At 41.8% G+C, this 144179-nt stretch overlaps 5 protein-coding genes and 1 long non-coding RNA gene across 6 annotated transcripts in view; 2 read left to right on the forward strand and 4 right to left on the reverse strand.

The window, feature by feature from the left end:
- LOC131443385 (NACHT, LRR and PYD domains-containing protein 12-like) overlaps positions 1-5707 on the forward strand; it is a 10952-nt gene extending 5245 nt beyond the window's left edge. The window contains exons 8-13 of the mRNA XM_058612982.1: positions 30-203; positions 302-475; positions 574-747; positions 855-1028; positions 2112-2158; positions 2239-5707. Of these exons, the coding sequence (XP_058468965.1) occupies positions 30-203; positions 302-475; positions 574-747; positions 855-1028; positions 2112-2158; positions 2239-2765 (1270 nt within the window). The 3' untranslated portion in view covers positions 2766-5707. The remainder of the gene's footprint in view (positions 1-29; positions 204-301; positions 476-573; positions 748-854; positions 1029-2111; positions 2159-2238) is intronic.
- A 3983-nt stretch (positions 5708-9690) lies between these two features.
- On the forward strand, positions 9691-11090 carry LOC131443323 (zinc finger and SCAN domain-containing protein 32-like). The gene is made up of 2 exons (XM_058612846.1): positions 9691-10752; positions 11085-11090. The coding sequence occupies exons 1-2, from the start codon at positions 9691-9693 to the stop codon at positions 11088-11090; spliced, it is 1068 nt and encodes a 355-aa protein (XP_058468829.1).
- Positions 11091-23426: 12336 nt separating this feature from the next.
- LOC131443324 (NLR family CARD domain-containing protein 3-like) lies at positions 23427-27514 on the reverse strand. Its single transcript, XM_058612847.1, has 5 exons — positions 27507-27514; positions 24844-26631; positions 24574-24747; positions 24310-24483; positions 23427-24212 (listed from the first exon to the last, which is right to left on the reverse strand). Exons 1-5 carry the CDS (start codon positions 27512-27514, stop codon positions 23963-23965), a joined length of 2394 nt encoding a protein of 797 aa, XP_058468830.1. The 3' UTR covers positions 23427-23962.
- A 22336-nt stretch (positions 27515-49850) lies between these two features.
- On the reverse strand, positions 49851-58291 carry LOC131443507 (NLR family CARD domain-containing protein 3-like). Its single transcript, XM_058613193.1, has 9 exons — positions 58208-58291; positions 57992-58126; positions 57496-57574; positions 55560-55749; positions 53675-55475; positions 53405-53578; positions 53134-53307; positions 50555-50601; positions 49851-50474 (listed from the first exon to the last, which is right to left on the reverse strand). The coding sequence occupies exons 1-9, from the start codon at positions 58282-58284 to the stop codon at positions 49948-49950; spliced, it is 3204 nt and encodes a 1067-aa protein (XP_058469176.1). The 5' UTR covers positions 58285-58291; the 3' UTR covers positions 49851-49947.
- Positions 58292-71120: 12829 nt separating this feature from the next.
- LOC131443522 (uncharacterized) lies at positions 71121-72749 on the reverse strand. Its single transcript, XR_009233632.1, has 3 exons — positions 72353-72749; positions 71767-71837; positions 71121-71431 (listed from the first exon to the last, which is right to left on the reverse strand). It is a non-coding gene; the product is annotated as an uncharacterized LOC131443522 (long non-coding RNA).
- A 5839-nt stretch (positions 72750-78588) lies between these two features.
- On the reverse strand, positions 78589-97866 carry LOC131443325 (NLR family CARD domain-containing protein 3-like). The gene is made up of 8 exons (XM_058612848.1): positions 97856-97866; positions 97664-97771; positions 90544-90548; positions 87794-89573; positions 87524-87697; positions 80480-80653; positions 79217-79263; positions 78589-79136 (listed from the first exon to the last, which is right to left on the reverse strand). The coding sequence occupies exons 1-8, from the start codon at positions 97864-97866 to the stop codon at positions 78610-78612; spliced, it is 2826 nt and encodes a 941-aa protein (XP_058468831.1). The 3' UTR covers positions 78589-78609.
- Between the last annotated feature and the right edge of the window lie 46313 nt (positions 97867-144179).

A 144179-nucleotide genomic window follows, 5' to 3' on the forward strand; every position in this document is an offset into this window, starting at 1 on the left:
CTGAGTTCATCATATATTCTTACCTCCAGTCTTTCAGGTTGTCTGGTCTCAATGGAAGGATGTTCTTCTCTGACCTCAGCTCTTAACTCAAACCCCTCCCATCTGAGAGAACTGGACCTGAGTAACAATGACCTGCAGGATCCAGGAGTGAAGCTGCTGTGTGATGGACTGAAGAGTCCTCACTGTTCTCTGGAGACTCTCAGGTCAGAACTCTGACTCAGACTCTTTGCTTCTTTAGGTTCTTGTTGATGAAGATGTTTTTTTCTGAATCACTGAGTTCATCATATCTTCTTAACTCCAGTCTGTCAGGTTGTCTGGTCTCAAAGGAAGGATGTTCTTCTCTGACCTCAGCTCTTAACTCAAACCCCTCCCATCTGAGAGAACTGGACCTGAGTAACAATGACCTGCAGGATCCAGGAGTGAAGCTGCTGTGTGATGGACTGAAGAGTCCTCACTGTTCTCTGGAGACTCTCAGGTCAGAACTCTGACTCAGACTCTTTGCTTCTTTAGGTTCTCGTTGATGAAGATGTTTTTTTCTGAATCACTGAGTTCATCATGTCTTCTTAACTCCAGTCTGTCAGGTTGTCTGGTCTCAAAGGAAGGATGTTCTTCTCTGACCTCAGCTCTTAACTCAAACCCCTCCCATCTGAGAGAACTGGACCTGAGTAACAATGACCTGCAGGATCCAGGAGTGAAGCTGCTGTGTGATGGACTGAAGAGTCCTCACTGTTCTCTGGAGACTCTCAGGTCAAAACTCTGTTGATCTTTTAAATCCTGATTTTGCTTCTTTAGGTTCTTGTTGATGAAGATGTTTTTCCTGAATCACTGAGTTCATCATATCTTCTTAACTCCAGTCTGTCAGGTTGTCTGGTCTCAGAGGAAGGATGTTCTTCTCTGACCTCAGCTCTGAACTCCAACCCCTCCCATCTGAGAGAACTGGACCTGAGCTACAATCATCCAGGAGACTCAGGAGAGAAGCTGCTGTCTGCTGGACTGAAGAGTCCTCACTGGAGACTGGACACTCTCAGGTATTCTCCTCTTCCTTCTCCTCCTCCTCCTCTTCCTCTTCTAGTTCAGCAGCAGTATTAAAACTTGTCAGCAGGTTCAGGTTGAAGATGTCCTGTTATTATGTTTTCCTCCGTCAGTGAGTATAACCAAACATTAGTGACACTTTTTAAACACATGCTTTTTTTTGTTGTTCTTCTCCTTCTTCTGGCTCCTCCCTTTAGGGGGCGCCACAGCAGATCATCTGCCTGATAGATATTGTTCTTGTTTGACAATAAACTAGAAAACTAGAAACAAACACTAGACTCTGGTGAGAATGAGTGAATGTCACGTAGTTCAGCCTGAGAAATGACCAGAACCATGAACTGGACAGATCATCTGCACAGAGTAGCAGCATCATGTGAGAAGTCCTGGTACTGGGTACAGAACAGTCCTGGTCCACTTTAAGCAGTCTAAGGTCAAACTAAAGTAAAGATGTCTTTATTCTGTGGTGTTTGTAGTGAGTTGTGTATGAGATGTTCGTCATCTAACAGCTACTATCAAGTTGTTCTTCATTCTTCATTCAACATTGAAAACACACAAGTTTTGGAAGCAGCAGTAACAGCGACGAGCCTCCGCAGCAGCAGCTGCATAAGTAGCCATGTGTTTCCTCTGTGATGCGCAGCTGAAAAAACCACAAAAGCACTGGAAACTAGGTATCGATTCAAGCAAGCGATCAAACAACCGTAATTCAAATACAAAGTTTATGGTTTTTAGACCCACAATACTGCGATTTGAAACACTGTAAAAAAATACAAATGAAATCCCTCATTTTTATCTATTTTCTTTGTTTACTTGGTTTGTGCTGGGCCAACTTGTTGCTGGTTTACTCGTGGTGGGTTTCAAATGTATAAACAGAAGTTGTCTTCTGTGTTGTCCACATGGTGGCGCTGTTGAGTAAATGCGTAGCCTCCTGAAACTGTGGTCTCTAGTTCTGCAGACACCGTCTTCTCTTTGAAACACACCTGTCCTTGTAGTTCATAATTGTGTCGACCAGAGTGCGTCATTTAGTCAAAAGTTTGGACTCATGTTGGACAGAAACTCATTCAGACTGTTTCTTCCTCCAGGATGGACCATGCTGGAGAGCAGTGGTTAAAACCTGGTGTCAGGAAGTGTAAGTATGGATTTACAGGAAATAACAACATATCAGCTGATCATCAATAAACTGCAGCTGTGTCTCGTTGTCTTCATCAGATTCATGTGAACTGAAACTGGACACAAACACAATGCACAGAAAACTCAAACTGTCTGACGACAACAGGAAAGTGACCGGTGTGACAGAAGATCAGTCGTATCCTGATCATCCAGACAGATTTAAGTTCTGTCCTCAGCTGCTGTGTAGACCTGGTCTGACTGGTCGCTGTTACTGGGAGGTCGAGTGGAGAGGAAGAGTTTATATATCACTGAGTTACAGAGGAATCAAGAGGAAAGGCAATAGTTCTGACTGTTGGTTTGGATATAATGATCAGTCCTGGAGTCTGATCTGCTCTGATGTTCATGGTTACTCTGTCTTTCACTGTGGGACACAAACACCCATCATGTCCTCTGTCTCTCACAGAGTATCAGTGTATGTGGACTGTCCTGCTGGGACTCTGTCCTTCTTCAGCGTCTCCCCTGACTCACTGATCCACCTCCACACCTTCAGGACCACATTCACTGAACCGGTTTATCCTGGGTTCCTGGTCTGGCCTGGTTCCTCAGTGTCTCTGTGTCCTCTGTAGGACATGAAGAGACAGCAGCTTCAGCGGTGGACGAGGTCAAAGCTCGTCTCAGTCATTCTTTGTTGAAACCATCAATAAATAAAGACTTAAAAAATCAACATGTCTGTCATTAAGAGTTTGACTCTTTGTCTGAAGAACATCATCTTCTCACTGACGAGCCTTTCTGTCCCAGCATGCATTGCTTCTCCTCCTCCTCCTCTTCATGCTGCCTGACAACAGCGCCCCCTGCTGCGTCTGAGCAGAACAGAAGAGCTTTAGAACTTCAGGTGAACCTCCTCTGCCACGGTCCAGAGAGAGACGCTTCTCTGTCCTTCTGAAGACAGGAGAGGAAGCTGGCGTTTGTCTGTTGGCCGCTTCTCCAAACCGCCTCTCCAAATTGTTTAAACAAAAATGTTTTTTTTTTAAATCATTTGTTTTAATTACGGTGCCTTGGGATTCCAACTTCGTCGGATCTCAGGATCTCATCGTTTGACCACTGCCGACCGATGCTGTACCTGCCTGCTATCGGCTACCTGGTGCTGACCACCTCGTCCTGGGTGAGCTCCGCGCCCGGGAACCACTTAACGCACCATCACAGGCGGATAGCCTCTTCCCCTGCCCATCTGCTCTCCATCTCTGGGACCCCTGTCCGAGTCCACCTGCAAATCGACTCTAGCAGGTAGGTGGCTAGTGCTGGCGTTGCTGTGACTAGCGGCTAGTGAGGCTAGAGAACATCTTCCTTTGGACAGCATGACACTCACTTATTCCACCGCCTGACTCCTCCAAATCAAATCCACAATCCCCCCTGGATATGAAATCCCCCTCGTCATCAAAGAACTCGGACTTCTGAGTCGGCCCCGCTATATCCACAGAAGCTGTCGGAAAAAGTTTGTTTACCACCGGCGGCATGATCGGTGCATTCCTTCCCTGACGTCTGACGCACATCTACAACGTCATCAGAGCGCTGCCGTCTCCGGCTGTAGTCCGTGCCGTAGTCTCGCTGGAAACACCGCGAGACTGTCACAAACCAAGCAGGACAAAAAACGGGGAGCTGATTCCAGCCTACTCCACCCTCTTCAGCGTCACACCACTTCAACAAATGTCAAAATTTAACTTTTAAACACTCAATCCCTGAATAATAAATCCTCCTTCATTCAGGACCACATTGCTGACAAACAGATTGACTTCATGTGCCTTACAGAGACATGGCAACAACCTGAGGTCTATTCTGCCTTGAATGAAGCCTGTCCTCCTGGCTATAGCTACCTGGAAAAAGCCCGCTGCACTGGCCGTGGTGGTGGCTTAGCTGTGGTATACCGAAGCAATTTTAATTTGTCTCCCCTACCTCTGCCTGCATCTTCATCATTTGAATGCCTTGCATTTAAATGCAAACCCCCTTACTCATTTACAGTACTCTTGGTCTACAGGCCCCCCAAATCTAACTCAGCCTTCATGCCACGCCCCCCTGGTACACCAGCGAGCTGCGGGAAATAAAGAAAGCAGGACGTGTCCTCGAAAGGCGTTTCAAGGTTTCAAGGCACAAACTTGCCTATCGGGAATATCAAGAGACCTACTCAAAATCCCTCAGTGGTGCGCGGTCTTGTTTCTTCTCTGGTCTCATCAACAATAGCCCTGGAAACTCAAAAATACTTTTTTCTACTGTCAATAACCTTCTCAAACCTCAAACCCCCCTGAAATTGGACACCACACAGGAGCAGTGCAACAACTTCATCTCTTTCTTCAGGACAAAGGTAGATAACATCCGTGCCATCCTCTCCTACACTCCATCATCGGACTCTCTGACTCAACTCTTAACTGGTTCACCTCCTACCTCACCAACAGAACGGAATACGTCTCCCTGGGAGAAGCCAAGTCTGACAAGCTACCTGTCTCCTGTGGTGTCCCCCAAGGGTCAGTCCTTGGCCCCACCCTTTTCACTGTGTACATGCTTCCCCTTGGCCGTGTCATCAGCCGGCATGGAATATCTTTCCATTGCTATGCTGATGACACTCAACTCTACCTCAAAATCAACCCAGCATCCTCTGAATTCCTGCCACCCTCCACACTCACAACCTGCCTGGGGGAGATAAAGGCGTGGATGAGGGAACATTTTCTGCAGCTCAACTGTTCAAAAACAGAAGCCATTCTCGTTGGCACCCCACATCAGACCCGGTCACCCACCATTACCAATATCACCTTCGCCGGCCACGACATCCACCTCTCTTCATCAGTCACCAACCTTGGTGTAGTAATGGACCCTCACTTGACCTTTGGACTTCACAATAAACAGCTTTGCAAAAACTATTTTTACCACCTAAAAAATATTGCAAAACTCCGCCCCTCTCTCTCTCTCACTTCCAGATGCAGAGAAACTTATCCACACCTTTATCTCCACCAGGCTGGACTACTGTAATGGTCTTCTTGTCAGGATCACAAACAAAAACATTCAGAAGCTTCAACACATACAAAACTGTGCTGCCCGGATCCTCACAAAGACTCGAAAATATGACCATATCACACCAATTCTCAAATCCCTTCATTGGCTCCCAGTCTCACACAGGATTGAATACAAAATCTCACTACTAACCCACCAGTGCCTCTATGGTAATGCTCCAACCGACTTGAAGGAGCTAATCACCCCTCAACCCACTCCTTGACACCTCCGCTCTGGCCAGGCAGAAGGGGAAGGGAAAATGAAACACACATGAGCAGATTATGCCATGAATGAGGAAGTGTGGTTTCTGCTGTGATGCAGGTGAAACTGAGTGTGCGTGACCTCAGGATGACCTCTGTCCTCCTGCTGCTCTGTGAACGACAGCGAAGAACGTGTCCACAGTGACAGGAAACTCATGACACTCAGAGGGTTTTTGCACTTTCCAAACATCATCAGTGTCTGTGGTTTCTGTTTCTGTGGCTTAATGAAGAATGACATTTTCAACATCAATAAAAACCACATCATATCACTTTAATCTACTTTGTTGTGTTGATGACGAGGTACTGACACCTAATACAATCTATGTCAGATTAAGTCTACGCTCTTTTAGGTCATAGATTAACAGCTCCATCCACTCACTCTCCCACACCAAAGCCCATAGAGAAAACCAGTGATTTTAGCTGCGGGGACACAGGAGCTGCTGGTCCTCTGCTGCCTCGTGTGGTCACTTTGTGTCACTGACGTCAATCTGAACAAAGGATTTCAAACACTGAAGTGGCAAAATAAGACATTTGAACTTAGTGATGGAGGCAGCAGTGTGTGTGTGTGTGTGCGTGTGTGTGTGTGTGTGTGTGTGTGTGAGTGTGGGAGAGTGTGTGTGTGTGCACTTGTATTGGTGACAAATCAGGACATTTTAATGATAAAACACCAACAATATCAGTACATTGAGAAATATGAGGACATTATAGAGGTCCTCATTTCTCTGACCATTATATGGTGTTCTGGACCCTCCAAACATGCTCCTAGACTAAAAATCTCCAAAGTCCTAAAATGTCACAATTTTCAAGAATCGAGTGTGTGTGTGTGTGTTAAAATCTTTGATGACGCCAACTAGTGGCCAGTGTTGGTACTTAAACACACTTTTAACACACTTGTCCTCATATGTCACTTGTAGACACACTCACACACTCTCCAACATTTGAACAAGCTTTATACATTCATTCATCTTCTACCACTTTATCTTGCACATTTTCTATAAAATCAGAGTCAAATAAATATACTCTCAATTGTTATAGTTGATCTAATTGTCTTATGTTTTATAAGAATGCAATATTTATTTCCTTTGCCTTGTGGCACAAAATCAAGATATGTGCATCTTTTTTCCAGGTCACCTGAGGTATCAGAACATGTATGCTACAGTAATTATTACATGAATGTATTTTTATCTGTCCATAAAAACAAAAAAGAAATTGGAATATATATATATGTGTGTGTATGTATATACTGTATATATATATATATATATATATATGCACATATATATATATATAAGTGAGCAAATGTGGTCAGTCTACTTATCATTGTGTTGGATTTATGAAGCAGTAAATGTTCAAGTGAAAAAAAACCATGGGAACACTTTCTGCCTTTCTTGCTTTTAATGAAAAGGCAAACAAGGCCCAGAATGGGCTATGAGCAACACAGATCTGTGCTGCAGGTCATGCAGTACACAAGACATGTTTGTTATGTTACAAACAAACAAACAAACAAACAAACAACATTTACATGACAAATTACACTGTACACCCATAACAGGGATTCCTTTACAATGATTTGAAAAAACAAGACTTTGTGGCCCAACTAGCACTTCCTTCAAGTGCTATCTCTCTAAAAACAAGGTAAAAACCAATCATCTTATTTATTTACTAAACTAAATTATGGCCAGCCATAAATAAATAAGATGACTGTACATAAAACTCAGAAGAGTGGGGAACAAAAACAAATTAAAAACCCCACAACAGGTGCTCATAAATCTGAACATTTGGCTGCAGTGAACACCTTCACACAGTCTTGTACAAAATAAAAAGAAAAAAGTTTAACTGCATCTATCACAGTGCATTCTATCTATTCATCTTCCTTCTTAATGCTGTGATTCGGTTATGAATGTAGTATTTGATGGCAGACCAGTCTCTGTCTTTCAGGCATCACAGTCCCTTTTACCTGGAGCTCTTTACGGAAACTTGGGCTGTACCAAGTATTGTGTCTTACTGGTGATCTGGAAAAAAATTATTAAAATGTTTGTTATGATAAAAAGCACATTTATATACTGTCTTCTGAGAAGAATACCATTTTCAATCCAAGTATATTATATTTTACCATTGATTGGTTGAACATTGCTGATGGTTTTGAGCTGCTGGTGCAGTTGAGTCAAAGGTGTCCTCCATGTTGTCCAGTATGGCTGTGTCAGAAGTGTCCCCCAAGTGGTTCACTGTGGTAGAGTCAGGTGCATGCGTTGGGTCCCTAGCGGTCTCAGTTCTCGAGCCTTTAAAAAGTCACAGTACAATATTCCTACAGTAGGTGCTTTGTAGCAGCAACTAAAAGCAAGTCAAGTTAGATTACCATGACCTGGAAGACTGAAAAATGTCAACAACAACAATGAAATAGATAGATAGATAAGCTTTATTTTCAGACTCAAGCTCCATACAAAAAGTAAAAAAAACAAGACACACAGTACAAAAGGAATAAAAAAAAACATAATAATCTAATGACTCATTTTAAAAATCCACTTATACCAATGCTCACAAAACTGAGACGTGCAGCGCGTGTCACTATACATAATGTTCACCATTGCCACAACATTTAGATTCTCAGAATCATTTAACCGGCAGATAAACCTGTGCATTCCATTTCTCAGAACCGTTTGCAGTGTGTTCACTCCAGTGCTCACAAACAGCTCACTTGCACTGGTCCATCTGGGCCTTTTAAAAAGTATCCTCAAAGCGTCATTGTTTGCCACTTGCAGTTTCTGAAGGCTGGCTATTTTATATTTCAACCACAGATGTGCAGTGTACATAGGTGAACAGTACGCTTTGAACAGAGTCAGCTTCACACCAACAGTGCACCAACCGAATTTACGTACCATTACATTTGCTCGCACATACAACATACGACACTGACGAAAAATGTCCTCGTCATCTTTCAATTGGTCTGTGATCACATGACCAAGATATTTCACTTCACTGCAGATATTTAGAACCTTGCCTGAGAGTTTAAAGTCAGGAAAAGTCATATGTCTATCTTCCACGGTTCTGCAAATCATTATCACACTTTTTGACTCGTACTTTATATCATGTTGTTCCCCATACACAGAGCACACATTAAGGAGCTGCTGTATACCAGCTGAGCTAGGACTAAAGATCACACAATCATCAGCATAAATAAGATTGTTCATCACTGTACTGCTGACCATACAGCCTGTTTTACATGAGCTGAGATGATTTGATAAATCATTCATGTAGAAATTAAACAGAATAGGAGATAAGATGCTCCCTTGTCTTACTCCGTTACTGATATGAAAGGGAGCAGATAAGCAGTTGTCCCATTTAACTTGCATGGTCTGTTGGGCATACCAATAGGACAGGATTCTGACTATATACTTAGGGACACCTACTGCACCCAATTTTTTAAATAATTTCTCATGATTCACCCTATCAAATGCCTTTGAGGCATCTAAGAAACAAATAAAAACAGATTAGTTTTTTCTCTTATAGTTGCTCAGCAGTTCCTTTAGCACATATACACACATATCTGTACCATGTCTAGGTTTAAACCCAAATTGATTATCTGTAGAGATAATTAGTTCTTTAATCCTCTCCAGGAGAATTTGTTCAACAACTTTGGACAATATATTAGCTAGATCAATGGGCCTATAGTTTTCTGAGGAACCCACTTTTCCTGCTTTATCCTTAACCACAGGAACCAGCTGCACTGTCATCATAGAGTCTGGAAGGAAGCCATGGACTATGAGGGCATTGAAGCATAAGGCAAGAAGTGTACATAACCTTGAGCTAGCAAATTTAAGATGTTCAGTGGAGATATAATCCATACCTGTCGTTTTGTTGACTGATAAGTGTGGCAGTGGGGCTTGGTTAGAGCGACGGCTGCTGGAGGAAAGGAAGGAGTGGCTCAGCCGGTGATCAGACAGCTGGACAGAATCAGGTAATTAGTCAGCTATATAAGCATGTTTGTAACCTGGTTCTGGTCTCTTGCAGTAGGCTGGGTCCTCACGCGGACACACAGAGAGAGAGAGAGACGGAGAGACACAGAGACACAGAGAGTCAGAGCAGCGCAGCAGAGCGCTGACATCGCAGCCACAGCTGACTGCTTTTGTTTTGTTTGGTTAATTGTTTTCAGTTGACAATAAACCGGTATATTTGCTCCCTCAACGCCGCCTCCTCGTCCTTCCCGAACCCCAGTGAGTGGGAAAAGCTCACAGTGGCGCCTGAACAGGGATACATGGAAGGACAATCTCCGCTGTCGCTGGCCCTTCAGCACCTCGCTGCGATGCAGGAGAGCACCTCCAAGCTGCAGCAGCAGCAGTCCCAGCTCCTCGCGGACATTGCGGCGTCACAGCGGGACGATCGTGCTCTCCTGCGGGAGCTGCTGCAACGCCCGGCTGCCCACGGCGCCGACCCGGAGCCCGGTCGAGGACGGTCTCCGGCCGTCGCCCTGCAGCGGATGACCGCGGAAGATGACCCGGAGGCATACCTGGACATCTTCGAGGGCACGGCGGAGGCGTGTGGGTGGCCGGAGGAGGAGAGAGCGCTTCGGCTTCTTCCCCTGCTCACCGGCGTGGCGCAGCTGGCCGCGCACAGCCTGCCGGCGGCCGCGCGCCACGACTACACACAGCTGAGGAGAGTCATCCTGGACCGGCTGGGCAGTACGTCGGAGGGACACCGGCGGCGGTTCAGGGGGCTCTCCTTTGAAGAAGCCGGGCGCCCCTTTGCATACGCGCAGCAGCTCCTGGACGCAGCGAGGCGCTGGCTCCAGCCGGGGACCCACTCCGCTGAGGACGTCGTTGGACAGGTGGCGCTGGAGCAGTTCATCGCTGGGTTACCATCGTCCACAGCCAATTGGGTCCAGTGCCACCGCCCGGCCAACATCGGGGCAGCGATCGTCCTCGCGGAGGACCATCTCTCTCTTCCCCGGCGGAGCATGAGGGAGGAGACCAGGCCAGCGACGATCCCTGCCAGCCGTCCCACTCCAGCCCCGAGGAGGAGGTTCCCAGCGGCATCAGCTCCTGCACCACACCCACACACACACACACACACACAGCCGGAGCATGCATCGCTCCGGTCGTCTAATTACCCTCTGCCGTCTTTCCCTCAGGGCCCAGCCTACGCGTCTGATCACCTGGCACCCCGGGGGGCTCCTCAGACGCCAGGGCAGGTGTGCTGGCGGTGTGGGCAGCCCGGCCACATCAGAGCGGAGTGCCCGCTCATGGAAGTGGGGCAAGTGGTTCGGGTTGCCGGGCCGCCGGCCCCCTCCCCCGGTTCGAAAGGGACGTACCGTATACCGGTATGTATACAAGGGGGTACACATCAAGCTCTGCTGGATTCTGGTTGTGAACAGACCATGATCCATCAGCGCTTGGTTCGACCGGGGGCATTGTTAGAGGCATCGTGGGTGAGGGTGAGGTGTGTGCATGGGGATATTCACGATTATCCGGTGGTGGCTCTGGAAATTTATTTTAAAGGGAAAAAACATAGAGTAAAGGCTGGAGTTAGTACTCGCCTCACGCACCCTCTAATTTTGGGAACAAATTGGCCGGGGTTTACGAGCTTAGCAGGGGAAACCATGAGGGTGCGGTCAAGTAAGTCAGGGAAATGTGAGTTATGTGCTGTCCTTAGTGGTGAGGCGGAGGTGCCGCATCCCGACGCTGCTGGGGGGGGGGCACAGATGGCGCCCATGGAAGATTTTCCCCTAGCACAGTCTCGGGATGAGACCCTCCGCCACGCCTTTGACCAAGTGATGGAAATTGATGGTTGTCCGGTTCACCCTAACGCAGCACTCTCTCACCCCTACTTTGTTGTCGTTAAAGACCGTTTATACAGAGTGAGTCGTGACGCTCGAACAGGGGAAGAGCTCTCCCAGTTGTTAGTCCCAAAAAGCCGCCGAGAAATGATTTTCCAGGCGGCTCACCACAACCCCATGGCGGGTCACCTCGGATATGATAAGACACTGAACCGGATCATGGCCCGATTTTACTGGCCGGGCATTCGGGCGGATGTAAGTCGGTGGTGTGCATCCTGCCGCGAATGTCAATTAGTCAACCCCGCGGCCACCCCAAAAGCGCCCTTGCGCCCATTACCATTAATGGAGGTCCCTTTTGATAGGCTTGCCATGGACCTCATCGGGCCATTAGACCGGAGCGCACGGGAATATCGCTTTGTATTAGTTCTAGTGGACTATGCAACGCGATATCCCGAGGCAGTACCCTTGCGCAACATCTCGGCGAAGAGTGTTGCACAGGCACTGTTTCAGGTCATCTCCCGAGTTGGGATCCCGAAAGAGATCCTGACTGACCAGGGCACATCGTTTATGTCACGTACACTACGCGAGCTATACAAATTACTGGGCGTCCGCTCAATCCGGACTAGTGTGTACCATCCCCAGACTGATGGCCTGGTGGAGCGGTTTAACAAAACGCTAAAGAACATGATTCGTAAGTTCGTACACGAGGATAGTCGTAATTGGGATAAATGGTTGGACCCTCTGTTGTTTGCAGTGCGGGAGGTGCCCCAGGCCTCCACGGGTTTTTCGCCCTTTGAACTCCTGTTCGGCAGGAAACCTCGGGGTGTCTTGGACCTGGTTAAGGAAAACTGGGAGGCGGGTCCAAGCACCAGTAAAAATGAGGTACAGCACGTACTGGACCTGCGAGCAAAACTCCATTCACTGGGTCAGTTATCACGGCAGAATTTGCTCCAGGCCCAGGAACGTCAACAGCGGCTGTACAACAGAGGGGCTAAACTTAGACAGTTTTCACCGGGAGATAAAGTGCTTCTATTGCTACCGTCGTCTAGCTCCAAATTACTCGCCAAGTGGCAAGGGCCCTTTGTGGTCACACGGCGAGTGGGGGATGTTGACTATGAGGTTGTGCGTTCTGACAGGGGTGGAGCAACACAGATTTACCACCTTAACCTCCTCAAAGCCTGGAGGGAGGTGGCGTCTGTTTCTCTGGCCACCACGGTGATTGAGAGAGATGAGCTGGGACCGGAGGTGACTAAATTAAACAGGTCGGCGCCGGTCCCCGTTGACGATCATCTCTCGCCGGGCCAGAGAGCAGACGTGGCCTCGTTGCAGCGGCAGTTTGCCGACGTGTTCTCTCCCCTGCCGGGACGCACAAACCTCATACACCACCACATAGAAACTTCCCCGGGTGTGACAGTGCGTTCACGACCCTATCGCCTTCCGGAACATAAGAGGAAAACTGTTCAGGCAGAACTTCAGGCTATGTTAGAGATGGGAGTAATAGAAGAGTCCAACAGTGACTGGTGTTGCCCCATTGTTCTTGTTCGCAAGTCTGATGGGTCAATACGGTTCTGTGTGGACTACCGTAGAGTCAACGAGGTGTCCAAATTCGATGCCTATCCAATGCCCCGGGTCGACGAACTCCTGGATCGGCTGGGCACGGCTCGCTTTTTTACGACACTGGATTTGACCAAGGGCTACTGGCAGATTCCCTTGTCGCTAGAGTCCAGGGGAAAAACGGCCTTCTCCACTCCGTATGGTTTGTACCAATTTGTCACGCTTCCATTTGGGTTGTTCGGGGCCCCAGCCACATTCCAGCGCCTCATGGACCGGGTGCTGCGGCCTCACTCTGCATATGCTGCGGCCTACTTGGATGATGTCATCATTCATAGTGAGACCTGGGAGCAGCATATGCAGCAGGTGGGAGCAGTGCTGGAGTCCCTGAGGAGGGCGGGGCTCACGGCCAATCCAGGGAAGTGTGCAGTTGGACGGAGGGAGGTACGGTATTTGGGGTACCACTTGGGGGGAGGGCAGGTGCGGCCACAGATACAAAAGACCGCAGCGGTTGCAGCCTGCCCAAGACCCAAGACCAAAAAAGAGGTTAGGAGGTTTCTGGGGCTGGCCGGTTACTATAGGAGGTTCATCCCGGCCTTCTCGGAGCTGACCAGCCCCCTAACCGACCTGACCCGAAAAGGTGCCTCAGATCCGGTCCAGTGGACGGAGCCGTGTCAGCTGGCGTTTGAGAGGGTTAAGCAAGCCCTCTGTGGGGAGCCACTTTTATACACACCTAACTTTTCTCTCCCTTTCATCCTGCAGACCGACGCCTCGAACAGCGGGCTGGGGGCCGTTTTGTCCCAGGAGGTGGAGGGGGTCGACCGCCCCGTACTGTACATTAGCCGGAAGCTAGCTCAGCGGGAGGTGAGCTACAGTACGGTGGAGAAAGAGTGCCTCGCCATACGGTGGGCAGTCGGTGCCCTCCGCTACTATCTCCTGGGGCGCCCATTCACCCTCTGGTCGGACCATGCCCCGCTCCAATGGCTCCACCGCATGAAAGATGCCAACGCGCGGATCACTCGCTGGTATCTGGCTTTACAGCCTTTCCGGTTCAAGGTGATCCATAGGCCGGGGAACCGCATGGCCGTGGCCGACTTTCTCTCCCGCTCTGAGGAGGGGGGGGGGAGTGGGCTTGCGGCCGGCGGGGTCCCGGCCTAAGTCGGGCGGTGGGGGTATGTGGCATGTTTGTAACCTGGTTCTGGTCTCTTGCAGTAGGCTGGGTCCTCACGCGGACACACAGAGAGAGAGAGACACAGAGACACAGAGAGTCAGAGCAGCGCAGCAGAGCGCTGACATCGCAGCCACAGCTGACTGCTTTTGTTTTGTTTGGTTAATTGTTTTCAGTTGACAATAAACCGGTATATTTGCTCCCTCAACGCCGCCTCCTCGTCCTTCCCGAACCCCAGTGAGTGGGAAAAGCTCACAATAAGTTTTTAATTGCTTGAGAAACCTCACGAGTTGTGATCATATCCATATTTTCAACCTTTGCTACTTGATGGCCATTAGTCTGAACCAGGGGTCGCGTTAACCAAATATTTTCCGTCATTGACCGTTTTTTTAAAATGTTGACGGAAAAATCTGAGCGCCATCCGTCATTTTGACAGATTGCAATTCACACCCCTAAAAACTATGTTGATAAAAGAGGTGAAAAAAGAGGGATAGATGCAGATGAAGGACAAACTCAGCCCTTGGCCTCAGCGGAGCGAGGAAGCGGCAGTAAGGAGGTTAGGCGAGTTCAGTGGGAGCGGGAGTTCTCCTGGCTGAGGAGGGCGGATAGAAAAATGTTGTGCGACAAATCAAAGATTCCCATCGGAGAATCTGAGCATAATTTCTGACCTGGACACCGTACTCAATGCATCTCGCTATCCTTGTAGTGCAGACAGCGTGTTAAAGAGCTATGGACAGGAGGCTTTGGAGTGCGTCTGTGCATTTAGGCCACAGGTTAACTGTTCATATTCCACTGCAATATGAACAATGCAATTGAATATGTCATTATTATCATTTAAAGTGACCGGTAAAAATTGATTATGACGGGATCTTTATGACCCTGTCAGTCAAAATGACAGACAACGAAAAAGTCTAGCGCCACCTCTGGTCTGAACACAGTTAAACAATTTACTATAATGCCTTCGCCAGAGCTCAGCAATAGCACTAGCACCAGAGACTCCATCTACTGTATATGGTAAGGAGGGTTTGCAGTTATTAATGCATTTCACCTCCTTCCAGAAATCTTTATTAGTATTATCTAAAAGTTTCTTGGCCATAGAGTCAGCCCTCAAAGATTGCTCGTTTTTACTAATGAAACGTATTGCATATCTATATTTTGTGTTTGTACTCTTTTTATATTAAAAAATGGGCCCCTGTCTTGGTTTACCAGCCATTGCCCAGGATTTAGTGGCTTCACGAGCCTCAGCATAAAATTTAGCCACATAGGTATTCCAACCAGGCCGAACTTTTCCTCTCTTTATGTGCTTAAGACGAGGCTTACTAGCTTCAAGTAAAGCTGAGACAATATCAGTATACATTGCAGAAATATCTGTCTTATGTTTGGTATTTGTACAATTACTGTTTTTACATATGAGTGCCTCTCTAGAGAGACATATATTGCTCAATAACTGATCAGTATATTTACAGTAGGAAGCAATGTCTTCACATGAAAGAGAAGACCAGTCCAATTAACCAAGATTAGAATTATTTGCACATTTTACAGTTGCAGGTATGTACTCAGATCTGATGACCATCTTTACAGGAATGTGATAGGTGGATACATTGTATAAGATTTCCATGTGTGCCAAAGAAGCGTGAGCATCAGCTGTAGAGAGACAATGGTCTAACCAGGAAATATTCATGTCACAATACCTATGTGCTGATCTAGGTGACTGATGGTTTCTTCACTGGAGTCATCATCATTATAATCACTTATAGCTACTTCATCTGATTGAGTAAAACACAGTCAAGAAAAGTATTTTAAGTAAAGGATAAACACACATAAATGATACACTAATGAAAGTGTATGATACGCCATAAAAATGATGTATGAAAATAAATTAACCTTCAGGATTGATCTCAATGTCATCCAACCCTTTCCCCTGCAGGTCAGACAGTTTTCCTTTTTCCATTGCAATCAATAGTTTGCTGATTTTTGCAAGCTGCAGTGTACTCTCTGTAGAATTCTCGGTGCACACGGATGTCATGGCCAAGAAAGGTGGCAAGTTGATCCATTTCATTTCCTTTTAGGTTGAGCACTGTGGACAAAGTTGCGACTTGTTTCCGCAGTCTTGTTGACGTGAGTGCCTCTGGGTTTTTTGCACCACATTGGTTGGCGTAGGTGCGAAGGCAATCAGACCCTCTGTAATGGGAAAGAACACCTGGGCGTGCAAATAAGTACACATTCTCTGCGTGGACTTGACACTCAATTCTGTTTTTTATAAGCAGATCCATTGCAGCGACCATATCAGGTGTAAGAAGCACAGGCACCATTCTTGACCTTTTACCACGAATCTCAACTCTGTCAAAGTGCTTTGCAAGATTCTTTTCCAGCTCAGTAAGGCCCATCATAGTGTCAGGATTCAACCGTGTACGGTTTTGGGATGTGAAAGTCTGCAGCTCCATTTTTGAAACTTCCCCCTGCCTTTTTCTGTTAAAAAGTACTACCTGCGTCAAAGTCACTTTAGCAAGATTACCAAAGCTTGTGCTGTCAGGTTTTTCCTCTAGGTCCTTCATGCATTTTGCACACTCAGTAGCAAGAAACCTGTGCATCAACGTCACATCCTGAGTAAATAGTCAAACCAGTGGTTTATTCCATTTGGCTTGTTGAAGTGTACCCAATGCAGCAACTGAAATGGACTCTGTCCACTTTTTCTCATAGAGAGTGGCAAATTGCTTGGCCAACTCTGCAACTTCATGGCGATTTTCAATGATTGCATTGCACTGCACAATGCCAGCAACTTTGGCCAAACTGTGCCCCAGTTTTAAAGCCAAGGATGGGATTTTGTATGAGTTGCTATCCAACTCATAACCAGCAACAGCTCTGACTGCTTGTATCACATGACGAAAATTACTGGGCATGACAAGGTCTTCTGTGCACTTCAAAGGTGTTGTAGCTCTAGCTGTTATCAATAACCTTGCCATCTCTCTCATTTTTTGGCGTATGTAGTCATTCCTTCTCTCATGTGGTTTCCTTGCATTGTACAATGACTCGCCAAGGCGAATAATTTCTCCTTTACTCCTTACTACCAAGCAAATCTCATCCTGGTTCATTTCACAGGCAATCTTCCAAACAGCTTCATGAATTTCATGAGGTTTTGGTAAGTCGGGTCGGATCCTCTTCTGCCCAGTGGGAAAGTCTTCAACTGACCTCTGAGGGCACCTTCTTACGTGTCTCCAAAGGCAATCTCCATGACAATATTTGCAATGACTGAAATGATCAAATTGTTTCGCTGATGAAGGTCTTCGACAAGGAACCCATTCTCCAGCACCATCACTTGCCACAGTAGCATTATGGTCAAAGTTTCCTCTCTTCTTAAGACACCTAAACAACTCTCTTCTTTTGTGAGATTTCTTATCAAAAACTGAGAGCCTTTGCAACATCAGGCTGATTACTGTGAACAGATTCAAGGTGTCTTGCCAATTTAGAAATGGGCTTTTTACAATAGAAACAATATTGCTTCTTGTTGTACTTGCTTTTTTGTCCGGATGTTTTAAATGGTGAGACTTTTATAGCGCTGTCATTGTTCGGAAACTTCTCCGATGAATCGGCACTGCACCTTCTTACTGAAGAACTATGACTGTTGCTTATCGGTGATGAACTAAAACATCTAGGCTTTTCTGAACCTGTAATCTCTCCACTGTGTGTGTATTAATAGCAAGGGTATCATTCTGAAACCATTACAGTGTGCATAACATGGCTTTTGATGAACCATTAAAAACAAACAATTACAATAAATATTTTCAATCTAATTTTGTTTTAATGGGTAACTAATGTGTCAGATTACCTAGTCACCTACAGCTTGAGGAGTCTCCAACATGAAGTCTGTCATCATGGACTGAGGGATGTTCAACCTTGAAAACCATTATTAACAATATACAGTTATCAAAATTCATTGAATAGGACAGTAATCACTACTTGCACAACAGTTTTCAGTTTGCAATGTATGATATGAAAGAGACCAAGAAATAGTGTAACACAATAGCTACTTTTGAATGAGCTACTTTTGTAAATAAAATATTTTCAGCTAAATTATTTACCCACAGAATAATTCATTCTGCTTGCCAGACACAAAGTCCTAAGCCTCTCTCTCTCAAAGATTTTTATTTTGGCTTCATCATAACGTTTCTCACAATGAGAATGGTGTCGCTTCAGATTTTGCAGACAGAGGCTTCCTCTCAGATGTCCCAATTAAGAATCAGATGTAAAGTAATGAGATTATTAATGTTGTGGACATTTTTACATCAACTGATACAGTAATTAACGTTTTAATACAGTACTTAATGGTGCAATGGACCAAACTGAGATATCTATTATATTCCAAATAGAAAAAAATACATGTGTAATCACCTGTTCATAGGATGCAGTGGATCTATCGCTGACTTCAGGGTCTGCTGAATTAGTCACAATCTCAACACTTGATGTCTGCAACAAAACACAACAGTACACAGTCAGATATGTTGTGTACTATAACATACAGAGCAGAACTTATTATAAAACATAACCACACATGTTTCATGAGGATCTGGACTTATTCTTCCAGACTCTATAGAAACTGTTATCATTGTAAATGATATACTTACCAACAATATGGGGACACTGTAACACACACACACTCTACAGTCAGTGGGTCAAACCATATGAGGACGTCAAACCAAACACACTCAAGTCTTTCACAGCTAAACAATATGAGGACGTCAAACCAAACACACACTCAAGTCTTTCGCAGCTAAACAATATGAGGACGTCAAACCAAACACACACTCAAGTCTTTCGCAGCTAAACAATATGAGGACGTCAAACCAAACACACACTCAAGTCTTTCGCAGCTAAACAATATGAGGACGTCAAACCAAACACACACTCAAGTCTTTCGCAGCTAAACAATATGAAGACGTCAAACCAAACACACACTCAAGTCTTTCACATCTAAACAATATGAGGACGTCAAACCAAACACACACTCAAGTCTTTCACAGCTAAACAATATGAGGACGTCAAACCAAACACACAGTCAAGTCTTTCACAGCTAAACAATATGAGGACGTCAAACCAAACACACAGTCAAGTCTTTCACAGCTAAACAATATGAGGACGTCAAACCAAACACACAGTCATGTCTTTCACAGCTAAACAATATGAGGACGTCAAACCAAACACACAGTCAAGTCTTTCACAGCTAAACAATATGAGGACGTCAAACCAAACACACAGTCAAGTCTTTCACAGCTAAACAATATGAGGACGTCAAACCAAACACACAGTCATGTCTTTCACAGCTAAACAATATGAGGACCTGACGACTGAACATATGTATGACTTATGTCAATAACTACCAGCATCTTCTATTGTAGGGTAACAACAAACTGTTGACAACATCTTAGACAACTGTATCTGTAGATAAAAATGAAGAAAAACGTTTGTTTGGTTAGTTTTACAGCGTGTCCATCACCTTAATTGTTAGCCAATTAGCTCAAATGGGGATTGTTAAAACTTACATCTTGTATATGCCAAGATGGATATCTCCACAGTACTGAAGTTCCTGGATGGGACGATCGTCAAGAGTGCCAGTGCGGTCTACGTTTCAGAAGCTTTAAAATCAAGCCATGAACCGTTATTTACCATGGCAGACTTTATAAAATACATTCACAATGATAGATCCTACACTGTAGATTATTAGCAACTTTAGCAACTCAATCAGAGGCTGTGTTATTGACTGCTGAGTAACCAAACATGCAGTGTGTGGCAGCATTCATCTCAAATGTCTTTAATACATGAGTGAATTAAGTGGATTAAATATATATGTGTATATATATATATATTTCTATATATATATGTATATATATACATATACATATACATATACATATACATATACATACTCTTTGGTCTTCCTCTAGACCTCCTGCCTGGCAGTTCCAACCCCAGCATCCTTCTACCAATATACTCACTATCCGTCCTCTGTACATGACCAAACATATCATTCTGGCCTCTCTGACCTTATCTCAAAAACATCTAACATGTGCTGTTCCTCTGATTGACTCATTCTTGATCCTATCCATCTTTGTCACTCCCATAGAGAACCTCAACATCTTCATCTCTGCTACCTCCAGCTCTGCTTCCTGTCTTCTCCTCAGTGCCACTGTCTCTAGACCATACATCATCGCTGGTCTCACCACTGTCTTGTATATCTTTCCTTTCATTCTGGCTGATACTCTTTTATCACACATTACCCCTGACACTTTTCTCCACCCATTCCAACCAGCTTGAACACGTTTCTTCACCTCTTTTCCACAATCTCCACTGCTCTGGATTGTTGACCCTAAATACTTCAAATCCTCCACCTTCTTTATCTCCACTCCCTGTAGCCTCATGGTTCCACTTGGGTTCCTCTCATTCACACACATATACACACATATAATCTGTCTTGCTGCGACTAACCCTTCATTCCTCTCCTTTCTAGAGCATATCTCCACCTCTCAAGCTTTTCCTCCACCTGGTCTCTGCTCTCACCACAGATCACAATGTCATCTGCAAACATCATAGTCCATGGAGATTCCTGTCTAACCTCATCTGTCAGTCTATCCATCACCACCACAAACAAGAAGGGACTCAGAGCGGAACTCTGATGTAGTCCCACCTCCACCTTGAACTTCTCTGTCACACCTACAGCACACCTCACCGCTGTCTCACAGTTAGCATACATGTCCTGCACCAGTCTAACATACTTCTCTGCCACTCCAGACGTCCTCATACAGTACCATAGTTCCTCTCTTGGCACCCTGTCATAGGCTTTTTCCAGATCTACAAAGGCACAATGCAGCTCCCTCTGACCTTCTCTGTATTTCTCTACCAGCATTCTTAAAGCAATGAGCTCTTCAAAGTACTCTTTCCATCTTCCCACTACTTCTGTGGCACCTGTCAACACATGTCCCTCTGTATCCTTAATCAGCCGAACCTGCTGGACGTCTTTCCCATCTCTATCTCTCTGTTTTGCCAACCTGTATAAATCATTCTCTCCCTCCTTACTTTCCAACCTAGCATACAAGTCATCATACGCCCTTTGTTTTGCCTTTGCCACCTCTACCATCACCTTGTGCTGCATCTCCCTGTACTCCTGTCTGCTCTCTTCAGTCTCCTCACTGTCCCACTTTTTCTTTGCTACCCTCTTTCTCTTTATATACTCCTGCACTTCCCTATTCCACCACCAAGTCTCCTTATCTACTTTCCTTCCAGACGACACACCAAGTAATCTCCTACCTGTCTCCCTGATTACATTAGCTGTAGTTGTCCAGTCATCTGCAAGCTCTCCCTGACCACCCAGATTCTTTCTCAACTCCTCCCTGAAAACCATAGAACAGTCCTCTCTTTTCAGCTTCCACCACTTTGTCCTTTGTTCTGCCTTTGTCCTCTTCGTCTTCCTTGTCACCAGATTCATCCTGCAAACCACCGTCCTATGCTGACTTGTTACACTCTCACCCACCTCTACTTTGCATATATATATATCTTAAAGATATATATATATATATATATAAATATATATCTTTATAAACATTATATATATAAATATATGTATGCATATATGTATGTATATATATATATATATATATATATATATATATATATACAAAAATTGTGACATTTTAGGACTTTGGAGATTTTTAGTCTGGGAGCATGTTTGGAGAGTCCAGAATACCATATAATGGTCAGAGAAATGAGGACCTCTAAAATGTCCTCATATTTCTTCTTCTTAACGTAGATCTCAGGTCATCAATTTTGTTGTCATTTACCCTACATTTGTAAATAAATAATTCCTTTTTTTTTGATATAACGCTAAAAAGACACGAAGTGACCACACGAGGCAGCAGAGGACCAGCAGCTCCTGTGTCCCCGCAGCTAAAATCACTGGTTTTCTCTATAGGCTTTGGTGTGGGAGAGTGAGTGGATGGAGCTGTTAATCTATGACCTAAAAGAGCGTAGATTTAATCTGACATAGATTGTATTAGGTGTCAGTACCTCGTCATCAACACAACAAAGTAGATTAAAGTGATATTATGTGGTTTTTATTGATGTTGAAAATGTCATTCTTCATTAAGCCACAGAAACCACAGACACTGATGATGTTTGGAAAGTGCAAAAACCCTCTGAGTGTCATGAGTTTCCTGTCACTGTGGACACGTTCTTCGCTGTCGTTCACAGAGCAGCAGGAGGACAGAGGTCATCCTGAGGTCACGCACACTCAGTTTCACCTGCATCACAGCAGAAACCACACTTCCTCATTCATGGCATAATCTGCTCATGTGTGTTTCAATTTACCTTCCCCTAACTTTGATTGTTGTTCTGCTCACACGCAGCAGGGGGCGCTGTTGTCAGGCAGTATGAAGAGGAGGAGGAGGAGAAGCAGTGCATGCTGGGACAGAAAGGCTCATCAGTGAGAAGATGATGTTCTTCAGACAAAGAGTCAAACTCTTAACATCTTTATTTACTTTGTTTTCTATTTGATTGAAAACCTTGAATTTTATTTTATATTATTTTGACTTCTTTCTTTTTATTTTATATAAAGCATTTATTCATTTTTAATTGATTTTACTTTCTGTATCTTTTAATTTCACTTTCAAACATTCACTTTTTGTTATTTTTATCTCAGTGTGTGTGAACCTGTGTGTTTCAGGCTGGTTCTCAGCAGCAGGGGGCGCTCACAGCGCAGGACGGCGGCTCAGTTAATGACAGACATGTTGATTTTTTAAGTCTTTATTTATTGATGGTTTCAACAAAGAATGACTGAGACGAGCTTTGACCTCGTCCACCACTGAAGCTGCTGTCTCTTCATGTCCTACAGAGGACACAGAGACACTGAGGAACCACGACAGACCAGGAACCCAGGATAAACCGGTTCAGTGAACGTGGTCCTGAAGGTGTGGAGGTGGATCAGTGAGTCAGAGGAGACGCTGTAGAAGGACAGATTCCCAGCAGGACAGTCCACATACACTGATACTCTGTGAGAGACAGAGGACATGATGGGTGTTTGTGTCCCACAGTGACGGACAGAGTAACCAAGACCATCAGAGCAGATCAGACTCCAGGACTGATCATTATCTCCAAACAAACAGTCAGAACTGTTGCCTTTCCTCTTGATTCCTCTGTAACTCAGTGATATATAAACATCTCCTCTCCACTCGACCTCCCAGTAACAGCGACCAGTCAGACCAGGTCTACACAGCAGCTGAAACCAGAACTCAAATCTGTCTGGATGATCAGGATACGACTGATCTTCTCTCACAAGGTTTACTTTCCTGTTGTCGTCAGACAGTTTGAGTTTTCTGTTCATTGTGTTTGTGTCCAGTTCCAGTTCACATGAATCTGATGAAGACAACGAGACACAGCTGCAGTTTATTGATGATCAGCTGATATGTTGTTTTTTCCTGTAAATCCATACTTACACTTCCTGAGACCAGGTTTTAACCTCTGCTCTCCAGCATGGTCCATCCTGGAGGAAGAAACAGTCTGAATGAGTTTCTGTCCAACATGAGTCCAAACTGTTGTCTTAATGACGCACTCTGGTGGACACAATGATGAACTACAAGGACTGGTGTGTTTCAAAGAGAAGACGGTGTCTGCAGAACCAGAGACCACAGTTTCAGGAGGCTGTTTGAAGTGGACCAGGACTGTTCTGTACCCAGTACCAGGACTTCTCACATGATACTGCTACTCTGTGCAGATGATCGGTCCAGTTCATGGTTCTGGTCGTTTCTCAGGCTGAACTACGTGACATTCACTCGTTCTCACCAGAGTCTAGTGTTTGTTTCTAGTTTTCTAGTTTATTGTCAAACAAGAACAATATCTATCAGGCAGATGATCTGCTGTGGCGCCCCCTAAAGGGAGGAGCCAGAAGAAGAAGAACAACAGGTGTTTAAAAAGTGTCACTAATGTTTGGTTATACTCACTGACAGAGGAAAACATAACAGGACATCTTCAACCTAAACCTGCTGACAAGTTTTAATACTGCTGCTGATCATGAAGAGGAAGATGAGGAGAAGGAAGAGGAAGAGGAGGAGGAGGAGGAGTACAATACCTGAGAGTGTCCAGTCTCCAGTGAGGACTCTTCAGTCCAGCAGACAGCAGCTTCTCTCCTGAGTCTCCTGGATGATTGTAGCTCAGGTCCAGTTCTCTCAGATGGGAGGGGTTGGAGTTCAGAGCTGAGGTCAGAGAAGAACATCCTTCCTCTGAGACCAGACAACCTGACAGACTGGAGGTAAGAAGATATGATGAACTCAGTGATTCAGAAAAAAAATCTTCATCAACAAGAACCTAAAGAAGCAAAGAGTCTGAGTCAGAGTTCTGACCTGAGAGTCTCCAGAGAACAGTGAGGACTCTTCAGTCCATCACACAGCAGCTTCACTCCTGGATCCTGCAGGTTGTTGTTACTCAGGTCCACGTGTCTCAGACGAGAGGACACAGAGCTGAGGACTGAGGACAGAGCTTCACAGCTTCGCTCTGAGAGTTTACAGCCACTTAGTCTGAGGAGGAGTTCAAGAAAATCTATTCACATATGCAATTAAAAAAACACTCAGAGTAGAATTGTCCATATAAATCAGCTGAGCACCAACCTGAGAGTCTCCAGAGAACAGTGAGGACTCTTCAGTCCATCACACAGCAGCTTCACTCCTGAATCCTGCAGGTCGTTGTTACTCAGGTCCACGTGTCTCAGACGAGAGGACACAGAGCTGAGGACTGAGGACAGAGCTTCACAGCTTCTCTCTGTGAGTTTACAGCCACTCAGTCTGAGGTAGAAAACAGTGATGAACAAAAGGTTAAACGTGTTTGTCTTGTGCTCTTTAGAATATGTCTTATTAATATTTATATACGGATCCACGTACAGAGCTTTGTTGGAGGCTTTGACCACTGGCAGCAGCTTCAGAAGAGCCTCCTCTGAAGCAGAGTATTTCTTCAGGTCAAACTCTTCCAGATCTTTTCCTGATGACAGTAAGATGAAGACCAGAGCTGACCACTGAGCAGGAGACAGTGTCTTTGTGGACAGGCTTCCTGATCTCAGGAACCATTGGATCTCCTCCACAAGAGAACGATGGTTCAGTTCATTCAGACAGTGGAACAGATTGATGCTTCTCTCTGCTGACAGATTCTCACTGATCTTCTTCTTGATGTACTCAACTGTTTCCTGATTGGTCTGTGAATCACTTCCTGTTTGTGTCAGTAGACTTCTTAAGAGCTTCTGATTGTTCTCCAGTGAAAGACCCAGGAGGAAGCGGAGGGACAAGTCCAGGTGTCCATTTGGACTAAGTAAGGCCTCGTCCACAGCACTCTGGTGCAGATGATTTAGTTCAGGTTTGTTTGTTTGTATGGACCACTGGCTCGTTGTTGGTTCGTCTGACAACAGATTTGTTCCAGAGGTGATGAAGGTCAGATGAACATGAAGAGCAGCCAGAAACTCCTGAACACTCAGATGGACAAAGCAGAAGACCTTGTCCTGGTACAGGCCTCTCTCCTCTTTAAAGATCTGAGTGAAGACACCTGAGTAAACTGAAGCTGCTGTGATATCGATGCCACACTCTGTCAGGTCTGATTCATAGAAGATCAGGTTTCCCTTCTGCAGCTGCTCAAAAGCCAGTTTCCCCAGAGACTCAATCATCTTCCTGTTCTCTGGAGTCCAGTGTGGATCTGTCTCAGCTCCTCCATCATATTTGACCTTCTTCACTTTGGACTGAACCACCAGGAAGTGGATGTACATCTCAGTCAGGGTCTTGGGCAGTTTTCCTCCATCTCTGGTTTTCAGCATGTTCTCCAGAACCTTTGCAGTGATCCAGCAGAAGACTGGGATGTGGCACATGATGTGGAGGCTTTGTGATGTCTGGATGTGGAAGATGATCCTCCTGGCCTGCTCCCCATCTCTGAACCTCTTCCTGAAGTAGTCCTCCTTCTGTGGGTCCGTGAACCCTCTGACCTCTGTCACCATGTCCACACAGTCAGGAGGGATCTGATTGGCTGCTGCAGGTCGTGTGGTTATCCAGAGGCGAGCAGAGGGAAGCAGTTTCCCCCTGATGAGGTTTGTCAGCAGCACGTCCACTGAGGTGGACGCTGTGACGTCAGTCAGGATCTCAGTGTTGTGGAAGTCCAGAGGAAGTCGACACTCGTCCAGACCATCAAAGATGAAGACCACCTTAAAGTCTTCAAACCTGCAGATTCCTACTTCTTTGGTTTCAGTGAAGAAGTGATGGATGAGTTCCACCAAACTGAACTTCTTCTCTTTCAGCACATTCAGCTCTCTGAAGGTGAAGGGAAACATGAACTGTATGTCCTGGTTGCTTTTGTCTTCAGCCCAGTCCAGAGTGAACTTCTGTGTTAACACTGTTTTCCCAATGCCAGCCACGCCCTTTGTCATCACTCTTCTGATTGGTCCGTCTCTTCCAGCTGAGGCTTTAAATATGTCTTCTTGTCTGATGGATGTTTCTGGTCTGTCTGGTTTCCAGGAAGCTCTTTCAATCTGTCTGACCTCATGTTCTTCATTGACCTCTCCATTCCCTCCCTCTGTGATGTAGAGCTCTGTGAAGATCTCATTCAGAAGGGTGGGGTTTCCTGCTTTAGCCACACCCTCAAACAAACACTGGAACTTCTTCTTCAGGTTTGATTTGAGTTCACGTCGACAAGCTTGATTTCTGACAGAACACAAGAAAATAAATCAGTGAGTGGATCATTGAGAAAATAAGATGTTCTTCCTTTCACATTAAAAGTCCTCTTACTGTCAGCTAGCTTCTCCTGCTTCATCCTCCTTAAGAAGTCCTCTGTGATCTTCAGAAAGGCCTCTCTGCTGCTCTTCTCCTCCTCATCCTCCCTCTGACTCTCTAAGACTTCTATATGATCTGTATCCAGAACCTTGTGGATCTTCTTCAGCTCGTTCTTAACAAAGCAGATGATGTTCTCCTCCAGCAGCTGGAACAGAACATGTGAAGTTTAACTTCAGCTCATCAGTGACAGAGTGAAGTCCTGCAGGTCCACAGAGCAACATCCAGACTGTCAGGACCAGGACTCTGCTTCAGTATTAACAGTAGTGTCATGTTTGTACATTTACACACCTTAAAAATGGAGTCCAGGTCTGCTCCATGCTGCTGGACAGACTGACCACTGAGAACCTCTGTCCTCTGCTGATCAACTCTGAGGAGAAAAGATTCAGTGTCATTTACTAAACAAGCATTTGTTTCTACGAGGTTTTCAATGTGCTGCACCTACGATTCTTCTTCAGCCAAGTTCACATGACATGAGTTTGACAGGTTGAAGACAAAAGTCCCTGAAGGACAGTCTCTAGTGTTTGTTATGTGTGAAGTCTCAAAGACACAATCAGGGAGGCTTGTTGATGAGTCCCTGACCAATCACGGACTCTGACTAGATTTACTGCTGGAAACGTATTCAGAGCTGAGGACAGGCTAAAGCAGTTAGTGGAGACAGTAAAACAACATTGGTCCACCAAAGAGAAGAAGAGTGTTTTTCTGATGGTGTCAAATACTACACTTATTAACACATTTAAGACTTCCACATCTTCAGTCAGAACACTTCACCAAAACCCAAGCATGTGAGCCAGGACTGTTCCACATTTATTCAACATTTCTTATTTTTTCATGGGTCCAGATCTGAGATTAAATGGGGACAGGTCTGTTTGGGACTTGGGTCCAGAATGTCTTGGGTCTGCATGGGTCTGGGTCTGAATTCTCAAATGTTAGGTGTCTCTGGTGCTACATGGTGGATCATTTGAGTTGTTGACCTGTGAAGACCTCCACCCTCCATCATCTGACCTCTGTTCTTGTTCGAAATTCAAAGGTTCATCCATGGACCAGTCACTCTTCATGGACACACAGCTGGGTCCAGGTCCAAGTCCAGGTCCAGCAGAGTCTGGTCCCTGTTGATGGATCCTCCTACTAACGCAGGACATGACATGTAAATACAACATCTGCTGTGATTGATCTCATTAATGATCTACAGTATCAGGAGACACAAGAAAAACAGGTTTGTGTCAGAAATGGTTGAGTGTGACCCAGATGGTGTCCAACATTACACTGATTAACACATTTAAGACTTCCACATCTTCAGTCAGATCACTTTACCCAAACCCAAGCATGTGAGCCAGGACTGTTCCACATTTATTCAACATTTCTTATTTTTTCATGCGTCCAGATCTGAGATTAAATGGGGACGGGTCTGTTTGGGACTTGGGTACAGAATGTCTTAGGTCTGCATGGGTCTGGTTCTGAATTCTCAAATATTAGGTGTCCCTGGTGCTACATGGTGGATCATTTGAGTTGTTGACCTGTGAAGACCTCCACCCTCCATCATCTGACCTCTGTTCTTGTTTGAACTTCAAAGGTTCATCCATGGACCAGTCACTCTTCATGGACACACAGCTGGGTCCAGGTCCAAGTCCAGCTCCAGCAGAGTCTGGTCCCTGTTGATGGATCCTCCTACTAACACAGGACATGACATGTAAATACAACATCTGCTGTGATTGATCTCATTAATGATCTACAGTATCAGGAGACACAAGGAAAACAGGTTTGTGTCAGAAATGGTTGAGTGTGACCCAGATGGTGTCAAACACTACACTGATTAACACATTTAAGACTTCCACAACTTCAGTCAGATCACTTTACCCAAACCCAAGCATGTGAGCCAGGAATGTTCCACATTTATTCAACATTTCTTATTTTTTCATGGCTCCAGATCTGAGATTAAATGGCGACGGGTCCGTTTGGGACTTGGGTCCAGAATGTCTTGGGTCTGCATGGGTCTGGGTCTGAATTCTCAAATATTAGGTGTCTCTGGTGCTACATGGTGGATCATTTGAGTTGTTGTGAAGACCTCCACCCTCCATCATCTGACCTCTGTTCTTGTTCGAACTTCAATGGTTCATCCATGGACCAGTCACTCGACATGGAGACACAGCTGGGTCCAGGTCTGGCAGAGACTGATCTCTGTTGATGGATCCTCCTACAAACACATGATGTGTAAATAAAACACTGAGCTGTGACATGGAGACGAGTCACATGATCCATGAGATCCTCATCTCACCTCTGACCCTCATGTTCCTCACACAGAGTGGTTTTAGAGGGCGGAGCTTCCTCTTTACTGGCCTTGATCTGATTCATAGCCGAGTGCCACCTGCTGGGAGAATAAAACTCGCTCATTACAAGTTCTGCTAACATGGGTGGACCATATTGACCTAATGTTATACTGTGTCAGCAGAGCTGCTTCAAAAGGGTTGGGCCTTCTTTACATTCAGAGGAACCAGGACATGTTCACATCCCATAATAAGACAAGTTTGCAGTATTACACCAGACATTTAGGCCTCTCTAAGTCACTACAGGGTCAATTCATTCTGTGTAAAAACCTCAGTCACTGAGCAAGAGTCAGTGACGTGACATTCATGAGCTTCACAGTAAAAACATCACGTCCACTCAGTTACAGTGTTGTTTTCGTCAATGATGACGATGACGAAATTATTTTGTTGACGCCCCTTTTTTTTAGTAGAGTCGGTCGCGGCGCACCGCTGGCAAGGAAATTTTATGTCAAACTTATGTGTGACACTGTTGTATGATGAAGTCGGCATCAATTCATGAAAAAAACTGTTGAAAAGTTGAATTATGGAGATTAAAGGTTTCTGCCCAACAGTAATCTCCAATACTTATTGACCTAAATGGATTTGTTAAAAGACTATACTTTTTTTTTTTTTTTTTTTTTTTAAAACTAAAACTGACTAAAACTTTTTTGATTTTGACAAAAATTGGACTAAAACTATCACATATAGAAATGACTAAAACTAATCAGCGTTTTAGTCCAAAAGACTAAAACTAAGACTAAATCTAGAATGGCTGCCAAGAACAACACTGCTCAGTTACAAAGTTCTTTTTCACATGTGTGATGAGATGAGTTTAGTTCTGTTACCTTGTGAAGGCAGGAAATGATCGTCATGAAGCTGCTGAACGTCTGTGAAGTGATTCTGCTGCTGAACAGCGAACAAAACACAGACCAAAGTTTTCTCAAGTGTTATCTGAAGGAAATGTGATGAATGTGATCAAATAACTGCTCTGATCTGAACTTTACACTCAACTCCATCAACTGCAGTCAAATATTAACAGAATCAGATCTTATCACTGAACAATGATCTCGCTCAGACACATAAACTTATACAGTTCTAACTCTAATCGACTCGACTCAGTTTAGTATCAGCAATGTTGTTTTCCATGACTTCATAGCGCCTCCTCAAAGTGGGCGGAGTCATCACAGCAAGCCTGCGTGATACTATGGTGACGTGGTTTTCTATGGGAGACTAGTAAAGGATTGTCTCCTTAATGAACCTGTTTTGCCAGTTTCCAGCAACATTTGTAGACGTCAAGGGTGCACACTTGCTGCTCCTACATAATCATCCTGTTAACATTTCTCACTCGTTTCCATTACTTCCTTTAAATGAAATTCTTGATCCCCTAATTTCCTTAGATTATTATTCATCACCTCTGTATTTGCATCATATGCCCTACACCTCAAAAGTTCATGTTCCACAGATTCCTCCTCTTCCTGACACCTCCTACACAGTCCTGTCTGATGTTTCCCTGCCAATTTAAGTGATTTATTCAGTGCACAGTGCCCTAGCCTCAACCTCATTATCACAACCTCCTCTCTCCTGTGTCCCATACCTACCCTATTGACCCTAACACTGTTCTGTATTTGATATAAATGCCTCCCTCTACCCTCTCTATCCAACACGTTCTCATTCCCAACGCGTCAAAATCGGCAGCTCGGTCACTGGCCGTACGCTTCAAGAAGTGACGCTGTCGGTACCCCTCTCGCTTCACATTTGGACGCTCAGGGATGTTTTATTGATATGGGCCCGTGGCACTGCCAAGTTAGCGACAACACATTTACCCACGTCCGGGTGGACGGAATTAGGAAAATAAATATGCAACGTACGGTTACACTTTCAAAATAAACCCAGAAGAGAAATGTTTCATATTGTGCGAGTAAGAGTAATGCTGCTACTAAAGACACTTTTTTCCCCCTATTTCATAAATACCAATCATGTAGCAGCATTATTAGGCCAAACATATGAAGTTAGTTAGATGCTTAAATATCACGTTTTATTTTGCCGCTGCGTGACGGCGTCATCTTCTAGACGAGACAACAACGTTGGACACGGACCCACTTTAATTTGGACAACACGGTAATCGACACATACGATGCATTTGGTTTAAAATGCAACCACAGGGTAAATACAAGGCTGCTTAGTTTTTACATATGCTTATGATTTTTCTGTAAAAAAAACAAAAGCATGGCATGTTAGTTTAGTTAACGTAGACGTTTTTACTAATCAGCTAAAGTTAGCTCCTAGTAACTACCTATTACCTTGCGTTAGGAGAGGGACGCGGATGGAAACACGCTTTCCATGAGGCCAAGTGTCACACTGAAGCAACCCAGACATGGTTCGTATTTTATATTCTGGACATTTAAAAATGTTTCAGTCCTGAATGTCAGTGTAGGCCATTGCCAGGGATAGCATGCCACACTGTCAATGTACTACAGTATCATCAGTAGACTTTTTAGTTATTTATCAAAATTTTAAGCTAAATAACACCAGGTCAGATCAATGTGTCATCTCTGATGGAGCTCAAATCCTGAGAAATAAAGAAATGCTTTTTACTGCAAGCATGATTTGGCTGACATGAGTTACTTGACAATTTTCTTGTAGCCTCTTTTTCAAAAGAACACCCACGCCCCACCTAAAAAATGAAATAGGAATCCTATACTATATAGTATAAATGTAGATTGCATACAGTTATTTTAAAAACAAATGACAGTGTTTGACAAATATATGTTGCTTTAACAGGTGTTTATGTTTTTTTCCTCCATTACAGCTAAACGCCGTTGTAAGACTGGTCTCCCCTCACACCCTAAAGTAGAGGTGGCCTTTCTCCAGAGACCGCTTCACACACAGTCTCTGCTGGTATGTATTCCATTAAATACGGTCTGTATAGGGCCACACGGTTGGCGTAGTGGTTAGTACTCTTGCCTTTGCAGCAAGAAGACCCAGGTTCGAGCCCCGGTTGAAACAAGGGCCTTTCTGCATGGAGTTTGCATGTTCTCCCCGTGTGTGTGTGGGTTCTCTCCGGGTCCTCCCACAGTCCAAAGACATGCAATATTGGGATTAATATAAATATAAAAATTGGACATCCTAAATTGACCATAGATAGATAGGATAGGTGAGAGTGAATGGTTGTTTGTCTCTATGTGTGTGTGGCCCTGCGATGGACTGTCGAACTGTCCAGGGTGTACCCGCCTATTGCCCGATGTAGCTGAGATGGTGGAGGATAAAGCGGTAGATGATGGATGGTCTGTATATAATGTCTTTTTCCTAGAATCTGCGAAATTACCTATTGGACAAAACAAAGACTCCAAAACAAGCTTTATGACAATGTTTCTCCCTGTTAATATGCAATTGCCAAGCATATATATGTTATATCTGTCACATAACATTATTCTCTTCTTATCTGTCTAACAATGAAGTCCATGTTTTTGCTAGTTGTATGTATATGATACAAAATCAAGCTTGAACCCCTTCTAACTACTCCATGTATTTCCTTTACAATTGTAATAGAATGTCTTCTGCAAGATCTGCAACACGCCCTGAGCTGCTCTGATGAAGAGCTTAGTGAAGCTTCAGCTGACCAAAGAGCTCCTCTGGCTTCTCTGGATTGGAGCATTCGCAATGCTCTATTTTCTGAGAGATGGAGGGAAAAGAGACCATATCTTCTTGATAGCATGCTTGCCAAGGAGAGTGTGGCAACAAATGGCTGCAGCCAATGTGGGAACAACTGTGCGGCTATAAGATGCAGAGATTGCCTTCCACGTCCCTTTCTCTGTGCTGAATGTGACATCAGCAGACACAGCAAAGCCTCAGTCCTCCATAACAGGGATGCCATGTGTGCTGGATTCTTCCAGCCATTGTCTCCAACCACCTGTGTTTTTGAAAAGGCACTTACTAACTGTGGTAAGTTACACACATCTTTTTTCTGAGCTAGTTTGTGTCTGTCAGTAATTATGAATTAGTGTAACCTACTGTATGTTTAATGTCTTTCAGTGCGATTTTTGTCAGCATCTGTGGTCGTTCCCCAGAAGCACTCAGGGTGATCCAAGGGAAGGCAGTTGCTTTGGTCACAATAAATGGTCATTTTGCAATTTTTCAACAACTCCCACAAGAAAAAAATTAGCTCATTTTGGTTGTCATGGTAACCTTTTTGGGGGGAATGTCACTTATTTATTCATGCCATTTACAAATTACTAAATGTTTGATAGTGCCTATCAAGTCAGCAGGCTTTACTGGACCCCTTGGATTTACAGTATATAACATACCAACCTTGTTTGTAAATGTAAATATTATGTTGTAGGACGGTATGATCTCAACATGCCTGAGCTAACCTGCGAGGGATGCCAGGCAACTTGGACTGCAGGACTTGATGACTTGATAAAAAGTGGATACTGGCCTGCCACCCTTCATTTTGTAACAATTTATGAGACAGACCTGTTTTATACATTTGAAGACATGAAGATGGCATCACCCGGGATGTCTTTTCAGGCATATCTAAGAATGCTTGAGAAGCGGACTGCTCGCTTTGGCCTAGTAAGTATTTCTGTCTTCATTCTGCAAGGTCATAAATATGTTTGTGTTTACAAATGGAAAGGTTTTTGTTTAAAAAATTGTTTTGTGCTTTTTTTGCACATAGACTGGGAAGATCTCATCAGACAGCTTCTAAAAAAGCTTTTTTGAATGGGCTGCTGTACAATATGAGGTTGATTCCACCTGCAAAGAGGAGAAATTTACCTGCCCTGCCTGTACCCCAGCAATGCTTGCTGTCTCAGTGGATGGAAACCGCAAGCATTACCGCTTCAAAAGTACTGTAAGGTATACAATAATGTACACCCACACTGTTGGCAAAATTAATAATTGTGTTTTATATTGCAAATAACCTTTGATGTATGACATGTTAAAAATATAGTTCAGGTGTTTTGAAGTGGGGTTGTATGAGGTAGTTATCCATGGTCAGTTACCTACAGCAGACAATGGTCACCACCACCCACCCCCTGCCGGTATTGTGCAGAAGCAGAAAAATGTGGTTTTGCTACATGAAAGGCCCACCTAAAAAAGGAAAAAAAAACAATATCCAGTATTGTAGTTTGGGTTAGGTGTAGAAATATGCAAGTTCTACAGTTGAGACAATGTAGTGCCAAGATAGTGTCTGTCTGAACACTGTGTACTGAAGGGTAACACACTTTCTACAGATAAGTACCTTATACCACTTCACTTCAGAATACTCGACTATCCTTTTAAACCTTTAAGGTATGCATCAAGAAAAAAGAAATCATATTCACTTATAATAACATTGACAATCAATATATTTTTTTTTAAATTAGACTGTACAATATTTCCGATACAGTCCTCTACCAAATGGTAGAGACATCTGTTCATAATAAAAGTACAACATTCAGGACAAGTCACATTAACTGCAATTTCTTGACCAATATTACTCACTCACAAATATTTTTGGTGGCCGTACGAAAACCAGGTTTTCTAAAAAGACGTACTGCTCACAGCTACAGTAGAGATGTGACTTAGAGTATTGTTCCACCAACTGGTTGAGAGTACCTTTTAAAGGGTTGAAGTCTTTTTATTTCTTGTTGTTTTTTTAGATCTCAGGAGCGGGCCATCTTTGACGGTGTCTTCATTGCAAAAGATGAAGATGTGACCAGATTTGTGGATCACATCCACAGCAAAACTAAACATGTAACAGCAGACTTTCATTTCTATGTCAATATAATATTATAATACATAGTCTGTCAGTACTCTCATGTATTGTGATATCTACCTGTATTCCTAATTGTTGTTAATCTGCTAACACTAATCTGTTCTTTGTCCCCTGAAAGAAATGTGTAATTGTTCGTTCCCTATAATGACTGTTGATGAGATTATTTGTCAATTATGATTTTCTACAATGTAGGTTACTGGAAGGAGTAATTGTGGTGGGGAGTGGTCAGCTGCCACAGAGACCTCCCAAAGATCAAGCAGTGAGGTGGATAAGGAGGGACTGGAGCTGGCAGTGTGCATGCATGGTGTCTTGCTGGCTGCCCTTAATATGTTTAGGGGTGAAATATATGCATACCCCATGTTTTTGCAGCAGCTGGCAGCTGCTGGCATCCAAACATGACATCACCTTTTTTTGTATTGATGTTGTGTGCAAATATTGGCCATAACTGCAAAAGATAAGCACCAACTGTTCTGAGCTCCAGCACCTTCAGAATATGAGGCCCTTCCTGTCTGTTGTACATGCTAAAGCGCATGACTTCAAATGTGAGGTTGGTACAATGCAGTACATTTTTATCAAAGTACTTGCATTCCCATAAATGATTTATACCAATGTCTAATGTTTAACTATCACTTAACAGATTATTTTACAATTGTATTATTATAGTTATTGTTGTTAATTTGAACAGCCCTTATTTGATTTAGCTTCTTTTGTCGAGGATATTATTTGGCACCTGTCTGTGTATGTATGTTTGTTGTGCAAGTGTCGTGTTTTAGTCAGGCCTCCTTCCTTCTTATGAACGATAGGTGATGAGTTGATGGTGAAGAAAGAAACCTCGCTGACACAGGACTCGTACCGAACAAAAGGGGATTTTATTTGGTTACAAGTCAGGCATCAGACCAAGCTTCTGCAGCAGCTCGGGAGAATGTTCCTGCCGAATCTCCGAACAATTCTGCCCGCATAAGAGCAGGGCCATGCTTTTAAAGGTTCTGTGACATCATCCTATACCTCACATTTAACCATTTTAGGTATTCTATCTTAATATAGAAGCCACCTAGTGATAGACAGAAAAGACCTGTCTCCTGTTTGTCCAGGTGCCTTGTCCCTGAAAAACAAACATAGTTGCTAAAACTATATTGGTATACATTCTCTGTGCTGACCAGAGCCCAAACAAGGCAGTGTCCAGGCCTGACCTGTCGACCTCTGCTGTGAACCTGTTGTAAACTGTCATAGGTGATACATCTAAATCCCAAAATAACTCTCTCCTGAGAGATCTTCTGTTTGCTTATCAATACAATGAAATGTACATCTTTAAGACGTTCAAGACAAAACTTTGCTGAGTTAATGTGTTCATCTAATTAAATACACTACACAAGCTTACTCATGAGGTTTACCTCTCATTTTCACAAAACCTGGTGGAAGGTTGACAGATTTTTGATTAGGCTTTAATTAAATGAAAAGTGACTGGGCATTACTTTGGTGTACTAATTTCCCTTGATTTTTCTGTTTGGGTCCCTCTCCCCAGGTGAGATGGAGTGGGACAAACCAAGAAGGTGCTGGTAAAACACTAGGGGAGGAAGTAGAGCAATGGAATGCTTTCCTTTCCAGGATCGCTGTCACAACAAAGCATATGTCAAAAGCAGGTGCTATATAATTGTAGATAGATAGATAGATAGATAGATAGATACTTTATTGATCCCGAAGGAAATTCAAGAATAATATAATAATATATAATATAATATGAATAATATGATAATTATGTATATAGAATAAAATACATTTATATTATTACAAGTGAATTTTTACAGAACTCTGTCTGTGTCTGATCTCTGTGTACTTGCAGGACGCAATGACATGCTGACACTTCTTGCCTTAAAATGGAACCAGCAGAAATGTCAAATGTCAATGTATTTATCACTGTACTTTAGACATCTAAAGCTCTGAATATCCAGATGGTGGACCTGGAAACCCTGAAAGCCCAGCATCAACTGGATGACCAAACTGTGGAAGATTTTGTGCTAGAAGTCAAACAATGGGCAGAGGGTAAGAATGTGAAACATTATCTGACATGGAGAAACATTTGTGATGCAAATATGTTATACAAATACAATTGAATTGAGTTGAAGTTGAAGCAACCTGCAATCAACTTTGTCAGGAGAAACTGACCATCCAGGCTCACCACAAGCTTTGTGTAAGAAGATTGAGGCCCTCACAACCAGCATCAAGATGAGAGCTCAACTCCTATATCGGAAAAATGGTATGTTAACATTGTAGGCCTTTTCAGATCACAGTCTGAAATGTCTCCAAACTCACTTCACAATTACAATGTTCATCCAGTTCAAAAAACAAATGTTTAATGCATTGGACTTCTCCAAAATAAATTGAGTTAGAATATATAGTGTATATTCTATATATGCATTCAGTGCACTGGATTGAGTTGATACCAACGCTGGAGCGACTTACCGTGTTGCGTTTTGTTATTATAAGTACATCTATTATGATCAAATGTGTTTGGCAAATGAAATGTCCTTCTGTTGTGCAGCTGCAACTTAAACAAGATCATGGACTTAGTGTATTTAAAATATATAATGTGGGTTTATCTTTGTTCTTTGTTTGTCAGACAGCAACAAAGGTCGACATCGAATTCGCAGTAAAATAAGGCAACAGAAGATGACTTTAAAGGCAATGGTAGCAGAGTACAACAGTCTCGTTTCCATCCGAGCAAGCGGTGTGCATGGATAGCATTCTGGACACAGAACATCCCTGGCCATGGCAAATTAGTGGTATGCATGTATTCATGTACTGTGCATATTCTTTAGTGGTGAAAGAATGATCATATCCTTTACTTAAAAGCTATTAAAAGTCTATTTACAAAGTAAAAAATACTGATACTACACTGCAAAAATACTCTGATCACAAGTCAAATATTTTTTCAGTGAAATCAGTAAATTATACTTAAAGCATTAAAAGTTGAAGTTGTCCAATAATTGTAGTGAAGTAAAAGGTAAAATATTTTCCTCTGAGATGTAGTGCAGTAGAAGAAGAAAGTAGCATAAAAAGCAAAGTATCTCAAATTTATACTTAAGCACAGTACTTTAGTGAATACACATTACATCACTAGCATACTTACTTTTAGGTGTTCCAATGGACATATTTTCATTTTGACAAAGTATGCATGCGTATGAAAGAAAAGATCTCTGTAGCTACATGCTATAAACAGTGGTCTGAATGTTTTATATTGATGTATTACAGGTTCTGCTGATTTTAGCATGAAGAAAGAAGTCTTCGATAGGGTGATGGGTGAGGAGAAGAAGATTCTTGTCAAAGAAATGAAACAGCACTGGGAGTCTCTCAAAGCCCATGCCAGGGTCTATTCTGAGTTGTCTCAGCATCAGAGCGAAGACACCATGCAAAGTTTTTTTTTTTGAATTTTGAATTTTTGCAAAGTTACGTTTAAACTGTGAAAGACTTGGATAGTGACATATTTTATCCGTTCTTAAGGACATCTTACAGAGAAAGCATGGAAGGGTCACACCTGCCTCATCCTCCGAAGGCAGTGGGAAATGAGAGAGCTGCAGCGGCATGCAAGACAACACTACCTGCATGTGCTGTCATCAGCGGATGACATAATGGACAGTTCGGATGAGGTAGACGTTAGCTCTGAAGATTCAGAGTCTGATGCAGTGTAAAAGAGGATGATGGGGTGCTCATGATCACAGTGCACACACAGCATGTGGCTTTAAAAAGTGACTCACCTATGTGCTCATTGTCAGGATTAACAGTTGTATTTTTTTTTGTGGTTGCTTGTGTGAAATGTTGAATCACTTATACAAGGTTTGATTTTTGTACTGGTTTGTGGAAAGTTCCTGGTTTACAACACAAACCACTGTCCTTTACTTTATTAACGTTAATTCATGTTCGCCTTAGCATCTTTTCAGGGGATTGTGTTGATCTTTACTGTTTAATTAATAATTCTTCATTAATGTATAATTAAACAAAATGACAATAAAGCTACATTTCTGATTGAGTCCTTGGATGTTACTGCTGTTTCCGGTTTGACTTATTTTATCTGTGCAATTCCCACATGTTTTCATTGTAGATGAATTCACTATATGGCAAGAGATTCAGAGGAAGGACCAGTGACATGAGATTATAAGCAACACGTTTTCAATTACAGGAACAGTGTTTTAATGCAATTATATAGTAAGTACATCCAACTTTACACAGGTTGAATGATTTAGCAGACCACATTTCATAGTGATTTACTGGATATCAGATGAACTAGCCCACGCTTTCATCTTACATCATCAACCAGATAGACATACGTGTACATCAATGTTTATGTAGGCTTAATCAAGTAGCAAATACCAGTAAATATAGCAGACAAATAATTGTAGTGGAGTTAAAACTACAATTCATCTAAAGTGTATTGGTGTAAAACATGTATGTAACATGTAAAGAAAAAAAGAAAAAGGTAAAAGTATCTCAAATGTGTACTTAATTACAGTACTTGAGTAAAAGCACTGAATTACATTCCATCACTAGTGACACATTGACACAGAGACATATGCAAGCACCCGGTAGATTAAAATGACTATAATTATGATTATGACCAAAAAATAAATATGCATATATATATATATATATATATATATATATATATATATATATATATATATACATATATATGGGTGTATTGGTGCATAGATTATTCTTTTTTATGTTGCATAACCTGACTGTATTCTCCATTAAATATGTTTTAGTGTTAGGCAACATGGGCCAAATGAGTGCCTTTTGGGGGTATGGGATGTTGGCATGTCTCTGGCGAGGGGACCATTGTCTCATAATCTGCCTATGGGTAAAATAAGGTCTACACTAGCCCATACCCCAAATTATGAATGTGATTAGAAAAAACATACCTTCAAGGTATTTTTTTTTACCAAACATATAAGCAAAAAATCCTTGTGTTCATTCAGGCTGGAGTCTCAAATGGTCTCATAAATTTCACCTGAAAGAGGCTGGCACCAAACAGAGGTGAGAATTCAACTTTATCCTTGTCTTTAACAACATTAAAGACATTTTTGAAAAGGCCTTGTTCTGGTGAGTAACATATGTCAGTGTGAAGATCATAAGTGGATCCTGCTGTGAAATATTGACCTCTGAACCTTGACCTCAGTGCATATTGGAATGCTTGTCATTCAGCAACAGAAGAGGCTTCATACATGGGACCAACTGTTTTAGAAAGTTATTGAATTCAGCTATGTGACTATATTCATATACATTTAGTCACCAAGTGGGGGCACTGTCAAGTATGATCAAAATGAATTTTCACCAATTTAACAATTGGATATTTAAAATCTGATCACATAAATGTGTTTCTAACCCCTTTAAATCTATCAGTATACTGTTAATTAAATATATAGAACTTTATTTAATGTACCATTTAAAAAATACTACAATTTCCGTGTGACGTGCCATGCAGCTTGATAAAAATTAGCACCATATTTGTATTTCTTCAGGTTTGCAAAGTAATGTTGAGAATAGGGTTGCAAAAAGATATGTCTAATAAATATATTAAACATTTAGTGCAGTCGAATTAGTAATTACACTTCACTTTATGTTTTATTTTCTGATTTCTTTTTTAATTTAAATATATATACATGTTTTTAAATGATCTTCCCTTAAAAACTTTATGATTGAACATGCAAGCGACAGGAAGTGACGTCATTCACTGCGTCTCGTTCGCGGTAAATGGTAACGCGGGTAATTATACTGTAGGTACTTCAGTAGAAGGCAGGTAAGAAACACAGTGAATTTTTGGAATATGTACCTAAAATGTAAACTGTAAAAGAATATACTTTGTATATGCAGAGTTGGGTCTCAGATTAACAGATTATTTTGGAACACAGACGAAATAAATTGTAAAAAGCAGTAAGTTAAATAGGGTGTCAGTAACAGTTTGCTTTACGAGTCACACATACCCTCAAACTCCAGTCCTCAGAGGAATCATGGTGAAATACTATGATCAGTGCAGTGCAAACACATTTGTATATCATTCATTACTAAACTATGTGACCATGTATGAGGTGGGATACATTAGAATTCCAAATAAAACTCTCCTCTTTATTTCAAATTCTATTATTATATTGAGTATTTAAGGGAAAATCATACTTTATTTGTCATTAGCTGCAGATTCATGGTGAGGTGTGTCGATGTTGTGACTCTCTGAACCATCCAGACATTTCCTGAGATGAAGATTTCTATTTGTTGAGCTGTTTCTATCTGGTTTAACTGATTATCTCAATTATTTCAGAGCTATGAGACCAGTGATGTGACAACCTGGGTGAATATTTATTAATTACCACACCCGCTGACCTATATTAATCTTCATTCAACTGAGCATCAAGATGCCCATTCAGTCATTAATAGAACATTTTCAAGAAACCCTTGAAAAAGATTATAGACATTAGCCAACACTGGTGCACACATGACTTTCTGAAATGAAGTGAAAAATTGTAACATGTCAGTGTGTAATATCAATGCAATGTTAACATTTTGTGTTATTTATTGTGTATCTTTCAGGTGAGCGAGCTTGCTGCCTTTGGCTACAACCCAATGTTGTTCATTGGGAAGAAAAAGAAGGGGGTGAACACGATAAATGCAGAAATGATCACCTACATGTGCCCTGGAGGGGACGGGCCTGTAAAACCCTTTTTAGAAAAGATGAGCAGGGCATATGAGTACATTGTTAAAAGTAAGGCAAACATCTGTTATTAGGATTTATGCTTTGGGATGTGCTGTCATTATGAGTAATATTTATATATATATATGATTTCAGATTCTAAAAAGATGCAATTTCCAGAAGCTCCCAGCCCATCTCCAACTCCACAGTCTACCACCTCTCCCTCCCAACCCTCTTCTCCGCCTCATCCTCCAGATCCTTCCACCTTTCTCCCATCTACTTCTCATCCCCAAATGGACTCGGAGGAGGAGACTTACACCCTAACCCTCATCCCTGTTCAGCCTCAAAGCACCGCCTCAGCACCTCCTTCTCAAAATACCATGACTGAAGGTGAGTATTAGCAAGCATTAATAATAACAACAATATATATATATGTACAACCAGCACAGACACATTACTTAAAATATGGCCTTAGCTGCATGTCATCCCCTCTCTCTGCCCCCCTTTGTCACAGGTGTGTCGGCACAGTGCTTCCCCTCTCAAACTCCTAATATCTCCCTGACCAGTGCAAAAGGTGAAGGGAAGAAAAAGAGGAAGACAGGTATTTTTTTTGTTTTTGTGGTACAGCCTTCTCATCAAATTAAATGTGCAATGCAATCCTTGATAGCAGCATGATAATATTGGTTTGTGTGCATGTTGACACAATGAACCAGACACATGTAAAGAGCGATGCAAACCCAATCCCTCTTATTATCAGTAAGGTTAAAAACATAATAGATTGTCTACATGTATAAGAGAAATTACTCATGAGATAAAACAAAAACTAATTTGGATACATATAGGACAAGATGGACACTTATCTCTTCCTCTCTGCATCAACATTGTACAGCTCAACTCTAATCTATTCACTTGTGGGTCCTCTACTTCCTTTTCCACTGTAGCTAGTACTTTGAATAGTATCCCCTTGATGTAGGCAGAGGTGATTGTCAGAGCAATGAAGTTGGGAAACAAGCTTTACTTTGGTCTTGAGAAGCTGCAGCCTTTATTTATTGACAAACTCTAAGCTACACTGTACATTTACTGCAACATTGACAACACACTACACACATAAAAAGCTTCGCTACGCATAACATATGAAGCTTTGTTCTTGACAAGTCTATTGTCAATTGACCACAGCGTGGTCAAGGCTTTATGCAGGACATCAACTGTTGTGTGACTAATCGCTGGTTTGCAGTAATGTCACACCACCTTTTAGTACCAGCTCAGCTTGGAACCTTGACCAAGGTGTGCCAGGTACTATCCACAATAAAAATCAAAGAACGGTGAACAGGTGAGATAAGGTGGTTAACACAGGGCGAAGCTCAGCCATTGCTTCGGTTGTACTATCCCTGTGAATATCCCAAAAGTGGGAATCTTGACAGTAAAAATGCAGCTGTATTCACCTGTGGGATGTCAAAGTCATTTTCTAAATTTCTTCTTCTTTCTTCTACTTTCCCTTTTTTTTTGCATAATTTCAGGCTGCCGAAAATGTTCGAAGCAAAAAGTATTTCACTACAATGAAATAAACGAGAAACGACTAAAGGAGGTAGGCTGCAATTGACTGAGTGAAATAACAGTTCATTTACCAGTGGTTGCTGGAATGGCTCACACTTCTTTTTGGCTGTGTTTCTGTGTGTGTGTGTGTGTGTGTGTGTGAGTGTGTGTGTGGTTTACAAACTTCAGTTTCCTGTGTGAAAACCTGATAAAAACTACGTCAGTTTTAGTCTACGATACATACAGAAACTTTCTCAAGTAACTTTTTTGGAGTTATTTCATGCAAAAAAAACATTCTTGTCTTGGATGCCGCGTTTTTGTTTTTTTTTAATACTGTCTTCCACCATAAGTGTCTTTCATTTCCTCTGGCGCCCACACAGACAAGTGTGGGCGTCCATCAAGCCGTTTCCTGCAGCACTTCCTGTTCTGTGATTAAAATAACTAGAACTAAACTGGACTAACACTAAATATAACAGCTGTGAAACGAGGCTGACACCTGACATGTCACACATGAGAAGTCATAAGAGCAATGAAATATGAATATTTAAATAGAGGAATATTTCCTTTTTGATAAACCTGGAGCAGCTCTTGGTTATGCTGCTGTAGACCTGGACTGCACTCTCTCACACTCAGGGTGTGAATATGAATATATATGAATATGGTGTGAATAGATCATCAGCATTATTATAATGATGCCATCATTAAAAGTGCTTATCAGTATAACTTGTATCAACAGTCTCTGCTGCTGCTTCTATAAATGACATCATAGTCCTATGAACATGTCATCATCACACATCTCTGACTCTAAGTGTCCTGTATAAACTTAGAACGTGATACAGTTGTTGTGTATCTGCTCCTGGTCTCTACCTCTCCCCCCTTGTCTCTCCCCCTCCTCTCCTCTTTCACCCCAACCGGTCGAGGCAGCTGCTGCACGTCTGTGAGTCTGGTTCTGTCACAGATTTCTCCATGATGTCTTTGTACAGAGCCTTGAGATAATGGATGTTATGATTTGGCGCAGTACAAATAAAACTGAATTGAATTGAACTTGAGTAAAGATTTGCTTTCTGGAGCCACCATTTTAAATGCTTCTCTGCTGCCTCGTGTGGTCACTTTGTGTCACTGTGGTTTTCATACACCGAGGTCCTATCATACCACATATGAACTCAGTGAAGGAGGCAGCAGTGGATCAACGACTCCTGTGTGCTGTCATGTCAAATGACTCATTTCTCTCTGGAGTTTGGTGCAGAGAGTGAGTGGTTTACAAACTTCAGTTTTCAGTCAGAAAAAGTAGAAATTTAAATAGACCTTTAATTGAGCTCAAACTCGTGTAATGATAAGATAAACAGATATAATGTCAACACACTTCTGACAGGAATGTGTGATCTCAGGGTCTGAGGTGTAATTAACATACTGACGCGCGTCAAACAACACACACACACACACTCACACACACAGACACACAAACACACACACACACTCACACACACACACGCACACACACATACGTGTTTTCAGGACATATCAGGACGTGTGAGAAAAACGTGACATATGAGGACGTGCCTTTCCCAGTGACCTAGAGCCCTTGGAATGAAAATGCCTCTTGTGGCTGCTTTCAGGAATGCATTGATCTATTGAGATTTCGGCTATGGCTATATTTTGGTCAAACCTGAATTTAATGCTACTTATGGGGACATTGTCAGGTTTATGTAACAAATGAGTACCATGACATCAAACACTGTTATTTCATGTTGTGTCATTATATATGTTTATATACATATGTCAGTCAACTGTGAAACCCTTAGATACACACCATTTTCAGGTTTTTGTGACTTATAAAGTCCAAGTAGGGACAGAGTCATAATTTTTAATTATAAACGTCTGAAATATCTACATAATAATCATACATGCATATGCTCACTAATCAGGTAATCTGGTAAGAACTATCACATGTTCATACAACAAAAATTGAGTCTACTTATCATTGTGTTGGATTTATTTAGCAGTAAATGTTCAAGTGAAAGAAAATCCTGGGAACACTTTCTGCCTTTCTTACTTTTAATGAAAAGGCAAGCAAGGCCCAGAATAGGCTATGAGCAACACAGATCTGTGCTGCAGGTCATGCAGTACACAAGACATGTTTGTTACAAACAATATTTACATGACAAATTACACTGTGCACCCATAACAGGGGATTTCTTTACATAATTTTAAAAAACATTCAAAAACATTTTAACAAAATGTGATGGTAGACCAGTCTCTGCAACCTGCAATCTCTCCACTGTGTGTTGAAGCTATACCCATAAAGATGTCCTTGTCGATATCCTCATAATCCGAATGATCTGAGGAATCATGATCCGATATCTGAGTGAAAATTGGAGAACAAAATGATCTTAAACAATATTAATAGCAAGGGTATCCGTCTCCCAACAGTACCATTACAGTGTGCATAACATGGCTTTTGAAACTGATGAGGCATTAAAAACAAATGATTAAAATAAATATTTTCAATGTAATTTATGTGTCAGATTAATTAACTGGTCACTACAGCTTGAGGAGTCTACAACATGAAGTTTGTCATCAGACATTCATTGAATAGGACAGTAATCCCTTCTTGCACAACAGTTTTCAATTTGCAATGTATGATATGAAAGTTACCAAGAAATAGTGTAACACAAGAGCTAATTTTGAATGAGCTACTTTTGTAAATAAAATATTTTCATCTTTAATTCTTTACTCACAGAATTATTAATTCTGGTTGTCAGTCACAAAGCCCTAAGCCTCTTTCCCTCTCAAAGATCTTTATTTTGGCTTCACAATGAGAATGGTGTCGCTTCAGATTTTGCAGACAGAGGCTTCCTCTCAGCTGTCCCAATTACGAATCAGATGTAAAGTAATGAGATTATTAATGTTGTGGACATTTTTACATCAACTGATACTACAGTACAGTACTTAATGGTGCAATGGACCAAACTGAGATATCTGTTATATTCCAAATAGAAAAAAATACATGTGTAATCACCTGTTCATAGGATGCAGAGGATCTCTCACTGACTTCAGGGTCTGCTGAATTAGTCACAATCTCAACACTTGATTTCTGCAACAAAACACAACAGTACACAGTCAGATATATTGTGTACTATAACATACAGTAGAGCAGAACTTATTATAAAACATAAGCACACTTGTTTAATGAGGATCTGGACTTATTCTTCCAGACTCTATAGAAATTGTTAACACTGTTAATGATATACTTCCCAACAATATGGGGACATTGTAACACACACACACTCTACAATCAGTGGGTCAGACCATATGAGGACGTCAAACCAAACACACACTCAAGTCTTTGACAGTTAAACAATATGAGGAAGTCAAACCAAGCACACACTCAAGTCTTTAACAGTTAAACAATATGAGGACGTCAAACCAAACACACACTCAAGTCTTTGACAGTTAAACAATATGAGGACCTGACGACTGAACACATGTAGTACTCATTCCAATAACTACTATCATCTTCTGTTGCTGTCTAAGAAAGCTGTAGACCAGAAATTCATCTAAATACATCAAATTCCTCTTAAATTCAATCATTTAAACTAATTAACAGGAGGTTAAATGAACAAAAACATCTGCAAAATAACAAATATTATAGAATTTAGTGGAAGTAATGATCAATTTAATGTTTTAATGGGAAGTTAAATGTAACAAAAGTTTCGCTCTGCTAAATATTTAAGAAACAAATGCTGACAATACTGTGATATGAGAACTGTACACTAATGTATAGTTTTAATGCAGTGAAAGGGAATTTTATTTAGATTAGAGGGGAGAAAATACATGTGTAATCACCTGTTCATAGGATGCAGAGGATCTCTCACAGACTTCAGGGTCTGCTGAATTAGTCACAATCTCAACACTTGATGTCTGCAACAAAACACAACAGTACACAGTCAGATATATTGTGTACTATAACATACATTAGAGCAGAACTTATTATAAAACATAAGCACACTTGTTTCATGAGGCTCTAGACTTATTCTTCCAGGCTCTATAGAAATTGTTAACACTGTAAATGATATACTTACCAACAATATGGGGACACTGTAACACACACACACTCTACAGTCAGTGGGTCAGACCATATGAGGACGTCAAACCAAACACACACTCAAGTCTTTCACAGCTAAACAATATGAGGACGTCAAACCAAACACACACTCAAGTCTTTCACAGCTAAACAATATGAGGACCTGACGACTGAACACATGTATGACTCATGTCAATAACTACCAGCATCTTCTATTGTCGGGTAACAACAAACTGTTGACAACATTTTAGACAACTGTCTCTGTAGATAAAGATGAAGAATAACGTTTGTTTGATTAGTTTTACAGCGTGTCCATCAACTTAATTGTTAGCAAATTAGCTAAGTTAGTCTCACATGGGGATTGTTAAACTTAAACAGCCAAAATTAACAAAACTTTAACTCTGTATGAAGGTGATAATAACGAACAATTAATGATCAGGCAATTCGTCTAGTCAGTTGGAATAATTTGTTTGTAGTTCCTTTTAAATTACCTTGAAACTTACCTCTTCAGATCAGCGTTAGCGTGTCCGCATTGCAAATGACGTCAAAGATCTTGTATATGCCAAGATGGATATCTCCACAGTACTGAAGTTCCTGGATGGGACGATCGTCAAGAGTGCCAGTGTGGTCTACGTTTCAGAAGCTTTAAAATCAAGCCATGAACCGTTCTGTACCATGGCAGACTTTATAAAATACCTTCACAATGATAGATCCTACACTGTGGATTATTTAGCAATTTTAGCAACTAAGCCATCTTTGTAAGCCTCAGCTCAGTCTATTGGCCAATCACAGGCTGCCTTGTCGACTTGCTAACCAATCAGAGGCTGTGTTATTGACTGCTGAGTAACCAAACATGCAGTGTGTGGCAGCATTCATCTCAAATGTCTTTAATACATGAGTGAATTAAGTGGATTAAATATATATGTGTGTATATATATGTACATATATATCTTTATGAACATTGTATCTATAAATATAAATACTGTATATGTATGTATATGTATGTATATATATATATATATATATATATATATATATATATATATATATATATATATACACATATACACACATATACATATTCCAATTTCTTTTTTGTTTTTATGGGCAGATAAAAATACATTCATGTAATAAATACTGTAGCATACATGTTCTGATACCTCAGGTGGCCTGGAAAAAAGATGCACATATCTTGATTTTGTGCCACAAGGCAAAGGAAATAAATATTGCATTCCAATAAAACACAGGACAATTAGATCAACTATAATAATTGAGAATATATTTATTTGACTCTGATTTTATAGATAATGTGCAAGATAAAGTGGTAGAAGATGAATGAATGTATAAAGCTTGTTTAAGTGCTGGAGAGTGTGTGACTGTGTCTACAAGTGACATATGAGTACAAGTGTGTTAAAAGTGTGTTTAAGTACCAACACTGGCCACTAGTTGGCGTCATCAAAAATTTTAACATCCACACACACAGTCGATTCTTGAATATTGTGACATTTTAGGACTTTTTTAGGAGATTTTTAGTCTGGGAGCATGTTTGGAGGGTCCAGAACACCATATAATGGTCAGAAAAATGAGGACCTCTAAAATGTCCTCATATTTCTCAACGTACTGATATTGTTGGTGTGTTATCATAAAAATGTCCTGATTTGTCACAAGTACAATTTCACACACACACACACACACTCTCCCACACACACTCACACACACACACACACTCACGCACACACACACACACACTGCTGCCTCCATCACTAAGTTCAAATGTCTTATTTTGTCACTTCAGTGTTTGAAATCCTTTGTTCCGATTGACGTCAGTGACACAAAGTGACCACACGAGGCAGCAGAGGACCAGCAGCTAAAAATCACTGGTTTTCTCTATGGGCTTTGGTGTGGGAGAGTGAGTGGATGGAGCTGTTAATCTATGACCTAAAAGAGCGTAGACTTAATCTGACATAGATTGTATTAGGTGTCAGTACCTCGTCATCAACACAACAAAGTAGATTAAAGTGATATGATGTGGTTTTTATTGATGTTGAAAATGTCATTCTTCATTAAGCCACAGAAACAGAAACCACAGACACTGATGATGTTTGGAAAGTGCAAAAACCCTCTGAGTGTCATGAGTTTCCTGTCACTGTGGACACGTTCTTCACTGTCGTTCACAGAGCAGCAGGAGGACAGAGGTCATCCTGAGGTCACGCACACTCAGTTTCACCTGCATCACAGCAGAAACCACACTTCCTCATTCATGGCATAATCTGCTCATGTGTGTTTCATTTTCCGTGTGTGTGTGTGTTTGTGTGTGTGCGTAACTCTGAGTGTTGTTCTGCTCACACACAGCAGGGGGCGCTGTTGTCAGGCAGCATGAAGAGGAGGAGGAGGAGAAGCAGTGCATGCTGGGACAGAAAGGCTCGTCAGTGAGAAGATGATGTTCTTCAGACAAAGAGTCAAACTCTTAACATCTTTATTTACTTTGTTTTCTATTTGATTGAAAACCTTGACTTTTACTTTATATTATTTTGACTTCTTTCTTTTTATTTTATATAAAGCATTTATTAATTTTTACTTGATTTTACTTTCTGTATCTTTTAATTTCACTCTCAAACATTCACTTTTTGTTATTTTTATCTCAGTGTGTGTGAACCTGTGTGTTTCAGGCTGGTTCTCAGCAGCAGGGGGCGCTCACAGCGCAGGACGGCGGCTCAGTTAATGACAGACATGTTGATTTTTAAGTCTTTATTTATTGATGGTTTCAACAAAGAATGACTGAGACGAGCTTTGACCTCGTCCACCACTGAAGCTGCTGTGTCTTCATGTCCTACAGAGGACACAGAGACACTGAGGAACCAGGACAGACCCAGAACCTAGGATAAACCGGTTCAGTGAATGTGGTCCTGAAGGTGTGGAGGTGGATCAGTGAGTCAGAGGAGACGCTGTAGAAGGACAGAGTCCCAGCAGGACAGTCCACATACACTGATACTCTGTGAGAGACAGAGGACATGATGAATGTTTGTGTCCCACAGTGAAGGACAGAGTAACCATGATCATCAGAGCAGATCAGACTCCAGGACTGATCATTACGTCCAAACAAACAGTCAGAACTGATGCCTTTCCTCTTGATTCCTCTGTAACTCAGTGATATAAAAACATCTCCTCTCCACTCGACCTCCCAGTAACAGCGACCAGTCAGACCAGGTCTACACAGCAGCTGAGGACAGAACTCAAATCTGTCTGGATGATCAGGATACGACTGATATTCTGTCACAAAGGTCACTTTCCTGTTGTCGTCAGACAGTTTGAGGTTTCTGTGCATTGTGTTTGTGTCCAGTTCCAGTTCACATGAATCTGATGAAGACAACGAGACACAGCTGCAGTTTATTGATGATCAGCTGATATGTTGTTATTTCCTGTAAATCCATACTTACACTTCCTGAGACCAGGTTTTAACCACTGCTCTCCAGCATGGTCCATCCTGGAGGAAGAAACAGTCTGAATGAGTTTCTGTCCAACATGAGTCCAAACTGTTGTCTTAATGACGCACTCTGGTGGACACAATGATGAACTACAAGGACAGGTGTGTTTCAAAGAGAAGACGGTGGCTGTTTCTCAATACTCAAGTAAGCAAGTATGTACTTGCTTACTTGGGAAGTATATACTTGAGAAGTACACTGGGAGTATATACTTGCCAAGTACGGGAGTACACAAGTATGTGGTTGTTTCTCAATACTCAAGTATGCAATTATGTATGTATTGTTCTGCTGTAGTTCTGCTGTAGTGCTGCAGTGCTGCAGCCTCATTAGCGCCACCTACGGTGTTGATGAATGAACATATGAAATACTTTTAATAAATGCATATATATGTAGTTATTATTTTTACATTTTAAATATTTAACTTCATTTATTAATTTATTTCTATTAAAATATACAACACGAATAATACAATGTGGAAAATAGATATATTACAGCATTGTAGAGTAGTATATATATGTATATATATATGACTTGTACAAATATAGTATACTATTCTACATATCTAATATTTACATATTATATTTAAATACAGATACAATGACCATGCGACTTTAATATAAATCTAACATTCAAAGTTAGAATAAATAAAACATTAACAATATACAAACTTTTAAACTGTCAGGTCAAAACGTTTCCATTAAAAACAAAATAACACGTCAACAACAAATCTATGGATCACACCGAGCATCTAATGACAGCGACGTCTGAGCCAGCGGATCATTTCATCAGGACAGGCCGAGGTCACGCTGCTCTGTGCCGGGCACAGTGAGCGCCGAGCGTCCGCAGAGGCGGAGCTTATCGTTTTTGTCGTTTTTGTCAGGCTTCCTTCTTCTTATGAACGATAGGTGATGAGTTGATGATGCAGGAGAAGACCCCACTGACACAGGACTTGTACCGAACAAAGGGATTTGATTTAGTCACAAGTCAGGCGTCAGAACCAAGCTCTGCAGCAGCTCGGGAGAATGTGTTCTTGCCGAATCTCCGAACAATTCTGCCTCAGAAAAGCAAAACTAACCTTATATAGATTTTCTAGCATTTTTTTCAGTATATAAAACGTCCGTTTGTCACAAATTTAAATGTGGGAGTTGCCGAAAGCCTCCTGACGCTCACAAACCAAAAATTGTATCTCTATCATCAACCGTTCTTGAAATACGACAACTTTAAAACATGCTGTTTTCTCTGCTTTCTCTGCTGATTTTGGAGAGATAGAGACAGGCGTGTGTGTGCGTGTGTGTGCGTGTGTGTGCGCGTGTGTAAGGAGCAGAGGGGACTTTGGGAGGGGCTTGTCAGTCTCTCTGTATTCTTCCACCCAAAACTTTGACGTCTAACTCCTCCCACAGTTTTGAGAAAACCCCCACACGTTATATCAAAACGTGCGGCTCGACCGGGACTTGTGTGCTATGACTTTTCTAAGCGTTTCAATTAACCATGGCGACGAAAAACGCAAAAAACTGCCATATAACTTCCACATGCCGTGGATTTTCTAGCAAGTACGCACAAGTACGCACAAGTATGGATATTGAGAAACGGCCGGTGTCTGCAGAACCGGAGACCACAGTTTCAGGAGGCTACGCATTTACTCAACAGCGCCACCACGTGGACAACACAGAAGACAACTTCTGTTTATACATTTGAAACCCACCACGAGTAAACCAGCAACAAGTTGGCCCAGCACAAACCAAGTAAACAAAGAAAATAGATAAAATAGAGGGATTTCATTTGTATTTTTTACAGTGTTTCAAATCGCAGTATTGTGGGTCTAAAAACCATAAACTTTGTATTTGAATTACGGTTGTTTGATCGCTTGCTTGAATCGAGACCTAGTTTCCAGTGCTTTCGTGTTTTTTTCAGCTGCGCGTCACAGAGGAAACACATGGCTACTTATGCAGCTGCTGCTGCGGAGGCTCGTCGCTGTTACTGCTGCTTCCAAAACTTGTGTGTTTTCACCGTTGAATGAAGAATGAAGAACAACTTGATTGTAGCTGTTAGATGACGAACATCTCGTACACAACTCACTACAAACACCACAGAATAAAGACATCTTTACTTTAGTTTGACCGTAGACTGTTTGAAGTGGACCAGGACTGTTCTGTACCCAGTACCAGGACTTCTCACATGATGCTGCTACTCTGTGCAGATGATCTGTCCAGTTCATGGTTCTGGTCGTTTCTCAGGCTGAACTACGTGACATTCACTCGTTCTCACCAGAGTCTAGTGTTTGTTTCTAGTTTTCTAGTTTATTGTCAAACAAGAACAATATCTATCAGGCAGATGATCTGCTGTGGCGCCCCCTAAAGGGAGGAGCCAGAAGACGGAGAAGAACAACAGGTGTTTAAAAAGTGTAACTAATGTTTGGTTATACTCACTGACAGAGGAAAACATAATAACAGGACATCTTCAACCTGAACCTGCTGACAAGTTTGAATACTGCTGATGAACATGAAGGGGAAGGAGGAGGAGGAGGAGGAAAATACCTGAGAGTGTCCAGTCTCCAGTGAGGACTCTTCAGTCCAGCAGACAGCAGCTTCTCTCCTGAGTCTCCTGGATGATTGTAGCTCAGGTCCAGTTCTCTCAGATGGGAAGGGTTGGAGTTCAGAGCTGAGGTCAGAGAAGAACATCCTTCCTCTGAGACCAGACAACCTGACAGACTGGAGTTAAGAAGATATGATGAACTCAGTGATTCAGAAAAAACATCTTCATCAACAAGAACCTAAAGAAGCAAAGAGTCTGAGTCAGAGTTCTGACCTGAGAGTCTCCAGAGAACAGTGAGGACTCTTCAGTCCATCACACAGCAGCTTCACTCCTGGATCCTGCAGGTCATTGTTACTCAGGTCCATGTGTCTCAGACTAGAGGACACAGAGCTGAGGACTGAGGACAGAGCTTCACAGCTTCTCTCTGAGAGTTTACAGCCACTCAGTCTGAGGTAGAAAACAGTGATGAACAAAAGGTTAAACATGTTTGTCTTGTGCTCTTTAGAATATGTCTTATTAATATTTATATACTGATCCACGTACAGAGCTTTGTTGGAGGCTTTGACCACCGGCAGCAGCTTCAGAAGAGCCTCCTCTGAAGCAGAGTATTTCTTCAGGTCAAACTCTTCCAAATCTTTTCCTGGTGACAGTAAGATGAAGACCAGAGCTGACCACTGAGCAGGAGACAGTGTCTTTGTGGACAGGTGTCCTGATCTCAGGAACCATTGGATCTCCTCCACAAGAGAACGATGGTTCAGTTCATTCAGACAATGAAACAGGTTGATGCTTCTCTCTGCTGACAGATTCTCATTGATCTTCTTCTTGATGTACTCAACTGTTTTCTGATTGGTCTGTGAACCACTTCCTGTTTGTGTCAGTAGACCTCTTAAGAGCTTCTGATTGGTCTCCAGTGAAAGACCCAGGAGGAAGCGGAGGGACAAGTCCAGGTGTCCATTTGGACTCAGTAAGGCCTCGTCCACAGCACTCTGGTGCAGATGATTCAGTTCAGGTTTGTTTGTTTGTATGGACCACTGGCTCGTTGTTGGTTCTTCTGACAACAGATTTGTTCCAGAGGTGATGAAGGTCAGATGAACATGAAGAGCAGCAAGAAACTCCTGAACACTCAGATGGACAAAGCAGAAGACCTTGTCCTGGTACAGGCCTCTCTCCTCTTTAAAGATCTGAGTGAAGACTCCTGAGTAAACTGAAGCTGCTGTGATATCGATGCCACACTCTGTCAGGTCTGATTCATAGAAGATCAGGTTTCCTTTCTGCAGCTGCTCAAAAGCCAGTTTCCCCAGAGACTCAATCATCTTCTTGTTCTCTGGACTCCAGTGTGGATCCGTCTCAGCTCCTCCATCATATTTGACCTTCTTCACTTTGGACTGAACCACTAGGAAGTGGATGTACATCTCAGTCAGGGTCTTGGGCAGTTCTCCTCCATCTCTGGTTTTCAGCATGTTCTCCAGAACTGTTGCAGTGATCCAGCAGAAGACTGGGATGTGGCACATGATGTGGAGGCTTCGTGATGTCTGGATGTGGGAGATGATCCTCCTGGCCTGCTCCTCATCTCTGAACCTCTTCCTGAAGTAGTCCTCCTTCTGTGGGTCCGTGAACCCTCTGACCTCTGTCACCATGTCCACACAGTCAGGAGGGATCTGATTGGCTGCTGCAGGTCGTGTGGTTATCCAGAAGCGAGCAGAGGGAAGCAGTTTCCCCCTGATGAGGTTTGTCAGCAGCACGTCCACTGAGGTGGACACTGTGACGTCAGTCAGGATCTCAGTGTTGTGGAAGTCCAGAGGAAGTCGACACTCGTCCAGACCATCAAAGATGAAGACCACCTTAAAGTCTTCAAACCTGCAGATTCCTGCTTCTTTGGTTTCAGTGAAGAAGTGATGGATGAGTTCCACCAAACTGAACTTCTTCTCTTTCAGCACATTCAGCTCTCTGAAGGTGAAGGGAAACATGAGCTGTACGTCCTGGTTGCTTTTGTCTTCAGCCCAGTCCAGAGTGAACTTCTGTGTTAACACTGTTTTCCCAATGCCAGCCACGCCCTTTGTCATCACTCTTCTGATTGGTCCGTCTCTTCCAGCTGAGGCTTTAAAGATGTCTTCTTGTCTGATGGATGTTTCTGGTCTGTCTGATTTCCAGGAAGCTTTTTCAATCTGTCTGACCTCATGTTCTTCATTGACCTCTCCAGTCTCTCCCTCTGTGATGTAAAGCTCTGTGAAGATCTCATTCAGAAGGGTGGAGTTTCCTGCTTTAGCCACGCCCTCAAACAAACACTGGAACTTCTTCTTCAGGTTTGATTTGAGTTCACGTCGACAAGCTGAAGCTCTAATTTCTGACAGAACACAAGAAAATAAATCAGTGAGTGGATCATTGAGAAAATAAGATGTTCTTCCTCTCACATTAAAAGTCCTCTTACTGTCAGCTAGCTTCTCCTGCTTCATCCTCCTTAAGAAGTCCTCTGTGATCTTCAGAAAGGCCTCTCTGCTGCTCCTCTGCTCCTCATCCTCCCTCTGACTCTCTGAGACTTCTGTGTGATCTGTATCCAGAACCTTGTGGATCTTCTTCAGCTCGTTCTTCACAAAGCGGATGATGTTCTCCTCCAGCAGCTGGAACAGAACATGTGAAGTTTAACCTCAGATGATCAGTGACAGAGTGAAGTCCTGCAGGTCCACAGAGCAGCATCCAGACTGTCAGGACCAGGAGCCTCATGTATAAAAGAGTGCGCAGCTTTCATACTAAAAGACGACGTACGCACAAAATTTATAAAGTACGTACGCAAAGAAAATCTCAGATTAATAAAACTGTGCGTACGCCAAGTCCTGCGCACCTTTTCTTTATACATCCCATCAAAGGTGAAACTGAGTGGAGATGAATGAGGAACACACCACGCCCACCCACAAATGAATATACAAATGACTCTAAAACGCCTTCGTCCTGAAGAAAAAGGACAACTGTGGCAGCAAAGAAAGAGGGAAATAAAAGAAAAAGAAGGAAAGTGCACGATCAACTCGTCAATTTATGATGTATAAATCTGTAAAAATAGATTATTTTGGTCGTTGTTTTTTGGAATTAGTGATAAACACAAAGGAACTAAATGTCAGGGTCACAGCGACTGCTCTCATATTAATATTGATGCTTAAAAAACTGGCTGTGCATTGATAGTTGATCCTGTGCATGTTTTTTTCTGGTGTAACATGTATGTTTAGACATGACTGATCCATGTGAGCTGAATTTACAGATTATTTCAACAATCTATAAGTGTCACACGTCATCATCTACACACATTACGTACAAAATAAGCAGACAGAGTTCACGGAGTTACTCCATGTAACCATTCATTACGTCACTGATTGTGTTGTGGATGCTGCGCCTTTCTCTTCCGATGAAAGGCGCACGGTGGCGGAATAACTTTTTGGTAGTTATTTCGTTATCGTGTGGATTAAAATGGGATAAAGAAAATGTTCTACTCAACGTTCAAGTCCCGTTTTCTTACAACAAATGAGTCTGTAACTTTATTTTGTGTTTAAAACATTATAGACTGATGTGTGTTCATGTGTTCATGTGTTCATGTCAGCAGCTGTGTTTACATCACTGTGTTACATAAAGAAAATATTCATCTGTGGAAAATTAATTTCAGTAATTTGCTCAAAGTAAATAAGTGAGTCTCCCTCTCTCTCTCTCTCTCACACACACACACACACACACACACACACACACACACACACACACACACACACACTACTGGCCTAATCCTAATCCTAACCCTAACCCTAACCTCAACCTAACCATGAAACATATCTTCACCTTAAAATGTAGTAATTTACGTTATGGAGACTTGCTTTTTGTCCCCACAAGGAGGACAAGTCCCCATAATGTGACTGTGTAAACAGGTTTTGGTCCCCACAACATTAGTAATACCTGGACACACACACAGGTCTGTCGTGTGTGTGTTCGCTCACAGGATCAGTTTCGTCTTCAGTGTCCTCTCTGATGTTATCCACATATGTTCAAACGTACGTGGTGTATCAGTATTGTTTGTCACAGAAAATTCATGTTTGTCACTGTAGACACATTAATAATATTATTTTCAAACACTGTGATAAGTTTCAGAGCTTAATATTGCAGCGTCTCCACCTGACAAGAGTTTGCGGAGCTCTCGGCAAATTCTCACGGCAGCTCGAGAGTTTGCGCTGCGATGCGCAAACTTCCACGCCAAGTACATTTTTATACATGCCGTCTGTGTGTGAAAGCAAGCGTACGCCGTCTTTTTGTGCGTACGCACGGTTTATACATGAGGCCCCAGGACTCTGCTTCAGTATTAACAGTAGTGTCATGTTTGTACATTTACACACCTTAAATATGGAGTCCAGGTCTGCTCCATGCTGCTGGACAGACTGACCACTGAGAACCTCTGTCCTCTGCTGATCAACTCTGAGGAGAAAAGATTCAGTGTCATTTACTAAACAATCATTTGTTTCTATGAGGTTTTCAATGTGCTGCACCTACGATTCTTCTTCAGCCAAGTTCACATGACATGAGTTTGACAGGTTGAAGACAAAAGTCCCTGAAGGACAGTCTCTAGTGTTTGTTATGTGTGAAGTCTCAAAGACACAGTCGGAGAGGCTTGTCCATGAGTCCCTGACCAATCACGGACTCTGACTAGATTTACTGCTGGAAACGTATTCAGAGACGAGGACAGGCTGAAGACGTTTAGTGGAGACAGAAAAACAACATTGGTCCACCAAAGAGAAGAAGAGTGTTTTTCTGGATTCAACATGTTTTGGACTAGACAGGCTCCCCCTGGTGGAGGATCATGTAAGTGTGTGTTACTATGTGTGAAATTCTTACATCAGTTCACCATGTTCTTGTCCATCCTTGAAATTAAAAATACGATCTATAGACTGGTCACTCTTCATGGACACACAGCTGGGTCCAGGTCCAGGTCCAGGTCCAGCAGAGTCTGGTCTCTGTTGATGGATCTTCCTACAAACACATGATGTGTAAATAAAACACTGAGCTGCGACATGGAGACGAGTCACATGATCCATGAGATCCTCATCTCACCTCTGACCCTCATGTTCCTCACACAGAGTGGTTTTAGAGGGCGGAGCTTCCTCTTCACTGGCCTTGATCTGATTCATAGCAGAGCGCCACCTGCTGGGAGAATAAAACTCGCTCATTACAAGTTCTGCTAACATGGGTGGACCACATTGACCTAATGTGGGCCGGTCAGCAAGAAGACTTTTTTTAACCACAGAATTGGCCGACATGACCCTCATTGGCTGACTGAACAATCGGCACAGCCCATTGGTTTATGCTAATAATGGACTGTCAGTCACTCAGTTACTGGTTCATTTCAAAGAGCCGTTAAAAAGATTTGACTCGTTCGTGAACGTCACAGCTCGACTCACAACTCACTCAAGACGCTGTTTGCATCACACTTTACAGCCCTTCACTGCAGGTGAGTCCACTGGTTTAACAGAAGAGCCCGCCCTCTGGTGGTCAGGTAAGAAACTGCCCAATAGATAGATACATATGTATGTTAAACATCTGGACTTTGAAGAGATGTCGTTAATTGTGACGATTGAGAATAAACGTTTAATTTAACTTTAGTTTCTTAAATCTTATCAAAATATGACCTCGTCCTCTGGATCCTTTTGTTTCACCTACAATGGCTGTAATCTGTTTTCACTGGAAACATAAAATGATCAGTCACTATCTGATCTTTCAGTCCAGCAGAACTTCTCTTTCACCAAAAGCACAAATGTCCTCTAAACCAGTGATTTCCAAACATTTTAGTCGCTGAACAACAGAATCAGTGACGTGAGATTCATGAGCTTCACAGTAAAAACATCACGTCGACAAAATGTTACAACTTTTTCATTTTCAGTGCATTTCTTTTTCAATCCGTGTTTCTGCTGCACGTCACATGTACTTTTATGTGTTATCGTCTATGTGTTTTTTTATATTGTTTATATGTGAAATAAACTAAACAGCTGATGGAGACAGAGTGAGTCAGAGGAGGCGGAGTTAAGTCATAAGAACATGATGGATCTGTAACAGGGAAGTGATTGTTTTGCAGTTAGCAGCACTAGCCAAGTTAGCTGAGAGAGGATCCACTTTTCAGACAAAGGTCAAAGTAAAAGAAAACGAGTTCATATCTTAGGAATTATTGAACAGGAAATTCCACTTTTCACTGTAGCTGTCACTTTTACTCCATGATTGATTCTTTAGCTGTGACAAAGGAACACGACTCTCTCTACAAAAACAAACACAGTGAACTTGTAGAAAAGTCTTTTGTTACAACCAGGTGACGTTTGAGCTCCAAACAACATCTGGTCGTTAACAAGAGTTTGTGTTTATAGATGTTACATTTAAATATGTTTGATGTCAAACCATCACTCAGTGAATTAAGACCATACAGAAGTTCAGCTCGTGGGTTCTGAGCATCCACGTGATTCCAGTGTGTAATATCACATGTCAACCAGCAGATGTCAGCATTTATACTGTGTCAGCAGAGCTGCTTCAAAAGGGTTGGGCCTTCTTCACGTTCAGAGGAACCAGGACATGTTCACATCCCATAATAAGACAAGTTTGCAGTATTACACCAGACATTTAAGCCTCTCTAAGTCACTACAGGGTCAATTCATTCTGTGTAAAAACCTCAGTCACTGAACAAGAGTCAGTGACGTGAGATTCATGAGCTTCACAGTAAAAACATCACGTCCACTCAAAGTCACGTGTGATGAGATGAGTTTAGTTTCGTTACCTTGTGAAAGCAGGAAATGATCGTCATGAAGCTGCTGAACGTCTGTGAAGTGATTCTGCTGCTGAACAGGAAACAAACCACAGACCAAAGTTTTCTCAAGTCTCATCTGAAGGAAATGTGATGAATGTGATCAAATAACTGCTCTGATCTCAACTTTACTCTAATCAGTATCAGCCATGTTGTTTTCATAGCGCCTCCTCAAAGTGGGCGGAGTCATCACAGCAAGCCTGCGTGATACTATGGTGACGTGGTTTTCTATGGGAGACTAGTAAAGGATTGTCTCCTTAATGAACCTGTTTCGTTCTACTCCATGTTATGTGGAGAACATTTGTGTTTGTGGTTAAAGGAGGTTTTTGCTCCATCACAGATTATTCACTGCGGTCAAGTGAGCCGTCATTCGTTTTTAAGTGCGCCCTTGTAGTCGAACTTACGGTCGAATGAGAACGTCAGCGCTCGTTTCATACCGAGCGAGGTCGGTTTTCAAAATAAGACGTCACTAATAAAAGTGCAATCAATCGTGCTGATTTGAAGACATTGGGTCACATTGTCCAGAAGCTTTTGAACGAAACATTTTCCCTAATTTATTTAGATTTTTACTGCACAATAAAATCACTTTGGCCCATAAGTTCTGACAATGCTGAGAAAAAAGAGACAACTTTGCAGATTCATTTCTCAAAGTTTATACAGTAAAAATAGTTGATAATGAGTGAGGGAGTAGTCAGCATGCTCCTGAGGTCAACTGTACCAACCATTGTCAGAACGTATGGGCCAAAGTGTTGTTATTGTACAGTAAAAATCTAAATAAATTAGGGAAAATATTTAGTTCAATAGCTTCTGGACAATGTGACCCAATGTCTTCAAATCAGCACGATTGATTGCACTTGTATTAGTAACGTCTTATTTTGACGAGTGATCTCGCTCGGTCTCAAACTCGCGCTGATTCTCAGCCGACTCCCAGCATTCACCGTAAGTTCGAGTGCACGGGCGCACTTCAGAACGAATGACGGCTCACTTGACCGCAGTGATTATTGTTCCATTTTAAGACACAATCAAAATCAACGGTCAACTACTGTCTCTGCTGTTTGGCTGTTAGATGAGATGTATTCTTGACATCTGTGACGGAGCGACTGTAACTAATGAGCACACACACTCGCTATAGTAGAGCGCAAAGACGCACACACTCCAACACACACACACACACACACGCATACACATACACAACTGCTTTGCCAGTTTCCAGCAACATGTGTAGACCGTCAAGGGTGCACACACTTGCTGCTGCTACAGAATCATCCTGTTAACATTTAACTTGGTTCAAACTTACTTAGCCCTCATCCTCACTTTGTGTCGCAGCATTCAAATAGTGATGCGCGGGTCGGGTCCCGCATTTATTGAATCATTTGACCCGCTCCATCCCGCACGCACAACCGCATCTATTTTCACACCCCGCCCCGCCGCTATTAAATACACGTTAAATATGTCATTGAATAAGGCTTTTTTTCTGTCTGACAAATGTGCTTGAAAATGTCGTTTTTAATCAGGCTTCCTTCTTCTTACGAACGATAGGTGATGAGTTGATGGTGTAGAAAGAACCCCTCTGACACAAGACTCGTACGCAGTGCCGGCCCTGAGTAATTTGGTGCCCTAGGCAAGATTTTAGCTGGCGCCCCCTTGCATCGCAGCAGTTAATTTCACAATCAACTTTCATAAATCACACAGAAACTGCATGTGTGTATTCAAGATTTTATTTCTTTGAGTAAAAAAATATCTCACCAAATAAAAACTAAAGAAAGAAACAAGTGATAAATTTAAAAAATGACAGCAGCACCTGATGCTGTGTCACTGGGGGTGGTACTGAAATATTTAAAAAGTGCATCTGAAGAGAGAAGAGAAGTATATGTGACGACTGCATGTTACATTTGAATAAAAAAACAGATGCTTGGTGTGCTATACATGAGACTAATATAGACTAATAATGAAAATGTGATGAGATTCATTCAACTTTATTGTCATTGCAATGCAATTCAGTCTAACCAGAGTGCAAAAACCAGTAAAGTGCAGTGAAATGAATATATATATAAATATATATATATATAGTCTATGAATGATATGGGAAAGCTAAGGTATGAAATATGAACAGTAATACACTTTAACTGCACTTTAACACTGATGTAAACTTTAACAAACATAAACTGTGACACATAAAACCAAAGGCTTACTATTACAAAGGGGACGGACAACTAAAAGCATTTTAACTGACATACAAGCAGGAAAGACACCTGTAAAATAACACCTGAACAGGCCTAACGTTAAGTTTTCCAAACGTCCCTGTTGAATTTAAGGTGTAGTAACATTAACACACGTCGACTCAGCTATTTATTGATTATTAAACAATGTTGCTATCGTCCCAAGTAAGCTAGCACGCTAACACTCTGCTCCAACAACGGTAACTACGATGCATTAAACTAGTAATTTCATGAACTTCATCACATTGACATTACTGTACCTCTATCTTTTTCACGTTTTTCTTCCTCTTCTTTCCTTCTTTTCCTTCCTTGGGCGCCGGGTGGCTTCAGTCTTTTGGACATAATTCCGATACAGTGTCATTAATCTTTTTCTTCGTCTCTGGGTCACGGTCTTGTCGGATTCAGGCAGCTGGACTCTTGACCCCGCCCCCCTCACAGAGCGCAAAGGCTCATTGCACCCAGAAAAAAGGCTTCTGCATTATTTAATAGTCTTTGCTATGACTTTATGTTGCTGTGGGCTTATATAATGTTTCCAAATAATAGTAATAATGGCACTGGTAAAAAAAAAAGTATTTATAATAATTTTTTTTTTTTTTTTTCCTCCGTTTTCGGCGCCCCCTGCGGATGACGGCGCCCCTAGCATTTGCCTATACTGCCTATGCCCAGGGCCGGCTCTGCCTCTCAGTGCACATCTCTAACACTGTCCAGACAATTGAGCTGAATCAGATACTACATTTCCCTCCTCCGGGACTCCATAGAGTCCCGAAATGCGACACGGCCAATTTTCTGTCACAGTACGTTGACATGCTTGCCTGCTTGCTTCAACAAAGTCCACTTCATTCAGTTTTGTGTCTAATGTAAGAAACTTTATTCAAAAACTTACATTTTGGGATCAGCTAATTAAGTAATTTCCTAATTGGTGTCCTGGTAGCACATTATTTTAACTATTTTAGACTCGGTAAACTAATCACCTATCTTAATCGGATCAAATTCAGCTACACTTAGCCACATCCGTCGATCTCCTTCCAGCCACACTCCTTTAAAACAAATACTCTTCATGTGTGGGTGTAAGGGAACCCACGGATCAGCTGTTATCTCCCAATCAGAAAAACCACCTCTCCTAAAAGGTGGGAAAAGACTAGGAGACCTTTTCTAAGTGACATTGGAGAAACCTATCCTTAAGCCAATCAGGACAAGGAGTCTCCATTACAATTAACAAGTACCATTCACCTTCTAATTTTATGACCCTTTTTTTGGTCATGTAACACTTTCTCTATCAATATTATCAAAGAGTAATATTGGTGTACAACAAAAATGTTTCAAACATCTATAACAGTGTCAGAGATTATATCACAACAAACAAAATTCTATGCTATAAGATAAGATACATAGTGAAATAAAGGAGAAGATAAGAAATACAGGTTTCTATATGTAAACAATTCACAATCATATAATTCCATGTGTTATTTGAACATTAAAACTTCAGTAGTGTTGCCTCCTAATGCAATGTAATATAATATAATGTCCAGAATAGGTTGGATCATCCTGACGTGTTCAGGGCCCACAGTCCATGCTTTCTGTCCACACTTGAGCTGTTGCTCCCTTTTACTTGAAGATGTTTCTTGGAAAAACATCCAAACCAGTTTATTGGATTGAAAACAGCTCTCATCCTTGATTTTGTCCAACACTTCTATGCACTGGCTCAGTCGTAGTACAGGATTCTTCTCTCACTGGCTCATTCCACTTCTCTTTGGACCCCCTTCAGGTGCACAGGTTCACAGGCAGCATCAGTCACTCAACTTCCTGTCTCCAGCAAGGCTCCCACCATCTTTTCTGAAAGTAAACAGACCTACGGTCAAGCCTACGGAGGGTCAGCTAATGTGGGTTATTTGATGAAGCAATTGTGAGTCTTTTCAGCAGCAGTACTAGTAAAGGTCGACCTGTACATGTAGTGTTAGTACACGTTTCATTTAACTTAGTTGTCAACGTTGCATTAATTCTCTTAAACCAAACCTTGGCTTTGAATATGATATGATATGATATGATACTTTCACGTGCTGTTTTAGTCTTAGTTACCTTAGAATATTTAATACATGTCAACACAAATACTGAAATATAGACAAACCATCCATCCATTTTCTACCGCTCCATCCTCCATATGAGGATTGCAGAGATGCTGTGCTAATCTCAGACATACCTTAAGTAACAGTCAGTCCATCGCAGGGTCACATATAGACAAACAACCACTCACTCTCATACTCACACCTATGGTCAATTTAGAACGTCCAATTTACCTAATCCCCAACTCAGATTACATTTAGTTTAATAATATTTAATTCAAATCCAATAGTCAATTCAAATCATTTTTTCAAATTCTAAAAACATCTTTCATCAACCGTTTCTGCTCCAAGGTTGTCCGATGGTACTACTTTAATCTAATGACCAACATGGTTCAACACTATCACTATGTATTGCTTTATTGTTTCTAACGCCTACATGGTTCATAATTAAATATCCAAACCGTCCATCTGGGAATGAGATTCTCAGTGTTGTATTAAACTACTCTGCATACAAATTTATGTGATCGTTCCAAAACTGTTCCAAAATGTATTTCCATCATTTCCCCCTCGCACAGATTTGAACTGTGCCAATCCTAAACTAGATGAATCAACGATAAGTCACATGTTGGAACTTGATTCCAACATGCTAATTTATCACTCCACCATCATACTTCACACACTGTTGTGCAGGGGAACAACATACATGTTGCAATAGGAGTTAACGCTTCAATCAATTGCTCTTTTGAGATCAAATAACCTTTAATCATTGATTTATAGTCGTCATTGCGAACTCACTACTTTCCTGAACCAATATTAATAAACGATTGTATCATAGTTTAATAATAAAAAATAAATAAAAATCATGAAACACCAACATACATCTCCAGTAGAGAACAGTTTATAATCGTTTACTTGTTGAACACATTTCTTCCCAATTGATGAATGGAACTTTGGGCAGAAGCCAAATTTGGCCTTTTTGGTGGTCACTTTTCAAAAGTTCCCCCCTTATAGAAATATTATGCTCACAAATGTACTAACACCTTCACCTTGACCAGGCTGAGCTCCACAACCACGTTCCACACAATCAGGGTCAGCTCGTGAACTTGTGCAGTGTTCCACAATGTGTCCAGTTTCACCACATCCACAGCACACATCTGGTGCGGCAGCGTCCTTTAAGTCATCATTCACTGCTGTGAGTGACATTGTCCACGTCACTGTTCATCACTGGAACTTGTGTCTTCGATCTTGCTTTTATTTTCAATTCCCAAAGCTGTAACTGTGCCAGCTTTCTCGTCACGGTCTCATTTTGTATCTCCAAAATATGTTCACTTTTCAGTGCCTCTGGATCTATTGTAGTGGGAGATTCACATCATTCTCTCCACATCATCTTTTGAGAAGCCTTGAACTTGGTCTCATCTCATCTGGAGTGCAGTAGGTTCTCCACTGCTGACGTCCCAAGACCTTGAGTCCCCAAGTGTCAAGATTGTCTTCCACTGTTTTCTCTTCATATGCTCTCATCCACTCACTAGCCCCTTCATGAATGTCTGGCAGTCAGGACATCAGCCTCCCAAGGTCAAGTGTATGGTACCTAACGACCCTGAGTACCTTTAATTCAAATAGTATACTAACCAGGAGGAAGTCTATCTGGGGGGTGTATGTTGGGCCTGTATATTAGATCATAACCTGTCTTATTGACAACTTGATAAACTTATTATTATAAATTCCAATTTCTTTTCTTTTGTTGTTTTCTGTTTTCTGCTTTTTGCCTTTTCTTTTGTTGATCTGTAATTCAGATGTCCTCACTCCACACATTTGGCCATGCATTCTAATCCTGTATCTCCCATTTCACTGATATCTTTTGAATGCCCTTCATGAGGTCAGGATGTTTACTCCCCACACCAATATCTGATATCATATACATTGTTAATCTCTCCAATATTGTTTAAATCTCCACATTTGTTCCTTTAAACTTTTAAATGACATCCCTGATCTCATTCAAACTAGGCACTAGTTGAAAAGTGTTTCAATGCTACAGCAAAATACAATTCATTATGAGAAACAGCCTAAAGATCTAAATTCATCTACCAACATATTTGCATATATCTGAAGTCTTTTAAATATGTTCAATTTAAATGTCTTTAACCAAATCTCTCTTGTGTGTTTGCAGCTTACGTACAGCGGCTTTAATCATCCTGTTTTCTCCTGCTCAAAGTTTTGAGTCTGTGCTGAGGAAAGGAAGAGAGAGGGCGGAGACTGAGGTCTCACAGAGGAACTGGGAGGTGACTGTACAGAATTATAGGGTAACATAGATAGCCCCGCCTTCTTCAAACTGACTTCTCCAGTTTTCTTTTTTCTTTTTTTTTAAGACAGCGAGGAGAACACTGCTCCAGGCTATGCCCAAAATCACAGAAATTGTAACTTCACATTCACTTTCTAGTTGCTATTTGCACCATTTCTAATCACTATAACTCAAGTCACTAAGCAGCGATACACTGTTAATTTATCCGTTAATTTTATTCCAATCAGCTGTAAATATGTATCTTAACTTTACCAATAAAAGTAATAAATGTCAACACCATCATAAACACCATTTCCAGATGAATACATTTGATTTAGTAACTTAGCACATTCAGATTGCGAGGTTCAGTTGTAACACAGACAAGTTTGACTGCCAACACACTTTGGACAACTTTCAGCACAAACGCTGATACTGTTCAAAACACTCTTCACATTACACACAGACACACACACACACACACACACAGTACAATCTCTTATTTTACACAGTTTTCTTTTTCTCCTTTTCCTTCTCAGTCTGTCAGGTCTGTTAGTAGAGTCAGGGATTGGATCACAGTAGTCAGTCCACTACAGTATATTAAATGTATGCATGTATGTTTTCAGGAGATACTTCATCTGGGCAGTGATTGTGTTTATTTAAGGCTTGAGAAGAGACAGAGCGTCCCCCGTTTTCTTCTCTGCCGTGGGATCCCTGAAGAGAACACAGCGTCCTGTGTCTCTCCTCATGACTTCTGATATCTCCTGAGCCTAATTGTAGATAATGTGTCCAAATGTCGTCAAATACCCTTAAGACGTGTCAATGAAGATCATTCTAGATTACACAGATTATTTCATTTTTTAACAATTTTAATCAAACCTTCAACCTATTCTTTGAATTTTGGCTCATTTCCACAGTTTTTTCTAACAAGCTTGCTTTTGTATCTGAAACTCTTCTTCTCTCTGTCACTGTATGTGAGTCTAACCAGAACAGCTGTTCTCATTCACCTCAAGGAATCAGCTATTAGAACCAGTTTGTGTACTATTTCTTAATCCTATTATATTATTAGTTATAGCCTAACGCGCATGCTATAATAAATTCAGCTACAATAAAAACTTAAACAAGGTTTTATCATTTCATACAGGTCTCTCTGACACTCAAGACTCAAAAGCACATCATTTCCACCCAAAATAACAAAAAGTAACACCCCGTTTTTCTCATGCAGTTTTATGCAAAATGTCACACCCTTTGAGACTAGACTACCACAAAAACTATACCTAAATGAAATAAGCTATCTCCTTTGTCTATTTTATTCAACTTTCTTTCATTATTATTACTATTATCATTATTATTTTCCCAATTATTAATCTGGATTCTAAATGTTTCCCTGTTTTTTCTTTCTTTCTTTGTTCCTGCTTTCTACTGTATTCCAAGACACATTTTGTTTAACTATGCATCTGATTTAACAAACAACTCCCTAATAAATTCCAGTCATCACTCATCAGTTAAAAACACCATCTCTCCCTCTGTAGCCCTTCTCGCTTCACAGCCTGCAATGACCACATGTCACAAAACACAAGCTCTGCAGACTGAGCTTATGTCAACACGCACATACAAACAATATAAAGCCATGGCACACAAAGAACAACACAGAACAACACAAGACAACACTTAGTCCACACTTAGTGAACTTTTACTCAGTCCCAATTGTAAATGATGTCGACTTTAATAGAAATGTTAATTTTAAGACTCTTTTTAAAACGATTCCTCTTCTTCTCTTCCTCTGCCCTCAGTCATCTAGGATCGATCCATTTATATACCGTCTTTTCCTACCGAATCTTGTTGCCTGACCTGGTGGATTAAGTAACATTTACTCATCTTTGTCTCTACCGAATTTGTCTGCTGGTTGGATCCGATAACTAAGACTATCCCTACCGAATGTTCTTACCTAACCAGCCCTTCAACGATTACCTAGCCATTACATAACATAAATTTTCACGCTGCCATCTGATTCACACATGCAGGTACTTTTCATCCTCTAAACATGGCTGTTTAGCCTTCACGTTACTCACTATACTACGTACCATGTGGTGCACGCTATTTATCATCCTTTTTATCTGCACTTTCACTTCCTTGGTTAAATAAACCCATGCATGGGATTTCACTTCTTTCCTTTAGAGATTTTCCTTTTCTTCTTCTCTTTAACTTAAGTTTTACAACTTCTATGCTCAATTTTCACTTAGTAGAAGAATACCATGTCTTACAGTTTCTTTTGAAATCTGGCACCGCATATTCAACTTACTGTGTTGTTACTCATTAGCTGAATTTTCACACTTTCTGCCCAAAGTACATGACTTACAGGGACTTTATTCCCTTGCAGTATACAAATAGTCTAGTCTGCACAACTCATTATTCTAACTTTTTTCTCTTTACCTTCTCTTCTTTGGTTAAATAAACCCATGCATGGGATTTTACTTTCATCCTCTAAAATATACACCTGTGCACAGGTTTTTTCCTTTTCCTTACCGCTTAGATTGTCCCTACTGAATTTACGTTCAATTTTCACAAAGTACATGAATATCATGACTTACAGTTTCTTTGTTAATTATTCAACTTGTTACTCATTCGATAACTTTAGCCAAAGTACTAGCCTAATTTTCTTTCTTTCTAATTCCTTATTCTTTACATCTCTTAAATTCTTCATTCTCTTAACATGCCATGTTTAATTCTTCATTCTCTTTACACTTCTTAGAGGGGACCTTCCTCCCCCCTTTTTTATTTATACCTAAATAAATTTAGATGAGGCCTCTGCACCACCAAAAACCTCCCTCACAATCTACAGACATTATTCCTGAACAGAGGGGAGGGACACAATCTAAGAGGGAACATGAGGTTCAGGCAGAGAAGGATAAGAACTACATTAAAATCCTTTACTGTATCGGTCACGGGGGTCAGACAGTGGAATAATCTGGATGAGGGGATGAAAAAATCAGCAAAACTGAGTGTATTTAAAAAGAAGTATGTAGAGATGACTATTAATCGATACAGAATGACACAGAAGGAAAGTATGACAAAGGTCAGGGACAGAAATCTGTAGACACTGTGGGAAACGGCAGGGGAAGCAAAGTTAACCAAAAAAAACAAAAACCAAATGTATGATGTTAATGGGGGCGGGACTAGTTAAGCTTTGCTTCTCCCGCATTCCCTTTCGGTTATGTATATTGTGTGAACTGCACTGTTATGTGATGAGTGATCTAAATGTCATGACCGAAATAAATAAATAAATAAATAAATAAATAAAACATCAACACACCGCAGCCTGTCCCCACACAAATGACTCTTTACAGCGTGCCCACAGGACCGCTGCAAAACAACAGCCAAATCAACAAACCCTCACTGGCTCCCAATGTGAGAAAAACACTCACCCTTTTTAAGCGCCGGCTGGGAGCAAGAGTGGGTCCATGTGAAGAGGCCGCTGGAACCGCTGACCCAGAGCAAAAATACCTTCCCAAAATGTCGTTTTTAATCAGGCTTCCTTCTTCTTACGAACGATAGGTGATGAGTTGATGGTGTAGAAAGAACCCCTCTGACACAAGACTCGTACGGAACAAAAGGGATTTGATTTGGTTAAGTCCAGCATCAGACCGAGCTCTGCAGCAGCTCGGGAGAATGTGTTCTTGCCGAATCTCCGAACAATTCTGCCTGCTTAGGAGCAGGTTCATACTTTTAAGGGTTTCTCTAACATCCTTATCTTAAAGCCCACATTTGGGGTTCGGTTCCCCCTTTTCCTGGGAAACAAGTTGTGTCGGCTCATTCTATACATTCTCACGATCGTACATCTTAGAGTGCTCAGGTTTGGACATCGGTGCCATTGAGTCAACACAGGAAGCATCTGCGCTTCTTTTACAAGCATTGTTTTCAGGTCTGGCATACAGACTTCTGTTGTACCCAGATTGTAGGTGATGCAAAGTCAACTCTCGAATGAGGAAGTTCCTGTTTACTTCTCAGTGCACATCTCTAACACAGTCTAGACTATTGAGCTGAATCAGATACTACAAAAACAGCCCATAGAGTGGCACTGGAAATGACAAATTAAAATCTTAATAAAAATAAATATATATATATAGCCTACGTATAAAAATAAACAATAAATAAATAATAAAATAAAATAAAATAAAATGATGCTTGAATTTGTGTAGGTATTAGTTGCAATAAAAAGAATAAAAGAACATATTAACCACATATGCTATAACAGAGCGCCCATCTTCAGGCTACACCTGTTTTCTAAAGGTTTCTTATAGCACATATAATATTATAAACTGTACCACATATGGCTATTTTCTTGAAGGCATTTAACTTGCAGCACTGTGCAAAAAAAGAATGGCATCAACTGTGCCCAAGACAGTCTAGTTAAATACTCTACCCAAATGCAGGGTCAAATTAACTACAAATATGGGTTGTTTCAACTACATATATTTGTTATATTATATCCAAATGCTGGATCAAATATACCAGATTAATTCTAACACATTACAGTACAATCTATAAGAAAATAAATTGCAATACCGATATCTATAAAATTGTTAAACTACAAACCTACATGCTAGATTTGGTCATGCAAAGCATATATTATGCAATAAACACTTAAACAATACTGGAATCTTGGAAAAAATGTATTATTATCCACAATATAAATGTTTTCTAATTCAGGTCACTGCATGGAACAGTTCAAATGAGTATCAGTAAACACCTAAACATGCTCCTTGCATGCAAGTACTCTTGTTTGGAGGAACTTGACCAGTTTTCACTCCCGGACAACTGAAGAATTGATCCTTCTTGAGAAACTTCTTGAGAAACTTGAGCCTAGGACCAGCTTGTGATCAGCTCTTTGATGGTGGCCTCATCTAAAAGAAGAAAACTTTCCTCATCAATCCTCTTCTGAAAGACAAAAATAGAAAAAAAGACATCTTTGTTTTTACAACAGAGGAGCAGAAAACAAAAATGTTACATGGAAGCTACATGCATATTCCATCATTTATTATTAAAAAAAATTGAAAGCCTACAAAGGCATGTGCCCTATTCATTTATTTGAGTCACTTTGACACTTTACACGGACGCTATTGAAAAAAAGAGGAAATAGAGATAGAGATATAGAGATATTTCATAATAATTTATACAAAAAGGAATGCAGTCAACTCAATGACTATCCAAATGATCACTATGAAAAGCAATGCAGACATTGATATGCTGTGGATGGGAAAAACATGTCTTACCTTGGAATCTTTCTATAAGGTCTGTCAGTTGCCACTATGTCAAAGTATTGATGACAAAGCTGTCCATTGATCTGAAACAAACGCACAAATAAAATCACTATTAACTATTCACATATCACCATGCCAAAAGCAACGCAGACAAGAAGCAGAATGTAATCCAATGCTAACACAACAAGGTTGTTTGTGGGTGAACAGTGAACCAATCCTCCCTCTCTCCCTATGTATGTGTGTATGTGTGTGTGTGTATATACTTATATATGTATATATGTGTATATATGTATATATACACACACACACACACACATAGTGCAAAAAACACCACATTAATACTGCCTAAAAAACTGCGGTATAAATGACATATAAATAGCATGGTTAGCTGTTATACATGTCAGAGAACAGCATACATTAAGACTTTAACCGTAAACTGTACAATGACAACCTAAAAAAGTGCAAATGTGAAGCAGCATTGCTACAGCACAACTTACCCTCATCAATACTTGCAGCACTGTGAGGGAGAGCGGGCGAGAGCTACCGAACTTACTTATAGTATATATACATGTGTGTGTGACATGTAGTGTGTACAAACCTTTTATTATCTGCTTCACGACGACGACGATGCTGAGTCAGGTTCTGATTCGCGTGAGCGCTTGGTGCTTGGTGTGTGAACCTTCTGTCCACGTGATGACGTTCGAAGCACAAACAACCCAGGTGCTGAGTTAACCGATGTATGTTGGGTTGATGGATTTTGACCCACCACATGAGTTGCACAAACGTGACCCATATCCTATATAAATAACCCATAATGGGTTAAACATTTCATAACCCGGCAGTTGGGTTGTTAAAATAAGGGGTGTATGTTCTAATGCCGATTACTAGTGAACGGAAACTTTTTTTTCCAGATGAAAGAAGAGAGCCTACTCTTTCATAGAAGTCAACTGGAAATCCATCCAGCCCTGGAGCTTTATTATTTTGTATTAATTTAAGACAAGAAGTTAATTCTTCCAACTGTATAGGTTTTTCCAAATCCTCTTTAATACGAGGATCTATGGTAGGTATATCAATGTTATCCAGGAAATGATCCATTGTAGTCGTATTTGCAGGAGGTTCGGACTGATACAGGTTAAAATAATAGGAAGCGAAGGTGGAGTTTATTTCAGCTGGGCTGTGAGTTAGGGAATGAGAGGAGTCATATATTTTTGATATGAAATTCATTCCAACTGCAGTACGACAACAATACAGTGTATAGCAATACACTTCTCCTGTCTCACCGTTTGTGTTTGCTCAAGCCCCACTTCTTCACTCTCATTATGCTCATCACTGTCCCTTCTTAATCTCTTCTTCCCTTTTGCTTGGCTGCGTTGGTTCATACCCTTATATCCTCTCCACTCTCCCTCATTGTCCCCCTCTCTCCCTTCACGAGTCGTACACAGATATCGTATACCGGAGCTTACAGGTCATTGGCCGATATCCATCCTACCACTCAATCCAACTCCTCCTCCTCCCACACTCCTTCAAACTACTTTGATATGTTGTTAAATCACTCGTTATTCCAAAAAACTTGCTTTCTCCCTCCAACCGACCGCCAAACACCCTGCCGACCCACTGTGACGTCCCGCGTGTCAACACACCCCAAACATTGTTTACGTCAGCGGCGCACTTAAATGACGACGATGGCGGGACGCTTAGTGTGTCGTCACTTTTGTTTGTAGTTTTTTTTATCTATCTATTCTATTCTATTCTATCTATTATCTATTCATTTGGTTTATTAAAGGTGGGGACGATAATTATTGTGGCACCGTTAATTTGGGACATATTTTGGCTTTATTTTCATCTGGGTTGTTTGTTATAGTAATCATGCTTGTGTTCATTTATTGTGATTTTTGGATAATTGATGTTTGGATGGGAGGGGCAGAGGACCTATATAAAGAGCGCTCTACCTCCCACTCGAGCAGTGTATATTGGGTTACAGAGGAGGTAACACAACTATTTTTGCTCACAACTGAATTCAATTATTTTGATTGAGACTTGTACAGGTTTTTTCTTGGAAATATCATTTTGGGACAATTTTCATATTTTTTTAGATTTTCACCTGTAAATATTTTTCACGGTATGCATCTTGGGTTGGAAAAATAAAAAGGGAAACACAACATCAGTCGACTATGCTATCATCTTTGGGTCTATTGAAGAGTTGCAGCAGAACCCCGTGACACATCTGAGAAATCCATTCATTTGACTGAAGATGGCAGCATTGTTGTTCTGTGTTAACGTCTGTTCTGTTAATGTTTGACTCTAGTTGATGCAGAGATAAGAGCTGACACTTGGTTTCCTGTCATTTTGTGCTCAAATCAAATGTAGCAAAATAAACAAACACAAAACAACCATGTGGATATTAACGCTCTCTCACTTGCACATGAACAAGAAGTCGGTGCCATTTCAGCATTGTGACTTTCTTTAAAAAAATTTTAACCGTGCAAGAATTTATTATTTCATATGAACGAGGAATTATTAAACTACAAGAAAATGCTATTGGTCCAGCTCAGGATATTGAATTATAATACTTTTGACCAAATTCTTGACATACAACATGGACCAAATGTCCACCCTGTTATGGGACATTCTCATCTTTATTAATAAGTGTCTTGAATGCACAGTCATTGTGATATTTACATTTTCTAAGAACAAAAATGTCCCTCATTTGCTCAGTGAAAATATTAAAAAAAAATGTCCATATATAAGCATTATCTTGAAAAAAACATGTTCTAATTTAAGGCAAAATTTGGTTTCAACATATTTCTTTTGCAATAAAAAAAGAAATGAATTGAATTGTGCGCCATTTTTAGACAATTTGAGTTTTTCAATTCATTCACCACATTAGTTACCACAAAAACAAGCACAAATATTATTCCATTTTAATTTATTATCATAAAAATACAGGGGTAACAGGGTGGACACAGCAGTAACAGGATGGACAACATGTAACAGGGTGGACATTACATTACTTTTCTCTTGTCTTGTTCTTTTCTCTCTTTGGTTGTTCGATTTCATTCTGTAGCCTCCTTGTGCCCTGTCTGGCATTCCTCTGCCCAACAACATATTGCCTAAAACACAAGAATGTTGTTACAATTTACAATGACTAGTGGATACATGTTCTGTATACAACAATACAAGGATAGACGGTCATATAGTCACATTAAAATAAATTGTATGGCCACACACATAGTCAGGGCAAAACCATCAGATAAGACAACTTTAGATTTTACTTCTCTTATCATTAAACTATCAACTTTCGTCTAACCTTGAGGGCCCTGGTTTGGGGGTATTTTCGTTATGTGGGGGACTTTCAGGTGTTGAAGGAGGCGTTAGCTGCAAAGTTGTTGTGGATTTCTTTCTCTGTGCTCTCTTCTCTCTTTCACTGAGGTCTGACACTTTCCTTTTTCTTCCTTCCTCTCTGTCACTTCTCCACCTCTCGTTCTCTTTATTTAGGTATTGAACCTGTTTTTCAGGGTCTGCATCACGCCGTGCCCTGTAGCGCCGTTGCTTTTCTGCAGCAGACAGCGGTGCCATTCACTGACAAAAAGATGCATGTTGTTTAATCAGACATTTTGAAAGTATGTAAAAAACAACAACAACAACAAATGTATAAAAAAATGATATAAAAAAGAAAAAATACAAACAAATGCTGGAAATAATTATTCATTAGCCTTCTTAGGTCCACCCTGTTATTATGAGTCCACCCTGTTACTGTGCAAAATGGTAACAGGGTGGACAGTAACAGGGGGAACATTTTTGGCTAAAGTTAGCCATAGCTGCTAATGGGATGAACAACATGCTAGCACGAGGTGTCCACAGAGGAGGATTTATAACATATTTATTAACCATAGTTTAATATTTGCAAAACAATATAAATTACAACAATAAAATGGAGTAACAGAATGGACGTGTTAAGCTTTGCCGAGTCAGTGAGCCATTCTAAAAGGCTAAAAAACAGTAGATTGAAGAATGATACTTACTCTGCTTCTTGTTGAAAAGTTCCCTCCAAATATCTCTGCTACTTCCTGAGGATCATGTGACTTGAGGAATAGTCAGTGGGTGTATTTAAAGGGTTATCCATCAGAGTAACGGGGGGGACGTCAAAACCGGGACATAAATCATTTTGAAATGTTAAAGCATTAAAAATGAATTCATATAAAAAAATAACATTTATTCAGAAAATTGACAAATAAGATCATACAACAATAATGAAAAAAATATATATATTTTTATTTTTATTACTTATAATTGTAAGTGTAGTTGAGCAAACATGAATGGGGACACATCACTTTGGCCTGTTTGCAATAAAATCTGATAAATTATTTTTAATTAATTCATCCTTTTTATATATTGCTATGTTTTATGGTAGAAATGATCTTACTATTTAAAATGTGATTTTCTAAATGAATATTAGCATAATTTTAAACAAAATATACCATATAATGTCATGGGGACTGAAATGGCACCAATTGTAGGAATGACCCTGTTGCTCATAGCCCATTCTGGGCCTTCTTTGCCTTTTCATTAAAAGCAAGAAAGGCAGCAAGTGTTCCCATGATTTCTTTTTCACTTGAACATTTACTGCTTCATAAATCCAACACAATGATAAGTAGACTGACCACATTTGCTCACTTGTGTTGTATGAACATGTGATATTTCTTACCAGGTTACCTGATTAGTGAGCATATACATGTATGATTATTATGTAGATATTTCAGACGTATATAACAGAAGCAAAGTTGCAAATTCTGACTCTATCCCTACTTGGTCTTTATAAGTCACAAAAACCTGAACATTGTGTATATCTAAGGGTTTCACAATTCACCTTTTTTCCATAGTTAACTCGCGAATAATCTCTATATAAAAAATATAGTTAGAATCAAATAAACACAAAGACAAAATGTCTTTTATCTTTGATTTCTTCTTTGAAATAAAAAAGTGCATTGTAGACCCACTTGACATTTCTTTTTCAAAAACACAGCACATAAAATGCCACAACAATGTGGTCTTAAAACTGAAGAGGGAGTAGACAACAAACGACAAACAGAACAGGGCCTAATGACAGTTAAATGAATGAAAAACTGCAGTCATTAGACACATCAGATTCAGAACTCTGAACTCTTAGTGCTAACTTTTCTCCTATTTATTAAGCCAATTGCTAAGGTAACATTTTCAGTGGACAGTGCTGCTACCGCTGTAGTTAACTTAGCTTCATCCAGTGGGCCGCGATTAACCGTTATCAAAAAAAATTAACGCGTTAATTTTTTTAATTAATCGCATTGCGATTAATTAAAATCGCAATGCGATTTGTGAGTGTGTGTGGGAGAGTGTGTGGTTTACAAACTTCAGTTTCCTGTGTGAAAACCTGATATAAACTACGTCAGTTTTAGTCTACGATATCTCCAGAACATTTTCACGTCTTTATCTCACTGTCGGACAAACTTGGAGCTGGTAATTTTGGTACTGTTGCTATGGAAACACAAACAAATACATCATGTATTATACCGACCTAAACGGTTAATAACAACATACAGAAACTTTCTCAAGTAACTTTTTTTGAGTTATTTCATGCAAAAAAAAAACATTCTTGTCTTGGATGCTGCGTTTTTTTGTTTTTTTAAAATACTTTCTTCCACCACACACACACACGCACACACACACATACATAGACACACACACGCACACACACACACACACACACACACACACACACACACACACACTGCTGCCTCCATCACTACGTTCAAATGTCTTATTTTGTCACTTCAGTGTTTGAAATCCTTTGTTCAGATTGACGTCAGTGACACAAAGTGACCACACGAGGCAGCAGAGGACCAGCAGCTCCTGTGTCCCCGCAGCTAAAATCACTGGTTTTCTCTATGGGCTTTGGTGTGGGAGAGTGAGTGGATGGAGCTGTTAATCTATGACCTAAAAGAGCGTAGACTTAATCTGACATAGATTGTATTAGGTGTCAGTACCTCGTCATCAACACAACAAAGTAGATTAAAGTGATATGATGTGGTTTTTATTGATGTTGAAAATGTCATTCTTCATTAAGCCACAGAAACAGAAACCACAGACACTGATGATGTTTGGAAAGTGCAAAAACCCTCTGAGTGTCATGAGTTTCCTGTCACTGTGGACACGTTCTTCACTGTCGTTCACAGAGCAGCAGGAGGACAGAGGTCATCCTGAGGTCACGCACACTCAGTTTCACCTGCATCACAGCAGAAACCACACTTCCTCATTCATGGCATAATCTGCTCATGTGTGTTTCATTTTCCCTGTGTGTGTGTGTGTGCGTAACTCTGAGTGTTGTTCTGCTCACACGCAGCAGGGGGCGCTGTTGTCAGGCAGCATGAAGAGGAGGAGGAGGAGAAGCAGTGCATGCTGGGACAGAAAGGCTCGTCAGTGAGAAGATGATGTTCTTCAGACAAAGAGTCAAACTCTTAACATCTTTATTTACTTTGTTTTCTATTGGATTGAAAACCTTGAATTTTATTTTATATTATTTTGACTTCTTTCTTTTTATTTTATATAAAGCATTTATTCATTTGTAATTGATTTTACTTTCTGTATCTTTTAATTTCACTTTCAAACATTCACTTTTTGTTATTTCTATCTCAGTGTGTGTGAACCTGTGTGTTTCAGGCTGGTTCTCAGCAGCAGGGGGCGCTCACAGCGCAGGACGGCGGCTCAGTTAATGACAGACATGTTGATTTTTTAAGTCTTTATTTATCGATGGTTTCAACAAAGAATGACTGAGACGAGCTTTGACCTCGTCCACCACTGAAGCTGCTGTCTCTTCATGTCCTACAGAGGACACAGAGACACTGAGGAACCACGCCAGACCAGGAACCCAGGATAAACCGGTTCAGTGAATGTGGTCCTGAAGGTGTGGAGGTGGATCAGTGAGTCAGAGGAGACGCTGTAGAAGGACAGAGTCCCAGCAGGACAGTCCACATACACTGATACTCTGTGAGAGACAGAGGACATGATGGGTGTTTTTGTCCCACAGTGACAGACAGAGTTACGATGATCATCAGAGCAGAACAGACTCCAGGACTGATCATTATATCCAAACACACAGTCAGAACTGTTGACTTTCCTCTTGATTCCTCTGTAACTCAGTGATATAAAAACTCTTCCTCTCCACTCGACCTCCCAGTAACAGCGACCAGTCAGACCAGGTCTACACAGCAGCTGAGGAAAGAACTCAAATCTGTCTGGATGATCAGGATACGACTGATCTTCTGTCACAAAGGTCACTTTCCTGTTGTCGTCAGACAGTTTGAGTTCTCTGTTCATTGTGTTTGTGTCCAGTTCCAGTTCACATGAATCTGATGAAGACAACGAGACACAGCTGCAGTTTATTGATGATCAGCTGATATGTTGTTATTTCCTGTAAATCCATACTTACACTTCCTGAGACCAGGTTTTAACCACTGCTCTCCAGCATGGTCCATCCTGGAGGAAGAAACAGTCTGAATGAGTTTCTGTCCAACATGAGTCCAAACTGTTGTCTTAATGACGCACTCTGGTGGACACAATGATGAACTACAAGGACAGGTGTGTTTCAAAGAGAAGACGGTGTCTGCAGAACCAGAGACCACAGTTTCAGGAGGCTACGCATTAACTCAGCAGCGCCACCACGTGGACAACACAGAAGACAACTTCTGTTTATACATTTGAAACCCACCACGAGTAAACCAGCAACAAGTTGGCCCAGCACAAACCAAGTAAACAAAGAAAATAGATAAAATAGAGGGATTTCATTTGTATTTTTTACAGTGTTTCAAATCGCAGTATTGTGGGTCTAAAAAGCATAAACTTTGTATTTGAATTACGGTTGTTTGATCGCTTGCTTGAATCGAGACCTAGTTTCCAGTGCTTTCGTGGTTTTTTCAGCTGCGCGTCACAGAGGAAACACATGGCTACTTATGCAGCTGCTGCTGCGGAGGCTCGTCGCTGTTACTGCTGCTTCCAAAACTTGTGTGTTTTCACCGTTGAATGAAGAATGAAGAACAACTTGATTGTAGCTGTTAGATGACGAACATCTCGTACACAACTCACTACAAACACCACAGAATAAAGACATCTTTACTTTAGTTTGACCGTAGACTGTTTGAAGTGGACCAGGACTGTTCTGTACCCAGTACCAGGACTTCTCACATGATGCTGCTACTCTGTGCAGATGATCTGTCCAGTTCATGGTTCTGGTCGTTTCTCAGGCTGAACTACGTGACATTCACTCGTTCTCATGAGGTGTTTAAAAAGTGTCACTAATGTTTGGTTATACTCACTGACAGAGGAAAACATAATAACAGGACATCTTCAACCTGAACCTGCTGACAAGTTTGAATACTGCTGATGAACATGAAGAGGAAGGAGGAGGAGGAAGAGGAGAATACCTGAGAGTGTCCAGTCTCCAGTGAGGACTCTTCAGTCCAGCAGACAGCAGCTTCTCTCCTGAGTCTCCTGGATGATTGTAGCTCAGGTCCAGTTCTCTCAGATGGGAGGGGTTGGAGTTCAGAGCTGAGGTCAGAGAAGAACATCCTTCCTCTGAGACCAGACAACCTGACAGACTGGAGTTAAGAAGATATGATGAACTCAGTGATTCAGAAAAAAACATCTGCATCAACAAGAACCTAAAGAAGGAAAGAGTCTGAGTCAGAGTTCTGACCTGAGAGTCTCCAGAGAACAGTGAGGACTCTTCAGTCCATCACACAGCAGCTTCACTCCTGGATCCCGCAGGTCGTTGTTACTCAGGTCCACGTGTCTCAGACGAGAGGACACAGAGCTGAGGACTGAGGACAGAGCTTCACAGCTTCTCTCTGAGAGTTTACAGCCACTCATTCTGAGGAGGAGTTCAAGAAAATCTATTCACATATGTAATTAAAAAAATAATCAGGGACAGGTGAGGAGCGAGAGAAGGGTATCAAGGAGAAACTGCGAGCTTTCAGAAGGCAGTCCCCATCCTCTCCAGAAGAAGTATAAGCTTTGACTGATTTTTGAAGAGTTGGAAAGCTAAACAGAACGTGCTATATTCACCACATGATGAGAATATTTATGGGTCAATGACATGACGGCTAATTATACTGTCCAACTGCATTTTTTCTTGTTAAAAATATATTCGAGAAAAATATATTCAAAAATCATTAGGCATTTCATTTGTATTGCTACGGAAAGTGTAAAAATATCATGTGGTGTGACCGTCCAGTCATGAATCCAGTTTTGGACATTTATTTAAAATGAATCTTAATCTATTCAAATGTATTTTCTGCCCTATGTGGCATAAATTCTAAAGTGTTTTGTAACCTCATGTGAAATTACAGTGATCTTGTAATGACATTTCCCTCTTATTTACGTTTATTAAGTAAACTTTGTCCGAGTATGTCCATTTTATGAAATATCATGTGGTGCGACCATGAAGAAACCACCATTTTGGAACTTTCATTTTCAAAGCCACCCCAAGACAGGAGGTTACATCACAAACAACTTTGCAGAGGACCCACAGAATCAGTTAGCAGGTTTGTAACTCTCTCTCATCTTTTAAAATAACTGCTTTTAAAATGGCTGGTAGATAGTTTCCAAATATGGATGTCATGTGGTATGATCTCAAAAACACAATAAATATTGATTTATTTTTACAAATTCATAATTTGATACCAACTTTTGTTTAGGTGTCCAATGCTATGCCTGTAAATGTTGATTGAATATGAAAATATCATGTGGTGCGACCAAATATCATGTGGTGCGACCAAATATCTTGTGGTGCGACCAAATATCATGTGGTGCGACCAAATATCATGTTGTGCGACCATTGCAGCTAGCTTTCAATGAGTTGTAGACTTATTTTAAAGGAAGTTTTGTGTTTTAATATCATTTTGATGGTTTATATATTTAAAAGGTAGTAAATTGTTATTTTATTTAAAAGATAAAATTGTGCTTTTTCTTAATTTTTCATACATTTCAGAAGCAATGCTTTATGTTAAATCCTTATTGATAACATTGGCACAAAAAAATAAAGAACAAATATTTGTAACATGTCATGTTGCCATTATGTCTTTCTAAAGTTTAAAAAAAAAATCCATTTCATTAGATGCCGCTCTCAAGCAGTGAAGACCGTGCACCACAGGCAGCGTGAACTCTGACCCTGGGTACCTTGCAAGGAGAACAGTAAGGTTTATGTAAAAGCTAAAAAAAACTTTGTATTGAAAAGCAACTTGAATTACATGAAGTTATATTGTGTGGAGGGGATTTAAAATATAATACACATTTTAATTGAAATGTCAGTCTGCTGTATCTGAAAAAAGCCAAACTGTATACACTGTAGCTTGACACAATACTAAATTTGTTTCAGCTACCAGAGAAGAAAGCAGCAGGGAAAGATTCCTTATGTAGGGAGGTATCGTGCTTTTGCGAAAATATGCTCATGTTACCAGCCTGTAAAAGTTGACATGCGGAACACCACATCCAACATGGAGGAGGCCTCAACCTCACAGTCACAGAAGGGGGAAAGTGATCAGGGTTTATGTTTTGTGATTGTAACATACGATGAACTTCCATAAGTAGGCCAGGTTCTTGAGGTTGTGGGAGAAGATATCAGGGTCAATGCTATGCGTACAGATCCTGTTGATCAGTAGTTTAACAAAGACACATACGAAGGTTAACATATAACAAAAGAGCTTTGATGATGCATTTTGATGACAACAGTGCTTTGATACCAACTATAACAATAAATAGATAAAAAGAGTTACAGTTTTGCCTGCTGGAAGGTTTTACAGTCAGGGAGTAAGAACTTATTCACGTGAATAAAAGCTCCAGATGCCATATTCTACTATAAGAAAGATGTCATAGCAGTCATCTCTGAACCTGAGCCAACAACTTCTCGCTGTTCTAAATTGAGAAGCCAAGACTGGAAAAAGTTTAAAAGTTCCTGGGGTTAAGGAAATACCTAAACCATATCTCCAACATTCATATAAGAATGAGGATGATGGTATGAATAGTTAGATGTCTTCAAGTTTAATGTGTCTGAGTTCATCTTGTGCCTTACTGATTTATGAAATGTTTACAAAAATATACATGAATGTACCGTTCACTTCAACACAGTGTTTGTAAAAGAATGGCAATGAAAGTTAATGTGTTAACCAAAATGAAATGAAAAGTGTTGAAAAGAGATGTTTGTCTTCAATATTTAAATTAATAAAATCTGTTTTAAACAAATGATTGTCTCTTATTCTATTGATTTGTAAGAGATTTAAGCTGGTTTCATCATTTGGTGCGACCACCCATCATGTGGCGCGACCATTAATAGCAATAACTGTAGCAAAATAAAAAAAGTGATACCTTCTTTCTGTGGCAGAAACTTATTCACTGATGGGGTAAGATGAAGTTAGTGGGATTTTGTTTACATTTTCATTATTTTTATGCATTTTACAGGAAAAATTAGCACGCAAACTACATGCAAAACGGTGACCGTGACTTTAGAGGAATGAGGATTATATCAGTATGTATGACAATTCAACAGAAATCCAAATAATTAGTTTCTAGACACATCATTTTACTAAGAACTTGTGAAAAAAGGGTAAATATGTTGATTAAATAAATACATTTTTAAGATGATTGATGGTCGCACCACATGACATTTTGGAGGGAAACGACCAATTCATTTACGTGAAAAACCACCAAAATATCGTAATTCAAGATTTTAACATGTATGCATGTACACATGACATTGTAAAGCTTTGACCAATTGCAATAGAAATTCATATTTATCATATTTTTAAATTTACCTGTTAAAAAACCTTATATGTCATTGACCCACATACAGGCGAGGGTTGCTGTATAAGGACACATTTTCTGTGGAATGAACAGAGACCTTTTCTTTTCTTTTTTAGAGCGCCATGGTGGGGGCCCTCAGCCCACAGGTGGGAGAGGCTTTCCCTCACAGCTAGATATTTTATCTAGCTCAGGCCAGGGTCTTTTCTTAGAGACCCCGGCCTTGGGATCACTCTTTTTGTTTGTCCTTTTTTCTATTTCTTGCTTATGTTTGGTGTTGTTATTTGTTCAGGGGGCAGATCTTTCAATTTTCATCTTGTTAAGTTTGTTGGTACACTTACAAGTAAATAAGTATGGCTAGTGACAAATGAAAATTCATTTCGTTTAATGTCAATGGGCTGTTGAATCCAGTTAAACGTAGTAAAATCCTATCTAAAGTGAGAACAGAACAAGCCCATGTGGTTTATTTACAAGAGACCCATTTGACAGACAAGGAGCATATAAAGCTAAAGAAAAGGGGCTTTACAAATCTGTTTTTTTCTTCATACAAATCAGGGCATAGAAGAGGAGTTGCTATTCTCATTTCAAACAAGCTACATTTTGAAAAAGTATTCGAAATGGGTGATAAAGAGGGCACGTTTATTTTAAGTAAGGGGTAAGATAGATGGGAATCCAATTACCTTAGTGAATGTCTATGCACCCCCAGGGAGTGACATTAGTTTCTTCCAAAAAATAACCAATATCATGGTAACTGAAACAGAAGGCCTCTTGATCTGTGGAGGGGATCTAAATATACATCTGCAGCCAAAGTTGGACTCATCTTGTGGAAAAACCCAGGATAGGAAGTCCTTCTATAAGAAAGTAAACACACTATTTGAGGAGGTGGGCTTGATTGATATATGGCGAGATTTTTTCCCTAACAGAAGGGATTACACTTACTACTCTGCTCCTCACTCTCTCTATACAAGAATAGATTATTTCATAACATTTGGGAAGGATAAAGATAAAATACATACTTGTGGAATCTGGACAATAGATCTAAGTGACCATGCACCAGTATACTTATCCGCTGATTTTGGCCTGCGATCAAAAAATAATACATGGAAATTGAATTCCAGTCTGTTGAATGATCTGTCTTTTAAGGCACAAATTAAATCAGAAATGTGTCTCTTCTTAGAATTCAATGATACTGGAGAGGTTTCACCTCCCATGTTATGGGATACTCTGAAGGCTGTTCTGAGAGGGAAAATTATAGCAATATCGTCATTTAAGAAAAAAAATAGGAATAAAAAGTTAGAGGATTTAAAAAACAAGCTAAAGGTACTAGAAGGAAAACATAAATTAGATTTGGCACAGAATACATTGAGAGAAATTAGACACACCAGGAATGAAATTAATAATTTGGCCACACAAGAAATTGAGAAAGATTTAATGTTTCTGAAACAGAAACACTACGAAAGTGGCTCCAAATCTATGAAAGTATTGGCATGGAAATTGAAAAAAAGGATAGCCGAAAATACAATTCATAAAATTAGGGATCCAAGGACAAAAGCGATAAAAAATAAACTAAATGAAATTCAGGAAGCTTTTGAAGTGTTTTACAAAACCTTATATTCTGAAGTCCCAGGTGTGAGTGTGGCCCAAATTGACAGCTTCCTGAATTCCCTAGATTTACCCACTCTCGATGAAAATCTAAATAAAATGATGACTGCGGATATAACTGAAGAAGAATTAAAAGTTGCAATTGGTAGACTTAAATTAAGCAAATCACCAGGATCTGATGGCTACACGGCAGAGTGGTACAAGGAATTTAAAAAAGAACTAATACCTGTTTTACTTCCTACTCTGAATTGGGCTTTAAAAAATGCGCAAACGCCACCCAGCTGGAAGGAGGCAATAATTTCAGCCATACCAAAAGAAGGCAAGGATAAAGTGGAGTGTGGCTCTTTTAGGCCAATCTCTGTTCTTAATGTGGACTATAAATGATTTACTTCTGTTATGGCCAAACGATTAGAAGAATTCCTGCCGACACTGATACATAATGATCAGACAGGTTTCATACACCAACGCCAAACACAAGACAATATACCAAAGACACTACATATTATGGATCATATACAAAGAAATCAAACTGAAGCAATTGTGATGAGCGTGGATGCTGAAAAGGCCTTTGATTCGGTTAACTGGATTTTTCTCTACAGAGTGTTGCATAGAATTGGCTTCCACGATACAATTATTAAAACCATACAGGCACTATATGACAAACCTACCGCCAGGGTCAAGGTCAATGGATATTTGTCAAATAGTTTTACCCTAGAAAGGGGCACCAGACAGGGCTGTGCATGGTCACCACTACTCTTCGCATTATATTTGGAACCACTAGCTCAGTACATCAGACAAACAGAAGATATTAAGGGAATCATTATTAAAGGGACGGAATAAAAATTGGCCTGTTATGCAGACGATATTTTGATATACCTTGCTCAACCAACTCACTCTCTGCCTAAATTGATGCAAGCATTTGAACAATATGGCCAATTATCTGGGTACAAAATCAACATGAGTAAAACCCAAATACTCTCATATAACTACTGCCCACCAAGAGCGATCAAAAGTAGCTACCCCTTGACATGGCAAACAGAGTCCTTAAATACTTAGGCATCAACCTACCAAAAGATCTTACAAAATTATCAGAATATAACTATTCACCCATACATAAAAAAATAAAGGATGATATAGCAAGATGGAACTTAATTCCCTTCTTTAGCCTTAGTTCAAGAATTGACTCTATTAAAATGATTATATTGCCAAGACTTTTATATTTATTTCAAACATTGCCAATAGAGATTAACCAAAACCAATTTAACGAGTGGGACAAACTGCTATCCAGGTATATAGCAGTTCGCCTCAAAACCTTACAGCTGGTTAAACAAAAGGGAGGATGGGGCTTGCCTTATTTTAGATATTATTATTTTGCAGCACAGATGAGAGCAGTGGTATGCTGGTGCAACCCGTCATATACAGCTCAATGGAAAAGCATTGAGGAAAAAATGCCCTCCATCCCCATACAGGCAATTTTAGCTGATAATAACTTGCAAACCCACATAAATAACATTGATAATCCATGGGTGGCGTGGACCCTTAAAGTATGGAAAATTATTATAAAAGAACATAAACTTGAAAATGATATTTTGGCTCTTAAATGGTGTGCTTATGATTCGGATTTTAGACCTAATAAATTGGATTCTAGATTTAAGGCTGGATAGCTTACGGTATAACAGCCTTATGTAGAGTAATGAAAGATGGAAAGTTACTCAGTTTTGAAACGCTTAAAAGGACACATGTTTTAGAAAAACAAGACTTTTATAGATACCTGCAGTTACGGCATTACGTCAATACAAAGATGAAAAATCTAACAAAGATAAACACATGTCTAATTCAATTATTTACAAAAGCTATTAATAAAACTGTGTCATGCTTATATAAGGGTCTGTCTAATTTGAAATCTCACTCTACTTCATATATTCAAATAAAATGGGAGAAGGAATGAGGGATAAATATATCTGAGGAAGAATGGACAACAATTTGGAGGTATCAATGGAGATGTACCAGCTCACAGAAGTGGAGGGAATTTGGATGGAAACGCTTGATTAGGTACTTTATTACACCTTCTCAGAAGTCTCACTATGATGATAATTCCCCTGTCTGCTGGAGGAACTGTGGAAATCTAACTTGTACATAGTTGCTAATGTGTGTTTTTCCTTTTTTCATTGTTTGTTTTTTTGTCTAGGCATTTTGAGCAGACAACAGATGTGAGATGTATGCATGTATGTTTTGCCGGATGTGAATGTCTGTTTCTGAATGTCAATAAAAAATCAATTATAAAAAAATAAAATAAAAAAATAACCAGAGTAGAATTGTCCAAATAAATCAGCTGAGCACCAACCTGAGAGTCTCCAGAGAACAGTGAGGACTCTTCAGTCCATCACACAGCAGCTTCACTCCTGGATCCTGCAGGTCGTTGTTACTCAGGTCCACGTGTCTCAGACGAGAGGACACAGAGCTGAGGACTGAGGACAGAGCTCCACAGCTTCTTTTTGAGAGGTTACAGCCACTCAGTCTGAGGTAGAAAACAGTGATGAACAAAAGGTTAAACATGTTTGTCTTGTGCTCTTTAGAATATGTCTTATTAATATTTATATACTGATCCACGTACAGAGCTTTGTTGGAGGCTTTGACCACTGGCAGCAGCTTCAGAAGAGCCTCCTCTGAAGCAGAGTATTTCTTCAGGTCAAACTCTTCCAGATCTTTTCCTGATGACAGTAAGATGAAGACCAGAGCTGACCACTGAGCAGGAGACAGTGTCTCTGTGGACAGGCGTCCTGATGTGAGGGACTCTTGGATCTCCTCCACAAGAGAACGATGGTTCAGTTCATTCAGACAGTGGAACAGGTTGATGCTTCTCTCTGCTGACAGATTCTCACTGATCTTCCTCTTGATGTACTCAACTGTTTCCTGATTGGTCTGTGAACCACTTCCTGTTTGTGTCAGTAGACCTCTCAAGAGCTTCTGATTGGTCTCCAGTGAAAGACCCAGGAGGAAGCGGAGGGACAAGTCCAGGTGTCCATTTGGACTCAGTAAGGCCTCGTCCACAGCACTCTGGTGCAGATGATTCAGTTTAGGTTTTTTTCCAAACGGTCTGGTCAACTGGCTTGTTGTTGGTTCTGACAACAGATTTGTTCCAGAGGTGATGAAGGTCAGATGAACATGAAGAGCAGCCAGAAACTCGTGAACACTCAGATGGACAAAGCAGAAGACCTTGTCCTGGTACAGGCCTCTCTCCTCTTTAAAGATCTGAGTGAAGACTCCTGAGTAAACTGAAGCTGCTGTGATATCGATGCCACACTCTGTCAGGTCTGATTCATAGAAGATCAGGTTTCCTTTCTGCAGCTGCTCAAAAGCCAGTTTCCCCAGAGACTCAATCATCTTCCTGTTCTCTGGACTCCAGTGTGGATCTGTCTCAGCTCCTCCATCATATTTGACCCTCTTCACTTTGGACTGAACCACCAGGAAGTGGATGTACATCTCAGTAAGGGTCTTGGGCAGTTCTTTCAGCATGTTCTCCAGAACTGTTGCAGTGATCCAGCAGAAGACTGGGATGTGGCACATGATGTGGAGGCTTCGTGATGTCTGGATGTGGGAGATGATCCTCCTGGCCTGCTCCTCATCTCTGAACCTCTTCCTGAAGTAGTCCTCCTTCTGTGGGTCCGTGAACCCTCTGACCTCTGTCACCATGTCCACACAGTCAGGAGGGATCTGATTGGCTGCTGCAGGTCGTGTGGTTATCCAGAGGCGAGCAGAGGGAAGCAGTTTCCCCCTGATGAGGTTTGTCAGCAGCAGGTCCACTGAGGTGGACGCTGTGACGTCAGTCAGGATCTCAGTGTTGTGGAAGTCCAGAGGAAGTCGACACTCGTCCAGACCATCAAAGATGAAGACCACCTTAAAGTCTTCAAACCTGCAGATTCCTGCTTCTTTGGTTTCAGTGAAGAAGTGATGGATTAGTTCCACCAAACTGAACTTCTTCTCTTTCAGCACATTCAGCTCTCTGAAGGTGAAGGGAAACATGAACTGTACGTCCTGGTTGCTTTTGTCTTCAGCCCAGTCCACAGTGAACTTCTGTGTTAACACTGTTTTCCCAATGCCAGCCACGCCCTTTGTCATCACTCTTCTGATTGGTCCGTCTCTTCCAGCTGAGGTTTTAAAGATGTCTTCTTGTCTGATGGATGTTTCTGGTCTGTCTGGTTTCCAGGAAGCTCTTTCAATCTGTCTGACCTCATGTTCTTCATTGACCTCTCCAGTCCCTCCCTCTGTGATGTAGAGCTCTGTGAAGATCTCATTCAGAAGGGTGGGGTTTCCTGCTTTAGCCACGCCCTCAAACAAACACTGGAACTTCTTCTTCAGGTTTGATTTGAGTTCACGTCGACAAGCTGGAGCTCTGATTTCTGACAGAACACAAGAAAATAAATCAGTGAGTGGATCATTGAGAAAATAAGATGTTCTTCCTTTCACATTAAAAGTCCTCTTACTGTCAGCTAGCTTCTCCTGCTTCATCCTCCTTAAGAAGTCCTCTGTGATCTTCAGAAAAGCCTCTCTGCTGCTCCTCTGCTCCTCATCCTCCCTCTGACTCTCTGAGACTTCTGTGTGATCTGTATCCAGAACCTTGTGGATCTTCTTCAGCTCGTTCTTCACAAAGCAGATGATGTTCTCCTTCAGCAGCTGGAACAGAACATGTGAAGTTTAACCTCAGATGATCAGTGACAGAGTGAAGTCCTGGAGGTCCACAGAGCAGCATCCAGACTGTCAGGACCAGGAGCCTCATGTATAAAAGAGTGCGCAGCTTTCATACTAAAAGACGGGTACGCACAAAATGTATAAAGTACGTACGCAAAGAAAATCTCAGCTTTATAAAACTGTGCGTACGCCAAGTCCTGCGCACCTTTTCTTTATACATCCCATCAAAGGTGAAACTGAGCGGAGATGAATGAGGAACACACCACGCCCACCCACAAATGAATATACAAATGACTGTAAAACGCCTTCGTCCTGAAGAAAAAGGACAACTGTGGCAGCAAAGAAAGAGGGAAATAAAAGAAAAAGAAGGAAAGTGCACGATCAACTTGTCAATTTATGATGTATAAATCTGTGAAAATAGATTATTTTGGTCGTTTTTTTTTTGAATTAGTGATAAACACAAAGGAACTAAATGTCAGGGTCACAGCGACTGCTCTTATATTAATATTGATGCTTAAAAAACTGGCTGTGCATTGATAGTTGATCCTGTGCATGTTTTTTTCTGGTGTAACCAGTGTTGGGAATAACGGCGTTTAAGCATAACGGCTTTACTAAAAGCGTTATTTTTCGGAGTAATCTAATTAATAACTTTTCCTGTCATTGCAACGCCGTTACCGTTACTGAGAATGTAAAGTGACGCGTTACTTGTGTTACAATTCGGTTGAATGAAGCGCAGCGATGTCGGGCTGTCTGACAGCCACACACCAGCTGCCGGGAGAGAGCAGGGGTGACGAGTCAGGGAAGCGTAGCGTTTTTTAAGTGGAAATATCGACACTACTTCTCCCTTACTGAGGTAAAAGGAAAGAATGTATATGTAACGTGCACACTATGTCCGGGGAGAAGGAGTTTGTCCACGTCAACCTCGAGCAACTCCCACTTAATGAAGCATTTGTGTGTATTGGTTTAGAATGCAAAGTGTGTGAATATTGTTTATTTTCAATATTTAATTTTGTTACTTTACTGAATATATAAGAGTTAGCTAGTGCCCTGTTTATTGTGCAATGGTATACAGATACAGAGATTTACACTACTGAAATATGGAGGACCAAAAGGGCCAAAATTAAATAAATAAATACACCATTAAATCATTCATTAAAGGTGTCATTAAATAATTAAATGTGTCATTAAATCATTTATTAAATGGGTCATTAAATCATTCATTAAATGGGTCATTAAATCATTCATTAAATGGGTCATTAAATCATTCATTAAATGGGTCGTTAAATAATTCAATGTGTCATGAAATACATTTAATAAATTAAAGACACATTTAATTAATTAATGACACATTTAATTAATTAATGACACATTTTATGATTTCATGGTCCGTGTTGCAGTGGATCATTAATTCATTTCATCTGTCAAACTCGCCCATCAAAGTCAGAGGGCGGGGCTAACGCTGATCGAGTCTGATTCATTGCTTTGGTCTGAAATGGCATGGCTGCCATGTATCACAGCATAGCAGAAGAGAAAAGAACTATAAACCTGAAATAAATATTTTTCTGAGTCCCCGAGCGCAGTTTTAGGATCATTTGAGGCGAGAAATTAGTCATTTAGAATTCAAAAATGTGGTTTGTGTATTAAGATATGATGTATTATATATAGTTTGGCAGCGATAGTATCGGAGGCATAGGCTCAGATTTATATTTTAGCCCGTGGGTGCCCAAATTATAGAAATACCATCATATAATTCTGACTATGGGTGAGGGTTAGGGTTAGTTCAAAACCACATTTTTGAATTCTCAATGACTAATTTCTCACCTCAAATGATCTGAGCCAGCGGATCATTTCATCAGGACAGGCCAGCGTCCACTGAGGCGAAGCTGATCACCTCCGATACTGTCGCTGCCAAACAATATATAATACATCATATCTTATTATTATTATATTTTACAATGTGGTAACTGAGTTACCAACTCAATGTCACTCCGGCAGTTTGCCCCGCCCCCTCCTCTGCCGGCCTGATTACACACACCTGCTGACAATCAAGCCATGTGCACTTTAAAAACTCTCTGTTCCCCTGTTGCAGTGCCAGTGTGTTTTAGCCCATGCCTGATCACCCAAGCTCCTTGTCACAGCCACAGATACCACAAGTTTTGATCCTCTTTGTGAGCGACGCTTTTCCTTTGTAAGTTTTCTTAGCATAGCCTGTAAGTTAATACCTTAGTTAAGATTTATAGCCTCTTTTGTTTTCCTCCTTGTGAGAGATTTTCTGTTTGTTCATTTTCACAGCTTTTTAGGAAACTCCAATCACTAGGGTTGTGACTTACGTTTCGTTAGATAGACTGAGTATATCCAATCTTTTAGATTGCGTTTTGAGTTTGACCTCGTCTTAGTTAGTTATAGATCGCCAATCAATAGGATTGTGCTTTGAGTTTGTTTTCGTTTTGAAGTGCCTTGAGCCTTGTTTTTCCTCCGTTTGGAGAGTTTTCTGTTTAAGTGTTTAATGATAACCATAGTCTGAGTTTTGTTTCCTCTTCGGAGTGATTTTTTGTTTCCGCGTATATAGTTACGCAACGTTTCTTTTGAGGAGCGTTGCGCTCTCCATTGGTTATAGTTTTTTATAGCCACGCTTTGATTTCCCTCAGCAAGAGGATCTGCCTGTGTGTTTTTGTTAAGAGTGCCAATAAAGACAATAAAAGGCCTCTGCGTCTGAGTCCTCTCTGATCCGTCTTGTCACTCAATTACTTTTTGGGAGAAGTAATTTGTAACTATATTTACAGATTATTTCAACAATCTATAAGTGTCACACGTCATCATCTACACATGTTACGCACAAAATAAGCAGACAGAGTTCACGGAGTTACTCCATGTAACCATTCATTACTGTCACTGATTGTGTTGTGGATGCTGCGCCTTTCTCTTCCGATGAAAGGCGCAGCGGTGGCGGGATAACTTTTTCGTAGTTATTTCGTTATCGTGTGGATTAAAATGGGATAAAGAAAATGTTCTACTCAACGTTCAAGTCCCGTTTTCTTACAACAAATAAGTCTCTAACTTTATTTTGCGTTTAAAACATTATAGACTGACGTGTGTTCATGTGTTCATGTCAGCAGCTGTGTTTACATCACTGTGTTACATAAAGAAAATATTCATCTGTGGAAAATTAATTTCAGTAATTTGCTCAAAGTAAATAAGTGAGTCTCCCTCTCTCTCACACACACACACACACACACACAGTTCGACATTCATGACTTGAGGGGACATTGCATTGACTTGCATTCATTTCTTGGAGACTTACTCTAACCTTAACCACAATTACTACTGGCCTAATCCTAATCCTAACCCTAACCCTAACCCTAACCTCAACCTAACCATGAAACATATCTTCACCTTACAATGTAGTAATTTACGTTATGGGGACTTGCTTTTTGTCCCCACAAGGAGGACAAGTCCCCATAATGTGACTGTGTAAACAGGTTTTGGTCCCCACAACATTAGTAATACCTGGCACACACATACACACACAGGTTTGTAGTGTGTGTGTTCGCCCACAGGATCAGTTTCGTCTTCAGTGTCCTCTCTGATGTTATCCACATATGTTCAAACGTACGTGGTGTATCAGTATTGTTTGTCACAGAAAATTCATGTTTGTCACTGTAGACACATTAATAATATTATTTTCAAACACTGTGATAAGTTTCAGAGCTTAATATTGCAGCGTCTCCACCTGACAAGAGTTTGCGGAGCTCTCGGCAAATTCTCACGGCAGCTCGAGAGTTTGCGCTGCGATGCGCAAACTTCCACGCCAAGTACATTTTTATACATGCCGTCTGTGCGTGAAAGCAAGCGTACGCCGTCTTTTTGTGCGTACGCACGGTTTATACATGAGGCCCCAGGACTCTGCTTCAGTATTAACAGTAGTGTCATGTTTGTACATTTACACACCTTAAATATGGAGTCCAGGTCTGCTCCATGCTGCTGGACAGACTGACCACTGAGAACCTCTGTCCTCTGCTGATCAACTCTGAGGAGAAAAGATTCAGTTTCATTTACTAAACAATCATTTGTTTCTACCAGGTTTTCAATGTGCTGCACCTACGATTCTTCTTCAGCCAAGTTCACATGACATGAGTTTGACAGGTTGAAGACAAAAGTCCCTGAAGGACAGTCTCTAGTGTTTGTTATGTGTGAAGTCTCAAAGACACAATCAGAGAGGCTTGTCCATGAGTCCCTGACCAATCACGGACTCTGACTAGATTTACTGCTGGAAACGTATTCAGAGACGAGGACAGGCTGAAGACGTTTAGTGGAGACAGAAAAACAACATTGGTCCACCAACGAAAAGAAGAGTGTTTTTCTGGATTCAACATGTTTTGGACTAGACAGGCTCCCCCTGGTGGAGGATCATGTAAGTGTGTGTTACTATGTGTGAAATTCTTACATCAGTTCACCATGTTTTTGTCCATCCTTGAAGTGAATATAACGACCTATAGACTGGTCACTCTTCATGGACACACAGCTGGGTCCAGGTTCAGGTCTGGCAGAGTCTGGTCCCTGTTGATGTATCCCTCTACAAACACAGGGCATGACATGTAAATACAACATCTGCTGTGATTGATCTCATTAATGATCTACAGTATCAGGAGACACAAGGAAAACAGGTTTGTGTCAGAAATGGTTGAGTGTGACCCAGATGGTGTCAAACACTACACTGATTAACACATTTAAGACTTCCACATCTTCAGTCAGATCACTTTACCCAAACCCAAGCACATGAGCCAGGACTGTTCCACATTTATTCAACATTTCTTATTTTTTCATGGGTCCAGATCTGAGATTAAATGGGGACGGGTCTGTTGGGGACTTGGGTCCAGAATGTCTTAGGTCTGCATGGGTCTGGGTCTGAATTCTCAAATATTAGGTGTCTCTGGTGCTACATGGTGGATCATTTGAGTTGTTGACCTGTGGAGACCTCCACCCTCCATCATCTGACCTCTGTTCTCGTTTGAAGTTCACAGGTTGATCCATGGACCAGTCACTCTTCATGGCCACACAGCTGGGTCCAGGTCCAGGTCCAGGTCCAGCAGAGTCTGGTCTCTGTTGATGGATCCTCCTACAAACACATGATGTGTAAATAAAACACTGAGCTGTGACATGGAGACGAGTCACATGATCCATGAGATCCTCATCTCACCTCTGACCCTCATGTTCCTCACACAGAGGGGTTTTAGAGGGCGGAGCTTCCTCTTCACTGTCCTTGATCTGATTCATAGCAGAGCGCCCCCTGCTGGGAGAATAAAACTTGCTCATTACAAGTTCTGCTAACATGGGTGGACCACAATGACCTAATGTGGGCCGGTCAGCAAGAAGACTTTTTTTAACCACAGAATTGGCCGACATGACCCTCATTGGCTGACTCAACAATCGGCACAGCCCATTGGTTTATGCTAATAATGGACTGTCAGTCACTCAGTTACTGGTTCATTTCAAAGAGCCGTTTAAAAGATTTGACCTTCACTGCAGGTGAGTCCACTGGTTTAACAGAAGAGCCCGCCCTCTGGTGGTCAGGTAAGAAGCTGCCCAATAGATAGATACATATGTATGTTAAACATCTGGACTTTGAAGAGATGTCGTTAATTGTGACGATTGAGAATAAACGTTTAATTTAACTTTAGTTTCTTAAATCTTATCAAAATATGACCTCGTCCTCTGGATCCTTTTTTTTCACCTACAATGGCTGTAATCTGTTTTCACCGGAAACATAAAATTATCAGTCACTATCTGATCTTTCAGTCCAGCAGAACTTCTCTTTCACCAAAAGCACAAATGTCCTCTAAACCAGTGATTTACAAACATTTTAGTCGCTGAACAACAGAATCAGTGACGTGAGATTCATGAGCTTCACAGTAAAAACATCACGTCGACAAAAAGTCACAACTTTTTCATTTTCAGTGCATTTCTTTTTCAATCCGTGTTTCTGCTGCACGTCACATGTACTTTTATGTGTTATCGTCTATGTGTTTTTTTATATTGTTTATATGTGAAATAAACTAAACAGCTGATGGAGACAGAGTGAGTCAGAGGAGGCGGAGTTAAGTCATAAGAACATGATGGATCTGTAACAGGGAAGTGATTGTTTTGCAGTTAGCAGCACTAGCCAAGTTAGCTGAGAGAGGATCCACTTTTCAGACAAAGGTCAAAGTAAAAGAAAACGAGTTCATATCTTAGGAATTATTGAACAGGAAATTCCACTTTTCACTGTAGCTGTCACTTTTACTCCATGATTGATTCTTTAGCTGTGACAAAGGAACACGACTCTCTCTACAAAAACAAACACAGTGAACTTGTAGAAAAGTCTTTTGTTACAACCAGGTGACGTTTGAGCTCCAAACAACATCTGGTTGTTAACAAGAGTTTGTGTTTATAGATGTTACATTTAAATATGTTTGATGTCAAACCATCACTCAGTGAATTAAGACCATACAGAAGTTCAGCTCGTGGGTTCTGAGCATCCATGTGATTCCAGTGTGTAATATCACATGTCAACCAGCAGATGTCAGCGTTTATACTGTGTCAGCAGAGCTGCTTCAAAAGGGTTGGGCCTTCTTCACGTTCAGAGGAACCAGGACATGTTCACATCCCATAATAAGACAAGTTTGCAGTATTACACCAGACATTTAAGCCTCTCTAAGTCACTACAGGGTCAATTCATTCTGTGTAAAAACCTCAGTCACTGAACAAGAGTCAGTGACGTGAGATTCATGAGCTTCACAGTAAAAACATCACGTCCACTCAGCTACAGTGTTGTTTTCGTCAACGATGACGATGACGAAATTATTTTGTTGACGCCCCTTTTTTTTAGTAGAGTCGGTCGCGGCGCACTACCGGCGTAGGAAATTTCATGTCAAACATGTGTGTAACTACGTACACACATGCTTCGCTGTTCACAGACGCTGAAGAATCTTTTCTTCCACCAACGTCGTAAATACTGATGAAAAAAAGACACGAACTTTTAAATTGATATCACGTCACGAATATAAACCTTTGTTTTTACTGTAGAGGAGCAAAGAAATGCTAAATCTGATTAAAGTGACGGTGAAGACAAAGAGGAATCAACAAAATATTAATGCACCCAAATTGAATGCGGCCACTTTTACTGTTTTTTTTTTGTTTTTTTTACTTTAAGTCAAAATGTCTGCTGTGAAAAACCGACGACAAACCATCGCGACTCAAATCTCAACGTAAATTGCAAATTTGTGAGTCATGTCATTTACAGCTGTATCTGTAACAGCTGACTAAACAAATCGTTTTATAAAAACTTCAGTTTATACGTGTTATTTAAAACCGTGGTTCCCAAAGTCTGGGTCAGGGCCCACAGATGGGTCATGGGAGATTTTTGTTTTGGGTCCTAAAACAAAGTTTTCAACCTTTAATTTAAGATTTATGTGTCTATGATTTATGATTTAAATAACCTATAAATAACCGATAACTTAAATAACTAATGACACATTTTCCTTAATGATCTTGTCAGTTTGTAATTCAGAATGATGATAACACACGATTTATGTTGTGATTTGGGTCACGGTAGTTTGCCATCATTAAAAAGTGGATCCACGCGTAGAAAGTTTGGGAAACACCTGCTGCCCATCTGTGGGTCCCGCCCCAGGGTTTGTGAACCACCATGTATAAAAATGATGTTACTGAAGCTCATAAAATGGACGTTTTATTGTTCTGATCAGTTAGTTTCTGAGCTGTCAGTGAACTCATCACACGTCATCAAAGGAAATCTTACTTGTGGTCGGCTGACTGCTGCATGTGATCATTGTGTTCAAAAAACGCCTTGAGTCTCTGAACAGACCCTAAACCCAGGTCAGGTCCAGGTCCAGGTCCAGAGTCTGGTCTAGAACACACACACACACACACTCAGCTGTGAGAGTGAGTCAAGTGATGAGATTGCTGAGTCATGGTCAAATCTTCGCCTCACCTCTGAGTCATGGTGGCTTTAGGGGGCAGGGCTCATCCCCCCTCTCTGTCCTTGATCTGGGTCAGAGCAGAGCGCCACCTGCTGGGAGATCATCACTCGTCCATGACAACAACAGAGGTAGAAAAACCAAGAACTGATTGAACGTCTAACTCAACCGGGGCCACACTTAATAATCTGGGGGCCCTAAGCAACAAAAGCGTTTGGGGGCCACAGTTTGAAACACAAACTCCCGTAAAATATTATTTCAGAATTTTACAAAATTTTGATTTCAGAGAAAAGCAGTGGACCGTCTCTCCCCGGCCAAACCTGAACCTCACTTCTTCTGTGGGTTCTAACCTTAATCTCACTCCTTCTGTGGGTTATAACCTTAATCTCACTCCTTCTGTGGGTTCTAACCTTAATCTCACTCCTTCTGTGGGTTATAACCTTAATCTCACGCCTTCGGTGGGTTGTAACATTAATTTCACTCCTTCTGTGGGTTCTAACCTTAATCTCACTCCGTCTGTGGGTTATAACCTTAATCTCACTCCTTCGGTGGGTTGTAACATTAATTTCACTCCTTCTGTGAGTTCTAACCTGAACCTCACTCTTTCTGTGGGTTCTAACCTGAACCTCACTCCTGTGGGTTCTAACCTTAACTTCAATCCTTCTGTGAGTTCTAACCTGAACCTCACTCCTTCTGTGGGTTCTAACCTTAACCTCACTCCTGCTGTGGGTTCTAACCTGAACCTCACTCTTTCTGTGAGTTCTAACCTTAACTTTAATCCTCCTGTGAGTTCTAACCTGAACCTCACTCCTTCTGTGGGTTCTAACCTTAACCTCACTCCTTCTGTGGGTTCTAACCTGAACCTCACTCCTTCTGTGGGTTCTAACCTTAACTTCAATCCTTCTGTGAGTTCTAACCTTAACCTCACTCCTTCTGTGGGTTCTAACCTTAACCTCACTCCTTCTGTGGGTTATAACCTGAACCTCACTCCTATTGTGGGTTCTAACCGTAACCTCACTCCTTCTGTGGGTTCTAACCTGAACCTCACTCCTTCTGTGAGTTCTAACCTGAACCCCACTCCTTCTGTGGGTTCTAACCTTAATCTCACTCCTTTTGTGGGTTATAACCTGAACCTCACTCCTTCTGTGGGTTATAACCTGAACCTCACTCCTTCTGTGGGTTCTAACCTGAACCTCACTCCTTCTGTGGCTTCTAACCTTAATCTCACTCCTTCGGTGGGTTATAACCTTAATCTCACTCCTTCTGTGGGTTCTAACCTAAACTTCACTCCTTCTGTGAATTCTAACCTGAACCTCACTCTTTCTGTGGGTTCTAACCTGAACCTCACTCCTTCTGTGGGTTATAACCTGAACCTCCCTCCTTCTGTGGGTTCTAACCTTAATCTCACTCCTTCTGTGGGTTATAACCTTAACCTCACTCATTATGTGGGTTCTAACCTTAATCTCACCCCTTCTGTGGGTTCTAACCTTAACTTCACTCCTTTTTGGGTTATAACCTGAACCTCACTCCTTCTGTGGGTTATAACCTGAACCTCACTCCTTCTGTGGGTTATAACCTAAATCTTTCATGCTTGTATGTGCTTCTTTTCGAGCAGTCACCAATTAAAAACCCCATAGAGACTGTGTCTGTCCCTCGACCTACTAAAGTTAAAACTAAAGTAAATAAAGTAAATAAATCAATAAGAAACAGAAGAGGAGTTAGACATTCTAACTCTATAAAGATTATTACCAACAATAATATAGAGTCAAATAATACCACTTTTAAATGTGGACTATTAAATATAAGGTCACTCTCCTCAAAATCTGTTTTAATAAATGACCTCATTTCTGACAATTGTATTGATTTATTCTGTGTAACTGAAACTTGGTTACATGAAGAAGATTACGTTAGTCTAAATGAGTCAACTCCACCCACTCATGCTAATACCCATATTCCTAGAAGCTCAGGCCGAGGAGGAGGTGTAGCAGCCATTTTTAATACTAGATTATTAATCAATCCCAAGCCCAAACCAGGATATTCATCGTTTGAAAGCCTTATTCTTAATCTATCTCATCCTAGTTGGAAATCACAGAAACCAATTATGATAGTCCCAGTTTATCGTCCACCTGCACCTTATTCAGAGTTCCTATCAGAGTTCTCTGAGTTCTTATCTGAGTTAGTGCTTAAGACAGATCAAATCATAATTGTAGGGGATTTCAACATCCATGTAGATGTTGACCGTGATAGTCTTAGCTGCGCATTTAACTCGCTGTTGGAATCAATAGGTTTTATTCAACACGTTAATAAACCAACTCATTGCCTTAATCACACCCTCGACCTTGTTTTAACTTATGGTATTGATATTGATAACTTAAACATAGTTCCTCAAAACCCTCTCCTTACTGATCATTATTTACTCACATTTAATTGTACAATAATGAACTACAATAACATAAATAAGAAATACTGTCTGATAATAATATGAATACATTCAAAGAGACAGTGCAACCTTTATTTAACTCGGTGCCATATGTCAGTACATCTGAAGGTACCTTTTGTGATTTTACTCCCGCCCTCATAGATAACCTTGTTGATAGTACAGCAGCCTCACTGCGTACTACATTAGACTGTGTTGCCCCTCTGAAAAAGAAAGTGGTGAATCAGATGAGACGAGCACCATGGTTTAACTCCAATACTCGTGCTCTTAAACAGGCGTTACGTAGATTAGAAAGAAAATGGCGTTCCAATAACCTAGAGGAATTTTATATAGCCTGGAAAGATGGTTTTGTAGCTTACAAAAAAGCCCTACACAAAGCTAGAGTTGCCTATTACTCTTCTCTAATTGAAGAAAATAAGAATAATCATAGATTTCTTTTCAGCACTGTAGCCAGGCTGACACAGAGCCACAGCTCCACTGAACCATCTATTCCTTTAACACTGAGCAGTGATGACTTTATGAACTTTTTTGTGAATAAAATAACATCAATTAGAATAAATATTGATCATCTCCTCCCTCATATTGGGACTAACTCATCTTTTAGCACAAGAGCTTTAGAAGCACCAGGTGCACAGTTAGACAGTTTCTCCCCTATAGATCTCCCTGAGTTAACATCATTAGTTTCATCATCTAAGCCATCAACCTGTCAGTTAGATCCTATCCCCACCAAACTGTTTAAAGATGTGTTTCCTTTAATTAACAGCTCTATATTAACTCAAATTAATCTATCCTTATTAACTGGATATGTGCCCCAAACGTTTAAAATAGCAGTTATTAAACCCCTTCTCAAAAAAGCGACCCTTGACCCAGATATTTTAGCTAATTACCGACCTATATCTAATCTTCCCTTTGTTTCTAAAATCTTAGAAAAGGCAGTTGCTAATCAATGATGTGAATATTTGTGCATTAATGGCCTGTTTGAAGATTTTCAGTCAGGTTTTAGATTAAACCATAGCACAGAAACAGCACTAGTTAAAGTTAGTAATGATCTTCTCTTGGCCTCAGATAATGGTCTAGTCTCTTTACTTGTCCTGTTAGATCTTAGTGCTGCATTTGACACCATTGATCATAATATTCTACTGCAGAGATTGGAGCAGACTCTTGGTATCACAGGTGCTGCCCTCTGCTGGTTTAAATCATACTTATCTGAGAGATTCCAGTTTGTTCATGTTAATGATAAAACCTCACTACAAACCAAAGTTAGCGCTGATTCCAGTGTGTAATATCACATGTCAACCAGCAGATGTCAGCATTTATACTGTGTCAGCAGAGCTGCTTCAAAAGGGTTGGGCCTTCTTCACGTTCAGAGGAACCAGAACATGTTCACATCCCATAATAAGACAAGTTTGCAGTATTACACCAGACATTTAAGCCTCTCTAAGTCACTACAGGGTCAATTCATTCTGTGTAAAAACCTCAGTCACTGAACAAGAGTCAGTGACGTGAGATTCATGAGCTTCACAGTAAAAACATCACGTCCACTCAGTTACAGTGTTGTTTTCGTAAATGATGACAAAATTATTTTGTTGACGCCCCTTTTTTTTCGGTCGCGGCGCACCACCGGCGGAGGAAATTTCATGTCAAACTTATGTGTGACACTGTTGTATGATGAAGTCGGCATCAATTCATGAAAAAAACTGTTGAAAAGTTGAAATATGGAGATTAAAGGTTTCTGCCCAACAGTAATCTCCAGTACTTATTGACCTAAATGGATTTGTTAAAAGACTATACTTCTTTTTTTTAAAAACTAAAACTGACTAAAACTTTTTTGAGTTCGACTAAAATTGGACTAAAACTATCACATGATGAAATGACTAAAACTAATCAGCGTTTTAGTCCAAAAGTCTAAAACTAAGACTAAATCTAGAATGGCTGCTAAAAACAACACTGCTCAGTTACAAAGTTCTTTTTCACATGTGTGATGAGATGAGTTTAGTTCTGTTACCTTGTGAAGGCAGGAAATGATCGTCATGAAGCTGCTGAACGTATGTGAAGTGATTCTGCTGCTGAACAGCGAACTAAACACAGACCAAAGTTACTTAATAACTGCTCTGATCTGAACTTTACACTCAACTCCATCAACTGCAGTCAAATATTAACAGAATCAGATCTTATCACTGAACAATGATCTCACTCAGACACATAAACTTATACAGTTCTAACTCTAATCGACTCGAATTTCCCATCAACTGCTTCCTTCTCAGCTCCAGAGGCACCTCTCCCATCTCTACCTGTAACGCAGGTACTGGCGTTGTCTTAACAGCCCCACTGCAGACTCTCAGCGCTTGTGCCTGAATCCCATCCAGCTTCTTAAGCCTTGATCTAGCAGCTGACCCATAGGCAATGCTGCCATAATCAAACACTGATGGTATTAAAGCCACATACACTCTTTTCAGTGCCGAGCAACTAGCTCCCCAACTCCTACCTGTCAAACATCGCAACACATTGATCACTTTTTTGCATTTCTCTTCTATTCTACCAATATGCCCTGCCCATGTTAACTGTGAGTCAAACACTACACCCACAAATGTAAATGTTCCAACTCTTTGCAGCTCATTCCCGTACATTTTCAGTTTCATTCCTTCCTCTCTTCGTTTCCTGCTAAAATACACTGTCTAGGTTTTTTTCCACTGAGAACTGGCATCCCCAGTCATAGCCCCACTCCACCACCTCATCAATAGCCCCTTGTACTTTGCCCACAACGTATGCCACATTCCTTCCTCTTTTCCACAAGGCCCCATCATCCGCAAAGAGTGACCTACCTATCTCCTCTGGTACTTTTGAGAACACGTCATTGATCATTACTGTAAAGAGTAAAGGGCTAATCACACTCCCTTGAGGGGTCCCATTCTCTACTTAATCCAGTTGTACACCCTTCCTCTTATACCCATCTTGCACAGCTTTATTAATAATCCTTCCTTCCACATCATATCATATGCTTTCTCAATATCAAAAAACACTGCCACTACTGCTTCTTTATTTGCCTGTGCCTTTCTTATCTCTGTCTCTAGCCTTATCACTGCATCCATTGTGTTTCTTCCTTTTCTAAAACCACTTTGATAATTTGCCAGCATTTCTCGTTTTTCAAGATCATATGTTAATCTTTCTGTTATCATCCTTTCCATTATTTTGCACAGATTTGATGTTAAGGCTATTGGCCTGTAACTAGTGGGTTGTGTGGGATCCTTACTGGGTGTTCTTATGGGGACCACTACTGCTTCTTTCCAGGCACTTGGTAATCTTCCCTCTTTCCATACCTTGTTGTACAATAGCAGCAACTTTAATAATGCTCTCTCCCTTAGTTGTTTTAGCATTATATTGCATATCTTATCTTTCCCTGGGGAGGTTGGTCTTGATTTATTTATTGCCCTCGTCATTTCTGCCATAGTAAATGGTTCGTCAGTTGCTTCTCCTGTTTCTTCCCTCCTGTCTAGCACACCTGGATACTGATTCATTGTTTTCTCTCTCCTCCTCCTCCTCCTCCCCTCTTCTGATAGATTTTCAATGCCATGTACTCTTGCAAATGACTTTGCCATCATTTCTGTCTTATCCCTGTTAGAAATTGCAGTCTCCTCCCCACACGTCATGACCGGATAATCCCATACCTTTCTATCTCCCCCCATCTTTTTTATCATTCCCCATACTTCTCCTACAGGTGTCGTTCTTCCTATTTCAAGGGTCAATTATATTTCACATAATTCTCTCCAGCTTGCCCTCTTGGCCTGGCGTATTCTTCTTTTCACTACTGTCTGTGCCTTCTTATATTGGACTAGCTGCTGCACGCTATGGGTTCTTTTGAGTTGTTTAAATTCTCTGTTTCTTTTTTTAACAGCTTGACGACATTCTTCTGTCCACCACGGTACCAGTTTCCTATTTATCGTGCTCTTACTCTGGGGGATGGCTCCCTCTGCTGACCTTAAAATTCCTGAGGTTATGTTCTCATTTATCTCCTCTATATCCCCAGATTTTGTTTCTAATTAAACTTCCGAGTGATCATGACTTATTCTTTTATGTTTAGTAAAAACCTGCTATCATTATGAAACAACATTAGTTGTTTGTACTATTTAGCTGAAATATTAATTGCACTAATCAGGTTTAGCAGAGATAACTTGGTATGTTTACCTTTATAAGAAAGGGGAGGGGGCTAATTCAAAAACCTGCCTGGTTGCGTGACAAGACCAGCGTCGTGTAACTTGGACACCTGGCGGGACGAGCAGGCATCGGCAGCAGACGGTACCCTAACTTGGAAGCAACTCGACTCCAAGTGGAACGGTTAGTATGATAAGTAACTGTTAGCCTAGTTATATTTGTGGGAATTTTTAATACTCGAAAGCTTGTGGATAATTTGTTGGCGCAGCTTTTTTTTTTTTAAACGTGTGCATCACGTTAATAGTACTAATTGCTAACACTAGCTAATTTTAACTCAAAGAAGAGTCAGCTGAATGTTAATGTTCGCTTCGTGTCCTCAGTCTGAGGACGGCTCACATACCGGCGAGTGTGCGCGACTGTATCATTTCTATAACCGTGATTTTACGCAATAGAAAAGCGATTCTACCGCTGTCTGGGTAAAGAAGTGTAGCAGGCGCTATGGAGGAGGTTACGTTGCGAACACCGCGAGCTGCTTGCAGCGCGTTGATCCGCTTGACCCGTCCTTGGCCGCTCTTTTTCCCTCTCACTCACTCTCACACACACGCTCGTTAACATGTCAGTTTTCTCTGTAACATCGGCGTCGTTTCGCTTCTAATACCTTATTGTATTTAACAGTGACGTTGTTGAGCTGAGTTGTTGAACTAAACATGTTCTCGTTTTCTATTTTTACAGATCCCTGTGGTGTGAGGAAGCTTTGGAAGTGTAAGTATTGTGAGTTTATCTGTGATAAAAGGGGTCACCTTTTAAAACATTATCGTTTCAAACACGATCAAATAAAAGTCAAACTGCTCAAGTAACCTTTCACTGTCAGTCATGTGATTTTTCTGCACCCTGCACAGAAGCGATCTTTCTCACTCACTTGCACAGTACACATTTAAAGGTAAATCACAGAGTCCAGTGTAACTTTCACACACATGTGTATTCTACATTTAATGCACACAGAAGTAAGGAGCACAGATCACACAACTGGAAGGTGTTCAGGCCAGAAATAGTCTCTAGTAGTGTAACTCATTTAGTGTGTAACTCTTTATTTATCAGGTGTTCATGGAGTTCAGCAGGATCGTGGGCAAGAACCTCAAGCAGGACTTTTATGAGAATATCGATGGGCACAGTCTTCGTCTCCTGGAGTTATTTGGATCCAAGAGAGGGAATGTTGGACAGTTGTTGACACAGATTTCACAACAGACCAATGTAGGCCCATAGACATTTTGTACTTGGCATTGTTTTTCACAGGTTTTGAAAAACATCATATCACAATGATACTCTATTAGTTGTATAATTTAATCCAAACATTGCTTGGTTTGTTTAAGCTTTCTTATAGATCATTATTTGTTTTTCATTTTAGCTATCTAACTTGTGTTACTGTGTTTAATTCCCAAAAGACTACAGAGCCAACTGCGCTCCGGACACAGGTGCTCAGAGGGCTTCCTATCATCCTTGGGGACAACCCCACAAACTTCTTTAAAGCAGGCTTTGTAAGTAAGCTCTTGCTTTCTTATCATTTTTGCCATGACACTCTTATATTGATGAAACTTGTTTTTCAAATGAGAACTCTAATGTAATGATTGTGCTCTTCTGTTACTCTTTATTAAGGAATCTGATGATGATGATGATTCTTTTCGTGACCTTGACATTGGGACACTTGTCATTGAGCGTGAAGGTGCTGTGCACACATCTTCCCAGCATCTCAGTCCAGCCTCGTTGCAAATCATCACTGAGGGAGAAGTTGTGATGGACAACATTCAAAATCTGCCGACAGCAATGTGCATTCTGTTTGGACTCACGTATGCACTCCATCTTAACTACCCCAAGACTATGAAGCTCACATTTCAGTTCATCCAACAGGTATTGCTCTCATTAGACCTAAAGCCAAAGCTACAGCGTTTGAAAAATCAGCTTGAAATGTAAAGAGATGTCAATTCTTCTGTAAGAAGCTGTTGACTCATTTTTTTTGCCGCACCAGTAAAACATTTTCTGACGTGTGGGGAAAACCTTTATATTTTCTGTAAAGCAAGCAGATGAACAGACACACACGTACAACACCAACACGCACAACACACACGTAAACAACACCGACACATACAACAATACGCATAACACGCGTAAACAACACCAACAGTCACAACACAAACACGTACAACACCCACTGTCACGGCCCTTGGCTGTGACGCCCTGCCACAAGTGTTTGTCATGTGTTAAGTAAACAGAAGACGTGTGCCAGCCCTTGCTCCTGATTGGTGGCTCTGGTTCCTGCCTGGTCTTCCTCCACCAATTCACCCGCCTGCCTCGGCCTGCCTGTTCTCCTGCACTGTGATTGGGTCACCCTGCTCCAGCTTCACCTACCCAATCCTGCCTCAGCTTGTTTACAGTCACACCTGTTAAGAATCAGCAGCAGAGAGTCACTCGTGGGCACTGTGCTTTCATGTGAGCAGTTGGCCCCTTTGTCGCTCTGTTTTGGGAGCAGCTTTTGAGTATTCACTTTGAGATTTGTGAGTTTTGACTGTTGTGAGTACTAGTTTGTTTGTTAGCCACTTTGTCTCGGCCTGTGCGCCAGACTTTGAGTTAAACTATTCCTTTTGGTTTTAAGTGTGTGTGCTCTACATTGACGGCCCTGAGCCTGTATTTTGTTTAGTTGCCAAACCCTGTCCTTGTTACATCGGACTTAGGGGTGCTATTCCCAGTTTGGTGTTTTGGTTTTGATGTGTTTTTGGTATTTTGATTTTGGGAATAGCCGCCTCCTACCTTGGTTTATTGTGATTGATTTATGTTAACTTTACCTTACGTATTAATAAAACAAACTAATTTTTGCTAAACCAAATCCATCTGGTTATTTATGTTATTTCCCCTTCCCCAACGAGTTAGGGTTGTAACACCCACACATAATTGTTGTTTCAATTATTTGAATACGTTTGTCATAACAAGATGTTTGTTTTACCTTTTTTCTGAAAAAATAAAATGCATTGGAGCATTTACAGGTGTTTCTTTTTTCCATCCAAGTTAATTGAAACTATGTTTTATACCATATAAAAAAAATCAAAAGGTAATTAAATTAGAGGAAAATACAGTAATTGTAATAAATGATGAGTAGCAATAATATGCCATTATAGTTTTATTTAATGATTTACAGTGAGTAAACACTATAATAAATATAAGTACTAAACATAAGGTTTTGTGTTAATGAACGATGAGCTGGATTTGAACACTTTTTGATTTCACTTCTGCTGTACTATTGATCACTCCTGTTATGAACGTCACTAAGTCTCGTTTTCTTCACATACATCCTGTCATCTGCCCTTAGATGTGTTTCTTGCGCACAGCTCTTTGCTCATATCTATCTTGATTCTGTGTTCTTTTTTTTTTATATTATAAATTTTTATTTTTGAACAAAGAACCAGGAAAAGAACATCCCCCAAGAACAAAGAGGGAGAGAAAAAAAAAAAAAAAAACAAACAAACAAATATAAGCAACAACAAACAAAAATAAAATGCACAAGTAATCAACTAGTTGGTGAAAACAGGTACATAAATATAACGAACAAATAAACAAAATAGAACAAAACACAGAGGGAGGCGAAAGAGAAAATCCACAATAATAATAGTAAAATCAATAGTATAATAGTGTGCTCACTAAAAATGTAACATGGTAAAAAAAAAAAGAAATTATAAAAAAAAATTGAATCAGATTGATTCAGTTGGGGTCCAGAGAGGAGAGGGTGTTTACATATGTGATGAGAGATTCCCATCTTTCATAAAAATTGGCAGCTGAGCCTCTAAGGGAATATGTTACTCTTTCCAATGAAAAAAAAGACATTAAATCACTTAACCAAGAAGTAGTAGGGGAGCGTTCACGTAATGTAATAGAATACGTCTGCGGGCTATGAGCGAGGCAAAAGCAACAACATCAGAGTTTTTCTCAGTGAGACTAGATGGAGTACGAGGTACCCCAGAGATGGATATCAGTGGGCAGAATGTTCTAACTTGATATTGAGGGCAGTGTTTAATAATTTAAAAAAACATGACCAGTAATGGACTAATTTGGGACAAGAAAAAAACATATGAACATGGTCTGCTGGAGATAAACCACATCTATCACAAATATCATTTGTGCCTGAAAATAGCCTACTAAGTCTGTTTTTTGTGAAATGTATTTTGTGGAGAACCTTAAATTGGACTAAACTAAGACGAGCACAAGAAGATGTAGAATTGACCCTGATCAGTGCCTCTCTCCACCACCCGTCTGTCAAATCAAAGCCAAGCTCCCTTTCCCAACTTTCCTTGACCTTCACAAGGGAGGACATGTTTGAAGATGATATGAGGTCAAATAATACTGAAAAAACGAACCAGACCTCTCTCTCCACAAAGAGAAAGCTGTGTCTGCATTAGAGGGGGTAAATAAATGATTTTTGCAAATAGTGCTTAATGGGATGGGGGTTGAGAGTTTGAAATTTTGCCTGAATTGTTTCCAAATTTTCAAAGAGGAAAGTACAATTGGGTTTTTAATATAACTAGGATAACGAGAAGCCAGAGGAGCACAAACCAGAGCCACCAGAGTGAGGGATGGACAGGAGGCATCTTCCATTATGCACCAGTCTAAATTGGGAGAATTACATCAGGCATGGATTTTTGAAGATTGGCCCAATAGTAGAATAATAAGTTAGGAAGTGCGAGGCCCCCATCTGATTTGCTTCTTTGGAGTGTTGTTCGGCGTGCTCTTGGGTTCTTACCAGCCCAAATAAATTTTGAGATAATTTTGTCTAACATATGTATAAATGATTTAGATAAAAAAAATCACGGAAGAATATTCATTTTTATAGAATTGATTCTGCCTATCAAAGAGAGAGGGAGAGAGTATACTTATACAGTAAGGTTAGGGAGTGAGAAATATTAATACCTAAAAAGCGAAAGCTGTTATGAACTCATCGAAATGGTAGTGCATTTGATGCATTGAAATTTCCCCAAAACAGAAAACAAGTAGTCCCATTCAACCCGATCAAAGGCTTTCTCCGCATCTAAGGATATAACCATTTCAGCAGCTTGGGACGTGTTAGGAGATAGCACAATATTTAAAAGTCTTCTAATGTTAGATGATAGTTGGCGACCTCTTTGATCTAAAGAAATTATATTTGGTAGACAAGGGTCCAAACGACATGCTAATACTTTGGCTAGAAGTTTTAGGTCTGAATTTAATAAACTTATCGGTCTCGAGCTGCTACATTCGTCTAAGTTCTTGTCTTTCTTAGGACTGAGCGAGATTGAAGCCTGATTCAAAGTTGGTGGCAGAGAGCCCCGTTTCAGCGAATCATTAAACATGTCTAATAACAAAGGAGCAAGTTGGTGGCAGAACTTTTTATAGAAGTCAACCGGAAATCCATCCAGCCCTGGAGCTTTATTATTTTGTATTTATTTAAGACAATAAGTTAATTCTTCCAACTGTATAGGTTATTCCAACTCCTCTTTAATACGAGGATCTATGGTAGGTATATCAATGTTATCCAGGAAATGATCCATTGTAGTCGTATTTGCAGGAGGTTCGGACTGATACAGGTTAAAATAATAGGAAGCGAAGGTGGAGTTTATTTCAGCTGGGCTGTGAGTTAGGGAATGAGAGGAGTCATATATTTTTGATATGAAATTTGAGGCAGACTGACGTTTCAGTTGGAGGGCAAGGAGACGGCTGGCTTTGTCACCATATACAGAGTAAGTCCCTTTGGTTCGTTTTAAAAGGTACTCTGCTTTATTTGTAGAGAGAAGGTCATAATCAGATTGTAATTTAACCCTTTTAGCATACAATTCTGGACTAGGGGAGCTTGAATATTCACTATCTATGCTGAGGATTTCATCAATAAGCTCTTGTTGTTTTTGTTTACTTTTATTTAGAGAAATAAGAGAATTCTTTTGAGAATGGGTGGAGCAGGCGCCAAGCATCCACGCAGCCCAATTGGCTCATGATAGATGATAATGTCTTCCACATGGCAGAGGGTATAAGTACTTTCGGGTGGGATCTGTCGAGTTTGGGGTCTATTACTAGGTTCAGGTCTCCCCCTAAAATGAGACGATGATTATCCAAGTTGGGAATTTTTGAAAAAAGGGACGTCATAAAATTCGGGTTGTACCAATTAGGGGCATAAACATTTACCAATACAACTGAAGTCTGATATAGTGTGCCACTTACAAAAACATAGCGCCCGTGGGGATCAGATATGACCCGATCAGGGGAGAACTGGATACGTTTGTTAATAATAATAGCAGTACCTCTGGATTTACTATTGAAAGCTGAATGGAATATTTGCCCAACCCATGGTTTACGCATTCTGTAATGATCATTTACTTAATGGGTCTCCTGAAGGAAAGCAATGTCAGTGTAGACCTACTAAAGACCCTTTAGGTGTGAAAATACTTTGGATGGCTTAATTGGGCCCCCAAGTCCGCAAACGTTCCAACTCACAAGACGGATACTCGACCCACTCAGTCCTCTCCGGGAGATACTTGGACTAACCATTAATCACTTGTAAATGATTATTGAAGATATTAATAAGAATGGTAGGATATAAATGAGCATCCTCTTTAAGAACCAGATAAGCATCACGGTAGCATCCAGATGAAGTGAGCCTTAAGAAAGAAACACAAAAAACCTCCCAGCAACTAAAGAAAAAGCACACATTCTTACAAAAACACATTGGCCAGTGCTTGGACTGTAAACCATCCAACAAGTTACGTCCTAAGCTCGTCATAACGGAACAAGACGAGTTGCAGTACAGGAGTATACACAACCGGTTTACCATGCAGTAGATTCTACCTCCTGATGAACCAAAATATACACCACATAAAAGTTTGTAACACCTATTTACGAAAGCAATCTGGGGTAACACTGAAAGGCGGGAAAAAGGAAGGACCAATAATTGTGCCAGACTAAACATGTAATCCTCCAGCTAAAATGTGCAGGCATTTTTAAATTATAAAGTGAATCAAAAAATAAATAAACAAATAAATGAAAATAAGAAAATTCTCTAAAATAAATACTTTCAGGCCATAAACTGGTGACTTCAAGCCCTATGCAAAGTAAAGACAGTGGTGGATTTCAATATCCACATGTCAGGGAATTAAGTGTGTTTTCCTTGATGAGACACAACGTTTTATATATAAACAAAACACAAAAGCCACAGGCGGAATAAAGCAAAACAGCTGGCCATTAAACACTGTCCACATTTAGCTGGAGATGAGATTAAGTAAGATGTGGTACTGCACATAGTCTGTGGTCCATTTCAACAGTGTGGTCGCGCCTTAACTCGGGAAAGTCCAGTGAAAAAAAAAAAAATTGTTAATTCACATGTATCGGCGATCGTTCCGCTCGTTCCCTCTTTCATGAGTCGCGTATGCGTTCCTCGTAAAACAGCTCTGCTTGCTCCGGGGAATCAAAGATGTGGGTCACACCATTGAAAGTGATGCTCAGCCGGGCGGGATAGATCATGCCGAATCGTATCCCTTTCTTAAAAAGCAAGGATTTCACCTGGTTGAAAGCAGCTCGCCTCTTCGCCACTGCAGCACTGAAGTCCTCGTAAAACTCGATGTTATGACCCCGATAAGTCATGTTGCCGTGTTCCTTTGCCCAAAGCAACATTCTCTCTTTGTCGATGTAACGGTGAAAGCGCACTATCACAGGACAGGATCCTTGACGAGGTTTAGGTCTGAGACTACGATGGGCATGGTCCAGTTCAGGTGTGGAGTTCGATGGCTGCGTCTGCAGCCACTTCCTTGAATAAATCTGCCATGAATTGTCTTGGGTTGTTACCTTCAATGTCTTCAGGAAGCCCAATCACTCGTAGACTTTGACGCTTTGAACGAGACACCAAGTCTTCCACGGCAGCCTTGAGAGCACCGTTCTCTTCCGTTATGGGGGTAAGCTTGGAGCATAGCTCCGCTACGTCTTGCATCAGGCTAGTGATATTATCCGAGTGGGTTGAGAGGGCCGTTCCCATCTCTGAAATCGTAGAAGTGTGTTTAGCCACGGTGGTGGCAATAGACTCAAGAGCTGAATTAATCGGGGCGAGGGCCGCGTTCAAAGAGGAGGTGAGCTCCGCAGTTGCACTTTTCCTAGATTTCTCCAGTTCGATGATGAGCGTTTCCAAAGTGAGAGCGGAAGGCCCTGTCGCCATGTTGCTGGCTTCCCGACCAGAGAAGGGGAGAGTCTGCTGTTGTTGTAAGACAGTGAGACCACACCCTGGAGACAATAGACGAAACGTCATCACTCTGTATATTCTGCTCTTTGATTATCTGTAAATGAATTAATCAACTTGGTTCAAACCTCATCAGTTGGGGACAGTCCCACCACTCTGAAGTGTAAACACTGTCTCATTTGAAGTGTGTAGGTCTGATGTTCTCAGTGCAGGAAGTAGACAAGTCAAGGTGGCTCAACTCAGGCAACTGAACTCTTGCACATAGTTGTCTGCCCACACTGACTGACACTGAAAACACTGACTGCACTTTAAAAATTGACTGTGCACTTTAGGAAGCTGTGCAATATTGAATTTTACTGTCTTATTGTTGTTGATTGTGTGTATGTCTTTTTAAACCACATGGAGGTTTGCATTTTAAATTTCGTTTGTACCTTGGTATAAATGACAATAAAAGGATTCAATTCAATTCAATTCAATTCAACTGTCATGTGAAAAGACCCCATGGTGATTAAAAGGTCCTCAGACGGAAATAGCATTCCTGAGTAAATCACAATGGATATGTAAATGTAAAGTGTCTGTATTCTGGTGGGATATCTTGGATATAAGGGACAGAGCTCCCATTCACCGTTGAGTTGGTCTGCTTAACAGAAGCTCCCACACATCAACTGTGTGTCATACAACTTCCTGGCTGTATTTTTCTACCACTGGACATTTCAATAAACTGGTATGTTAAACCCTTCATTTCTAATATTGCCTTGTTGAGACTTTTGTTCTAAATAGTTAAGAATCTGTTATTGAAGATTTATTTAGTCTAGTTATATGGTGAGATTTAACACTCATACCCTCCACCTCTGAGTTGAATAGAAAAGATTGAGTATCATGTCCTGTAAACTGTTGTGTTACATTTCTGACCTCTGAATACTTCAACCCAGGTGTCTCGGCTATTCTTCCACGTTCAACAAGGGCTATACCCTTCACTTCTGAGTTGAATAGAAAAGATTGAGTATTATGTCCTGTAAACTGTTGTGTTACATTTCTGACCTCTGAATACTTCAACCTAGGCATTAGGGCTAATCTTCTATGTGGAAAAAGGTCACTGAGTGGTTTTGATAATATAAACCATCCCTGAACTAGACCAGTGTCAGATTTCTTGACAATAGGATTGAATTCTTAAAGGGTTTACATTTTAAATGATTGGTTAACTTTAATTCCCACAATATTTAAAAGTAAAGTTAATTGTTGTTTAAATGGAGTCAGATTGAATAAATATTCACTATACTTTACTTTACTTTGGAAAACCTCTTGCTAACGCCGGAAAGACAGAATACTTCTTGGGGAGAGATTGTTACTTGGTAGTAGATATTTCCTCCCCTACATTGTGCTTGACTTTTCCAAGTTTGTTTACTCATTCTTATGCAGATTTGACACGACGTTCATGAAAGTAGGTAGTTGCAACGAAAATATACTTGAAACTATGATTTAATTAACACATTTTCACTAAATAGTACGGAGGTATGCCCCTCACGTCTGCCCTCTACATCGTTAAACCGGAAGTCCGAATCTGTGTTCTTGATACACTCACAGCTTCTGCATCGGTGACCATATGCTACACTATGAGCTCCCCCACAGCTACAGCATTTATGCTGCACCCCTTGTCCGCACTTCCCATACTCATGGTCACCCCCACATCTTGCACACCTCCTCTTCTCTTTGCAGTTCTTGGCTATATGTCCAAACGTTTGACAGTTAAAACATCTTAATGGTTTTTGCTCTCACTGGGAAACTCACAAACCCCAGGAACACTCTCTTGGGCACATTCTCGGCTTCAAACTCAATCATCACTGTTTCACTATCTTTTTTCACTCCATCTCTTGTCGTCTTTAGCGTTTGCGCTTCCTTTACTTTTCCACCTTTGATGCTTTTCTTTAACTCCTCCATTCTTACATTCATAGGCACTCCCGTTATTACTCCTTTGCACCCTCCTCCATTTTGTGTTCCCACCCTTCTGGTGCTGACCACCTTGTTGTTCCCTATCTCTTTTAAACTTAATGCTTTATCAGTTTGTGACTATTACACCTCACCAACAGATTGCCATCACTTAGTACCTTTGCATATTGTATTTCTATTTTACTAAACAGATTTGTTGTCAGCGTGAATGGATTTATATTCTTAATTTTTTCCTGTCCCTTTTCATCAAACCTTATTATAGCAATACACTTCTCCTGTCTCACCGTTTGTGTTTGCTCAAGCCTCACTTCTTCACTCTCATTATGCTCATCACCGTCCCTTCTTAATCTCTTCTTCCCTTTTGCTTGGCTGCGTTGGTTCATACCCTTACATCCTCTCCACTCTCCCTCATTGTCCCCCTCTCTCCCTTCACCAAATTCCATTCCTGCCCAGTTGCCTATCTTTGAGTCATTTTCAGAGCAGTCACGCTCAATCGCCTCAAACACGTCATTTGCACGACTTGAACTTTCTCGATTGCTGCCACCTATCGCCTCCGTCATTTCTGACAGAAAGAGTTTGATCCCGAGTCGTACACAGATATCGTATACCTGAGCTTACAGGTCATTGGCCGATATCCACCCGACCACTCAATCCAACTCCTCCTGCTCCCACACTCCTTCAAACTACTTTGATATGTTGTTAAATCACTCGTTATTCCAAAAAACTCGCTTTCTCCCTCCAACCGACCACCAAACACCCTGCCGACCCACTGTGACGTCCCATGCACCAGCGTTTCACCCGGCAACAACACAGTCATCAACTGCACCTGTGTCAACACGCCCAAACATTGTTTATGTCAGCGGCGCACTTAAATGACGATGATGGCGGGACGCTTAGTGTGACGTCACTTTTGTTTGTAGTTCCATTAATTATCTATTCATTTGGTTTTATTAAAGGTGGGGACAATAATTATTGTGGCACCGTTAATTTGGGACAAATTTTGGCTTTATTTTCATCTTGGTTGTTTGTTATAGTAATCATGCTTGTGTTTATTTATTGTGATTTTTGGATAATTGATGTTTGGATGGGAGGGGCAGAGGACCTATATAAAGAGTGGTCTACCTCCCACTCGAGCAGTGTATATTGGGTTACAGAGGAGGTAACACACCTATTTTGCTCACAACTGAATTCAATTATTTTGATTGAGACTTGTACAGGTTTTTTTTTGGAAATAGCATGTGAAAGAAATTCTTGAGTCATCAGTGTTGAGTAAATCATATCTTTACTGCATGCATGGATTTTTGCATGGAGGAGAGACACTGTCACCAAGGACGGTCTAAAATGGTCTCTCCCCTTCCTCCAAAAAGCTTCACCACTTATACAGAAACATCAAAGTAAAACAACAACAGACACAAGAAACAACGTTTATGACCCCCTTAGATGTCACCTAATGTTTACGACGAATGACAGATACCATTTGTTGAAACCCTAAGTTGAGCTTTCCTGGTGACTTTCCTTATCATACACTTTCCCCAGCCTCAATGCACAGCTTGACTGTTAATTGCTGTCTTAGAACATTACAGGAAAGAAGAAGAAAACCAGTTATTTCCCACATTCCTCCCTTTTGACACAAAGTGTCAACATATATTTGGGAAATCACATGGTCTCATCAACTAACTCTTTCTATGACTACACATGGCAAACATATTAGTATAGGTTTACTATTAATTCTCAGTACGTAACAAGAAAAAAAATAAAACAACACCAAAAAAAAACAAAAAAAAAAAAACAATTCTATTCATACTATCTCTTCATCTGAATTATCTCACTATATGGGTTCCCTGAGGCCTATTCTGAAATGTGACACACATTCAATTCACAATCCTTACTTTGTTCACAAGTTACTTTCACATACAATGGTGTTCTGTCACCTCCAAGTACTCCACCTATACACCTATACACAGAAGCTTGCATACAAGTGAGTGCACACAAAAAAGTACAACAACAAAAAGTTATACAAAACACAATTAGCACAGGGATACACACATGAACAATCATTTCATCCCAGGGACCAAATTGTTTATTTAACGATCTGTTGAAAGTAAAACCTTATTTCGTTCAGCGTGCAGAACGTGTGTCCAGATATTCGCTATTGTCCAGTTTCCCATCCACCACATGTAGTCATGACACAATCCTTGAGGCTAAGGTGATCGTATGCCTCATTTTCTGCGTCGATGCCAGAGTGAGCTGCAAAAACAGTTTCCATACGAGTGCGGTAGTCAGCTGCTAACTCACCCTCCTTTTGTTTTGTCTTGTGGATCTCTGACCAACACACTCTTAAGGGGAAAGCAGCACGCACAGTTTCAGCCAGGTTGACCATCATGTCGTTGAACCGCACTGATTCAATGGCTGGGGATGTCGACCAGTTGGCCGGTCGGATGTTGGCCCATCGGAGTTTGAAACACCTCCGACACACAGCTTCTACCTCCTCTTCATCCATTGGCCGTGGCTGTGGATTTGGGAATGTCAACATAGGCATCTGGTGCACGTTTCCTTTGTCCCCTTGACTCCAGAGCCAGTAGTTAAAAGAAGCTGCTAATGGAGAGGAGACATGTCTGGGAAAGGCAATGTTAGCTGGTTGAGTCGTAATATCAGTCCCTTTGTTTTTTCTCATAGATGTTGGAAGGGTTCACAGATCAGGGTACAGCTTTGGCTTCTTCTCCTTCTCCCCTTCAGAGTCCTTTTGGGATTCAGCTGTAGGTGATTGTCCTGCTGTTTGTGTCTCTGAGGGAGGAGGGGGGTGCAGACACGGGGAGAACATATGGAGGAGGCAGATTCACTTCTCTGGCCCTACGTCTCTGTCTTTCCTTCTTTTTACCACCTTCTTCTCCTATCTCCTGTGTTAACATTCATCCTGCAACAGATTTTTCTTCTCTCAGAGTTGCTTCTCTTTCCCATTTCTCAAAAACTTGCCAATCTACCTTCTTCTTTACTTTCTTTTCCTTTCTCTCTTCTAACAATACCCTACACCTTTTCAAACAATCAGTACTTAATGTGCCTATTATAAGAAACACTTCCTCGGTCAAATGGTGCCAGAGTGGAACGTCTCCAACAACATTTTTACCCCATTTCTCTTTTTTATTTACTTAATATGTTAATAGCCTAAACTCTCATGCTATAATAACTTCAACTAAAAAATAAAAAACTCAAACAAACTTCACAGCCTGCAATGACCCCATGTCAAAAATAGTTTTTCCTCTTCAACACAAGCTCTAAAAACTGATCTTATGTCCACACATACATAAAACAACACAAAACAATACAAGACAACACATAAACCAAATTTCTAAATTTTACTCAGTCCCAATTTTAAATGTATATGTCGACTTTAAAATAAATCCTAATCTTAACACCTTTTTTCTTAAAAAACGTTTCCTCTTCTCCTCACAGAACAACACAAAACAATACAAGACAACACATAGTCCAAATTTAAATTTTACTAAGTCCCAATTGTAAAAATATATGTCGACTTTCAAAGAAATCTTAAATTTAACAATTTTCCCTTCTTTTTATTTTTTAACGTTTGTTCTTCTTCTCTTTAACTTTTTTATAATTTCTATGCTCAATTTTCACTTAGTAGAAGAATACCATGTCTTATAGTTTCTTTCGAAATCTGGCACCGTATATTCAACTTACTGTTGTTACTTATTGGCTGAATTTTTTTTATTTATTTTTTTTTTTATTTTAATTCAGAGCTTCAATACCACACAGGAATTAAATGAAGCTAGTCTCCAAACCACACAGGAATTATATGGAGACGGTCTCGGTTACCACAAAGGAATTACACCGGACCTTGATATTCAACCACACAGGAATTATAGAATATCTCGACAGTCTACCACAAAGGAATTATAACTGTCTACCTGAAAATGATTTAAAAAACACCATACTCACTTTTTAAATAGATGGAGCGTCCGCTGGTCAGCACCCGTTTCTGACATCAAGCAAATTCCTGTCCTCCTTTGTGGAGCGGAATTTTTCCTTACCAGTAATAACCTTCAGTCAGAACCCAGGCCCTGAGCATTGGAGCGTCCATCCCATCCTCGTCGCCAAAATGTGAAAGAAATTCTTGAGTCATCAGTGTTGAGTAAATCATATCTTTACTGCATGCATGGATTTTTGCATGGAGGAGAGACACTGTCACCAAGGACGGTCTAAAATGGTCTCTCCCCTTCCTCCAAAAAGCTTCACCACTTATACAGAAACATCAAAGTAAAACAACAACAGACACAAGAAACAACGTTTATGACCCCCTTAGATGTCACCTAATGTTTACGACGAATGACAGATACCATTTGTTGAAACCCTAAGTTGACCTTTCCTGGTGACTTTCCTTATCATACACTTTCCCCAGCCTCCATTCACAGCTTGACTGTTAATTGCTGTCTTAGAACATTACAGGAAAGAAGAAGAAAACCAGTTATTTCCCACAAGCATTTTGGGACAATTTTCATATTTTTTTTGATTTTCACCTGTAAATATTTTTCATGGGTTGGAAAAATAAAAAGGGAAACACAACATCAGTCGACTACGCCATTATCTTTGGGTCTATTGAGGAGTTGCAGCAGAACTCTGTGACAAATCTGAGAAATCCATTCATTTGACTGAAGATGGCAGCATTGTTGTTCTGTGTTAAGGTCTGTTCTGTTAATGTTTGACTCCAGTTGATGCAGAGATAAGAGCTGACACTTGGTTTCCTGTTCAAAGCATCAGCCATTTTGTGCTAAAATCAAATGTAGCAAAATAAACAAACAAAAAACAACCATGTGTTGTTTGGGTAACTCTGTGCTAACACCCGATACAAAGGTGGCACTGGAATCTTAAGGCGATTTAGGATTTAAGGAGTTGTTTGAAGATGGAGTGACATATTCAGAAATGTCCTCCACGCTGCAGCAGGTCTTCACTTCCGTCTTTGGTTGTGTGGACACAGAAGTCTGATGATTGTTTTTGCTACCAAGGTTTTATAGAACGGTTAATAAAGTCTGGGATTTGTAAAGTTTCAGGAATTTATTTGAATTACATAAACCTCGGAGAACACAGGCAACATCAAGACAGGCAAATACACGACCTGACGCTACCTCCAATTCTGACGCTCAGTCGATCAGATGAGGCTGTTAATCATCCGTCTAACAAACATGTTTCATTAGAATCAGGAAAAACACCAACTCTCTCTGGAATAACGTGCTCTCAGTTCCATCATTATCTGTAGCCATGTTTCCATCACGGTACAGCTCAGTCTGGTACAGTACGGTATGGTTTGGAACAGTAAAGCCCTGGGTCAAGCTTGGGTTTCCAGTACTTTTACTTGGTAGGCGGGGTGTGCGCTGTGCCTCATGGCCACGCTAGTGAGATATGTAGTGTGATGTAACAACAACAATGGAGGACATCCTTTTTTGCTCACTTTGTATGAGAATAGACTCAAGGTGTTGAAGAAACACCGGTTGAGTGACATTTTTCTGTCACTGACTTACGTGAGTCGAGCTCCACCCGTACCGTACCATTACTCCCCCCAGGGGAAGGGTACCAAGAAAGGTAATGGTTGGGACCGGTTATTTTGGTACTATTCCTGATGGAAATGCAAAAAAAACCCTGTACCATACCAAACTGTTCCACTCGGTGGAAACACACCACGTTTTGGTTTACACCAGGCTCTGATTGGCTTCTTACTCTCAAGAAGTGAACACACTGTTTTGCTCTTGGAGCTCAGTCTGTACAATAAAAATGTTCTAACAACTGGTCTTTCCATTAGCAATGGTTCTATGTTAACAATAAATCTGAATTACTAATGCTAAAGACTGACCAAGGATTAGGAATGTTCTAAAATGAGTGTAAAAATGCAGCTGAATCAAGTTGCAACAGTTATCAAGACTTTAATAGAAGACACTGATTAAACCGTGTCATTATTTCACTGCTGACACAGAGACACTGAACCGAACCACACCCTAAAGCCAGGGTACAGTAGGTCAGAGAATTTGAAGTTGAAGGTGTAAAGGTGGATAGGTGAGCCGTCAGAGACTCTGTGGAAGGACAAGATACCAGCGAGACAGTCCACATACACTCCTACTCTGTTAGAGATGGAGGGCGAGCGGATGCGTGTCTCTTTGTTGTCGTGCCACACGGAGTAAAAGTCGTAACAGCAGCTCAGACACCAGGACTGATCATTCCATTACCTGCAGGGTTTCCTGTATCCTTTCTTTCTGATTCCTCTCAGGGTCACTGCTACGTCGACTCGTCCGTACCACTCAACCTCCCAGTAACAGCGACCACTCAGACCACTCCATTTCTACACAACAGCTGACAGAAGATGTCTGACCTCTCCGGATCGTCGAGGTAAGGCCGCGGCTTGGTCACCAGATCCACCTTCCTGTGGCAGTCGGACAGTCTGAGGTTTTTATGCGCTGATTTCAGGTCCAGTGTGAGTTCACAGGACACTGGTGCAGGGAAGAAAAAGCAGTTTTTCATCAAACATAATGGTGTCTGGTGATGTTGCCTACCTTGGATTCGGGAGCCTGGCCCAATAACCTCAGATCTGACCACCTCTCATCCACTTTTACCAACATAAACTGAAATTGTTTTCCTTAACCTTACCATTACATTACATTACATGTCATTTAGCAGACACTTTTATCCAAAGCGACTTACAATAAGTGCATTTAAACATTTGGGTACAAATAAGAGCTAGAAGTAAGTAAGAGCTTCAAGTAAGCCAAACTATGATGTGCTAGTCATAAGTGCGATGTATAAGTTCTTTTTTTTTTTTTTTGTCGTTGTCGTCGTCTTAGTCAAGGTAGAGTCGGAAGAAATGTGTTTTTAGTCGGCGACGGAAGATGCTGTCCGCTGTCCGCTGTCCAGATGTTGATGGGGAGCTCGTTCCACCATTTGGGAGCTAGGACAGTGAACAGTCTCGAGTTCTGCGAATGCCTCTGCAATCCTCTCAGTGAGGGGGCAGCGAGCCGGTTTGCCGATGCAGAGCGGAGTGGGCGGGCTGGGGTGTAGGTTTTGATCATGTCCTGGATGTAGGCTGGACCGGATCTGTTTGTAGCATGGAACGCAAGCCCTTGAGTCTTGAAGCGGATGCAAGCAGCTACAGGTCAAGGAGGTTAGAGAAGATCGAGAAAAGTTTTTTGGAAGGAGTCTGTGGCAGAGTTGGGATGCATGAGGGAGAAGGAGTCAGCTGAAGGAAGTGCTGATAGAACAGTTGAGGAGAAAGAGGAGGGAGAGAGAGAGCGAATGTTACGACGGACAAGTGCAATATCTGATGAGATGAGATCATCAGATTGGGAGAGTGGGAGAGAGTAGGAAATCTTGAGGTCAGGTGGAGCAGTTTCTGGTGAAGATGAGGTCAAGGTGGTTGCCAGCTTTGTGAGTTGGTGGAGAAGGTGCAAGTGAGAGAGAAAGAGAGGAAAGTAGAAGAAGTAGATTGGATGACTTCTCTGACTGGATGTTGAAGTCACCAAGAAGAACAAGTGGTGGGCCATTTTCTGGGATGTTTGAGAGGAGGACATCTAGTTCCTCCAAGAAGTGTCCCAATGGGCCTGGTGGACGGTAGATGACAACAATGATTAGTTTTACTGGTGAGTTACAGTTACAGCATGAAATTCAATTGACTGTGAAGAGAAGTGTGGCAGTGGGTAAAGAGTGAAAGTCCAGTTGGGGTTGATGAGCAGACCTGTCCCGCCACCTCTTCCAGTGGATCTGGGTGTGTGGGAGAAGGGGTGGGCGGAGGAGAGAGCCGCAGGGGTGGCTGTGTTGGAGGGTGTTATCCAGGTCTCAGTGAGAGCAAGGAAGTCCAGGCATTGCTCAGTAGCAAAGCCAGAGATGAACTCAGTCTTGCGGGTAGCTGACTGGCAGTTCCACAGGCCCCCTGCAACAAGGTGTTGGATGTGTGTGGAGCGGGTGGGATAGATAAGTGAGGACAGGTTAAGGTGATGCTATGAGTGATTGTGAGGTTTGTAATATCTACGAGAAGAAAAAAACTAACAGGAATGGAAAAAGTGCACATATGTGAAAGGTAGAAAACTATTGCAGACAGGTACTTAGCCTCGTTAGCCTCCTTGTTAGACTCCGGTTTAGACTCCTTTGTCTTCCTGAGACTCCGGTTTAGACTCCTTTGTCTTTGTCTTCCTGAGACTCCGGTTTAGACTCCTTTGTCTTCGTCTTCCTGAGTCTGTCGCTGAAGCTGCTGCTTCAAAGTGAGTGCTGCTTTTTAAAAGACACCTGATTAGGTGCTGATTGGTTGCAGCTGTGTGGCCACTCCACGTAGCCAATGAAACTTCAGTGAAGCTTTTTTCTAAAAGAAAACACCTGATTAGGGGCTGATTGGTTACAGCTGTGTTGGCCACTCCCCTGTAGCCAGTGAAACTTCACACCTGGTGAAGGTGATGGCTCAATAGAAACTATGTCAAAACAGCAACAATAACAACTTTCTCTTTGACCTAACAGACAACATATCAACAACAAACTTTCACCTTAACTAAACAGACAAGTCAAAAGTCAAGCAACCCAGCTAGATACAATAGCAATTGATGAAATAGCAACCAAATAAGAAAGACCTACAGAAGTGATACTTAGCTTAATTCCAGTAGTCCTATGAGATACCCAGATAGTCCAAATGCACACACTTACCAAATAATTAATGTCAACCTCAGCTCAGGGTGTTGAGATTGTGGCCAAATCTGTAACCATCATCTATGTTTAGCAACCTCAGGGTTCTGTCACTGAACCTTCCCTGACATCAGCCAGAACCAGACCTCATGGTCATACCCTGTCATTTCATCATCAATTCCTTAATCCTTCTTTCAGCCAATGACTGCAGATCAGCCTCTGCTTGTCCAGGTACTTCTCAAACAGCAACTTGTCAACCCCAGAGCATCTTCTACCTCTACCACAGGCTAAGCTTCCAGCTTAAATTATTGCATTAAAGAGACTTTCTTTGGAGGTGCTGAGAGATTTCCATAGTTCAGGCGGCAAAGCATCTCAGGAACTCTCTAATGATGGGAGTGTTTCACAAATGGTTAACAAAGTATAGAAGTTGTTGCTGATGCTTTCTAATATCTGAAACACCTTCACTCTGACATCACAGGAGTTCTTACCATCAACGCCTTACTGGCTAAAGATGATTGATGATTAACTTTGCACTGTTTAACATAAGGACTTTCTAAAGAACTTTGGAGGTTTCTGTCAGAGCTGAAGAAGCTTCTTCAATAACAAGTGAAATGTCTTCAACTTAACTCAATGTGGCAATACGTAGTTCATTGTCCTGGTAACTGTCAGGTGTGCTGCAGTTCCAACCAATCACCGTGGGAGACTGCCACATAAAGGCGGGCGTAAAGCCCCTGTCAGCCCCTTGCTTGCTGGAGGCTGGGTCGCGTCACTCCTGTGCTTCCTCCATTTCCACGTTTGTGTGGTTACAGGTCCACCTGGGTGTTGCTGCTGGCTGCGCGCTGTTCGCCATTTGCCATTCGTTTGTTTTGCTGTAACCCATAATTACAAATATTCTGTTAGTTTTGGGTTATTATAGGTTGCTTTCCAGTTGCTTTTAAATAGAATTTTGTTTATTTGTCATTGGGTTTAATAATTATAATTCCTGTACAATTAATTCTTTGATTTCTCTTTTGTTATTAGTTATTGTTTTGTTTCATTATTTGTTATTTTCTAATTTGTTGCTTTCTGGTCGCCCCCCATTCAGGTGCTGAGCCTACGGTGGTGGATTGGTGTCCTGGTCACGGTGTCCCCTTTTGTTGTGTTAGCACTTTGTAGCTTCTTTGTTTTGTTTACTCTTATTTGCTTCACGTGTGGTGTTCCTGGGATCCCCTTTTCTTTTGGATACGTTTTTTTCGCTGTAGGTCTCAGCACTGATTGGTTCCACTTATATGTCCCCTTACGTGAGTAATTATTTTATATTATTTTTAAATTAGAAATTTGTGTAAATAAAAGTGTTTTTGTATCATTGAACTGCCGTCTATGTCTCATTGCATAACGAACCACAGTGCCTCCCTTTATTTGGGGTTAGTTCACTTATAAGAAATCCCTGGGTGAAATTCCCAGGGTGGCGTTGTCTGGCAACAATTAAATTTATCAATGCTGCCTTAAAAAGGCATTCCCCCATACTTCGTGTCGCCACAATCTGGCGTTGTTGGCAGGATTTGCAATTTAAGAGCAGAGACGTGCGTTCTGTTTTGGTTTGTTTTTTTTCATTTGTTTAAAAGAAAAATTGTGGTTTTGTTATTAATGTAAGTGTCTGGGCCTGACCTGTGTTTCTTTTCTTTCTTTTTCTTCCTCCGAGGCAAAGCAGCAGCTGGTTTTGTGGACCTGCAACGAGCCCTTTCCCCTTTTCCTTGGTCTCCTCCTCACGGTAGGGAAGGTTGTAGCTGGTATAGGTTTAGTTATGGAGGCAGAACTGCAGGAACTGAGGGATTTAGTTGCTCCAGAAGAGCAGACAACGAGAGGATGAGACAGGAACAGGTGGCGGCCGTGCCTGGCCCTAGTACAGTGCCCCCAGTTTCGCTTGCGCCCGCTGCACCCTCCGTTGCCAGTGCTCCTTCAACGGAGAGACTGATTTTTGTGCCCAGAGACAGAAAATGTCCCACATTTAGGGGGAAGTCAGGCATAGGGTTGGCCGAATGGCTGGAGGAGGTGCAAGCCTGTATGAGAGCACGCCACTTGTCTGCATCCGATCAGGCATTCTTCTTATTTGACCACCTAGAGGGGGAGGCGCGTGAGGAAATTAAGTATCGCCCCAGTGAAGAGCGTTCAGACCCAGTCAAGATCATTGCGGTGTTAGAAGAGCTTTATGGGTGTGCAGAGTCATATGTAGCTTTACAAGAGGCATTTTTCTCCCAACGGCAGCACGAGGGAGAGACTCTATTAGAGTTTTCCCTTGTATTGATGAGCCTCATGACCTCTGTGAAGCAGCGTGCACCCAGTGGCATACCCAATGCAGAGGTTTTGTTACGGGACCAGTTTGTGGAACATGTGCTGGATGGGTCACTTCGTCGCGAGCTGAAAAAGTTTGTGCGCAGGCAGCCTACTGCTACCTTAATGGAGGCTAGGAGTGAGGTGATCAGGTGGGAGCGAGAGGGCTTACCTGGAGGTGTTAGAGGTCGTAGTCATTCTGTTCCTTCTGTCTTCAATGCTCAGTGTGTTGTCCAGGGCAGCCATCAGGCAGGTGCTAGTTCGCCTCAAGCCTTGGAGCTGGGTGAGATGAGGGAAATGCTGAAGTTGCAGAAGGAACAGCTGAACCAACTGACTCAGAGCATTTCCCGTATGCAGGTCTCTCAGCAGCAAAGCCGAACATCTTTTCGTGGTCCCATTATCTGTAGAAGATGTCAGCAACCAGGTCACATTGCCAGGGAGTGTGATGGAGCTTGTGTCCCTGCCCGCACTCAGCCTTCTTTGCCGGTCTCTCAGCCACGTAGGCCGTTCCATTCTGCCCAGGCGTCGGAAAACTAGCACCCGCCGAACTGCAGAGCCACAGTTCGGAGGGGGCCGTTACTGGCTCAGGGTTAGGTCTAGGTGCAGGTGAGATGGAAGTGTCCAAGCTCATGTCATCTTGTCCTCATTTAGGTGTGAGGATGGGCGGGGTTGCGGTCTCTTGTCTAGTAGATACAGGGTCTATGGTGTCAACTATCACCGAGTCTCTTTTCCGTCAGCAGTTTGAGCCCTGGGGCCCAGAGCGGCTTAAATTTTGTCACTGGCTGCAGCTTAAAGCAGCCAATGGCCTGGCCATCCCTTATATCGGCTACTTAGAGCTGGATGTAGAGCTTTGTGGGAAGTTGTTGCCAGCCTGTGGGATTCTGGTGGTCAAGGACCAGCCTGGTGGTGCATCTTTGCAGGCTCCCGGTATTTTAGGGATGAATGTTATCCGCAGGTGATATGGAGAACTTTTTGGGCAGCATGGCTTAGCATTGTTCGACCTGCCAGTGGTATCTGAGGCCCCTAAGGCCGTCACACAGGCCCTCCAAAGGTGCCATGAAGCCAGTGTTATAACTGATCAGGGGGCAGGGAAAGTCAAGCTACGTGGTAAAAAGGCTTGTCGTATCCCTTGTGGTGTGATGAAGATTGTCGCGGCCACATGCCCAGAGCAGCACTCTGGCACTACTGTGCTCTTTCAGACCCTAGACTCTGGCTTGCCCGCTGGGCTGCTTGCATCTCCTGCCCTGGTACCAGTAGTACGGGGCACAGCCTACATTCCCATTGTGAATGTAGGGTCTTTAGACGTGCTGCTTTACCCCCATGCTGTTATGGGGACCTTAGAGGAGGTACGGGTGGTAAGTTTGCCTGCTGGTGTCACTGAGGTGCCACCCGTGGTGGCTACAGTGGCTTCTCAATCTGTTTCTCCATCAGTACAGGAGCAGATGGCAGTTTTGGAGTTGGGTCATTTGCCTGCGGGAGCACAGGATAAGGTGAGGGCTGTTCTTGGCCAGTATCGTTCCGTTTTTTTCAGCTCATGACGGGGACCTAGGGTGTACTGATCTGATCTCTCACGAGATCCCGCTCTTAGATGATGTCCCTGTGCGGCAACGGTATCGCCGAATTCCTCCATCTGAGTATGAGGTGGTTAAAGATCACATGAATCAACTACTGGGGGCTCAGGTCATTAGGGAGAGCAGCAGCCCATATGCCTCTCCAATTGTGCTGGTCAAGAAGAAGGACGGTAGTCTTCGTATGTGTGTAGATTATAGGCTCCTGAATGGTAAAACCAGGAAGGATGCTTTTCCATTGCCCCGCATCGACGAGTCCTTAGATGCCCTAACCGGCACTCGTTGGTTTTCCACCATGGACCTGGCTAGTGGTTACAATCAAGTCCCTGTGGCAGAGGCCGATCGTTCCAAAACAGCCTTTTGTACCCCCTTTGGCCTGTTTGAGTGGAACCGCATGCCCTTTGGGCTTTGCAACGCTTCCAGCACCCTCCAGCGATTGATGCAGCGGATTTTTGGCGACCAGCAGTGCCAATCCTTGCTGTTGTATCTTGATGACATAGTGGTTTTCTCCTCTACCATTGAGCAACATCTGGAGAGGTTGGGTGTGGTGATGGGGCATTTGCAGCACGAAAAGCTAAAGGTGAAACTCAGTAAGTGTGCCTTCTTCCAGCAAGAAGTGAGTTACCTGGGTCATGTCATTTCAGACAAAGGTGTCTCCACCGACCCCAGTAAGGTCAAGGCTGTCGCTAGCTGGCCCTCTCCTGCCACTCTCTCAGAGCTGCGTTCCTTCCTTGGTTTCGCCAGCTACAACCGCCGCTTTGTAGAGGGTTTTGCGAAGCTGGCGGCACCTATGCATAAGCTGGTGGCAGAGCTGGCGGGCCTCAACCCTAAGCGAGTAGATCAAACCGTCGCTGGTCGTTGGACAGAGGAGTGTTGCCATGGCTTTGAGACTTTGAAAACTCGTCTCACTACTGCACCTGTGCTGGCGTATGCTGACTTCACCCTCCCATTCATAATGGAGGTGGACGCCAGTTATGGTGGTCTTGGAGCCGTGCTATCGCAAGAACAGGATGGTAAGGTTTGGCCCATAGCTTATGCGAGTCGTGGTTTGAGGCCCACTGAGCGCAATATGAGTAACTACAGTTCTATGAAGTTGGAGTTTCTGGCGCTCAAGTGGGCAATGACCGAAAAGTTTAGGGAATACCTGTTGGGGCACAAATGTGTTGTGTACACCGACAACAATCCCTTGAGTCATCTGTCATCCGCCAAGCTTGGGGCCACTGAACAGCGTTGGGCAGCCCAGCTTGCGTTGTTTGATTTTGAACTTAAATATCGTTCGGGTCATAGCAATAGGAACGCCGATGCCCTTTCTCGTCAGCACCTCCCCGGGGTACAAGACCTGCAAACCATGGTCCGTGGCACATTGCTCCCTAAACCCTTACAGCAGGTCCTGCAGATAAACGAGGTAGATGCGACACAAGCCACTGTTGCAGCCTTGCCCCATCATCCCCCATCTGACATGGCTACGCTCCAGCACACTGACCCAGTCATCCAGGAAGTTCTGGCCTTCTGGGCAGGTAAACAGCATCCCACTCAAGAGGAGAGGAGACAAATGTCTCAGTCAGCTTTGGTGCTGCTCCGGCAGTGGGACCGATTGCTTGAAAGGGATGGTGTGTTGTATCGCCGGGTTTTCCGGCCGGATGGGGCCGAGGTTGTGTTTCAGTTGGTGTTGCCTGCAGCTTTAAAAACAGGTGTGCTGACCGAGGTTCACCAAGGACACGGTCATCAGGGGATTGAGAGGACTCTGGAGCTCCTGCGCCAGCGGTGTTACTGGCCAGGTATGTCTGCTGAGGTGGCACAGTGGTGCCAGGCATGTGAAAGGTGCCAGGTGGCCAAGGTGAGTCAACCGGCTGCTCGCAGTTTCATGGGACACCTATTGGCTTCTCGACCTAATGAGATCCTGGCTATTGATTTTACTGTTCTTGAGCCCAGTCATAATGGGATGGAAGACGTCCTCATAATGACTGATGTCTTCAGTAAGTACATGTGGGCTGTACCTACCGGTGATCAGCGAGCTACCACTGTAGCTCGGGTCTTGGTTACTGAATGGTTCTCAAAATTTGGTGTTCCAGCCCGGATACATTCAGATCAGGGGCGGAGTTTTGAGGGTTCTCTCATTCGGCAGTTATGTATTTTGTACGGGATAGAGAAGTCTCGAACCACACCATACCATCCTTCAGGGAATGGGCAATGTGAGCGTTTCAATAGAACACTTCACGATCTGCTGCGTACATTGCCTGTGTCCCGTAAGCATGACTGGAGTTCCTGTCTTCCCCAGGTCCTGTATGCTTACAACACCACCCCGCATCAGGCAACTGGTGAGTCCCCTTTTCTGTTGATGTTTGGCCAGGAGCCAAGACTCCCAGTTGACTTCCTTTTAGGCAGGGTTCAGGATCCTGTCGGTGGCTATGTCCACGAGTGGGTTCAGGAGCACCAAGCCCGCTTACAGATGGCTTTTGAGGGAGCTTGTGACCGATTGAAGGCTGCTGCAGAGCGCCGTAAGAAAAACCATGACCAACATGTCCGCGATGTCCCCCTGGAAGAGGGCCAGTTGGTATGGTTGCGGGACCTGGGTGTACGGGGGCGCCAGTGGGCCTCGGTTATGTATCATGTCATGAGGGCACCAAGGGAAGGGGGATCGGTCTACACCAGGGGTCACCAACCTTTTTGAGACCGAGAGCTAACTGAAGGGTAGAGAATAATATGGAGGGCTACCATATTAACATTTTATGCAATTTACCATTGAAATTATGAATATTATGCATTTAATTGCATACACATTAAATCCAGTGCTTACTCCTAATGATTATCACAGTTTTTATAAATAATATCAGGACATTTTACTCAGTGATCATTTGGATACATGCAAGTGAGGTGAAGTGAAATGAGCCCACGGGCACCTCGCTGGCTGCTCGCGGGCTACCAAGTGCCCGCGGGCACCACGTTGGTGACCACTGGTCTACACCATTGCCCCTAGGGAAGAGCCAGCCCGAGCCAGGCAGGTCCATCGTTCTTTGTTGAAGGCTGTGGTAGGGGTAGATTCTCCCGGTGGTGCTGCTGTCTCCTCTCCACCTCCTCCTGAGCAATCTCAGTCAGAGGATGAGGTGTCATGTGATGGCGAGTGGCTGGTAGTGAGGCCTGAGAACCCGTTGCCCACTTCCTTCCAGGCCGAAGCTGTGACCCGAACCACCCCTGGATTGCTGGTTCCACCATCTGACCCAGCCCCCTCGGTGCCATCTTCCTTAGTGGTCCCTGCTCCGGTAGTGGCAGGTCCTTTTTCCCTCCCTGTTGCTGAAGATGCTGTCCGGCGAACAGCACGGTTAACTGCAGGTCACCACTCCAATGTCCACCATCTCCCGCGGTCTACAGGGGGCACTAGACAAGGAAGTGTTAATCCTTCTGTTCCCATTTCTAATGCAGTTGCTGCACTATTTAGGCCTTGGAGCTGAGCCTAGTTGTTGTCGGTTATTCCATCGTCGGGACGACGATTCAATTGATGGGGGCAGATTATGGCAATACGTAGTTCATTGTCCTGGTAACTGTCAGGTGTGCTGCAGTTCCACCCAATCACCGTGGACGACTGCCACATAAAGGCGGGCGTAAAGCACCTGTCAGCCCCTTGCTTGCTGGAGGCTGGGTCGCGTCACTCCTGTGCTTCCTCCATTTCCACGTTTGTGTGGTTACAGGTCCACCTGGGTGTTGCTGCTGGCAACAATTAAATTTACCAATGCTGCCTTAAAAAGGCATTCCCCCATACCTCGTGTCGCCACATCAATAAAGTCCACTTGTCCATATCTACTCTCCAGAAGATACTAGGACCTGGATTCCTGAGATTATTCGCACACATGATGTCACATCCTTCATTATTCTAAAGTCAGTACAGTCACATGTTTGACTTATATCTCCTTCACATCTTTCTTTGACCTTGTGACCTGTTCCATCCAGCTCAAGAAAAGGTAGTTTGGAAAGAATGTACAATGCGTTCCAAATTATTATGCAAATTGTATTTGAAGGTGACATAGACCGGAAGCTCCAATTAACGCTGCGTTTGTGTGTGTATCTGCGTCATTACCTCGTTTATGAAACCCTAAAGTTTCAGAACAAACAGTTCAGCCACTGCTGAGAAAATAGTGTTGTATTGTTTTCCTGGGCTCTGCGAAGCGGATCGACACTTCCTTAATTTGATGTCGTCATCAGAAATCCTCACCACCGTAGCGCCTCCCGGTGCGGGCACTAGTCCGGGCACATCCGGTTGCGTACATTCAACCGCAGAAGAAGAAGAAGAACTAGTCTCGTTGTAGCTGCTGAGATGCAGAGCATCCACCGTGCCAGAGGGGGAGCTGTGTATCTGAGAGCTGGCCTATCTATTACGTCACTTCCAGGTACCTGGCCAATCACAGGACAGTAGGAAAGCTCTCGTTGGCTGGCCAATCACAGCAACTGTTTGGTCTGAAACAGCGCGGCTGACGAGAGCGCCAGTGAGGAGATATTTTGATCGGCTCGTTTGCAGCGATTAGGAGGATTTTAATCATGAAAACAAGTTAATATATGTAAGTAGACCTCCATAACTAACATATATGTGTGATACAAGCATTCTATGTCGCCTTTAAGTGTCATAAAGAATTTTTTAATTTTTCAATTAAACTCATGGCTGGTGTTGTGTCTCAGGGCTCTTTGGATCACTGAGATCAATCTCAGACACCTGTGATAATCAGTTTGCCAGGTGAGCCCAATTAAAGGAAAAACTACTAAAGAAGGACGTTCCACATTATTAAGCAGACTGCCATTTTCAAGCAATATGGGAAATAAAATGGATCTCTCTGCTGCTGAAAAGCATGAAATAGTTCAATGCCTTGGTATGAAAACCTAAGATATTTTATGAAAACTTAATCATGATCATCGTACTGTTAAGAGATTTGTGGCTGATTCGGAGCAGCTTATAAAATGCCATTACAAAGCAGCAAACAGGTATTTGAAGCTGCTGGTGCCTCTGGAGTCCCGCAAACATCAAGGTGTAGGATCCTCCAGAGGCTTGCAGTTATGCAATACATGAAGAATAATTTTCAAACAGTATTGTTCACTGATGAGTGCCGTGCAACCCTGGGAACTCATGGTGTGGCCCCCATCCTCCCCTGACCTTAACCCTATTGAGAACTTTTGGAGCATCCTCAAGCAAAAGATCTATGAGGGTGGGAGGCACTTCACATCCAAACAGCAGCTCTGGGAGGCTATACTGACATTCTGCAAGCAGAAACTCTCCAAAAACTCACAAGTTCAATGGATGCAAGAATTGTGAAGCTGCTATCAAATAAGGGGTCCTATGTTAAAATGTAACTTGACCTGTTAAGATGTTTTTGATTGAAATAGCTTTTGATTTCAATAAATAAGACCCCCTAATGCTGCAAATTCAACAAATGACCATTTTCAGTTCTTTACAACCTTTATCTTTATTCTTTATAAAATCTTTTGAAACTCTGTTGTGCATAATCATTTGGAACAGTGCATTTTAAGTTTTTTATTTTTGAAAAAAATACTGTTATCATTGGAAGGTTTGTTCAATAACATTCAAATTATAACGGTTAATGACTTGAAAATAATGCTGACTGTCATTTGCATCGACTATTTAGATAAATTAGAGAAAAATATCACTTGCATAATAATTTGGAACGTGGTGTATGTTATATTTCTTTGGACTAATCTGATTCAACCATTCTTAGCAAAACAACGATTCAGCCCTGGATTTATTAAAGGCTTTGCAAATTCACTCACGATACTGACCACCAGGATTTGTCCTGACTCTGCCAATGTCCAGTTAGGACCTTGGTGTATAAAAATCACTGTTCGGATTGACGTCAGTGACACAAAGTGACCACACGAGGCAGCAGAGGCCCAGCAGCTCCTGTGTCCCCATGAGCTAAAATCACTGATTTTCTCTGTGGGCTTTGGTGTAGGAGAGTGAGTGCTTTACACAATTTCAGTTTCCTCTCAACAAGAAAACCACAGCTGGAAATAAAGTAAGCTAACGTGGATTTTATGAGGGAAGCATTTAAAATGGTGGTAATGGTGGTACAATTTCATCAGCATTATTCGTAATTTCCTGTGTGACGACCCCTTATTTGTGGGAGTGTTGTGCTGACCTTATTCGTTTTGTTTCAGGCCTGGAGGCGGGGTCATCATCATCACAGGGATGAGCTACACCTGCACACCACTTTTAAGAGGCCTTCCTTCCTCCCTCTGCCTTCTCTCTCAGACTCTGGCTGGCCTCTCTCGCACAGACACCATTGGCATGGGCCTTGGCGCGTCTGTTTGTTTTTCGTTTTAGTTTAGTTTTGTTTTATGCATCCACACACACATGCATACCTGTGTAACAGGGTAGACCTGTATCAGGATAGATCAATGCATTTTGTGACACTAGTGGTGGATTTGGTGGTGCGTGTGTGTGTGTGTGTGTGTGTGTGTGTGTGTGTGAGGATTTCAGCCAGCTGAATTACCCCCTCACACACTCTCTTCGAGTCTCCCTCTGCTCTTCTCTGTGACAGGTATCTGTGTGCATGTGCTCTGAGGTTTCTCTAAGAAACTGTCATTTGAATGTTTATCTTGTGTTGAGTCTCCCTCTGCTCTTCTCTGTGTCCGCGTGGCGTGTGATGTGGGCTTGAGTTGTCTTAAGACGATTGGTCGGACTAGAAGTAACTACAACGGCTGAACAGCAGCGCCGTGCAGTAGTCATCAGCAGCACAGCATGTGGCGTCAGCAGTGATAGCACAGCCACACCGAGTCAGTGTACCAGTCGACCAGCGGACCCAGCCTGCCAGCCTGGTGATGGTGAAGCTCAGCCACTCACCAGGCCACACGGAATCCACACCTTCAGTCACCCCTTCTAGTACTTTTAATTAATTTCCCTTGGACTCAGGCGCAGGTAAAGGGGCCTGGTGGGCGGAGTTTCGTCCTTTATGAATGAATCTGGTGTCGCGTGACGTAGATGCACAGCTGATGTGAGTACGGCAGTGTTGTGTCGCAGATGTGTTTGGGAGAAGTTGACGATGGTAAGTGCATGTTTCGATCAATTTTGCTAAATTAAGAGTTTGTTTGTAGCCGCCAGGTTTAAGGTGTGTGGCAGAAAGTTCAACAGTCCTGTGCAGCTTGTAAGTCACCGCTGTTTTCGTCCTTGTTAGGCTGAGGTGCGGACTCTGGTGTGCGTACGAGGGGCTGTGGTGTGAAAGTGGTTGGAGCTATATGCTCGGGAGCACGGCCGATTCTGCGGGCGAAGTCGCCAGATACTGGTTGCTTTGCCGGGTCTGCGGTAGTGACGTGCATAAATACCTGCCACAACTAGCGCCTGAAGACTAGGTGGGAGCTTAGTTAGTCTTTGGTTAGGCAGTTAGAGGGACAGGGCTGCGGTGACGTCACAGCTGAGTTCATAGTGCTGTTTTTTCGTGAATGAAAGTAGCAGATTTTTTCTGTGCGGGTTGTGTGGAGAGGCTGAGTAATGGCGTTTCTGAAAGCGCCGGCAGAGGAGCTGCTGGATCACTGCTCACGTGAGCAACTGTTGCGTATTGCAGAGCATTTTCAGTTGGAAGTCGGTGATAAACGGATGAAGAAAAACGGTAAAAATATCGTTAAGGCTAATTTGGTTGATTTCGGCATTTTTAAAGCAGAGACGCACGTAGACGTTCCTGTGGCCAGATTGTCTGGGTGTAATGATGAAAGTCTGACATTTGAGCAGCGGAAGGAACTTTTGTTGTTGCAGACGGAGATGGAGAAGCTGGCATTTGAGAAATTGAGGAGTGAGGCAGAAATTAAAAGGCTGAACCTGGAGGAGAGCAGGTTAAGTTTACAATCTTGTTGTCAACCGCACCTCAGATGTTGCTGGTCGTTCGGTGGCATTTGATGTTGCCAGTAATCTGCGCTTAGTTCCTCAGTTTAATGAACGTGACCCTGACACCTTCTTTTCTTTATTTGAGCGTGTAGCAGTGTGCAGAGAGTGGTCCGACTCGGATAGGACTCTTCTCCTTCAGTGTGTGTTATCTGGCAGGGCTCAAGAGGCATACTCTGCTTTGTCTATGTCTGAGAGCAGGATTTATTCCACGGTAAAATCAGCTGTTTTAAAAGCCTATGAGTTGGTTCTGGAAGCTTACAGGCAAAAGTTCAGGAGGTGGGAGAAATCCAGTAGACAGAGTCATGTTGAGTTTGCCAGAGAACTGGTAACATTTTTTAATCATTGGTGCTGCGCTTTAAAAGTTGACACTTATGATGCTCTCTGTGATCTGATTGTTTTGGAACAATTTAAAACTTCACTTCCCAGTCACATTGCAGTTTACATCAGTGAGCACAAAGTGAAGACTGCAGCTGAAGCTGCTGCACTGGCTGATGAGTTCGTGCTCACACACAGGGGTGATAATGACTCTAGGTTCTCCGATGGTCCCGGTGTGTATCGTTCCTCCAGTAAATGGGAGGATAAGCCTCATCCACGCCTGGGTAAGTGGGAAAACACTACACGAAATCGGACACAGTATGACGTTTGTAACTTCTGCGGAGGTAACGGGCATTGGAAAGCTGACTGTCCCAAAGCTAATGCTAAAAGGGGTAACAGCAGGGGGCAGGAAAATTCTGGTGCTTGTGCTGTGGCTGCAGAACGTGTTTCTGTTTTCTCTATCCCTCAGCAGGTCCTTCCTGAAGCCCCATGTAGGTTGGATGAGCCGGACTTTTCTGCTTTCTTGTCAGAAGGCTTTGTGTCACTGGTTGGAGGTAACTGTGTGCCGATAAAAATTCTGAGAGACACCGCTGCACATGATTCGTACATTTTGAGTTCTGTGTTGCCTTTTTCACATGAGTTTGACACTGGGGACATTGTTTGTATGAGGGGTTTGGGATTGAGTGTTGTGCCTGTTCCTCTACATTCTGTTGTCCTTAACTGTGGCTTGGTACAGGGTAAAGTTACCATGGGGGTTCGCCCTGCACTGCCGATTAAGGGTGTGGATGTCATTCTGGGTAACGGGCTGGCTGGCTGTCGTGTGTGGGCTGCGTTTTCCAGAAGTGTTCACGGCTTGTGCTGTAACACGGGCCATGGGTCGTGAACAGGAGGAGCCTGAGAAAAGTGAGGAGGTGAGTGAGGTGGAGGTTGTTCCCCTTAACTCACTGTTGTCTGTCTCTCACAGTGATCTGGTTCGGGAGCAGAGAGCTGATCCCTCCCTGCATCCTTTGAAGAGCTGTGGCTCCATCGGAACCCCCGAGTAACCTTGTTGACTATGTAAATGGGTTTCTGCACCGTTTGTATGCAGCGGGAGGGATGGCTAAAAAGAACCTGTCATCTGCTCAAGTAAAAATGAAATACCTTTATGATCGGAAAGCAGAGCGTTGTGTGTTTTGTCCAGGAGATCAGGTTCTGGCTCTGTTGCCCTTGGTTGGTTCACCGCTTCAAGCTCGATTTTCTGGTCCTTTTACGGTGCTGCGTCAGGGGTCTGACCAAAATTATCTATTGTCCACACCAAGTCGTAAAAAGTCAACTCAGTTGTGTCATGTCAATCTGCTCAAGCCATGTTATGCTCGTGATTTTAAATCTTCCTCAGCAGTGGCAGCGGTGGTGAGTCAACTCTCTACAGGAGAGGATCATGGTGTTAGAGCACCTGATGAAAGCATGTTGGGTGGTAGACTTAAAAACACGGAAACACTGAATAATTAAGCGTCATTATTGGTCATTATCTGCTGAAAGAAGTGCTGAGTTGTCTGCTCTCATTCATAGTTATCCATCTTTATTTGGCGATATACCTAGTCAAACTCATGTTATAGAGCATGATATAGATGTGGGTGATGCGCAGCCCATTCGCCAGCGGTTCTATCGCGTTTCTGAGGGCAAACGTTAAGTAATGGACGTAGAAATCAAGTACATGCTTGACAATGGAATTGCAGAACCCTTATTCTCGAGTTGGGCATCACCGTTTGCTGGTCGAAAAATCTGACAAAAGTTCTAGGTTTTGTACTGATTATCGGAAGGTAAATTCAGTAACCAAATGGAGGATGGAGGATTGTATTGATCAACTTGGGTCCTCTATGTTTGTCAGTAAATTTGACCTCTTGAAAGGATACTGGCAAGTTCCTTTGTCTCAGAGAGCAAAAGAACTCTCTGCATTTATCACTCCCTCAGGTTTGTATTCTTACACTGTAATGAGTTTTGGACTGCGTAATGCACCTGCAACCTTTCAACGGCTAAAGAATATTGTAGTGTCGGGGTTGGAAGGTTGTGCAGTTTACTTGGATGATGTGGTTATCTATAGTAACACGTGGGAAGAACACAGATGAAAAGATGATGTTCTTCATACAAAGAGTCAAACTCTTAACATCTTTATTTACTTTGTTTTTTTATTTGATTGAAAACCTTGAATTTTATTTTATATTATTTTGACTTCTTTCTTTTTATTTTATACAAAGCATTTATTCATTTTTAATTGATTTTACTTTCTGTATCTTTTAATTTCACTTTCAAACATTCACTTTTTGTTATTTTTATCTCAGTGTGTGTGAACCTGTGTGTTTCAGGCTGGTTCTCAGCAGCAGGGGGCGCTCACAGCGCAGGACGGCGGCTCAGTTAATGACAGACATGTTGATTTTTTAAGTCTTTATTTATTCATGGTTTCAACAAAGAATGACTGAGACGAGCTTTGACCTCGTCCACCACTGAAGCTGCTGTCTCTTCATGTCCTACAGAGGACACAGAGACACTGAGGAACCAGGACCGACCCAGAACCCAGGATAAACCGGTTCAGTGAATGTGGTCCTGAAGGTGTGGAGGTGGATCAGTGAGTCAGAGGAGACGCTGTAGAAGGACAGAGTCCCAGCAGGACAGTCCACATACACTGATACTCTGTGAGAGACAGAGGACCTGATGGGTGTTTGTGTCCCACAGTGACGGACAGAGTAACTATGAACATCAGAGCAGAACAGACTCCAGGACTGATCATTATGTCCAAACAAACAGTCAGAACTGTCGCCTTTCCTCTTGATTCCTCTGTAACTCAGTGATATATTAACTCTTCCTCTCCACTCGACCTCCCAGTAACAGCGACCAGTCAGACCAGGTCTACCCAGCAGCTGAGACCAGAACTTAAATCTGTCTGGATGATCAGGATACGACTGATCTTCTCTCACACCGGTCACTTTCCTGTTGTCGTCAGACAGTTTGAGTTTTCTGTTCATTGTGTTTGTGTCTAGTTCCAGTTCACATGAATCTGATGAAGACAACGAGACACAGCTGCAGTTTATTGATGATCAGCTGATATGTTGTTATTTCCTGTAAATCCATACTTACACTTCCTGACACCAGGTTTTAACCTCTGCTCTCCAGCATGGTCCATCCTGGAGGAAGAAACAGTCTGAATGAGTTTCTGTCCAACATGAGTCCAAACTGTTGTCTTAATGCAAACTCTGGTGGACACAATGATGAACTACAAGGACAGGTGTGTTTCAAAGAGAAGACGGTGGCTGTTTCTCAATACTCAAGTAAGAAAGTATGTACTTGCTTACTTGGGAAGTATATACTTGAGAAGTACGCTGGGAGTATATACTTGCCAAGTACGGGAGTACACAAGTATGTGGTTGTTTCTCAATACTCAAGTATGCAAGTATGTATGTATTGTTCTGCTGTAGTTCTGCTGCAGTGCTGCAGCCTCATTAGCGCCACCTACGGTGTTGATAAATGAACATATGAAATAATTTTAATAAATGCATATATATGTTGTTATTATTTTTACATTTTAAATATTTAACTTCATTTATTAATTTATTTCTATTAAAATATACAATACAAATTATACAATGCAGAGGCGGAGCTTATCACCTCCGACAAACGTCGCTGCCAAACTATAAATACGTCATATCTTCATACACAAACCACATGTTTGATTTCTAAATGACTCATTTCTCGCCTCAAATGATGTTAAAACTTTGTTCCGGGACAAAGAAAAATATTTATTTCAGATTTATATTTCTATTATCTGCTGCTATGCTCCGCCGAAATGTAATGTCGTTTTTGTCAGGCTTCCTTCTTCTTATGAACGATAGGTGATGAGTTGATGATGCAGGAGAAGACCCCACTGACACAGGACTTGTACCGAACAAAGGGATTTTATTTCGTCACAAGTCAGGCGTCAGAACCAAGCTCTGCAGCAGCTCGGGAGAATGTGTTCTTGCCGAATCTCCGAACAATTCTGCCTCAGAAAAGCAAAACTAACCTTATATAGATTTTCTAGCATTCTTATTTGCAGGCATCACATGTTTCGACCCCCGCCTTTCTCCTGTTTCCATAATGCAACAACTTGAAAAACAAGTTGGGTCCGGATATACCATACTGTCCCATGATCTTTAAATTGGACAATATCACCATTTAGTCAAACAAGAGACATCTATATTTCCTAACTAACCATATTCAAAACAGACCCTCAAGTTTCCTGTCCTATACAGGATGCCTATTGTAAAACGTATGGTCTGACTTGTCATGTGTCCAAGAGACCCTCTTGTCTCATGTTTACTTATTAATGTCAATCATCAATACATTTAAGTATTAAACTTTAGCTGTGTTAATGTGTTCTTCTTAGTTCATATACTTCAGTATTCTGGGATACATGGCCATCCCAAGTACGCTTAAGTCACCTCCGATGCATACCTGGTAAAAATGGGCGGAGCGAGAATACTTCCGGGTCCTCACTGTTCGCTTACTTGAGAATTGGAACAGCACTTGAACAGTACCGGAGTACGCAAGTACGCACAAGTACGCACAAGTATGGATATTGAGAAACGGCCGGTGTCTGCAGAACCAGAGACCACAGTTTCAGGAGGCTACGCATTTACTCAACAGCGCCACCACGTGGACAACACAGAAGACAACTTCTGATTATACATTTGAAACCCACCACGAGTAAACCAACAACAAGTTGGCCCAGCACAAACCAAGTAAACAAAGAAAATAGATAAAATAGATAAAATAGAGGGATTTCATTTGTATTATTTTACAATGTTTCAAATGGCAGTATTGTGGGTCCAAAAACCATAAACTTTATTACGGTTGTTTGATCGCTTGCTTGAATCGATACCTAGTTTCCATTGCTTTTGTGTTTTTTTCAGCTGCGCGTCACAGAGGAAACTCGTCGCTGTTACTGCTGCTTCCAAAACTTGTGTGTTTTCACCGTTGAATGAAGAATGAAGAACAACTTGATTGTAGCTGATGACGAACATCTCGTACACAACTCACTACAAACACCACAGAATAAAGACATCTTTACTTTAGTTTGACCGTAGACTGTTTGAAGTGGACCAGGACTGTTCTGTACCCAGTACCAGGACTTCTCACATGATGCTGCTACTCTGTGCAGATGATCTGTCCAGTTCATGGTTCTGGTCGTTTCTCAGGCTGAACTACGTGACATTCACTCGTTCTCACGAGGTGTTTAAAAAGTGTCACTAATGTTTGGTTATACTCACTGACAGAGGAAAACATAATAACAGGACATCTTCAACCTGAACCTGCTGACAAGTTTGAATACTGCTGATGAACATGAAGAGGAAGGAGGAGGAGGAAGAGGAGAATACCTGAGAGTGTCCAGTCTCCAGTGAAGACTCTTCAGTCCAGCAGACAGCAGCTTCTCTCCTGAGTCTCCTGGATGATTGTAGCTCAGGTCTAGTTCTCTGAGATGGGAGGGGTTGGAGTTCAGAGCTGAGGTCAGAGAAGAACATCCTTCCTCTGAGACCAGACAACCTGACAGACTGGAGTTAAGAAGATATGATGAACTCAGTGATTCAGAAAAAACATCTTTATCAACAAGAACCTAAAGAAGCAAAGAGTCAGAGTCAGGGTTCTGACCTGAGAGTCTCCAGAGAACAGTGAGGACTCTTCAGTCCATCACACAGCAGCTTCACTCCTGAATCCTGCAGGTCGTTGTTACTCAGGTCCACGTGTCTCAGACAAGAGGACACAGAGCTGAGGACTGAGGACAGAGCTTCACAGCTTCTCTCTGAGAGTTTACAGCCACTCAGTCTGAGGTAGAAAACAGTGATGAACAAAAGGTTAAACATGTTTGTCTTGTGCTCTTTAGAATATGTCTTATTAATATTTATATACTGATCCACGTACAGAGCTTTGTTGGAGGCTTTGACCACCGGCAGCAGCTTCAGAAGAGCCTCCTCTGAAGCAGAGTATTTCTTCAGGTCAAACTCTTCCAGATCTTTTCCTGATGACAGTAAGATGAAGACCAGAGCTGACCACTGAGCAGGAGACAGTGTCTCTGTGGACAGGCGTCCTGATGTGAGGGACTCTTGGATCTCCTCCACAAGAGAACGATGGTTCAGTTCATTCAGACAGTGGAACAGGTTGATGCTTCTCTCTGCTGACAGATTCTCACTGATCTTCTTCTTGATGTACTCAACTGTTTCCTGATTGGTCTGTGAATCCCTTCCTGTTTGTGTCAGTAGACCTATTAAGAGCTTCTGATTGGTCTCCAGTGAAAGACCCAGGAGGAAGCGGAGGGACAAGTCCAGGTGTCCATTTGGACTCAGTAAAGCCTCGTCCACAGCACTCTGGTGCAGATGATTCAGTTCAGGTTTGTTTGGTTGTATGGACCACTGGCTCGTTGTTGGTTCTTCTGACAACAGATTTGTTCCAGAGGTGATGAAGGTCAGATGAACATGAAGAGCAGCCAGAAACTCCTGAACACTCAGATGGACAAAGCAGAAGACCTTGTCCTGGTACAGGCCTCTCTCCTCTTTAAAGATCTGAGTGAAGACTCCTGAGTAAACTGAAGCTGCTGTGATATCGATGCCACACTCTGTCAGGTCTGATTCATAGAAGATCAGGTTTCCTTTCTGCAGCTGCTCAAAAGCCAGTTTCCCCAGAGACTCAATCATCTTCCTGTTCTCTGGACTCCAGTGTGGATCTGTCTCAGCTCCTCCATCATATTTGACCCTCTTCACTTTGGACTGAACCACCAGGAAGTGGATGTACATCTCAGTCAGGGTCTTGGGCAGTTCTCCTCCATCTCTGGTTTTCAGCATGTTCTCCAGAACTGTTGCAGTGATCCAGCAGAAGACTGGGATGTGGCACATGATGTGGAGGCTTCGTGATGTCTGGATGTGGGAGATGATCCTCCTGGCCTGCTCCTCATCTCTGAACCTCTTCCTGAAGTAGTCCTCCTTCTGTGGGTCCGTGAACCCTCTGACCTCTGTCACCATGTCCACACAGTCAGGAGGGATCTGATTGGCTGCTGCAGGTCGTGTGGTTATCCAGAGGCGAGCAGAGGGAAGCAGTTTCCCCCTGATGAGGTTTGTCAGCAGCACGTCCACTGAGGTGGACGCTGTGACGTCAGTCAGGATCTCAGTGTTGTGGAAGTCCAGAGGAAGTCGACACTCGTCCAGACCATCAAAGATGAAGACCACCTTAAAGTCTTCAAACCTGCAGATTCCTGCTTCTTTGGTTTCAGTGAAGAAGTGATGGATGAGTTCCACCAAACTGAATTCTTCTCTTTCAGCACATTCAGCTCTCTGAAGGTGAAGGGAAACATGAACTGTACATCCTGGTTGCTTTTGTCTTCAGCCCAGTCCAGAGTGAACTTCTGTGTTAACACTGTTTTCCCAATGCCAGCCACGCCCTTTGTCATCACTCTTCTGATTGGTCCGTCTCTTCCAGCTGAGGCTTTAAAGATGTCTTCTTGTCTGATGGATGTTTCTGGTCTGTCTGGTTTCCAGGAAGCTCTTTCAATCTGTCTGACCTCATGTTCTTCATTGACCTCTCCAGTCCCTCCCTCTGTGATGTAAAGCTCTGTGAAGATCTCATTCAGAAGGGTGGGGTTTCCTGCTTTAGCCACGCCCTCAAACAAACACTGGAACTTCTTCTTCAGGTTTGATTTGAGTTCACGTCGACAAGCTGTAGCTCTGATTTCTGACAGAACACAAGAAAATAAATCAGTGAGTGGATCATTGAGAAAATAAGATGTTCTTCCTTTCACATTAAAAGTCCTCTTACTGTCAGCTAGCTTCTCCTGCTTCATCCTCCTTAAGAAGTCCTCTGTGATCTTCAGAAAGGCCTCTCTGCTGCTCCTCTGCTCCTCATCCTCCCTCTGACTCTCTGAGACTTCTGTGTGATCTGTATCCAGAACCTTGTGGATCTTCTTCAGCTCGTTCTTCACAAAGCAGATGATGTTCTCCTCCAGCAGCTGGAACAGAACATGTGAAGTTTAACCTCAGATGATCAGTGACACAGTGAAGTCCTGCAGGTCCACAGAGCAGCATCCAGACTGTCAGGACCAGGAGCCTCATGTATAAAAGAGTGCGCAGCTTTCATACTAAAAGACGGCGTACGCACAAAATTTATAAAGTACGTACGCAAAGAAAATCTCAGATTTATAAAACTGTGCGTACGCCAAGTCCTGCGCACCTTTTCTTTATACATCCCATCAAAGGTGAAACTGAGCGGAGATGAATGAGGATCACACCACGCCCACCCACAAATGAATATACAAATGACTCTAAAACGCCTTCGTCCTGAAGAAAAAGGACAACTCAGGCAGCAAAGAAAGAGGGAAATAAAAGAAAAAGAAGGAAAGTGCACGATTAACTCGTCAATTTATGATGTATAAATCTGTAAAAATAGATTATTTTGGTCGGTTTTTTTTAGAATTAGTGATAAACACAAAGGAACTAAATGTCAGGGTCACAGCGACTGCTCTCATATTAATATTGATGCTTAAAAAACTGGCGGTGCATTGATAGTTGATCCTGTGCATGTTTTTTTCTGGTGTAACATGTATGTTTAGACATGACTGATCCATGTGAGCTGAATTTACAGATTATTTCAACAATCTATAAGTGTCACACGTCATCATCTACACACATTACGCACAAAATAAGCAGACAGAGTTCACGAGTTACTCCATGTAACCATTCATTACTGTCACTGATTGTGTTGTGGATGCTGCGCCTTTCTCTTCCGATGAAAGGCGCAGCGGTGGCAGAATAACTTTTTCGTAGTTATTTCGTTATCGTGTGGATTA

The sequence above is a fragment of the Solea solea genome, chromosome 17 (genome assembly GCF_958295425.1).
Source record: "Solea solea chromosome 17, fSolSol10.1, whole genome shotgun sequence".
Classification (NCBI taxonomy): domain Eukaryota; kingdom Metazoa; phylum Chordata; class Actinopteri; order Pleuronectiformes; family Soleidae; genus Solea; species Solea solea.

Excerpts from the sequence above, each read along its gene's own strand:
- LOC131443323 (XM_058612846.1), top strand. The coding sequence starts at position 9,691 with ATGGAAGGACAATCTCCGCTGTCGCTGGCCCTTCAGCACCTCGCTGCG.
- LOC131443324 (XM_058612847.1), bottom strand. Across the intron at positions 24,748-24,843 it reads AAAGCCTCCAACAAAGCTCT|ACTGAGTGGCTGTAAACTCA; the intron begins GTACGTGGATCC and ends TTTCTACCTCAG. Across the intron at positions 24,484-24,573 it reads TGTTCTCTGGAGACTCTCAG|ACTAAGTGGCTGTAAACTCT; the intron begins GTTGGTGCTCAG and ends ACTCCTCCTCAG.
- LOC131443507 (XM_058613193.1), bottom strand. The coding sequence starts at position 58,284 with ATGAATCAGATCAAGGCCAGTGAAGAGGAAGCTCCGCCCTCTAAAACC. Across the intron at positions 58,127-58,207 it reads GAGGAACATGAGGGTCAGAG|GAAGATCCATCAACAGAGAC; the intron begins GTGAGATGAGGA and ends ATGTGTTTGTAG. Across the intron at positions 57,575-57,991 it reads CAAGAACATGGTGAACTGAT|AGTTGATCAGCAGAGGACAG; the intron begins GTAAGAATTTCA and ends TTTTCTCCTCAG.
- LOC131443325 (XM_058612848.1), bottom strand. Across the intron at positions 87,698-87,793 it reads AAAGCCTCCAACAAAGCTCT|ACTGAGTGGCTGTAACCTCT; the intron begins GTACGTGGATCA and ends TTTCTACCTCAG. Across the intron at positions 79,264-80,479 it reads TGTTCTCTGGAGACTCTCAG|GATGGACCATGCTGGAGAGC; the intron begins GTCAGAACTCTG and ends TTCTTCCTCCAG.